The 144,179-nt window shown below is 33.7% G+C and overlaps 1 long non-coding RNA gene across 1 annotated transcript; it reads left to right on the plus strand.

Moving 5' to 3' along the window:
- The first annotated feature begins 22,792 nt into the window (after nt 1–22,792).
- On the plus strand, nt 22,793–94,750 carry LOC150088413 (uncharacterized). Its single transcript, XR_016546736.1, has 7 exons — nt 22,793–22,893; nt 43,919–44,166; nt 54,938–54,997; nt 55,228–55,313; nt 82,791–82,922; nt 94,111–94,241; nt 94,361–94,750. It is a non-coding gene; the product is annotated as an uncharacterized LOC150088413 (long non-coding RNA).
- Nucleotides 94,751–144,179: the final 49,429 nt, after the last annotated feature.

Below are 144,179 nucleotides of genomic sequence, written 5' to 3' on the forward strand. Positions count from 1 at the left end.
TTCTAATGATAAAAAAACAAGTGAGGGAGTTTATTTAAATTTTTTACTTTAATTTTTGTGGTGTAGTAACATTAGAGCAACTTGCTTTGATAGCACTGCAACCTGAAAAATCAAAATTTATTTCAAGCACTTCTGTACTTAAAAATAAAATCGAACACACTAACAAGTTTAATTTAAAATTTACCTCGTATCTTTGACTTTTATTTATCCTCCCTACACCGGGTGAAAAATGCAGAGTTCGAATCCCGTCAATGACGTGAGAAATTTTATGAGCTTTGTTCACAACGTTGCTGAGTTAGTCGGTCTCAGGCGAGGGTTACGTGTTTTTTTTTTTTTTTTTTTGTTCCGGAAACTCAGTTATTCTTTGATTACAGTTTCTACAGACTGAAGACATGAAAGGAGCATTCAATTAGTTATTTACCGTGACTATAAAATATGCCTGATATATAAAAAATTCTAGTTTTATTATACTATCATATATCTGTATCTTATTCAATAAATGTAAAATGCAGCTCAGTACATTCATGTACGGAAGATCCTCCTAGATTTAAAGTAGCCAAGACAAAGGAAAATATGAATACATCATGAAATTTAAACATTTGGCCTTCATCGAATTTTTGGAAAAAGAAGGGAATGGACCCAATGTTATTCACGATAACATTAAAGCTGCATGTGATGATGCTTCCCCTTCCAAATATCAGCTAAAAGATTTATCTAAGCTGTTTTAATGGGAATTAATGAGACTCCATTGAAGATGACGCCCACCTTCTTCGAGGGAGGGCGTCGGTAGTGACAACGCCTTAAATGTACAAAAATTAAACAGCAGATTATGCACGACAGACGTATTGAAGCATCTTTGACTATGAATGTGATATTTCTGAGGGATCAGTGCCGACTATCCTCCATGAATACGAGCCCATGACAACTTCGGGCTTTCTCAGATAATTCAAAAGTTTCAAATAATTCAAAGGCAAAAAAAGGAAAGTTTTTTTTTTTTTTTTTTTTTTTTGCCTTTGAATTATTAGAAAACATGTTCTTAGATAAGATGGAACTGTTTATATGACTGAATGGAGAAAAACGAAGTTTTATGGAGCTGTTCGCTCTAGATTTAATGCTATATTCCCTGTCATCCAAATATTTTTCAAATTCCTAAAGTTTTAAACAGACATGTGCAGTATCTGTTTGTTCTTTATGAAGAGAACAAAGAGATGTTTATTCGTTCCAATAGTAGTGAATGTTTTGTACGAACTACAGTGTATTTCGTTCCGACGAGATTTACAAAGTACAGTACTAATAATAAGGGAAATCGTCCGTGACCTGGAAATATTTTTGCTATAGTGAAATTTTCATTAAAACCGAAATTCATTGTAAATTTACTGTACTAGAAATACACGCTACAGACAACTATATTTATTTTTGGCATTTTTATAAAGTTAGCATATACACTTGATTGTAAAAGGCCACCATGTACGTGTTTTTATTCCTTGAGCATTTGTTCTCTCTGTTCCTAACTTTGTTAATAATGGGGTCAGTTAACAATATACAAAGGCATAGTTTTATGGTGGAAGAGAGAGTGCTATTTCAACTTTTATTTTATTTTTCCCAAGCGAATCTGGGATACAAAACTTTTTGGATCGCATACATTATGCATTCTGAATATCTGAGTACAGATCTAGGTTCCTACTAAAGTAATGAATAGTTCATACTTTTTACCCATACTTCTCGCTCCATACCACTTACCCTTCTTATCTGTGGTCTAAAGGTTTTGTAATCAAATGTCTGTTCGTTTCATTTATCTTTCATGGAATTACGTGCTGCCGACGACTTTTTTTTCTTTTCTTTTTGAAAAGTTAGCCTATACACTTGACTGTAAATGATTACGTGTACGTGTTTTACTTCCATAACCATTTCTGTTATGGAAGTAAAACCTGTTATGGAAGTAAAACCAAAAACAGCAGGAAGAGATATTGGTCCGTATTTTTACATTCTATGATATCTTTACTTTTAATACTAGCCTTATTTTTAAGGCCGTCCAACCTGAAAGATGACAGGGCAGCAGTAGCATCTTAGTAATAATTTCTACCATTATCAAACCAAAAATATCTATATTTTTCTTTAATTCTTGTACTGAAACGTTGTCTACCTTTTAGATTTGTTTTTCTCTTTTAAGTTCGTAATTATATTAATGTCCTCAGGTTTAAGTTGTACACAAGAATTAGCTAAATTCCTGCTAAATGGCCTGAGTGATCATATTCATGTGATGTTGTGGCGGACCCCAGGGTTTCTCCCATTAGCCAGTGATCAACATATGTGAATCTCATTGACTGTTACCTATAGGTTAGGTGACCATATTTTCTTGGAGAAAATAAAGGATAAACCTGAAAAAAATAAAGGGCAAATCTGAAATAGGTTCATAAGGATAAAAAAAAAAGAAGTTTATTTTTATTACTTTGTTTTGCAAAGGAAAGTTCATGAGAAAAACTTTACAAAAATATTTAACAAAACGCATATATTCTAATAAAAATATCTAACATCAAATAATATATGTAAATTTATTTAAAAATGGCAACTCAGTTTTCATATTTTTCGAATGAATGTACTTTTTGTAAAATATTGTGCTCATCTTTTAAAAAGTCATAAAAATGCATACAACTCATATCACAGGCAGAATTATACAAATTTTAAAATATTTTTAAAAGATATTTGTTTGTCAATTAAATATCAAAATATTTCAACCCATTTATGATGGCAAGTCATTTCCTCATTTTTCCGCCACTCTTCAAGTTTTTTCTTAGTAACATAATTTTTAACACAACAAACTTCATCGAATAACTCGCCATCGTCAATATTCTGTTTTCTTTTATTTGAAATAAAAGAAATGCTCTCCTCAACCTTCGTCCTTAATGGAATTTCTCGCAAAAGGATCCATTCAAATACTTCCATTTCTAGGAAGGCGCTGCCCCATTGATTCAAATAGTCAATGAAGGTTTGGTAAAATGATTGAATTGATCCCTTAAATAATTTAAATCAACGTTGTTTTGTTTTTCTTCTAATTTTAAAATGATTTTCTTAATATTCATTGGTAAAAATTTTTGAAGTTTTCGTTCACTCAACTTTAATTTCAATTCATTTAAATTGACAATATTATTATTATTATTATTAGCTATATGGTGCAAGGAAGCCTGAGACTTCCTTGCACCATGCTGCACCAGCCAAAAAAAAAAAAAAAAAAAAAATTCCCGAGTTACCCTGAAAGAGAGAGAGAGTAAAAAGTAGAAGGGAATCACTAAGAAAGAGATGTCCGCACATGAAGCAATTAATTTTTCAGTAGTTTCATATCTGTCCAGCGATTCGTTGATGCAAGCTGTTATTTTGTCAGAATTTTCACCTGGTTGTTGCTTTACACACAAAACCTTAACTTCAACACCTTGGTTTGGAAAAAAATACCCTACAAGAATCGAGCAAAACTTTATATCACCATAATTAGAACAGTCTGAATAAATGGTCTTGAATGGTTTGAGCATGCTTAATGCTGATGAGATTCTTCCTCTTGCTCAGAATAATCGCCTGAGAGGGCATAAATTCAAATTGAGGAAAGACAGTTGTAGGATAGATGTGCGGAAGTTTGCCTTTAGCCAGCGGGTGGTTGATTGCTGGAACAAACTTCCATCTGTCATCGTAAAAGTGAATGGGTGAAATGAGAAGGGGGTGTGTGTGTGTTTTTTTTTTTTTTTTTTTTGCCTGATGCTATATAAGCTTGCTTTATTGCATCATGTGCCCTTGCTAATGCTAATGCTAAATTGTAACATAATTTACTTTAGACAAATCAGCTTTGGGTAACAGAGTATGGACTGAAAACATTTTGAACAATAATTTCTGTTTTTTTGTCTATCACAAGAATACTTTTCCTCAAAACACTTTTTGATTAATTTTGAAGTGCAGTCTTTGAACGAAATGAATGGTTATGCTGCAATGAGTGATAACACCAAGTTGCTTCTTTAAGGGCCAAGTTTTCCACTTTGTCATCAAAAGTTTCGTTTCTGAAGAATGAGGTTATCAGTTTACTTGATGAGCCCTAACATCAGCCTCTTTGTGTTTTGTCGTTTGTAAATGCAGATAACTAGCGCGAAATTAATGATTCCGGTACACTGCCAAGCCTTTTCCGTGCGAAGCACACTCGCTACATCGTGACTTCCCCGAAAGTGTGCCATGACGTTATAAGCAGCAAGTATTAGAAAAGAATTTCGTGCAATCAGACCGTGTATTAAGTGGTTCCATTCGTACAATAAAAGTTAAATGACTAAACAAAAATAAAGGACAAAAGTGGGGTTTTTAAAAATAAATAAATCTAAAGGATAGCTTCCTGAAATAAGGGACTGTCCTTTATAATAAAGGATGTATAGTCACTGTACCTATAGGTAAAGCGACGCCACTATTATATATCTAACGTTGGGTAAAGTAACCAGACGTCCCGGTAATGAAGGACAGTCCCAGATTTAAGTCGTTTGCCCGGCATTACAAACTGTCCCGGATTGGACAGGTAGCCTCTATACTTATATCCAGGGCCGGATTTCCCATTATGCACTATACTTATATCCAGGGCCTACGAAAGAAGGCAAAAATAAAAGAAAAAAACAGCAGTTTACTCTTTCACTATGACTAACGAAAAACGAGCTGGAGAAAACATGTGCGCAATTGGCTCTAGGAGCTTCAATTCAATACGCATATGCTATCTAGTGACTGTTCTCGAAACTAGAAAAATCGAAGTGATGGTCGCTCCATCAATTGAGGTGGTTTATCATTTATTATAGTTGAAACTTGAGTGGCGTTAATTTACATGATTCGCAGTCAAAGTTTTAAAATAGAAGAAACATTTTACCCCCCCCCCCCTTTTTTAACAAATTCGAAATAGAAGTGCCTAGGACCTACGAACACCAAAATACAGCCCTGCTTATATCACGAAGTTAATTGATGTGGATGAAGAAGAAAGGGGGCTTTGTGACGAGGCATCATATTTAAAAAAATATGCTGATCATTCAAAAATAAAAGGATGGAACGACAAAAGAATGCCAACAAATATGAGGTGGGTCGAAATACCTAAACATTTTTATACAAGGGACATACTATGCAGGCATTTGAAAAGAATAATTGGATTTGCATTATGTTTGCCGGGAACCAATGGTGCAACGGACAAAGTTTTTTTCGGTAGTAAATAAGTTGTGGAGTCAGAAAAAGTACAACTGACCGCAGAAACGCTGAAAGCAATACTACAAGTTAATCAAGTGCAATTTTGCTAATTCTTGTGAAGAATTTTTCGAAGAAATAGCAAATAACGGAAAATTATTAAGAAAAATTCACTCCGCGGAAAAATATATTTAATTATATTATTTAATTTCTATTGTTTTTATTGTTAAAAGAAGTATGTTTTATTATTATTATTTCACAGAAATGCCTATATTATAAAACAAATACAGTACTGTATATGTTTAAAAAACAAAACAAATATAGGCTATATATATATATACAAATACGTACATATATTTTTAAAGAAGTGTGATGTTTTATTTTACAAGTTTAGTTCAAAGAAGTACTGTATATGTATTTAATTTATATGTTCTATATGAATATTTTTTTATAAACAAAAAGTTTTAAAAAATATATGTGTATATTGTTTTTTACAATCGATGGGGGTGTGTACAATCGATGTCCCGCATTGGAATACTAAGGATCTGGTCACTTTACCTATGGGATCATATCAAAAGCACGGTGTGCTTCACTAAAAACATTGCTGTCACATTGTATATTTATTGTGAAATCGGATTCGGAACGCTTACTAATAAAATATCCTATTTTTAATAATCAAGTATCTGCAGCCGAGTACACGCACTTTGAATGACCGTAGTTTATGTCCACATGATTACTAAATACATGTCTGATCATATGGTCGTCCAGGAGTATAAAACAAACAAATTTACCGTATGTACACCATATTCTATATAATATATCGGTGTATTAGATACACCATAGTCAACTCTATGGTGTAGACTCATAGTCAACTCACAGAAAAAAACTACAATAGTAGGATGAGCAAAAATTTGAGATACAGATGAAATGATGCCCTTTACACTATTGTAGTATTTTCTTAGTTTACTATGGTGTATCTACACCGATATTATGTAGATAATCTTAAAATATTATGCTTAGTAGCATTTAGTTTTATTATCACGTGCACCATATTATCAATGCATGAGTAACCGGAACGGCGTTCTGGTGCTCTCTGGTCCACCCTAACCCCTGATTGAATAATAATTACGTTATCACGCAATAGGAGTTTTTTCTAAGACTACTACCATCGTCCTAAATGCTTCCATGTTGATTTACATGGAAGTAGTACCATGTAAATCAACAGAAATTTTGTTTTATTAGTATTTTTTTTATTTTTCGGAATTCACATTGTGTGTGTGTGTCTCGTTATTCAACTCTGGGTGTATCTAGTCTAATAGTCCATCAGATTTGTCTGAAAAACGATTTAACATATTAGCCTTTCACAAGAAAAAATTTTAGGTAGCAATATTATATTTTAAAAAAGAAGTTATTGAAAGTAAAGGAGGTATTTAAAAACTGCAGAGTAGAAAATTCTTTTATTGTGTTGTCTTATTCTGCAGTTGTTATCGTATCTTGTGTCAAATTGAAATACAATCATATTGAAATCATAAAAAAATTATCCATTTCCATTCTTTCAGCCACTCATATGAGAACAATAAATTCTTTCTATTTCTTCTAAAAATTATTCTTTTGTCATTCCTGAGAGCTAACTGGATGCGGACTATGTTAACAGTTGTGTGGGAATAATAGAAGGAGATATTTTATGCATACCTGTCATTTAAAAAACATGTCGCCATTGAAGTACACAGTATTGAAATGGACTTTGATATCACACACTTCTTTAATTATTGCTATTATCATGTTGTTTCTCTTTTATCTCTCATTTTGTGAGACGGTAAAATCGATTTTCTTTCCAAAGTTCCGAAACGCGCGTGCGCAATGATATTTATGTTATTTCTACTGCGTCATTCCTTTTCTTATCTCATATGACGCAAGTGTCTGGCTGGCTCACTACATGAAAGGTCACTGCAGTTGAGTTGCTGTTGCTAACTGCTAAACGTCTGCGGCAGCAATGGACGCATGCACTGATATTCACATGCCAACTTTACATAGCTCATATCAAGAAAGATAAGAACTCAAAAAAACAAAATATATATATACTGTATATATGTATATATAAATATATACGTATAATACATATATAATGTATATTTAAAATATAAGGCGTTAAATTAACAGCATGTTTTAAAAATTTTATGTTTTATTAAACTTAAAAAAAATGTTACACACTTTCAGGACGTAGATAGGAATTTTGAACCTGTTATCAGCGTTTCTCAAATTGTGGGGCGCGCCTCCACCTGGGGGTAACAGACATCAGGAGGAGGGGGGGTGGGTAGCTGATGAATACGACTGAATGTGTAATGTATAAAAATTATCTTCGTTCAAAGTAAAAATGAGAGTAAAATCAGATATGTTATTATGCTCTCATAATTATGGCTAAGGGCTTGCTTACTTCTTTTGCTGCTTCCTGGATAGGAAGCAGCAAAAGAAGCAGTAATATAATTGGATAGATCCCATCCACTCCAGGTGCCTTTCTTATGCTGAACTTCCACACAATTTCTCTTCCACTTTGCTCTCAGTTATTGCAAAATCATGTAGCTCCCTGTTAGAGTTTAATAAGCTTCTGTCATCCACTTCCCTACAGAATTCTTCATGTGTGACTGTAGATGCAAAATACTCATTCAGTTTGTCAGCTATCTGAGCAGGATCATCAACAGTCGAACCACTGATATCAATGTACACTGGTGTGCAAAACTTAAGGACCAATCAGGTTTTCACCTGTAGCTTCTCATATGAGTGGCCTGGATATGGGAAAAGCATACCAAAGGAACCTCGTGAGGTACAAAAATGATGAAGGAAACAACACCGACACAACAACGGAAACGAAACGGTACAGAGGGATTTTATTCAAAAATGGCAACATAGCACTGGCTGCCATGATACAGATGTATCACTGCCAAAGATGGAACAAAGGGAAGAGGTGGTCCTCAGTAGGAGATATGGCCACCCCTAATGTCGATGCCTGTCCATACTTAGAACAATGTTGTTGATAAGTTTTTGCGGTAACATCGTCCATTCCTCTATCAGCGCCATCTTCAGCTGGTGAACATTTTCTGGTGGATGTGGACGTGCCGCTAGACATCTCCCCAGAGCGTCCCATATGTGTTCGATGGGATTTAGATCAGTAGGGAACAGGCAGGCCAATCCATACGAACAATGTCCTCACTTTCCAAAAAGCATATCAACAGCTGCAGTACGATGGGGTGTGGCGTTATCATCCATAAACACGAACTCGGGGCCAATGGCATCTAGCAACAGGTGCACACGGGGAAGGATTACCTCAGTACAGTAGCGTGCACCGGTTACAGTACCACCTCCCAGTATCTGGAGTTGTGTATGTCCATCCAAGATGACGCCTCCCCGACGAGAACACCTCGATCGCCATATCGACCCCTTTCAGTGATGTTTGCGCGGTGATACCAACCTCTCGCCAGATTAGCTGACGTCCAGAATCGCTGCTGAGACTGAATCTACTCTCATCAGTAAAGAGTACCTTACCCCATTGTGCTGCTGTCCAGTCCTTGTGTTCGATGCACCACTGTAAACGGTGTTTCCGATGGGCAGGTGTGAAAGGGACACAGCGTACTGGCCATCGGGCAAATAGTCCACCTTTGTGGAGTCGCCTGGCCACAGTAAACCGCGATATACTGCATCCTGTGCAGCTGGTTTGCAATGGATCCCGCTGTCTGGTGTCGGTCCCTCTTGGCCTGTAGGAGTATATAGCGGTCATCATCGGGTGTGCGCCAGTCTAATAGTAAATTTAGACTGGCGCACACCCGATAGCGCCGAGTCCAAAAATGTGTGAAATATAAAATAAACCAACATAAAAGAATGATAGATATAAAACTAACAAATAGAGAACAAATAACAGACGACCCCTGTGTTCTCTTTTTTCATTTAAGTTGTGAAAAATAGATGCTAGCGCTGCATCTTTGTTGTTACATCAAATATTTCTGCTCTTTCACCAAGTATTTGAAGTATAGGCAGCATGGAATTTGTCCATTCCATGATGCTTAGATATTATTTCAATCGTAAGTTACGACGTTTGGAAGATTCCTTTCATAAGCTGTCGCACGTTTTAGTAATCCAAATAAGTGTCGAGATTTAATACAACAGTTTTTTTTTTATTTTTGCTATAATTAAATGAGCAAATATATAAATGATTCAACACAGAATCAGAAGAGTCATTTTTCAAGTGTACTTGAAGTCCATTGTATTGGCTGCTTATATTTGCAGCTCCATCAAAAGATTGGTTAACGATCCATGTTAAATCGATATGAAGAAAATCCATTTCTGATAATGTCATACTGTGCTTTACTAGCGCCAAAAGCAATTGGAATAATTTTTAAAAATCTTTCTCTTACTACCCCATCAAAAACGTATTTGGCATATACGCAAAGTTGATCTAAAACAATTATGTCTTGTGTGGAGTCAACTTGAAAAGAAAATAATTTTAATGTTCTATTTTGCACTAATCAACCAATTTGCTTATTACTTTATTTGATGTATTATTGGATAAGAAGTTAACAATCATTTCTACTGCGGCTTTGTTTCGATATGAATTTTAAAAAGCATTGCTTGATGTATTCGTCTAAAATAGACATACTCTGCAAATTTAACAGTAGCTGAAAAATCAAGGTGATTTTTTGGGGTATTTTATGTCATCTCCTGCTGCATCATCATAATACACATAATCACATAACCGTCTTTAATGATGTGCAGCCTTATGTCATTAAAACTAAAAGTATAGAAATAATACGTTCTGAATATGTCAGTTACTTTATTTCATACCACTGTCTAATAAATTGTTTTATATTTTTTGTTTCGACTGAAATTCCTTTTTTGGATGCAGATTTAGAATGTTTTACAAATAACTAATTTTATTATTATCATGTGAAAATGCCACGCAGACAGAACAATAAAATTTATACATGTATTCTAAAATATGGACTCTGCTCATTTAATTATTAGCTCTTTTGGGCGCAAGAGCTCATTATTAAATAAGCACAAATGTTCTTATATTAATAAAATTGTCCTCTGTTTTTCGCACAACTATCTTAAAATGTTCTTTCTTGTATATCTACTTCGCTGACTCGAAATCATCCGTAATATCTTTATAAGCATTCTGTACTATTCTGTTCTTTCATGTCATGTTTATTGTAAACCAGTGGTTTTCAACCTTTTTTAATAACGGCGCCCCTAAGAAATTTATTTTATTTTGTGGCACCCCTACTCAATTTTCTGCCTGTTAGATTCGATTCTCTCTCTGTATATATATATAATATTTAAAAATATATATTATATAAGAGTTGTTACATAATATAACTATAAACAAAATTGCAATTCATAATACAAATTATATATATTATAATATATAGTGATCAGGGTCACATCTCTATGCACAACGCATGCAGCCTGTGCTTGCCTAGAAGGGAATTTTTGCAAATGCTGCATCTACATTATGGAACACTCACTTTACAGATAAAAAAGGCGAGTTATTAGAGGAGTTAATCCTAACTAAGAATTTACATCTTTGGAACACTGTAGGGCACCCCTATTTTTGGTTCAGCATCTGGTCAATTCTTCATAGATATCACGGTGTCCAACTCTACATTTGGACAAAACATAAGAAACTGGCAAGTTAGAACTGCATGGTCAGCAAGTGACCATAACCCTATAACGTTTGAAGTTGTTACGTTGTTAGTCCAGGCTGTACGGCAAGAAGGAACTCATACGATTTTCCAAGGTACAGGACTCAGGGTGCAAACTGGGAAACGTTTGAGAACAGGCTGTGCGTAGAAGCCATGGCTGATAACATTAAAGAATTGGGCAACTGCCGGCAATGGAGCAGGTGGAAGCCGTAATGCCTTCGGTCTGTGATGCCTCTCTCACAAAGAAAAAGAGAAAACAGAATCATATGCCCTGGTGGTCTTAGGATCTCACAAATCTGAGAAATTAATTGAAAACTGCTCAGCGTAACTATCAGTGTGCCAAGAGAAATAATAGGGCAAGGGTTGAGGTGGACCGTCTGGGTGATCTTTACAAGCTGGTCAGGCGGACCTACTTTAATCAAATTTATAGAGAAAAGAAGAATGCTTGGGAACAACTGGTGAAATCGACATTAAAGGATGAACCGTGGGGACTTGCTTACAAAATTGTAGCTGAGAAATTGCACCCTGCTGAGATCGTTTCGTGTATCTTGGCTAATGGGCAAGAGACTGTTTCTTGGACAGAGTCGATGAATGCAATATCGGATGGCATTATTTGCCAAGACATTTGTGTACCAGAGAGTACGGAACAAACAAATTTAAGGATGGAGCACTTGATGTATTCTGGATTAACTGATGAGCACCCGTTTACTAATCTCGAAATTGGCGCAGCTATTGATTCTTTGAAGGATAACAAATGTCCAGGCTAAGATTTACTTGAAGTTGCAATATTAAAAAGAATCTGGACAATCAAACCACAACTAATTGTTAATCTTCTTAATTCCTGTTTGGCTGATGGGCGTTTTACAACTCCCTGGAAGCAAGCCAAGCTTAAAATTCTGGTTAAAAATCCTAACAAACCCCCTCAATGTTCCTTCCACCTATCGTCCTATTGCATTACTACCAGTGCTAGGCAAGGTTTTAGAAAAGGTTATTGTAACTATATTTATGAAATATTATAAGGCTAAAAATTTACAAGTAAACACTCAATTTGGCTTTACAAAAGGCTGTTCAACTGTTGATGCTATAAAGTTTGTAACGGATTCGGTCTGAAATGCGGATTCCAAGTATGTCCTCGGCCTCTTTGTGGACTTCAAAGGGGCCTTTGACACCTTATGGTGGCAAAGTGTCCGGGCGAGGTTCCGGGAGGCCGAGGTGTCTGCTCCCCTTTATCGTCTAGTTTCTGATTATTTCCATGGTCGTAGCCTCGTGGTGTATTCTGGTGTCTGTTCGCTTACTCGTACTGTTACTCAGGGTTGCCCTCAGGGATCAGTCCTAGGACCGGTCTGCTGGAATGTGGTTCTTGATGGGTGGCTCGGGGTACAGCGCGACAAAGTTTTGAAAGCGGCATATGCAGACGACTTGACCGTATTGGTTTTAGGAGAGTCTCGTAGGGAACTTGAAGAACGTGCGAACGAAATCTTGGGAGACCTTGATGGTTGGTGTAGTGTGCACAAACTACAGATTTCTATTGACAAAACTAAAACAAATGCTTTTGAAAGGTTATTTGAACCTGAATATACCCCAAATGTAAAAATTAATAATCAATCCATTAAAATTCTAAGAACGTATAAATATCTTGGAATAACGATGGACGATAGATTTAGTTTTGTAGCGCACGCAAAAAATGTACTGAACAAAATAAAAGTCTTAACTGGTAAAATCGTTAAAATAACTAAAAATGTCTGGGGAATTAAACCCGCAACTTTAAAGTTATACTACGAGTGTATTTTTATACCAATAATTTGTTATGCTGCAGGTGCATGGGGTTATCGTGTTAATAACTGTTTAGTCTTGAAGTATTTGACTCAAGCACAACGTTTCTTTCTTCTTGCAATCGCAAGAAATTGCAGAACAGTGTCGACAATGGCACTCCAAGTATTGATTGGAAAACTTCCTATTCAATATGAACTTATGTACCACTACTTACAATATTATCGTCGGAAAGCTCTGCCTGCAAGGGTGAGCAACTATTCAATTAATTTAGACATACCTACTAAGGATGATAATTGTAGAATTAGAAGAGAGTTTGTTAATAGTTGGCAATTAACTTTGTGGGAGGTGGAGGTCTTATTATTTTGTTTTCGCTATCTCTATTAATATGCTTACTCAATTAATGAGATAAACAGTAATAAAGAGTAGTGCCCTCAAACCTCGGATACCCACTTGCGCTACCTGACTGCTGTAACTAAATCAGAAAATTCCCGGTCCAGAGGGCGTTGTGATTTCCCTCGGTCCTGATAAAACCTAATTATGTCAACAAGCCAGTGTCTGAGTCAATGAATAATTACCAACAAATATTATACTTTTGATACAGCTTAATACATGTCATAATATTTACAAGTACATTATAATACATATTATATACTTCATAAGTACAATATCTACAAATACTTCTCAAAATGAAGACAGCTCAAGCCGTAGCCTAGTGGTCAGGCGCGCAGGTGCATAAGTACACGTGCCTTGAGTGACCGGGGTTCAAACCCGTGAATACGGTGCTGTTTCTGGTATTCTATCTATCTTGTGAACTCCTCTGACGGTTTGGTCGTCTCGGAGTATAAACAGAATATTTATTTATATACTAGTCGATTCTAATCTGGTTACCTCATTATGTTTACTTACTCTTGGTGAGCAATATAGGCATAATTAACAATTTTACTATTTTGTTCTTGCTCTCTAACAGGTTAGACTTCCTTACTTAATATATATATATGTATAATTCTTTCTGACATTAAGGGCATCTTCTACTCTTCAAGCCCTTCCAATTCAGTTTTAATACAAAATTTCACTTATCTTATTTCTCAACATCTTTAAGAAGTTGGCTATAGGTGTATAGCAAGCTGCGATCTATTTTAATATCTACCCTCGGTACGAGAAATATCCTATACGTGTCAGGTTTCTTAATTTATGAAACTTTTCCCTTCTATGGAGCATTAACTATCTCTGCTTTCACAACGTTATCACAACTTTAACTTATCCTATTAATTAACACAATTCATTACCTAAAGCACTCGATCTATTACTTAGTGCTACCAGAGCCTTAGTGTATGTGTATATATAAACATACAAGTACTTAGTTCTTATACATTCATTTATGTTGACTTACATATTCTATTTTCGCTGCTACACTTCTTCTTTTTTCTATACTGCCCAAACTTTAGGCCTACACCCATGTATATATATAGAGTGTATCAAGAATATTGGTACAAACGTTTAGGGGAGGTAGGTAACATCTAAAGGAATGTGAATCGCATAGGAACCCATAACCCGAAACGTCACCGTAAGTCGGTAGACGGTTTCTCCAAGAAAATGTTCAAGACTTGAATTTTCCAGCCTATGCTTTGTTAACGGATGAGACTTATTTCACTCGGGAAGGCTTTTTCAATCAGCACAATGCTCATGTGTGGGCTCACGACAACCCACACGGTGTGGGCCCCCATGCGGCACAACATCGCTTGGCAATAAATGTGTGGGCAGGTATGGTCGGTGACTGCTTAGTCGGCCCATACCTGTTACCATCCCGCATGAACTCCGCTAAATATCAGATCTTTCTTGAACAAGTTCTACCAGGGTTACTTGACGATGTTCCAGCAAATGTGAGACGCAACATTTGGTTTCAACTTGACGGGACGCCTGCCCATTATGGAAGGTGTGTTCGTGACCATTTGAACAGGAGTTTTGGATGTCGATGGATTGGCCGTGGTGGACCCGTTGTCTGGCCCCCACGCTCACCTGATTTATCAAGCCTTGATTTCTTTCTGTGGGGGCCCTCAAATCTATCGTGTATGAATCGCCTGTGGAGACTCGTCTGCGCTGCTGCTATTGTCAAAGAAACTCCAGGTGTTTTCGACCATGTCCGCCAATCCATTCTGCGTCAGTGTCACGCATGCATCGCGTCTCATGGTGGAACCTTCGAGCATCTGTTGTAACATCATGAAATGCATCCATCTCGTACTCCATTGTTAATATTATGTCAAATAAATGTTTGCCACTAATTACTGTCTTGTGTCATTTCTGCTTCTTGTGCTCTGCTACTACTTTCCCGTGACGTTTCCGATTATGGGTTCCTATGCGATTCACATTCCTTTAGATATTACCTACATCCCCTGAACGTTTGTACCAATATTTTTGAGACACCCTGTGTATATGTATGTCCTGGAATTTTCTTTGTGTCTTATATATCGTGAAAGTAACAGTCCACTTACTTTATTCCATATGGCTCTTGCCTTGTCTTAAGTTGGTGTTCCCTTGGGTAATTACTGCTGCTGCTTCCATCTTTCTGAATGATCTCTGGTGCTTGTCGACTAATACATCTAAGGGATGGCCTTCACTCTAGCTTAGTAGGCTGTACTGCTAGCGGATTGTGGTGGACAATTAAGGACTAGCTTCTCACTTCTCGTATGGATTCCATTTCTCCCTAGGGACATCGCTTTACATGGAGATTCTCTCTCCCTGTCAGGCACATAATTATCTTAACTTTATAAGTACTATCATTATTTTCTCTTACTTCGCTCACAACACCCTTTTTGTTCCGCCTTACTTTCCGACTACCACTTCGACTCTCTGCTCCGACTTCTCTCTGTCTCATCCCCTATCCTTTTCCCCAACATCACATGATATATTTCTCTCTCATCTATTTGTTCGTCCTTCATCGCCTGATCTCTTCCAACAATCGCGTCGAATTCCCTTCTCTTAACTTTTATTTCCTGCCAATATTTTTACTAAGGATAGTGTATTCTTTGTTGCTATTTCTTATTGTTTTCAAAAATTCCTTCCCTACAGCCTTCCCAGAGAATCGCTTACAGCAGCCCTCTTCCACAATTAGTCACGGGCCTTCACTGATTCGGCGTGACCACTAAGCCTTTCCCGTTGCTTGGTTTATGCTAAGCTCCTTACTTGCCCTTATTGCAGGTGTACCTTTGTCAATTTTAAGCGAACCCTTTTAGTCACCATTATCTAGGCCTGAGCTCTTAATCGCCCCTTTTTCCGAAAATTTCGAGTTGTTCTAAATGGCATTATCGCTTAGAACACTTAAATTTATACTAATATTTTAGTTGATACTAAAATGAACTTTCTTTAATTACTCTTTCACTCGCCGATGCCCAAATACGCCAGATCATGTAATATCTATTCTTACAACTTGGTCCAATGCAGAAGTTGGTAGAGTTACTTTTAGTTACCTTCCTAACATATTAGAATTTACCAAGCAACGGTTGGCCTGGTTTTGCCCAGGTCTGAATGTATCTTTTCTTCTAACAGGGCATGGCAGCTTAAACTCCAAATTGTTCACTCTGGGGTTGGCTGCCTCTCCATTATGTAAGTGTGGTGCTCCTGAGACCATGGAGCAGTTAATATTTAACTGCTATCTCTATACAGACTGAAGAAATAATCTACAGCTTCTTACAGAAGTGAACAATGAAGATAACCTACCATGTTTTGTCAATGATAAAGAGAATTTCCTAGCTTTTTGTAATTTTGCAGATAAATTGTTTGCACGTAGGAAGAGACTAATTGGTGTTGATCTGTAAAGAGTGATGCCAAGTAATCCAGAGTTTGTGTTCAAGGACAAGAACTATTAGGCTTTTTTGTCCATTAAATATGTTTTCTGTAAATAAGTCCTTAGTTTTCTTTTCTTAAGTAAATATGTTGGTTCCACGATGGTAATGATGTTGTGTTTTGTAGATTTTTTGCTATAAATATAAAATTGGATTTAGTAGAATTAACAGAGAGGTTGTCTGTTGATTGTGTTAGTGGTTCTTGAGCAGAGTGTGGTTTCTGTCAAAATGTGACTTGTGAAGACTATCACGATATTAATAGCGATTTTGTGTACAGAGAAAAAGTTGGCTATGCATGTTGTAAATATGATATTGAATTGTAAAACGCTGACAGGGTGCTGCTGCTACCTATGTTTGTACATGGATAGCGCCTTGCCATTTGCCTTCTGAGTTTAATGCTGAAATCTGGTAGTGTCGGATCAGATAATCATAGCATCAGCAGAAAAAAAAAAAAAAAGTTGAAGAAAAGTTGTTGAGTCCTGTACAAGTGTGTCTGGTTGCTGTGGCCTAATAGTAATACTTTTGAAATGGTATTAATTAATGTAATGAAGTGTTATTTATAGTTTTGGTTTTCTGATAAAGTCCCCCAGGAGTGGTGATCGTATTCACTTAACTAATAGTAGACATTGTATATAAGTACTTTTTATTTATTTATTTTTTTTTGTTGTATTTTATTTTATTTTGTATTTTTTTTATTTTATTTTATTTTGTATTTTTTTTATTTTATTTTATTTTGTATTTTTTTATTATATTTTATTTATTTATATATTATTATATATATTTTTTCACTCTATACACTATTTCATGGGAAGTCTATCTTTTCTCCTTATCTTCTATCCAACCTCCTCATTCCTTCCAATCCTCATACTTCAATTCTTATCCCGACTTCCTTTCCCTTGGGGCTCCCAGGCTTGCCTGATAGCCTCAGTAAGAGTCTCAGCTAGAAAGTGGACCCTGGCGCGCCTCCTCGTGGCCAAGGTTGGGAGTCAGGGGGAAGGGGACCAGGTTTCCCCTGCCAACTGGCTGCAAAGTCGCCAGTGTCGGCACTCAACACAACAAGACACTTACTTACACACCTACATACATACACTTGCCATCTTCACCTTTTCAGATGCTACAGCGGCATATAGGGGAAACCCTGGAGACCCCAATTGAAACAAACACACCTTGACACCTTGTAGATCTGTGATATTTTGAACCTCGATTGAGTAAAGAATTAAATGATATCTACAGTGGAGGACAAAAAAACTGCATCACCTTAAAAAAAGTAACATTTGTAGTTAAACATATAAAATATTGTTTGATTACAGTCATTTTGTTTGTCGCAAAGCAAAAGTATTGCGTCAGACAGTAATTGCAAAGTATTGCATCGCCGTTTCTATAAATACGGCGTTGGAAGGATATACACGCTCATCAGTATCCTGTTTTGCGGAGGTGTAAGCATGGCTCAATATGTTCTGACACCAAGAAAAAAAGTGTAGTTGTTGATCTGTCCCAGGAAGGGCTTTCTATGCCTGTTTTCGCTGATAAAATAGGCTGCCACCAGGCAACAGTATCCTGGTGTAGAAATTAAAACGTGAAACCGGGGATGTGTAGAGAAGACCTGGATCAGGCTGTGAGAGAGAGTGACTACGCCTGCCCAAGATCGATATTTAAAACGGCTATGCCTTCGTAATCGCCATGCTAGCGCTCCTGATATAAAACTGGACTTTGAGATGGCCTCTGGTCTTGATCAAGTGCACGAACTGTCCAAAGACGGCTTTCGGAATGTGGTCTGCATGCCTATCGGCCCAAGAAGAAGCCTTTGTTGACCCAACAAATGAGGAAGAAGCGAATTGCTTGGGCTAAAACGCATGTTTCATGGACAAAAGAGCAATGGGACACGGTCATCTTTTCTGACGAATTGAAAATCAACCTGCATGGCTCGGATGGGAAGCCATATGTCAGAAGACGAAAATCGAAGGCATGCCATTCTAACTGCATAACACCGACTGTAAAGTTCCCCGCCGGTCAGATAGTCTGGGATGCATAACAAGCAAAGGGGTGAATTACGTTTATTAATGAAATAGTGAATGCAGAAACCTACACTGCCTTGGAGGAGAGCCTGAAACCCGTTATTAGGGATAACCACGCAGACGTCCAAAACTGCATTTTTCAACAGGACTCAGCACCTTGCTACACAGCAAAATTGGTAAGTTTTATGCTATTTAGATTTAATGATGAGTTTGTCTTCTTATCTGACAAGGCTTAAAACATACTCACATCAATGTTTTCCCTCGTTTTTCTCCCTTAAGGTGCAGTCATGCCTCAGAAATGCTGGCATTACAGTGTTGGACTGGCCCAGCAACAGTGCAGATTTGAACCACATCGAAAATTGCTGGTACATAATGTCGTCTAAAATTGCTCAGAAGAAGCCAACAAGTAAGATTCAGCTGCAGGAGAGCATTGTAAGAGTGTGGTACCACGAAATTGGGCATTTGTATATCCACAAGTTGATTAACTCTATGCCAGATCGTTGCAAGGCTGTAATTGCAGCTCGAGGAGGAACAACAAAATATTGAGGACTTATTTTGCTGATTTACAGTACGTAATATTATTACCTTAATTTGTCATTTCAGTTTGTACACATAAATGCAATAAAATGTATTTTTGGTTGTCATGATCGCCATTTCCATGATTTCTCATATTTCCGTTATTTACACATTTCACCCTTTGGGAAGATATTTATGGCAATTAAGATATCAGGTGGAGTCTTTTTATTGGATTCCATTCACAGAGATATATATCCCATCTGACAAATGCATTTCGAACATTTCTGCAACCCAGGATGCAGTGCAAAACACATTATTTGCAAAATTCACAAGTGATGCAGTTTTTTTGTCCGCTACTGTATACATATATATATATATTTCATTATAAAAGGAACATCCTTATTATTGTGTTCCATAAACTACAATGATAGTACACCTAATTCTGTTTTTACGCGATAGATACGTTCCTGAAAAATACGTGTAAAAAATTCATGTAAAAAAAGACTGTATTTATTGAAGAAAAGAAGATTGGTTCCGGATCTAAAAAATCAGTAAAAATAATTAAAAAAAAAAAACACATAAAAATATTCGTTTTAAGCTTATTTTATTTCAACAAAATACACATGTAATAATATGTAATGATAATGTATTAAAGTAAATTTGTATGCATATGAAATGAAAAAAATTCTTCATGAACAAAAAAAATCTGTTTTACACATAAGATTTTATTCATTTTCACTTTCTGATAATAAACGGCGCATACGTTTGCGTACGACTGGAATATCACTAGAAATGTTGTGGACATCGTCTTCTTCCTCTGTTAATGAAATTCTTTCTGTGATCTCTTGAGCAAAATCAGCACGAGTCTCCTCTGGTGCTGATGTTTCACCGGTTTTACGAACGAATTCAGTTTATTAATCGTTGTGTTCGTGTTTTGGTTAGGCCGTTATATAATTCTCTATAAGAGGCTGTGAACAACTTCAGTTAATGTTGAAACTTCCCAGCGCGTTCCTCATTAAGGTCATGTTTGACAAAATGATTACCTAATTTTCTGGCCAGTTCCAGACCTTCTTTTATTAAATCTGCATTTAGAACACGATCATTTTCTTCATTATCACTACGTTCTGTGGGATAAGGAGTCCCAAGGACAACCTCTAATATTCCATCTTCGCTTAGGGCTTTGTCGGTTAACAATTCATTAATATCTTCAAACGATAGATCATCGAATCCTTCTCCACCAATTTTGTGTGCCATTGTAATAATGTTGGGAAATTCGGTCGTATTAGGGATGATGGGATCTTTGCTTTTTACACATTGTGGCCAAACCGCTTTCCAACACGCATTTAAAGTTGCTGGTTTTAATTCAGTTAACGCTAATCCAACTTGATTGATACAATCCGTAATTGAAAATTTCTTCCATACATCAATGACTGTTAGTGTTTCATCATTCAGTTTGTCCAAAACGTGTTGGAATGTTCGTTTTACGTAGTATGTTTTAATTGTCGCAATTATACCTTGGTCTAGCGGTTGTATCAAAGATGTAGTATTAGGTGGCAGAAATAAAATTTGTACGTTTGGGTGTTCCAAGACAGGATGGCCTGGTGCATTGTCAAGAATCAGAAGAACTTTAAATTCGAGACCTTTCAAATTCATCTGACTTCTGGGACGAAACATTTGTTGAACCATTCTGTAAAAATAGCAGTGGTCACCCAGGCCTTCTTGTTTTCCATCCAGTGAACAGGCAGTTTATTGATATCTACACCTTTCATTGAACGTGAGTTTAGGGCTCGATTTACCAGCAGTGGTTTCAACATACGATCTCCTGAAGCGTTGGAGGAAAATAATAAGGTCACACAATCCTTAGCTACCTTAAAACACGCAGTTTTCTGCGATTTGGCTACATACGTTCTGTTCGGCATTCGTTTCCAGAAGAAACCAGTTTCATCTGCTTTCCATGCTTGATCAGTAGTGTATCCTCCATCTTCAATAATTTTTGCAAGTTCCTGCGGGAATACTTTAGCAGCCGATTCATCTGCAGATGCAGTTTCACCTTTAAATTTTTATATTATGAAGAGCATTCCTTTTAAGAAACCCCGTCATCCAACCTGTACTCGCAGAAAATTCATACTTTCTGTTTAACTGAGATGAAGTGCTTGGCTCCTTTTCTTTAATCTGTCTGTAAATTCTTAGTGCTGTTTGCTTGATGGCATTTCCATCTACTGGTACTCTTTTTTGTGACTGATCTTCTATCCATATTACCAGGGCCTTTTCCATTTTTTCCTTGACAATATCTCTTGTATATGATGATGAATTAACACTTACTTTTGTTCTAGAACATACCGACTTCCTAATTGCAGCTTCATTTTTCTAGTTCTTACGGTAGCTTCATGTACACCAAAATGCTTTCCTACAGACGTAGCCCCTTGTCCAGTTGCAAGACGATCTAAAATTTGAATTTTAAGTTCCAAAGAAATTGCTTTCCTTTTCATTTTGGTAATAGGCGAATTATTTGACATTATATAAGGGCTACCGAAAAATATCTCAGTCAGAATTAATAAAAAAAGGTATGAAAAATTTGTAAACTTACAATTTATTGACTATCGGCAAAATTAATAAATTTATATGTGCACAAATTTCACTAAAGATTCTTTCACTTTGAAATAGAGCTTACTACTAAATGTCTTCCGAAGATACAATGCACGAATACCGTAGATGTGCACCAAATTCAATAAAAACGTTGATGATTCATAGATACCTAGATGTACACATTGGTAAACAAAAGCACGCGTTTCAAAACGCACGCACTAGCTGTTATCCAATCTATTGGTGCGTGTAATATAGAAATGATACTAATATGCCACAAATAAAAAATTTTTTCTTAGAATTTAGGCAAAAAAAATTTCATAGAAATCGTGTTAAATCAAAATGACTCGCGTAAAAAGAGAATGAAATATTTATTTTGAATTCCTGTTAAATCAAATTCGTGTAAAAAAAGTTCGTGCAAAAACAGAATTAGGTGTATTTACAAAAAAAAAAAAAAAAAAAAATACAAAAAAAAACCTCACATTATAAAAGATAAGTTTCTTTACATACAACATTACGTTACGGTTAACTTCTGTATATACAGTACTGTATATAAAATAACATTTTTTTTAAATATTAGACAGCGTGAGAATCGGATCTAACAGGCGGAAAATTGAGTAGCGGTGCCATAAAATAAAATAAATTACTTAAAAGTGCTATTATTAAAAAAAAGTTGAAAACCACTGCAATAAGTAGCTAATATTCTGGGGGTGATCCTAGTGTGACATTTATTTTTTATTATTGTATAAAATAAAATTGTTTTGGTGGCTGTAGCTGATTCAGCTTCTGCAGTCGGCTTCTCCTTCTTAATCCCGCTGCACGCATGAAGAATATCGCGCACACCAAAGAGAAGGGACGCCCTGTTGGGAAACTGCATTGACGATGACTAGGTTGGAATCCACATTTTGGAGCTGTGACAAGGCAATCACTGTTTCATCCCAACACGACTATTATATTCAGTCGTATCAGTACTGTGGTGTTAGTAGGCACATCGAAGAGATTAGATACCTCCGCACTCTTTTTTTAAAACAATTCCTATTTAATAGGTAAAATGAAAATATAAATGCACATTATCTAATTGAATAACGCTAGTGGACAATATATCTCATTTTAAGAGAAAATAAAATAATCAAATTATATTTTCTGAAAGAGAAGTTTACGAACTATATATTATGTTTTTGCAGCAGAATACAGTGAAGAGGCTGCGCATATAAATGATATTACAAGAAAACCTTCGTCATTAGTGGTTGTGACGATGTAGGTTTATGTTGTGGTGTCTGCAATCCATAGGTAAGTTTAGTATGTTTGTTTTATTAGAGGTAATTAACAGATTTGAATAGTAATGTAAAATTTAGGCTTCAAGGAAGAATATGGGTCCAATGGCATATTAAAATTTGGGATTCAAGGATAATTGTGAGAAGAGCTGGTTGCAAAGGCGGTTAATATCAGTTCAATTGAAATGAGTTGGGGCACGTTGTACTATCAAATGGCTATCCCACAGTTGAAATTTTTGTATTTTTATCGACCCAAGCCATTCTACTACTCGAAGACCGGGTAAAAATTTACTTACGGGTGCTGCACCCTTCCAAAATGGCGGCTAGGAGATGAGGAAGAAGACCGTGACTGATATGCCTAAACCAGCTATGGTTAGTGTTAGGGTGTTTAACCTCCCTTACTGTTGTTTCAAAATGGGAGCTCCTTTCCTGATTAAAACAGCAGCAAGGGGGCGGGGAATGAGCACCCTAAGACTGAGGCAGCCTCAGTCGTAGGGTGTTTATTTTTTTATTTTCATTTTCCAATACCATTTGCCTTGACTTCTGTTCCTCCGTACATATCCAGTTTTTTTTTTAAACAAATTTTCTTACTTCATCTCTTCAACTTATTAGTCATATCACATAAAGCCTGTTCTAATTTACCAGCCTGCTTTTCCTTTAGATTAGCCTTATTCGTCTTTAATCACCCTTCAAATCTACTTCTTACTACACATCAGTGTTATTATTTTAATTTTATTATATTGCTTAATTTTGTCATGAACACTGCTTTGAGACTATCCTCTCTCTTAGAAACGCAGTTTATTGCATAAAGATTATGTACCAATGAATATGTACTACAACTGAATATGTACCAATAAACTGCGTAGACACGCAGTTTATTGGTACATATTCAGTTGTAGTCCCCAAAGAATTACCTGCTTTAGGAATCAATTATTTATAGCATGCATCAAAAAAAAAAAAAAAAAATTACTATTCTACTAATCTTTACTTTCTCATATTTTTAGATTTTCCTTGCATTAAAAATTTTGGTCGAGATTCAGTATTGGCATCTAATTGCTTTCTATTTTGCTTTCTAAAAAAAAAAAAAAAAAAAAAAATATATATATATATGTATATACACGGTATATATATATATATATATATATATATTACTGTATATATATATATATATATATATATATATATATATATATATATATATATACAGTAATAATTTCCTATAATTCAGTATAACCCCAAGGGCTCACATCTGGTGAGTATGGGCTTGGCAAACCCAGGGTCCTGAGCTGGATATCATTCTTCTTTCTTGGTGATTCATTTTTACTTTTCTCTCTCTCAGGGTAACGTGGGCATTTTTTTTTTTTGGCTGGTGCAGCCTCGGGCTTCCTTCTACCATGTGGCTAATAATAATAATATCACTGCAGTTTTATCACCTAATCTTGCACTTTAGTATCGTGAGTCACGGTCAGTCCGCAAGCCACTACGAACTCGAACCTGGCGTGAATCATATTCTGACGGGCAGTTCCGACTTGACTGAGCATGCGCGACCTGCACTATATTTGCCGATCTGTTGGGAATTTTCACGGAGCATGCGCGACACTGTGCCGGTCTATATACAGTACTGGCAATGTACTACGTACTCGCAGTAATTTTTAATTTTTTTATTTTTTCGTTTTCAGAAAGAATAAAAAATTTCCTGACTACATAAGAATTTGATAATAAAAATAAAGGTAGATAGTTATAAAAACAATAATGGATTTTTTATTAGAAATAAAATTTGTGAATATATATACGGTATATATATAGATAGTAATAATTCACAAATTATTAAAAATGATCACAAAATATATTCATATTATCATTTTCAGGAAATACAAAATATTACCTGAGAATAATAATTACCTATTTTCATTATCGTTTTTATAACTATCTACTTCTATAATCAAATTCTTATGTAGTCAGGAAATTGTATTCTATTCTTTCTGAAAATGAGAAAAAAAAAAAAAAATACTACTGCATGTACGTAGTAACACATCTTACTTCTCTGTGCGTAGTACATTGCCAGTATCACAGAGTATGGATGCTCTCACGTAGAACGCAGATAGCCGCTTACTTGGAACCAGCAGTGACATACAGCTGAAGCTTCTCACTGGGTATGAACACATAGAAAGCAGGGACTAGTGCAACTTCTTACTATGCGATGGGGTAGGTTTTGCGGGCGGCACAGTATTGCGGAAAGTTAATCCCTTTAGCTCTCGGGTAAGCTGATACCGTAAAATTGCCGATCAACCCCTCCTGCAGTTCAGCGGGTGTCCAGTAATTTTCAGGTGAAAACTTATCAAAAAAATAAATAATTATGGGGAAAAGAGAGAGAGCGGGTTGTTTACTAATGCCCATCACAGGACATTTCTATAAAATATTTGTTGGAATAAGCACTGAAATAGTTGATAGAGGAAGGGAATAATAATTTTACAGGCAAAGAATTTTAAAATTTATCAAAGGAAAAAAAAAACCCGTTAAAGTTGCGAAGTGTTCAGAAGCTATATATAAATAAGTGTTATGTATTGATATATACTTAAAGAATAGGAAAAAAAAAAAAAAAAAAACTGGAAAGATGAGAGGAGATGGCATAGCTACAAATTGAAAAAGTAAAAAGCATAATAATAAAAGACAAAAAAAAAATACATTTTAAATGTAAGGTAGAATTATATACATAAGTATATTGTCCCACGTCGAACAATTCTGGCGTCTCTTCCAGCGTCAACCACCAGAATTGCAAAAAAAAAAACCCCCAATATTATCAGGGTAGGTTTTTTTTTTTTTTTGTGCAATCTTTATTTTTAGACCAATAATCTCCGCCATATACAGGGTGATTCACTACTAGTGCGACAAACTTGCAGGAAGTGTAGGGGGCACAAGGATGAATCGGAATCACATAGCATTGCAGGGTCCGAAATGCCTTCGTCATGTGGTAGAGGACGTTGAACGGGTGGTTGCGTGAACAGCGATCCTGCTGGAAGTCAGCATTTGCAAACCGGTTCCCGAGGCAGTAGGATGGACGAATATTCAAACATTGAACTGGCCGACATGCACCTCGCGTATGGAGCTGCGAACTGTAATGGGCGCGCTGCTCTGCGCTTGTACCAGGAACGTTTCCCACACAGGCGTGCTCCTCATCATACGATTTTAATCGTATGATGAGAAGGTTACGTGAGACTGGTTGTTTCACGAGAGGTACCCTAGCCAGGTGGGTAAAGTGCCTGCCTGGCAACCCAAAGGTCGCGGGTTCGATTCCCGCCTCGGGCTTGGATCAAAGTACTGCAAAAACCTTGGGAGGTGCATTATGGCCACAGAAGCCGATGCGCCAACAACTACCAAACCAAAAAAAAAAAAAACGAGAGGTACCATGAATCGAGAGCGAACGACGATGCCAGACCATGAGGAGAATGTCCTACGTCTTGCAGAAGGCAATTCGAGTAAGAGTACTCGAGCGATAGACCAACGATTGGGTATTTCCCAATCCACTGTATGGAGGATACTGTCAACAAACCAAATGAGTTCATGCCATCTGCAATGCGTCCAGTCATTGGAGCCTGCGGATTATCCACTCCGGAGGACTTTTGCTACTTGGTTTCTTCAACAGAAGCGGTTCGCAAATGCTGACTTCCAGCGGGATTGCTGTTCACGCGATCTCCCGTTCAACGTCCTCTATCGCATGATGAAGGCATTTCGAACCCTGCAATGCTATGTGATTCTGATTCGTCTTTGTGCCCCCTACGTCTCCTGCAAGTTTGTCGTACTGGTAGTGAACCACCCTGTATAGGGTTACCAGACTTCCTCGTTTCCGAGGGCATGTCCTAGTTTTTAGCGCGTCCTCGGACGTCCCATGGATTTACACTTGCATCCTAGTTTTTTATAAAAAAAAAATATCGCGAAATTAATTTTCATTAAATATTCTGTACCTTTGGTCAATACAACAGAATAAATAAAATCAATGCGCTGGTTGCATTAAGTGGACTGTATTATCTCAAAATTACACAAATCAAATTATGACTTCGGTATGTCTCTCTCGAACTCAGTGACACTCGGATGAGATCAGAAACCTCTGCCCTCTCTCTCGAACCCAACATTTATAATTACTTTGTAATCCAAACTTACTGAAAATGATTGGCAGTAACAATAAATAATGTATCGTAATTTTTTGTAATAAATATAATTTTTAAAATGTCCTAGTTTTTTCCTGATTTTTGAATTTTAAATCTGGTAACCCTATCATATGCTAACACACATGCTAACAAATAATATATTACATTATGGTCATATTGTATTGCCACAACAAATGGCACTAGTACCATAAACACGGTACACAAATAATAATAAAAAACAGCGTAATACAAATATTAACTCCATTATATTCTATGTACCTTATATATATGAAATAAATATATATATATATATATATATATATAGACTTCGCTACTTTAACTTTTTTTTTCAATGCAGTTTTGAAAGCAGGTTGTCTCAACAGAAGTTTGTATCCTTTGCTTTTTCATTAGGAATGTGAATATCCTAATGAATTAAGCAAAATTATTGGCTGAATTGAATAGCCAATTAGAGAGAAGTGATTAAATTGATATACGGATTAATAGCCAGCATCAAATACGGGTGGACAATTTTGGTCCAAGAAAGGGGTAGAGAAATTATAAAATTAAAATCTGATGTTAGCTAACACCAGATTATCTTTAGCTAACATCGGATTTTAATTTTATAATTTCTCTATCCATTTGTCGGACCAAAATTGCCCACCCATATTTGTTGCTGGCTATTACTCCGTATATTAATTTAATCATTTTTGCTTTACAGCTCCCTTCTCTCTAATTGGCTAGAATAATTCAGCCTATAATTTGCTTAATTCATTATTTCATTATGATATTCACATTCTTTCTCATGCCTTCAACTTCAGCTATCCTATTAGTTTTGGCATTTTGTGTAATTTATATGCATCCAGCTTCACACTTTTTAACAGACTTATTAATACACATATATATATTTAATATAACACATATATATATTCAATATAAAATAGATTTATATTGAAATAATGAATTAAGCAAAATTATAGGATGAAATGAATTGCTCAGAAAACTTCATAGCTGACTGCACAATTACTCCCAGGTCTTTTTCATTTTCTACCTCCTTAAGTGTAGTACCACACAGTTGGCACGTTTCTCTAGATGAGTATCATAAGTCCGTACATCACCAGTGGATTGACTGATAGACTCTTTCTGCATAATTCATTTGATTTCTCATTAAATTGACTTGTATGCATCCACCTAAATTAGTGTTACATGGACATGTAATGGTTAATTGAATTGTAATAGCATAACAAATGCTAAATTTTGCTAAAATTCATAGAAAAAATTTTTGTTATGGACAACTGCTTGATTTTAACTGAACTTTTCCATGAAATTTGTTCTAAGTGGAGTAATGCAAGTCACTACAACACCAGTGGATTGACATTGAGTGAATCCATATTGACAATCATTGATTAAATGGAGGGTTTGAGGTAGTCTCAAAATGCCATTGCTGTAAATAGAAAAGCAATGTGCCTCCCACTGCATGTATGGATTCAATAGTATAGTAGTAGGCAAAAATGTTGGCAGTTGAATTTTTTTATTTGGTAAGAGAGGCAAGTGCAGTGGGTCAGTAATTGGGAGTGATTTGTTACCCTTCATTTTTGCCTCCCACTACTATAGCATACATGTGTGTGTGAATGAGCAAATTTCAATGCAGAAGGAAACCACCAGTGGAATAAGAAAGGTGATAAAACAGGACATTTAGAATAAATGAAGAAATGCCATCAGGGTCTGTAGCTTTCTTGAAGATTGTTCAAAAATTGAACATCTTTTTGAAGACCATGGGGGACATTTGAATGGAGTGGCTGGGAGTATAGATGAAGAGAGGCATTTGGCAAGAGACCAAAATGCACTACTATTAGTTGAACAAGAAACAAGTTTTCTTCTCTTGGCCTGTTAAAAATTGAATATGGATTGATTAATAACTCTTTTATAATCGTTGAGAGCTTTAATGTAGCAGAAAAGGAGCTGGATACAAGCAAATTGCAATATGCTACATTCATTCTTGGACAGCTTTAACACATTTATTAGAAAATAAAGATAAGATAAATGAGATTTTTGGGTGGAATGCAGAATTAGATTTCATCGCTACGATACTTTGCTGACATGATCTGTACGAAAGTTAGGATTGGGAGATAAATTTAAGCAGTAATGAAAAAAAGGAAGAGTACTAGAAACTGCAGATCATCCCATTTTGCATATGAGGTACGTGTGACTGACCAAATGACAATTGAAATTTCTGAAAGTCACTATACACCTATTTCAAAGGAAAGTAAGTTTTTAATATTATTACAAAAAAGTTTGACAGTCACTGAAGTCTGAGCATCTCCACTGGTTTATTAATTACAAAATTGAGACTAAACATGGTATTTAACATTTTAAGCCTTCATTTAAGCAGAGGTGGTATTGATGTGGGTGAGTATTGATCACTGTATTGTCTGGTGACAGAGGGCCAGCCATTTTGCTGTGATATGGATTCCATACTTCAATGAAGTATGGAATCCATATCATCACAATTTTACTATATGTTAGTGTTCCTGAACTTGTATGTGGGGGTATATTGTCTTACTAATGACTCTTGAAGTTTCAATCAGAGGTTTGGTTGCTTGGGACAATTGGCCTTTGCTGAAATTGGGTCTACTGGACCCAAGTGGGATCTGAATATTATTTCCTTGAGCATTTTAGATTCCCAGATAGGCATAGCCCTGGCTGTCATACTTTGAAGAATGTCTGAGGAGCTTGGAATTCCATATTGCACTCAAGAGTTATCTACCCATGTGACACGATGCACCACATTGGACATTCAAGTGTGAATTTTCTTGGTGTATATGGGTGTTTTGGATACTAAGGTAAGCAGATAAATGAAACCATTCTTCATCAATGAAAATAAGTCCCATTATAATTACTGAAGTAGTGATAATGGAGACTTATTTTCATTGATGAAGAATGGTTTCTGGCAGATGCAACATGAATGTCTATTTTTGTTAGCTGTTTGCATTTAGCTGGCGAAATCAAAGCATTATGGCAAGGTTAGATACCTGTTGCTTTTGTCTCATACACCACATGGGAATTGGAGTTTTCTAGAAGAAAGACGGTTACTTTGGCATTATTAAACTCCAAACAGAAATTTAATGCTTGTAATTCATGGTGTATTGAAATGAAAACAGAAAATACTGTACAACTAGTTACCAAATATTGGTGGAGAAAGGTACACTGGAGGATTTAATTTATTTGCAGATTTAAAAAATAAATTAAAGATTGGCATCTGTCTTACTTCATGCTAGCAGCAGAATGTTAAATAGGATTCTTAAAACAAAAATAGGACAGATGTGTAAGATACTAGTCGCTTGTATTTTTATCTCTTAACCACCAATGTGACATCAACGTAAGTGGGGAATAAACCCACCGTACTTGCCTTGGTGACCAAATTTCTGTGTATCCTAAATTTATCAGTTTACTATCCTGAAATTCTCCAAATTCCTAAATTAACTAAACTCTTAAAAGGCCAGTGATTATATTGATTCCAAAGAATGTAGTTAAATTAGTAATTTTAAGGTTTTATATGATAAATGTTATTAATGATATATACATATCTCATACAGTGATTTAGGCCTAAACAATTGTAATTGAGATACTAGAGTCATTTGAGTTATTCTATTAAAAAAAAAATTATAAATGCTATTATTGAGTTGCACTTACCTGTGTTGAGAATTAGTTGATTATATCTTAACGCTGGTGATATCTAATTACTTGGATGCTTTAATATATGTGTCTACACTAAAATTGATCTGAACTCATGTAAATCACACTGCACTTAAGAGAAACAAATAATAACTGCCTGTAAACTACAGAAGTTTTACAACAGAACACCTGTTTTCCTGTATATCACCACCAGAATGTATTGCTGTTGAGAATCTTCCAGATGCAAATGATTTGTACATTTGAAAGTGACAAGGAAGAATTTAGATAGTAAATACTTGGTATCAGAAATTCTTTTGTTTAATTAATATACATCATAATGTTTGGAAGTTTGGTTGTTAAAGTATTTACTTTGTATGTTTTTTTGTAAAACTGTAGAATTTGGTTTGTTTTTTGGAATTTGCCTAAGTTTGCTTATATTTTTTATTGTGCAGTTTTTTTTCCCTCTCCCAATGAAAAAATCTCTGCCTCTATTCATGTCTAATTCTTAATGTTGGGTTCTCCAAACAAGCTCATCTCTACCTTGTACCTTTGTGTTAAGAACAGTACAGTCAGTCCTCGTATAGTACGATAGTTGTGTTCATAGAAACCCTCGAGCAATGCAAAATCGTGCAATATAAACAACAGGCCCTATGGGAAAAATGGGGTTAGGTGCTGACCACCCAAGATTGAACACACATTTGTAAAGAAAACATTACCAAACACAATAAATAGTCGTAATAAAATAAAATAGTTATGTATTTTTTTACGACTATTACGTAATAAAATATTGCTAATGCTTTTGCTTCTATCATAAGCAAACTTGTTTTTTGTTTGATTTTTCTGTCCAAACAGACGACAGCTGTTCCATCTCTTCCAATTCTGTGTTTTAATCTAATGGATTTTAATTACACTTTGAGTTGTTCCTGCTATGAAAGTTTTTATTTTCTCTGCATTCTTTGTAATTCTCGGCGTTGCCTCATTTAGGCCTGTAGCACGTGCAATATCACATGGTCTTTCATTTTGCTCAAAGCGTTTCACAATTTTTCTCTATTGACAGAGGCAGACTGGCCATAAGCCTTACCGGGGAAACCCCGGTAAGGCTTATGGTCTCCGGTGGGCCGGAGACCGGTGTGATTTTGGCCATAAACCATAGTATGAGGCCACTATAAATTTTCCCGGGTAAGAATTTTTTACCAGCCCGCCTCTGTTTATCGATATTGCTTTTCTTTTTCTCTGAATCTGTAGTCTTCACCAGGACCCTTCCTTTTTACACCTTAAGTATTTTACTCATTTTTAGGGAATAAAGCACAATTACAAAACAAGGAGGCACGCTTGATACACATAAACAAAGCTGCGCGCATGTAGCAACTGAATAAACAACACCGAAGGCAGAGACACACTATGAACATCTCACTAGCTGACATTTTACTAAAGCACATTTCCTGGGGGTTACTACCATAAAACAATAAAAACAATTTCCAGTTGCGTTTCTGCTAGTGGAATCTGTTATAAACTGGTAGTAAACTCGATCTAATTGCATTTGCGATAATAACAATAGCTGGAATTGTGTGGGTTTTTAAGTTATTATGGTGAAATGTTTCCCCTTCACTGATATAGAAAACATAAATACATTTTCAGAATCTTCTCTTCATTCCTGTTGTGTTCAGTTGGGGTGATTCTGCATTCGACTGCCATTTCTTGTAAACACAAAGGCGAATCGTGCATAAGCGAATTCGGTTCGTGTTATATAAGATATTGTTCCCCTATTTACAAAGGGTACTAGGAAAGTTTTGCAATACAGCTTTGTTTATTTAATTTTTTCAAAGCAATTTCCTCTACATTCAATACACCTCTCCATCCTCCGAAACCAATCTTTAAACCAGTTCTGCCAAGTTTCACTAGGGAGTAAAGCATACTCGTTGTCCCAAGCCCGTAGAAGGTCCTCATCACTGGAAAACCGCCTCCCTTTTAGCTTCATTTTCACATGCGGGAACAGTGCAAAGTCACAGGGAGCAAGGTCTGGACTGTAGGGAGGGTGCTCAAGAAGTTTCAGTCCTGTCGTGGTCAAATATTCGGTGCAGGCTTTGGTGCGGTGAGCTTTAGCATTATCGTGATGGAGGTACCAGGTGTCCATTCTTGACTTTGGCCGCAGGTTCTTCATAGATCCAATGACTTTAGGCAGGCATTGTTCAGTATACCACTTAGCTGTGACTGTCTTCTGCGTGTCCAAAACGACACGTTCCACAATTCCACTCGATTTGAAAAATACAGCTATCATTTTCTTCTTTACAGATCGGGATTTTCTGACAATTACGGGTGTGTCGTCATCATCAAAGACCAAGACCCAAACTTTGTTTTGAGCCTTGGTCGGCAGATCGTAATAGTACAGCCAAGTCTCGTCACCTGTCACGATGTTGTTCACATACCGAGATTGTCCCTTATCAAACTTTTTTAACATCTCCCGGCACCAAGTCACATGTCGTGTCATCTGCTCTTCAGTCAGTTGATGCGGCACCCAGAGAGAACAAAGTTTCTTCACGTGCAAATGATCTTGCAGAATCGAACGAATTGCTGGTGCATTTAGGCCCAAAGTATCCTCTATCTGTTGGTAGGTCACTCGCCTGTTTTCTTCAAGCATTTTCCTCACAGCAGTAACGTTTTCCTCCGTAACTGACTTTTGTCGCCTTCCCGGCCTCTCAGAATCCTCCAGAGTGAAATTTCCCCTTTGGAATTCTCTATACCACCTGAATATCATTGTACAATGTGGACAATCATCATCTAGTGCAAGAGTCATTTCTTCTAAGCACTGGACTATGGTTAAACCATGCACGAAATTATACCGCAAAACTGTCCTTATCTTATTTCGTGACCACGATGCCATCGCAAGCACTTTACACTCTCACTACTAATGAATAACTGAGCCCATCGACTTGGCGCGGCGGCTACTATGCACGTATGAACATGTCTCAACATGCAGCAACAAGCAGCTTCCTGTGATTCATTGTTGCGTCATATTGCAAAACTTTCCTAGTACCCTTTGTATAAATCATGTATGATCTAATTCGTGTAGTGTAAACACGTGTTATACGAGGACTGACTACTCAGTAATGTCAGTTAGTGTTTCTGAAATGTGGATTATGTTGATGTTTGACTGGCTCCTTTGTAACTAGGAAGCAGCCAGAAATTTCTTAATTGTCATTTTTCTCATTCTTTCTTATTTTAACAACTAAGACAATGAAGTAACAAAAAAAGAAAGAAAAAATGCTGCTTCTGGATTCCCAACATTGCCATAAACATGTAGGCCAATGTCACTTACTGATTGTAGAACAACCAAAATTTAAAAAAAAAAAATATGTAGCAATAATGCTAAGGCTTCAAGGGATTCTGCCACCCAAAAAATGTAAACATCGAAAGAAGACAGGCAAGTCGATCACATCTTAATTAGACAAGTTCACATCTTAATTAGGATAAGAATGAGTCCAAGAACAGTATTACTAACTGCAGACATGAATTTGAAGGTTCTACATAGATTATTTAACTGGATTATATATCTCTGGTGAGAGTCCAAAAATGCAGTTTTAGTTTAGTGTCTTATGTTGTTATATTGGTATAATTAAGGGATCTGAAATTCTTGGACTGAGAGCCAGATCTTGATAAAGAGCTTCAATTACCACCAACTGAGTAGTTAAAAGATGTTTTTGTCCCCTCTGCATGCAACTAGACCTTATTTTAGTGGAAAGTTCTACACTAAGGCTATAGACCAATAATTTTAGGAAAATGAATGTCTCAGTGCAACTCATCTAGCAAAGTCAGCAAAATAATTTTCAAAGTATTGCTCTAATCCTTGAATAGTGACCTTTAAGCTTTAGACCAAATTGACAATAGGAGATATCTCATCTGTGAATATGCTACTTATTACTCATGCTTACCTCTTAAGGGTGGAGTATAGTACCCTTAATGTCATCAGTGTAACACTTATTTTATGCACAAAATATTCAAAACAAAATACATTAACTCGTAACAAGTACAGTTATGAGAGCTCGGATATTGCAAGCAAATTCTTGGTATAACCTGTTATTGCTTGCCATATTCTCTTACTATACCAACTGTGTGGTACTACACTCAGAGTAGTGGAGAATAAAAAAGACCTGGGGTAATTGTGCAGTCAGATATGAAGTTTTCTGAGCAGTGTAGAGCAGGCTGCCATAGCAGTTCATGGGGTCTTGTCATGATATACAGGAATTTTGCTAGCAGGGATAAGGTGACTATCCCTTTGTATAAGGCACCGGTCAGACTACACCTTGAGTACTGCTTACAGGTCTGGAGGCCTCATTTTAGGAAGGATGTAGAGTTACTAGAATGAGTACAGAGAAGGGCAAAGAGATTGGTGAGGGGTTGCTCTTACCAAGAAAGGCTTAAGTTCTGCAAATTGCAGTGTCTGAAGACTTAGGCACCTGTGAGGTGATCTGATTGAAGTGTACAGTATAAGGTCTCGAATGGCTTGATCAAGCCAAATGCTGATGGGATTCTTCCCCTTGCTCAGATTACATACACACTTGAGGGGTTACTGCAAAAACCTTGGGAGGTGCACTATGGCCACAGAAGCCGATGCGCCAACAACTACCAAAAAAAAAAAAAAAAACACTTGAGGGAGCATAAATTCAAATTGAGGAAAGACAGTTGTAGAATAGTGTGGAAATTTGCCTTTAGCCAGCAGGTGGTTGATTGCTGGAACAAACTTCCATCTGTTATTGTGGAAGTTGATAGCTTAAATAAGTTCAAGGAAGAATGAACAATGGGAAGGTTTTTTTTGCTGATGCTGTATAAGCTTGCTCCCTTGCATCATATGCCTATACTAATATCCCTGCCGATAGCAATTTACGTATAACCCTTTTAATGATTCTTAGAATCTTAGTGAGATGCCACCACAAAGAGCATAGGTCCCGTTCCAGTGTCATACTGGAAATTCCTGTATGTCCCATGTTACAAGGTTCCAGAGTTCTATGGGGGAAGTTCTAATGGTTACCTGTAGTGGGGGCATGATAATTCAGTTGCACACTATCTTGTTTAAATAAAGTATGTCCCATGCTGCAGGGCACATTTGCATTTATTTTTTTGATTTCTTTCCCCAGCCTCTTAATCCTCTTTTGTACTGTATCTCTCTGTTAGGAATTCCTAGAAAACCTAGGGAGAGAAATTTACTTGGCAAATTATCCAATGAAATTTTTCTGTATTGGTACGAAATGTTTGGCTTTCAGATTCAGTAAGACTGAAGAATGACAAATCTTTGTAATTGCACCGAATATGGCTTTTTAAAATGTGAAAGAAACATTTAGAATTTTTAAAAACAATTTTTGCTACTGTAGTTTAGGTTTTGTTGTGTTGTGTTAAATTAAGTTCTTTTCTTACTTGAAATTGCGGGGGGGGGTGAAACATTTTTGACAGTTGGCAAGAGAGTGAGAAAGGAACAAGCAGTGCATCCATTTACAAAAAGTTAAGACTGAACTCATCAGTGTGTCAACCATGTGGAAAAATCAGGAAAGAATTACTAGTGCTTTTTAAAAAATTGTCATTGTGAAAAAGTTACTTGTGATAATTGATCTGGATAAGGCTCTGAGTTGGATTACATTGAAAAGAAACTGTATTCCTATTAGTGGTCCTCTACTTGAAACTACAAGTTGAAAAATTGGCTCGTGAACTTGGATATGCAGATTTTATTTGCAATAACAAGTGGCATGACTGATTCAAAAAAGAAATATTGTGTATGGTATAAGATAAGTATGAAATCTGGTGGTTTGAACGAAGAAGTGAGTAATGGCTGAATTGAAAATGTGTGGCCAGATATTATAGGAAAAGGTTTCTGTGAACGTGACATTTTTAACTGATGAAGCTGGTGTTTTATAGATTGACCCACAAATTTAAAGGTGAAAAGTGCACAGGTGTAAAATTATCCAAAAGGCAACTGACTGTCCTGATGGGTTTGGAAAGTCATTATACACCTATTTCAAAGGAAAGTAAGTTTTTAATGTTATTACAAATAGTTTGTTATTGCCCAGTTTTACTTAACATAAGTGGTACAATAATGTTGAAATTGACCTCCATGGACATCCACAAAAATCCTTGAACACCTTTAATTTTATTTTCAAAAACTTTCTTTAGTCCTTGTGCAATGTCTGTTGTAAGTAGTTTGGACTTCCTGAAGTGATCGTGGGTTTTCATAAACTTTATTTTTTGCTGCTGCTAACAGATAAAAATCAGATGGATCCAAGTCTTTAAACAAGGGGACCACAGATTTTTTTGACATTATTCAATCACCAAAAATTTTGCATGTAGGCATGTCATCAATTGTGTAGCAGTATGGGCAATGGCAGAATCTTGCTGAAACCACCCATTCTTGATTTCATCCTTATTCAGTTAGCCAATAAATTGGTAGAGAATATTGGAACAGTAATGTTCAGAGGTTATTCATTGAAGAAGATTGGTTCTAGAAGAATGATTCTCCTTCTGGAGATGGCATCTCAAATACCCAACTTCTGCTGATGGAGGTGTTTTATCCAGACTGCATTTTCAGATGTCCATAATTGGGCATTTTGAGCATTCACATACCCTGACAATTGCACCTCATCAGTGAAGAATGCAAGATTCTGAATACCATTATATTTTCAGTGATGACATATTGAAACCAGTTGCAATATGTACTTGCTTTTGGTGATCTGCTACTTTTAATTCTTGGACAACTGTGATTTTTGTATGGGGGAAAGGCATAGTTCTGGCAGTACCACTAAATGCACAGTTGTAGGACTGATGTTTTGCTATCGTGGCAATGTCTGTATTGATTTTGAAGGACTTGCAGCACTGAAGCTAAAATATCTAGGAGTTTCTCTTCTCAGTTTCGGTGGTCTTCCCCTTTTCTCTGTGTTGCACACAGCACCTGTTCTCATGAATTTTGTCTATTAATGTCCACACACCATGCCAGTGTGGTTACTGCTGTATTTGGAAATTTCTTACAGAAGGTCTGGAATGCTTGCCAATCTTGTTAAAAACATACTCAACCAAAAAAAAAAAAAAAAAAATGCTCCTCCAATCAGTGGCTTATCCAGGTATCATCATAAGGGGGGGGGCATGGTGACCAGTCTTGAGTTTTTTTTTTTAAATGCCTCCTGCATTCTTTTTCTTTAATTTCAAATTTTTTGTTAAGGGGAGCATATGCCCTCTCTACCCACCCCTGAATATGCTCCTGCCTCCAATGACAGAACCAGCATTAGTGCACTCCACAATAGCTATCTTACAGCCAACTGATCTTGACTCCCCCCCCACTAGGTGTACTGATTCTCATATTGCAAATGAGAATCCATGATCTAGTCATCACTCATGAGTGTACAGTGATTCATCATTTTACACATTGCTGTTGTTGTCGTCGTCGTTGTAGGGCACCTCCGTAGCCAGGTGGGCAGGAGCAGCAGTGTGTAGCACACGCTTGATTAGACCGGGGTTTGAGCCCGTGACCACCAGATGCAGAAAGATCAGGGAATAGCCACTGCATATCTCCAGAGCAATATGGCCTTAGTTGCTAATGCTCCTAAAAAAAAAAAAAAAAAAAAAACATTGCTGTTGTACAGGTGTATAGTGACTTTCCAAACACCCTGCACGAGTGGAACTGAAAAGAAAACTTAGTAATAGGCAAATCCAAGATGTTTTCAAAATCTTTAAGTAATATACTAAGCTAACAAAAAAGCCTGGACAGAGCCTAGAAGAAAAAAAGCAATATTTTGCTGATTTTACACAATTGTCCATAATATCCCATTCTTCTCTCAAACCTTTATTTTTACCACTGAACCTGTGAGTCAAGGCATTATTAGAACCCTTAATTGCCACTTTAGAAAATTTATAATATTGGAAACTGGAATCCATCGAAAGAAAGGAAAAATTTCAGTTCTTGATGCTCCGATTCATGAGTGAGGAATTGGGTTACAGTCACATCAAAGATCATCAAAAACTCTTTTAATAAGGCAGGACTAAAGCTTATGGAAGTTGATGAAGACACTGAGAAAATGGTGACAATTTGAAGAAACATAACTTGAATTATGAGCTACATTTGAGACTGGGCAACAACCTCATGACTGCCAAAACACCAATAGGTGAGGACTTTATCAAAGCTGTTAGAGAAAGTCTTTCTAAGACTGGCAAGTGTCCAGTAATGTTGAGTGCAGAGGCACAAGGGCTTTAAGAAGCTTCCTTTTATGAAACCAATAATATTTATCCCAAATTGATTTTTATTTCAGTAAAATTCAAGACATTGTTCATAAATTTTGCCTTAAAAGGCAAAATTTCAAACAAATGACATTGGAAGACATTCTTTAAAAAATAAATGTATTATATCAAGATTTTTTAATAATGAAATTATTTTTCTTGTGAATTATTTATATATTTCATAAATATATCAAATAAATTAATTGTGTAATCTTGAGCTATGGTTATTATTTTTTTTCTCTTTGGTTTTTTTTATCACTTTTTCATAAGTAATCTATATATCTGCATGTGTGATAAATATAGTGACTAACAACTACAAAAATGGATATAACGTAATGGTAATAATGAGCAATATTCTTTGGTCCTTTTTTTTTTTTTTTTTTTTTGTTAGTTATTGGTGCATCTGCTTCTGTGGCCATAATGCACCTCCCAAAGTTTTTACATTTACTCTGATCCAAGCCCGAGGTGGGATTCGAACCCGCGACCTTTGGGTTGCCAGGCAGGCATTTTACCCACCTGGCTAGCCCGGTCGGTATAGCACCATATTTAGCAGTCACGGGCTTGAACCGCAGTCACTCAAGGCACGTGTACTTATGCAACTGTGTGCTTGACCACTCGGCTACGGGGCCCTTTGGTCCCTTGTATCTCGTTATAATAGTTGTACTGTATATAACACCAGAATCTCTTATGCCTCTAATGAAGTCCCACTTGTGCTTTCCTTACTTTTGGATAATGAAATGTCTTAAATATTTTCACTTTTCTAAGAATAATTACTGTATGTTATCTCCTTTAGTGAGGAAAATGAGATTGTGTCCAATAAATTTGCAATTATTTATATGTAAACTAATAACAATACTTGCCATATGTATGGCACACTATGGCCTTAGATGTTGATGTACCAAAAAAAAAGTCTGCAAAAAAATATTGTTGGTGGGAAGCTGCATTTAACTTGCTTATTGACTATGGACACAGAATACAGGTTTGAAGGGCATATGTTATCAGTTACATCCCTACAAGGAATGACTGCTTGAAGCAGTCATGCGTGTAAGTCTGTATGAATTAGTGGTTTGAAAATATACAGGTGGGGTTGCCAATTTTGAAATACTTGGTTATATTTTTAAAAATCTGATCAATTAACAAAATGCTGACTAACTGACATAAGCAGCAAAAAAAACTATCAGATAAAAAGACATGTGAACCGAGAATATTTTTATTTCTGTGCATTCACTATACACCTAATTCTGTTTTTACACGATAGATATGTTCCTGAAAAATACGTGTAAAAAAAATTTATGTAAAAAAAGATTGTATTTATGGAAGAAAAGATTGGTTCCGGATCTAAAAAATCGGTAAAAATAATTTAAAAAAAAAAAAAAAAACCACATAAAAATATTCGCTTTAAGCTTATTTTATTTCGACAAAATACACATGTAATGAAAATGTACTAAAGTAAATTTGAATGCATATGAAATGAAAAAAATTCTTCATGAACAAAAAAAAAATCTGTTTTACACATAAGATTTTATTCATTTTCACTTTCTGATAATAAACGACGCATACGTTTGCGTGTGACTGGAATATCACTGCTATCACTAGAAATGTTGTGGACATTGTCTGCTTCCTCTATTAATGAAATTCTTTCTGCGATCTCTTGAGCAAAATCAGCACGAGTCTCCTCTGGTGCTGATGTTTCACCGGTTTTACGAACAAATTCAGTTATTAATCGTTGTGTTCGTGTTTTGGTTAGGCCGTTATATAATTCTCTGTAAGAGGCTGTCAATAACTTCAGTTAATGTTGAAACTTCCCAGCGCATTCCTCATTAGGGTCACGTTTGACAAAATGATTACCTAATTTTCTGACCAGTTCCAGACCTTCTTTTATTAAATCTGCATTTAGAACAGGATCATTTTCTTCATTATCACTACGTTCTGTGGGATAAGGAGTCCCAAGGACAACCTCTAATATTTCATCTTCGCTTAGGGCTTTGTCGGTTAACAATTCATCAATATCTTCAAACGATAGATCATCGAATCCTTCTCCACCAATTTTGTGTGCCATTGTAATAATGTTGGGAAATTCGGTCGTATTAGGGATGATGGGATCTTTGCTTTTTACACATTGTGGCCAAACTGCTTTATAACACTCATTTAAAGTTGCTGGTTTTAATTCAGTTAACGCTAATCCAACTTGATTGATACAATCCATAATTGAGAATTTCTTCCACACATCAATGACTGTTAGTGTTTCATCATTCAGTTTATCTAAAACTGTTGGAATGTTTGTTTTACGTAGTATGTTTTAATTGTCGCAATTATACCTTGGTCTAGCGGTTGTATCAAAGGTGTAGTATTAGGTGGCAGAAATAAAATTTGTACGTTTGGGTGTTCCAAGACAGGATGGCCGGGTGCATTGTCAAGAATCAGAAGAACTTTAAATTCGAGACCTTTCAAATTCATCTGACTTCTGGGACGAAACATTTGTTGAACCATTCTGTAAAGATAGCAGTGGTCACCCAGGCCTTCTTGTTTGCCCTCCAGTGAACAGGCAGTTTATTGATATCTACACCTTTCATTGAACGTGGGTTTAGGGCTCGATTTACCAGCAGTGGTTTCAACAAACGTACGATCTCCTGAAGCATTGCAGGAAATAATGTCACACGATCCTTACCAGCAGTTTTCCGTGATACATTTGTTTCCAGAAGAAACCAGTTTTATCTGCATTCCACACTTGATCGGGAGTGTATCCTCCATCTTCAATAATTTTTGCAAGTTCCTGCGGGAATACTTTAGCAGGCGATTCATCTGCAGATGCAGTTTCACCTTTAATTTTTATATTATTAAGAGCATTCCTTTTAAGAAACCCTGTCATCCAACCTGTACTTGCAGAAAATTCATATTTTCTGTTTAACTGAGATTGAAGTGCTTGGCTCATTTTCTTTAATCTGTCTGTAAATTCTTAGTGCTGTTTGCTTGATGGCATTTCCATCTACTGGTACTCTTTTTTTAATGACTGATCTTCTATCCATATTACCAGAGCCTTTTCCATTTTTTCCTTGACAATATCTTGTATATGATGATGAATTAACACTTACTTTTGTTCCAGAACATAGACTTCCTAATTGCAGCTTCATTTTTCTTAATAGTTTTTACGGTAGCTTCATGTTCACCAAAATGCTTTCCTACAGACGTAGCCCCTTGTCCAGTTGCAAGACGATCTAAAATTTGAATTTTAAGTTCCAAAGAAATTGCTTTCCTTTTCATTTTGGTAATAGGCAAATTATTTGACATTATATAAGGGCTACCGAAAAATATCTCAGTTAGAATTAATAAAAAAAGGTATGAAAAATTTGTGAACTTACAATTTATTGACTATCGGCAAAATTAATAAATTTATATGTGCACAAATTTCACTAAAGATTCTTTCACTTTGAAATAGAGCTTACTACTGCGCAGTGATCTGATTGAGGTGTATAAGACCTTGAATGGGTTGAGCACGCTGAATTCTGATTGGATCTTTCCACTTGTTCAGATTACGAACCTAAGGGGCCATAAAGACATGTAGAATAGATGTGTGGAAATTTGCCTTTAGTCAGCGGGTGGTTAATTGCTGGAACAAACTTCCATCTGTCGTTGTGGAAGTAGATAGGTTAAATAATTTTAAGGAGGAACTGGACAGGCATTTGGAGGGAATGGTTTTTTTTTTTTTTTTTTTTTTTTTTTTTGGCTGATGCTGCATAAGCTCATACACTTGCTTTCTTGCATCACATGCTACTACATTGTAAACTAATTTTGAGAGTTGTTGGGGATGATTGTAGCTCCTTTAAAATTTTTCAGTTAAGCAGGACTGCCTTGGTTGTGGTAATTCTAATTCAAGAAAAAGAGGCAGATTTCTTTTCCAACTATTAAGTTTTAATAATAGTCATTCACAAATGATTTGATAGAATATTCTGTAGCCGAGTGGTCAGGAGTGGGAGTGCAGTAGCACACGCTCTTTGAGTAGACCGGGGTTCAAGCCCTTGCCTGCTGAATACGGTTGATCTGCCAACTTGCACTGGACCAGCGTGGCAGATTATGGTCCATTTCCTGCAGCATGAATTGTTGAGGAGGCTTCCATCCTGCAGTGGGTTGATAATGGCTGCACTTGACCTTTTTTTTTTACTAAATTTCTTCCGAAGATACAATGCACGAATACCGTAGATGTGCACCAAATTCAATAAAAACGTTGATGATTCATAGATACTCAGACGTACACATTGGTAAACAAAAGCACGCGTTTCAAAACGCACACACTATCTGTTATCCAATCTATTGGTGCGTATAAATAGAAATGATACTAATATGCCACAAATAAAAAAAATTTTTCTTAGAATTTAGGCAAAAAAAAAATTTATAGAAATCGTGTTAAATCAAAATGACTTGCATAAAAAGAGAATGAAATATTTATTTTAAATTCGTGTTAAATCAAACTTGTTTAAAAAAATTTTGTGCAAAAAACAGAATTAGGTGTATTTCACTGATCAGTTACAGCGACAACAGCTTTAACTACTGACAACAATCAAGCTTAAACTAAAATTCGTTCTAGTAAGCAGGCAGATTATCACAAGCAATGACCAGTTCAGACTTACTATTCTGTCTGCTCCCATATGTGATTCTTTTAAGCTGCCTGAAAGTGCTGGTTGCCAGAAAGCCACTTGGGTTCTCTGCAAGCACCCTTAGGCCATACTGCACTGTATGTTTGTATATGTTCAGAGACCAGCTTTCATGTATTTAATCTGTGTGTGTGTGTGTGTGTGTGTACGTGCGCAACTGTTATTGCCTTAATTGAAGAATCATTCTTTAGTACTTTACCATCATTGTGCAGTAAAGTTGCTCATGATTATATTATAAATACCCTTGAAACATTAGTCTTGACATTCTTTATATAACCTGTTAATCTTTATTTTAATTATAAATTAAAGTGAATTTTATATTTAGGTCAAAGAAGATTTTGATAGAGTGAAGGACTTGGTCAGAAACGTCCAAATGGTTTGAATTCTAACAGCTGTTGCAGAGACCTACAAGCTGACTGGTTAAAACCTGTGGCAAGTGGTATCGTAGAATATGGATCAGCCAATGGGTAAAAGAAAGAAGTTTTGTTCAGGTCAACAGTTGATGACTAGGATTTGTTACCTATCCAGTAACACTTGGCTGGCTTATGAACTGATATTGGGAAACACCTTGAGGTAGATAAAAGGTTTGCAGGTCTGAATCATGCTTCCTTTTGTTCTATGCAGATGGTAGTAGAAAATGTGGTAGAAAATTTTTTGGTATAAAGAATCCTTTTAATTTTAAATATGGCTATTTAGAAAGGGATTTTTTTTTTAATCACTTAGTATCAACATTGTAAAGTTGGTTATAAGCAATTTTCAGTAAGGTTTTTATTGTCTAATTGGTTGTGTTCCCCAATTTTCACAGTGGGTGTTGAAGGCTGATCTAGACCTTCATTTTTAAGCATATGCACAAGAATGGTGAAAGTGTGGCAAATGGTTGGAATGCCACTCAGTTCCTGGTGGGATTTCCACACTTGCACACCAAGCTGAATATAGAAGTGCTTTGACATTTTTAAGAGCAAAATGGCAGGCAGAAATTCTCCTTGGGTTAAATGCACAACTTGGCAAATAAGACCTTGTCGCATGTAAGTGTGTGATTGGTACAAGTTTTACAGAGGTTCTGAAGTTGCTAACTATGCATGATTATTTGCATTTGGCAGATGAGCACGCACTATGGCAGCAGTTCCCAACCTTTTTTTTTACTCGCAAATTCCTTTCAAAATAATATTTTTATTGCAAACCACTAAGCCTATATTCTCAGAAATCTTATAATAATTCTGAATTTTTATTATAAAATATTTCCAGTACTAAGTTTTTATAAACGATATTGCATAATAATATAAAGTTAAGTACCTATTATGTAACAATGGTCTTTGAGAATGAAAAAATTTAGTACGGAAAACATTTATCATGCTATATATACTATTAGATAGTAAACTAATTATAAGGAATTGTGGAGATGTGGTTTCTTTCGTTGGCAATTCTTTACTTTATATTTAATTTTATTTTACTTTATTCTACCTTTGTTTATTATATTAGATATATAAATATTATTAGCCAGATACATATCGGCACATTCGTACCTAATCCCCCACTAAGATCCTGTTGCGCATGCTTTGCTATGTAAGGGCGTGTAGCCCAAATCACAACCAAATATAAATTTTTAACTGAACCGCATAAATTAATAAACTATTTTGTAGTTTATAAAAAATTTACCTATGTACATTTAAGCAGATGCCATTACAGAATTTTTAGCACAAACCCCTGGAACGCTTGAGAATCTCTGGGGGTTTGCGAACCACCTGTTGGGAACCACTGCGCTAAGGTATGCTCATCTGCCAACTGCAAATGAGCATACCTTAGAACATCTGCTCAAATAAGGAGCTGATTTTGGAAAACAAATAATTGTGATTTTGCTTTTAAGTTATTCATTGTCATTTATTGTTCAAGAACGTGTGCATAGTTGGTCCTAAAGATTCTGACGCTTGAACAGAAGGCACATTTTGCTGTTTCTGACAGTCATCTGAAGTGACTTGTAATGAGACTGGTGCACTTCCCAACTCCAGAATCAGAGATCCAATATGGGATGACACCACAAAGAATCTTTGCCATTCAAAAATTTTAAGATGCAGTATTTAGTTTGCAAGATCATGGTAAATCATGAAAAGAGTAATCAGTCAGTGATTCTGATGTTTATTATTATTTTTGTAATAAAGAAGTCTAGGTCAACTTTGAACCACCCTTGTATACTTTGAGTTTTGCAGTATTTTTTATAAGATTATGTATTGGTATAAATCACATGTCTTTGTTGCTGTTTCATCAAATCAGGTAAGGTAAATGGTTAGATTTATTAACCATGTTTGCATGTAGCAGCTGCGCCTTGAAGCAGCTTTGCATTTATGTCAAAAGACACTTCATTCTAACATGATAATAATAATAAGTATTAAAAAATTGTGATATGGCATGCCTGTACAGAAATGTTGGTAAACAAAGTATTGTGAACTATTGTCCATCAGTGTGTTTGAGTGAAAGAAAAGGAATGGCTCCTTTGTCCTTCATCAAAAATAGTTCATACAAGTTAACTTATCAAATTCTATATGACCAATGATGGTCAATGTAATGATAACATGTTTTGACTTTACTCTGAAATAAATATGAAAAATACTGAGGCAAAGTATGCCTTGAACAGTTAAATTCACTTATAGTTCAAGGCTGTCAGCTGTACTGCTTCTCTAAACTTCCAGAAATTTGGATAAGAATTTATATTAAGTATGGCTTTATTACATTCTTACCAAACTGGGTACTTAATGATTAAAATGGTTTCTTGATTATCAAACTTTTAGCTTTTTTACAAACTTCCATTTGGTCTGTCTTTTCCAGATAGGTTTTTTGCATCTAAAGAAAAAATAATAATACACACACACACACACACACACACACACACACACACACACACACACACACATACACACACATATTTATAATTATATTAGTGATAAAAAAAGAAAGAAAGTTAAAAAGACAATAACTAATATTTATGGGTCTTCCTTAACTTTTATCATCATTCGATTTATATTTGACCTATACTGGTTTATATTTGGTTTAGATTTAAATTACTTAGCATATATTGATCATCACAGAAACAGAGAACCTCTTGTCGTTTTTTGCCTTCATTATGGGTGGTTGGCCCCAGTTGAAGTCATCTAGATTGTCGGTAAAAAGCGATAATATTATTATTATTTATTTTTTTTTTGCGTTTTCTTAGGTCTCTGATGGTATTATTATTGGATTGATTTACTTTTTCTAATAATTTTCTATTATCCTTAATATATATAGAAAAGGGGCCACCTTATTCATTCCTTTTCTCAATACAGTGAATAATGATAAAATCCTGACAGTTCAAACTAGCTAAAAATACCATATTACATGGAAATACAGTGGTCACAATTTGTTTTTGCTAATATATAAACTATTTCAAATACAGCAGTTTTTGTAAGATTAACTTTCACTCAAAATATTAATAATTATGCTAGAGACATTAGAATATTCAGAAGGTGAATTTTTGTACTGCTACTTCAGATTGTTTAATGTAAATTTGATAAGTTGGTGATGCAAGTTCTTTAAATTATGTAATTTAACCTGTGGGAGCCAGTGAAACTGACAGGAAAAAGAAAAGTTTTACCCCCTTTCCTGATTGATGATGCCCTTCTGTTTAATGTAATAGCTTGGTTTGAACCTCTTTTATTATAGATTTTTCCACTTTACTAAGCAGTCACCTTTCGTTCCACATTTGCCAGGCACCTCCGTAGCCAGGTGGGAAGGAGCAGCAGTGCGTAACACACGCTTCTTGATTAGACCGGGGTTCGAGCCTGTCACCACCAAATACGGAGGATGCGGAAAGGTCAGGGAATGACCACTGCACCGGAGGAATATGGCCTTAGTTGCTAATGCTCCTAAAAACCCAACAACAACAACATCCACATTTGCCTTGCATTAAGATATGGCTTCTATTATAAATATAATTTTAAAATCTAAGATTTCCTCTGCCAAGCTATCAAGCCTATTTCACTGTAAAAATTGATAATTGAATTGCTAATCACTTAATTCTTTAAAGTTAAAGTTGTTTGAACTATTTTTATACCATATGAAAGATTAAAAAACACTTCTGCTTCTCTTCTTACAGCTTTGTTACTTTCTACAATACCAGCAACATGGGGTGGCAGTCATAACTCAAAATTCCAAATTACACAATAAAGTTATTATGTAATTTGGAATTATGTAATGAAGTTATTATGAAAGTTACCACCACTGCTTTTAACTATGGTTTAAAGCAGTGGTGGTAACTTCCTTCTAGGTCAACATATGACAACAACATACTATGAGAGCCGACCAGGCTAGCTGGGTGGGTAAAGTGCCTGCCTGGCAACCCAAAGGTTGCGGGTTCGAATTCCGCCTCGGGTTTGGATCAGAATACCCCAAAAACCTTGGGAGGTGCATTATGGCCACAGAAGCCGATGTGCCAACAACTAACAAAAAAAACAAAAAAAAACCTGAGGAGATGTAAGAAAAGAAATACAGTAGTCCATTAAGTCTTGCTAATATGATATTTGACTTACTGCAATGATTAAGCTCTTGCTAAATAATTTAATGTTACTGTCAGTAATAAATATTATAAACAAGTGAAGTGCTTTTATTTAGAGTATTTAGTCTTGATGAATATGAGTTCTGGTGTGTTATGTGATAAAAGCACAGTTGAAGATAAGTTTATTTGTTAAATTTAATTTTACATGACTTACCAATGAAAACTTGGAAAAGTCCAAGTTATAAACTATTATTTATTAATAATGAAACAACTATGTGCAGTCATGCATCTGTTCAGTTTTATTTTCACCAGTCCACTAGCTACTGTTGGAATCAATTTTACTAATCACATTAAGATTTTTCCCCTCATAGTAGATTTGAGTATTTCAAACTGATCCAACTGCATCACTTGCATGTTTTTAATGGATTTTTGACTACCATAAATGTGTAATAGTTGCTGGAAAAAAATATGAAGCAGCATTGATCTTATTGTTTGGCATTTGAATTCAGTGTCATGTTCACCTTGCATACAAAGTGACTATTTTTCAGAATGTTTCTCATAGTTGTATTATGACTTGTGATTAGGTTCCAGAGGAAGATCTTTATGCTGCTGTCCACATATACTGTGTATACCAAGCAGCAAAGGCTTGCATTTAAGACCACTCCCAAAACAGTGGACTGTTGGGATCTTGGCATGTCATCCTATACAGTTTTTTTTTAAACTAAAATGAATCACTAGGAGTTGTAGCTTTACTTTTATTTGTTATCCTCAGTGTTATTTTGTTTGAATTATTGAGCCATGCCAGGTAATTCTTGACCAAAGTAGTTCAGTTTTTCCTACTTTCACAACTTGGGCCTGAACCTCTATGGTTTGTTCCTCTTGGTTACTATCCACCTTGTGGTTTGTCATGTTTCACTATCTTTTCACAAGTAGTTAACGCTTTACTATATCAAATGTCTTAACCTCAGTCCAGCATGTTTCTGCGACTCCCATGGCTTTCCAAAGCCTTGGAGGTGTTACCATAACTTGCAGTATGTATGCATCTTATTAGTATTAGAGGAATAATCATTTCATATGAGTTATTTGGTGACTTAGAGGATGTGATGTTTTTAGGTGGTTATAAACTTAGAAGGTTGTATTAACTCTGATCCATAGTTTGTAAGGGATGTTAGCCTATCATTGAGATCATTACCCTCTTTTGTAAGTGTAATTTGCAGCTGAATTTGAATTAGAATTTGAATTTGCCAATCAAGTTTTTGGGATAAATAGTAAGAAAATTGAAAACAGGCACTTCTTAATTCTGATAATTGAATAATGTCATTTTTTTTTTACCTTTGTGAAACAAAAATCCTTAAAAACTGTCTTGCCTTAAAGTAGTTTAATTTTTTTTCTCAAACACTTCTTGATTGACAGCTCTATAGAAGTTTTCATACAGTCTTAAATCTAAATTTTTATTACAAAACACATTAAGTCACAATTTAAGTCACTCTTCACATTTATGTCACCATAAATGTGAAGAGTGACTTAAATTGAGTGTTTAATTTTAATTGTTGGCTAAAAATTTATTTTCTGTATCTTCCTGTATGTAGATGTGGCTTTTTGTTCCTTGGTATGGTTTTGAATTTGTTTTTGCAGAGTTATTGCACCATATACACCATATTTATTGTACTATTCACTCATAGTAATGCTAGTATGGGAAACTGATGCTGCAAAGCTTAAAATTGTTTTCTGGTTCAAGTTTATTTATAAAGGTGTCCTCTCACATGATCTAATGATTATTAATTGTTTCTAATTATTCTAAACTTATCTTTTTGAAAGATCCATTTGAAGTATTTGTTATTTTTCAATGATAAACACAACTGACAAAACATTTAGGTTAGAGAAATAATGACATGCAAATATTCAGATTTTGTGCACTTCATGGCATGTCAAATTTAAAATAAATTTGAAAATGAAGTGAACAATGGCATCTGACGTTCATATTTTTTCAATTTTTAAAAGCTGAAGTAAAAAGAAATGTGCATATTTCAAACTTTGTATGATTAATGGTTTTTAATTTAACAAAATGTTTTTTGAAAATAAAAGGTGTAAAAATAGCATTTCTTTTTTTTTTATTAAATTTTTTTTATTAAAAACTAAAATGTGTACAGTAAGTATTGCAGTCCATTAATTAAAGATTAAATATTGGCATCTTCAAGCAGAATTAAAAGAAATCCATAGAACTTTTCTAGAAATTAAGGTTTGACCTGTCAGATGTAGTGCCACAATGTTTGTAACAATTAGTGGTGTCATGACTACAGGGTTAAAGAATCTTTTATAGCTATACTTCGTGAGAAAGTGATGTTCATGGGAGCTCTTACTGTAGAAATACTAAGTTTTATTCAGAAATGCTAGGTAGTAGTTTTTGTTTGCTGTATACCTAATATGCCCACAAGGTTAAGACTGTTAAGGTGACTAAGGGCATTTTCCCAGATAAGCAAAATTGTTTTCAACAAAAGTAGGTTTATTCAAACTGCTTTGGTTTACCTGTTTTCTGGGGTATTTTGAAATGAAGCACTAGTGACAATTTCAGTTTCAAATTGCCTGTGGCATTCCCACAAATCACTTGTGATTCTTTTATGGCCATAAAAACTTGACTTATAATAGTATGGAAGATATATTCAAAAACATTCCTGTGTCATTCAGTTGTGTCTTGGCTACTTGTTTTAATGCCACTCCATAATAACTTTTTTTCTTCAATATGATTCCTGTCAAGTGAATTTTTTTTTGTTAGGATTGGTGCAAAAAAAAAAAGGTATCTGAGGTTGTTTTGGCCTGAATTAGGAATAAAAGGGAATTTTCAAAATGGCAGTCAGGAGGGGGGGGGGGAGAGAGAGAGAGAGAGAGAGAGAGAGAGAGAGAGAGAGAGAGAGAGAGATTATTGATGCAAAAGTTTCATTTGGTTTAGATGAGCAGTCTCCTGAGAAAGGTGGGCTTAAACTTTTCATTGAAAACAGGAGAAATTATTACTGGTTTTAGTAGTGGCAAAGAATACAAAAAAGCAAGTTTATAAAGCATCCAGCAAAAAAAAAAAAAACCCACCCTTCCCACATTACCTGTGCATGCCTTTCAAAAATTTGCTTAGTTTTTCCTTGAATTATTTCAAACTGCCCACTCCTACAACAACAGGTTGATTCTAAAAATGTCTTGGCTAAATGCCTAATAGTATGAAAAGGTTTTGTTTATGCATGGGTAATGCACACACATTTCTACTACCAAGGTAGTTTCAATGCATTGTTTTAATTGTATCTCATATTGTGAATACTTTCACGTGTGGCTGAGGTATTGCACTGCATTGAATAAGTAACACTTCACCAGTGGAGAAGACTAATGTTACTTATTCTCGGTGGATACCATTACTGAGACGGCACCTTTTCGTAAGCAACTACTCTAGCACAAATAAAGGCATACTTTTACAGCCAAGTGTAAGTAAACAGTGTTGGTTTTACTATTAAAAACATTTTTATATTAAGGATATTTATAGTTCTGGCAGGTAGATCAGGATAACAGAAAGGTAAGGCTGACTAATATTCAATTTTAAATAGTTAACAATTTATATTGCTTAAGTGCAAGTATTATTTATGAGGGGGCCAGTGTTTAAAGTTAACAGCATTAATAATGCATAGTAAAAAGTTTGATTAACAATATCAGAGTAAGAGCTGTATTGTTTACTTACAGTAAGATCGAGTTTACTATCCGTTTATGATAGATTGCACTAACAGAAAAGCCCAATAAACAGGTGACTGCTAATTGTTTTATGGTTGTGACCTCCAGAAATCAGACTGAACTACATGGTACAGTCGGAGACAATCGTAGGGTAATCTCCAGTGCTTCGGTCTCCTGCCCCGATTAAACAGCATTTTGTCCCAAATAAACGGCTGCCCCGATTTACCGGTGGCCCAAATAACCAGAATCCACTGTACCTGATTTAAAATAGTCTAACTTTGTTATGAGCATCAGGGGATCAACAATTTCCTTGTTATAACCATTACTCATATCAGTGAGTTAAACCTATCTTCTATTTTTTAAAATTCTCAATAACTTAATAAATTCAAAAAACAAAAATATTAGAGGAAAAAAATAGTATATACCTACATATTATTTGTATTAATATGCTTGTATAGATATGCAATACACTTAATAGTAAACAATTTATTTCTCTGTAATTAAAAACACACTAATTAATAAAAAAATTCAATTAGACTTTTCATTTATTTATGAATCTTTAAATTGATGTTTGTTTTAAAGATTTTGCTTCGATATTTCTCAAGTTTCCCCTTAAAACACTCAATGCATTAAGTCTCATTATTTGACCCAGTTCCTTCAAAAAAATTGACTGTCCGTTGCACCTTGAGCTTGGGAGATTGTCTGCACTGATTTTGATTCACTTACACTTCTCATCATATCATCACAATCCTTTTATCATCTTTGTTGAGCATAGCATCTACAATGTGACTCTGTTGGAAGACCACTACTTAACAAGTTGTCATCGACTCGTACAAATTCAGCGATGTTATTATTAAAACCTACAATGTTACGTAGCAACCATTTGGATAATGGCAAGTTATTTTTTTCGTTTCTATCATCTTCATTTACGATTGAAATTTCATTAGAATTTAATTTCAATTCCTCAAAGAAATTCAGTATTTTTCAGTATGGTTTGTCGAAGTATAATGTTGTTCCACACATTCAATAAATTTATGGCATTCAATATTGATATGTACTCATTAAGTTTCTGTTCTTTTTGACCGATCAGATGTAAGACTAAATCTTTTATAAAATCCTTTCAAACTCTTGTCTCTTCAAACCTATGTCTATTGGTTGTAAAATTAATGTTGCATTGGGATGCAGAAACACTAGCTTAATGTTGGACAAATTTTGAAACTGGGGATGTGTAGGACAGTGATCAACTAACAAAATATTTTCTTTTTGAATAGCTCTTTATTCCAATATTTACGTATTGCTAAAAATATCCGAAGTCATCCAAACTTGTTTGCAGTGTAATCCACAGGAAGTTTCTTTACTTTTTGAAACACTGAGGTTTTAATGATTTTCTGATATATTTTTTTTATCAGTTCCTGTCATATTTGCATATATCATCATGAGTTTTTTTTTTTTTTTTTCTCCCACAAACATATTTTCCCCATTTGAATTTAAATGTATTGGCAGGTGTAAAATTATAAAGTCCTGTTTCATCAGTGTTGTAGATGTCTTCATCATTGAAATCTTTACTGATTTCTGCCCAAAGTAAATCCATTCATTGGCAATTATTGGACATGCAGATAGAGATTCTCCACTAATTTTTGCATAAACGATGTTATATCACTTTTTAAATTGATCCAGCCAATTGTTACATACAAAATTGTCACATCCAAATTGTTTAGCAAATTTGTCCGCTTGAGCCTCCAAGATCGGACAGTCTCTTGAAAATCCAGCACTTTGTGTCGTGAACCATTAAAGCAATGCTTCACTGAAGTTTGTAAACTTGCACTTTGTAAATCCCCCCCCCCCTCCAATTATGTTCTTTTCCAGTGCCGATATGTAAACATTTATTCTTCCACAATGTCAATACTGTTGAAGAGGACAACTTTTTTTTTTTTTACACACTTCAACATTTTTTTTTTTGCACCGCGTTCTAACTTGCGAATAATAGACTTTTTTTTGCAAATCATGAGACACTTTCTTTTGTTAGTAGACATCTTTCCAAAGAAAGGGTTAGTTTATAACTGATTTTACTTTAAAATGACAGTGAAGTGATTTGCATACAAACTTAAAGTCCCAAAATTTATGGTTCAGTGAATACCTAGACAATCTGTAAATGGGGTAATGTGACAAGCAGAATGCCAATGCGCTATTGTATAGCCCCCCCATCCCCAAAAGGACAAGGTCATAAACTGGCTAATCCGATGCAGGTGTCACAAAAGCTAAGTTGCCATTTTCATTTTTGTCTATTCCAAGAATCAGGTTTTTTCAACTACCTGATTAAGAATGTTTACATGTTTGCATAGTTACGAAAATTTGTACTGTATATCCAAGTAGTATGCTCATAACAGTGAGCATACTACATGTATGGGAATATGCATAAATGAAAATCATTAGGGCTTTTTGCTTATTAAAGCTGTGATCTCGTTATTTCTGTGCTCGTTATAACCAAGTTTGACTGTATTTTGCTTTACCCAGTTAATGTGCGGGGGACATCCTTGTAAAAAACTGAGTATGAAAATGTCACACGTGGAAATTTAGCAACATTCTGTCTAGGTGTGTCATATTTCAGGTTGATATTCATGCCCAAAATGAATTTGTTTTACATAAGTTGATAGTAATTAGCTGGATTTATAGGGTGAGTGAATTGTAATATGAAGGCCAATGTTCTTAGCTAATGTTATTAATTGCCATCTTGTCTACATGTTGCTTATTAAAAATTGATAACGCATAAGGTCAGTAAGGTTCTTCTGGATATTGAGTTTGTAACATAACCAACCTAAAAATATATATACCATTTTTATATTCTCATTGAGTAATTGTACTTTTTTCATAGCAAAATGAACAGTTCAGCTGACATACATTTACTATTTAAATGTGAAATTTAAGTGTTAATATGTAAATTTTTTTTTTTCTTCTTCCAAATAAGATTTGTAAAATACTCAATTTCAAATGCATTGTTTGTTAAGATGAGTACTTTTTACTACATTGTTTTAACTTAATATTACGTTGAAATAATATCTAAAAATAAAATGTTTTCTGTGTTGTTTTTTATTGAAATGGTGAATTTCTTTTATCTAGTTAGTGAGAATGGCTGAATAATTTGAAAATTAAAGCATCTCAAACTTGTAGCTGATACAGGTACAAAAACTTAATATTCATTATTCTTTTATGATTTCTTAATGATTATTTTGTTTTAATTTTTGAGTTAAATCACTTGTATATGTACTTTGGTTGATGAAATAAAGTAATCTTATTTTTGTGCAATTGGTGTCATCTTTCTCAAAATACCATACTATGTCTTAATTGTTTAAGAACATTTTTGGATGCAGACTTAACACTAAGATTTGTAATTGCTTTTTATACATTAGAATGAAACCAGCATGAACTGGAACCTACTGTTAGCACTTCGATCAATCCCTACCCAAGCTTTGGTGTACTTTATCATAACAAAGTGGTAAGCATTCTGTCATCAGAAGAGTATTTGTAAAAGCAGCATTCCATTTCTTTAAATAAACATTTAACTGAATTTTATTGTTTAAACTTGAGGGATGAAGAATTATTTTCAATGACATAAGGGGACTTATTTCCCTTTACTTCCCTCTTTTTTTTTTTTTTTATACTATTGGGTTGGGCCGGAGATTAATTCTACATAAGGAAAGAATTTGGTAAGTTGTATGTTCTGTGGGTATAAATTTATGTATTAAAGGAATATAGACTTCTAGTTTGAATATTCTCATCAGCTGGAAAGTTTACAAAATCTTTTAGTACATCTTATTTTCCCACCTGCATATGGCTTTTTGTTTTAACTGGCTTACACAGTAGACATTGGTAAATATCTTATTTCGTCCTCTTAACAGGTATGACAGGTTTTACATATTACCAGGAGGGCAAATGGAAGAGAGAGAGCGAGAGCATTTATAACTTTAAAAACTTTCGATTGTAGGAACAGCTGTAAAAAAAATGAATTTTATATTAAACATTAATTATTATTATTTTTTATTTTTGAAAATAAGATACCTCTGCAGCACAAGGATATTTTCATCTTTTTATTTAGGGAGTCTTGAATATTATCTCACTTGCATTTGATTGACTGTAATCAAATTTCACTTGAGAAACCCATGCATTTCAATAATTGGAGCCAGATTCTGCTGTGCTGCTAATTTTAAATTCATGATTTTAAGCACAATATTTTTATGTGTGCATATAATTTTCCAGAATTAGTTAATTTAGAAAAGGTATTGAGGGTTGGGCACAACTTCATTTGGAAGCTCATGTGGGGGCTGAGATCTCACGTGAATTTTGTTGATCAACAAATTATGTAGACTTGTAACAGCTTCTAAAAAGTTAATGTTTATTGTAAGTAAAAAAGCCAAGATAAATATAGTAAACTTACTTTAAAAACCATTAAGAAATTCTAGAACACTATAAAAATAGCCAACCCTGGATTTTATGTACTAATAGGGAAATGCAGTGTCCATTATTTGTCAAATTTCCACCAAATCAAAAATTTTCGATCATTTTTACCCCTACATAATTGGTAACTTAAGTCTTTGTACATTTTTTTTTGTACATTTTCTATAATTTTGTTTTTATGTAATATTGCAATATTAAAATTTTATGAAAAAATGTATCCATTATATTTCCCTAGTTGTAAAAAAATGAATAAAAAAAGTGGCACGGTAGATGGATTTATGTGAAATATCCTGTGCATTTCTTTTAGGTATTTTGATTCGTACTGCAGTAGTAATAACTACAGGAACTATGATTGTGACACTTTTCAAAAATTCTAAAAATTAACTCTCGTACTGGTCACGAAAAATGTGTTACTTGCTCTAATCACATTACTAATGAGTGCCCAGCATAGACTAGTGGTGTGAGCGTGGGAAGTGTCTGGCAGACACTGCAGATGATGTCACTTCTTAAGAACATCACCTCAATGTCGGCAAAACTGCGAGCCCATTGTTAAAATATTCACAACTCACTAATGGTTAAAAGGTGATTTTCAAACATTGAGCATTGTTAGATGCAATTCCTTCTTCAGTTATGCAATTTGATATCCACAAATAGGTTATATTTAGATTCTGCAAAGATCTTTGAATAGGTGATTTAACTCTAAGAAATCTTTCAGTCATATTTTCCTTTGTATTCCAACAGGTTTTGCAATCCAGTAGCAGTTGCAATTTTTTTATACAGAATTTATAACTTTGTGGTATGGTCTTTCGTACTGGTGATTTTCTGAATAGTATCACAATTTTATGAATTTCCTGTGCCATTCTGAACATATTTGCATCCATAAATTGATATATCCACTTTAGTTTTTCTGAAACTAATTCATGTTCTTGTTACAAGGCATCACATCTGAATTGTTGCTTGCTTCATGGTTTTTTTTTTTTTTTTTTTTTGAATAAAAAAAAAAACCCTCCATAACTACCAAGTGAATAGCATGCCTGGTGAGTTGGGGCCAGTTTTCCAAATTTTACCATGACAGTGGCTCCTTCAAAACTAATCCCGAATGTTTTTCGATTTTAATCGATGTTTGTTTGTCTTTTTGGTAGAACAAGAACCCTGTATTCACATTAAACTCAAATTTTGTCTCCATAATATATATATAATATATAAAAGATTGTATTAAAGAGTAAAAACATATTCATGTATTGGCAGTTTTTAAAACTAGTTCACTCATCTATGAGTTGACTAATTTTTTTCTTTTCTGCTTTCATTTTACTGATTTCTGATACTATTTCTTGTTTTTTAATTTCATGAAATTTGTATATCAATTTCATTACTTTGGATGGTTGTTTTGGCAGTGTACACCCTTGATCTTAAGCTGTTCTGAATAAATTCACTTCTGCAAATGGTAGATGGAATTCAGTCAGTAGCTAGCTCTGAAACAATTTTTCAAGTGTAGGGCTATTATTGTTAATCATAAAAAAAAAAAAAAAATATATCAATGGTTTTAACAATTTTGGAAGTGTAAGGAACAGTCTTCTTTCTGGCTTTGTTTCATATGAGGAACACCAAGTGCCTAATGTAATCACATGTAATGTTGTGATGCTTTACATCCTAGTATTTATTTTATTTTTTTTTATATACAGAGGTGCATTACTTTATCATAATTTCTCTTGAAATATTTCCATACATCATTTATCTGTTCATCTTCTATGATAAATTGCCAGAAAACAATTTAAGAAAATTAAGAATTATGTTTCAATATATTTCTATTAAAATTACTTTACAAAAAACTTGTACTAACAAGCTGTTTCATTTAGGTGGAATTGTTCTAATGAGCATTTGATTTATATTATTTACAATGAATTTAGCAATCAGGATTGAAAACAAATAATTAAAATGTTCACTTGAAATGAGTTGTTGAATTTCAGAAAGTATACCCAAAGCCTGAACAGGGTTGCTGCAAATAATTATGTATGAGAGTTAGATACATTTATTCCTATTCTTTAATTTAGAAGCTTGAGTACAGCTTGCTGTGTTAGCTTTCACAAGGATCTAAAAGCTGTAGATCTCATGGACAAAATTTGTGATCATAGATGCTATCGCCCAACTGACTGGTGGATGCACTCATTAAGTTTTCTGAAACTTAATATAAGTAAGCTTTAAAATCATTCAGAAAAATGAAGTCTCCTTTGAATTTTCTAAATCCACTCCTATACTGTTTAGTTAACTAAGTGTACTTAAAAAAAATTGATCACTACAAAATCATTTGAATACAATTAAAATGTTACCAGACAGAATGAGGTAGGTACAGTTAATCAGCTTTCTTGATTGTGGAATTAAACTAAACTCAGCTTAAAAAAAAGCTGAGCTTGAGTAAAGGTAAGAATAAATTTATTACTCCCAAGGAAAGCTAACCTATTAAAACTGGTGAAAATGCTCTTTAGGCACTGAAGGACAAATCATTCTGCTGATAATTTCACAACACTAGACAAAATTGGAACCTAAGCTACAGTTGTATTTTGTGTGGGTGATGCAAAATAAAAGGGAAAGAGGTGATAGGAGAATGGGCATTGTTTAATAATTTGTGGTAACATTGTTGCAGGGCTCTGTAGAATTTACATGATATTTTGTGTATGTGAGACAACTATTAATTTTGTTTTCATATTTGTATGATAACCATTAATTGTTTTCATACTTGTATGAAGTAATGTCACATGATACTGTTTTAGCAATATTCACTAAGTTGGAGCAAATTTTTTTTATCAAAAATCAAAGTTGCAAATGCACAGAATAGCTGTAGGTTGGGTGATTACCAATATACAGAAGGGGATGCTGCCAGTGGTATCAGGCATCTTCAAGAGGTGGCAACATGTCTGTAATGAGGAAGAATATTTTATGGAAGGACTGCGACTTGGCAATAGAGGATAAATTTTGTTTATTTAAAAAGTGTTGCCACTAATCTTCAAAGCCCTTGTAGTAGTGCTCATGTCCTCCACTCTCAAAGTGACCTAAAGAGTGCCAATTAATACTCAAGAAGTACTGAAAGAAAACTCAAACAAGTGCTGGCACCAATAAACTAAAAACCTTGGCGTACATGTAAGCTAAAAGAAACTGCAGGTCTAATTGTCCTTTACCTCAGTAGTAAAAGGAGAGGAAGGATGTGAATGTCTGGGATAAACAGAGGGCAAATATGGAACAACTAGAGAAGAACAAAACAGCTGCAGATTTCTCTAACGAGAATCTTCTATGACCAAGGATTGTTATATTGGGAGCAATTACTAACAGGAAAGCCATACCATTATGATTCTAGTTTTATTTTTTGATGTTCTTTGGCCATTGCAATTCACTTTTCCCACTGATGGTCTTGATCCCATTGGAAAAAAAAAAAAGAATTACCTTGGTCCTCCAACCACACACATACAGCTGCAACCACTGAATTGATGCATATTTCTTCCCACAGATGTTGTCCTTCAGCTTGAGGAACAAATAAGTCACTAGGGACAATATCTGGGGGAAAAATGGGGGGGGGGGGGTCTGAAACAATTGAAATCCTGAAGTCTGTATGGCAGTCATTATAATCTGGGAGGTGTGACTGAGTGTATTGCTGTGAAAAAGGAAGACACCTTTTGGCAGTTTTCCATGTTCTTGATGTCTTCATAAAGTTACCTTATGAGGTTGCCATAGTATGCACCAGTGACAGTGGTGCCTCTTTCCAGGTACCATATTGGTTGGCATGTGAGTAGGGACTGAAAGTTTGATATATGATCCTTAAAATTGTGGATTAACTTATATGCAGGGCCTAAAATCTGAACTTAAAAATCAATAGCAAATGAGAGAGATACTAAACATTTAAAATCTTGTTTTTAAAATATTTTAAAGATAAAACATGTACATATGGTTATAAATATTAAACAAAATTCAGTATACAATACACTTTATCTTGCTAATACAATTTACAAAAAGCAAGTTACATATCCAGATCTTCACTATTGGATAACAAATTTTTTTTTTTTTTTTTTGTAAGTGATTTTGTGATGTTGGTACAAAAAGCACCTGCAAAAAAAAAAAAAAAAAAAAAAAGGGTTCTATTAAACAGGTTTGGTAAAGTGATATATACTACTTGTTAAAAAAAATACTGGGTAATCATTTGCTAGTAGGTTAGAATATTAACTTTTTGTGAATGCCCCTTGTTCATCTTTGAGGCTAATATATTGGTTTCTACTTTCATGTTTCTATTGCCAACTGTTAAAATGCCCATCAATGAAAACTCCTTAATCTTGTGGTGGTGCTGCACCTGTGTTGGTTCCACTTGAATATAATGAATCCATGTTAACTGTGGATTCATGTTAATTCTATTATTTGAAAGTAGTGCAGTGCAAATTCAACTTTTTGAAAGTAAAGTCCCTCCTGTGCTGTGAGTATAAAGGCCATTACATTAATGCTTTGAATTTGCAATTCAAGTATTACTTGCTTTTAGACTGCCCATAGTGTTTAATGAATGGAAGATACCACCTTTTGAATATGTTATGTAAGTTTATTCTGCTGAGAGCATAAAGAATACTAGAATAGACTGTAGAGTTATTTAAGCTTGACTTCCTTTTTAAATACTTTTTTATGCTTTATTTTTCACATGCAAGAGGCACACCAAAGTGTAACTTCTCTACAGCTTTAATTTCAGCACTGATCAGATCTACTTTTTGTCACCAGTTATCTTAGAGCCATGGTGACATGCAGAAGTTATAATAAAGAAATAGCACAGATAGCAAGCTTATCCATAATCGGACTTATAGGCTTGCCCATGACTTAGAGTTCTTAGTTTGCATTATTTAATTTAGCAAGCTTGGAATGCACTTTGGTGTTTTTTTTTTTTTTTTTTATTTATTATTAATCAGCTAAATCGAGGTCCATAAAATCTAGGATTTACTGTACTAACTCTAGGGCTTCATAAGTCTAATTATTTAGCCTAATAAAAAAAAAATATATGGAACTAGTTTTTTGAATAAGTATATCAATACAGTATGCATCCTTCCCTGATTTCCCAGTAAGTTGAGTAACAGCAAGAGACTAAGATGGTTAAGTTAAGGAAAAAAAATTTAATTGGCATTAAGGCAGTAAGCATTTGTGCTTTTTTTTTTTTTTTTTTGTTAATAATTTCATGTTATTTTTGCTGTTAGTGAAATGAAAGGTTGTTGATAACTATATTTCCCCAGGATATCACTGCAGTCCAACCAGTGCTTACTGTCAGTGTTGCATGGTGGTTAATGTTGCTGCCACCGAGAAAGTACAGAGAAAGAAGAGGGATTCAGGTGCTTCAGATCAACAGGAAGTGGGTTGTGATAGAACTTTTTCTTTGGTAAGCAAAGATCGACTAATTGAAAAGAAGCTGGAAGACAAAATATATCATTGTACAACTTTATAGTTTATCTGCATTACATTAATAGGTTGACTTCTCAGTTATTTTCCATTGAATGAAATTAATTGGTATGATATTAATTTAAATACATTGGTATTGAAATTAATTTCAATAAGTAAGGCATTGGTATGAAATTAATTTCAATACATTGGGGAAATTCCTAGATGCAAAATTGAATAATGCTGATTCAGAACTCTGAAATCAAGTAAATATCCTGAAGGATGGTTTAATTTGTACAGATAATCTTTCTGTGGATGAAAAGAGGCTGCCCTTTTAGGGGTAAAACTACTTTAGAACACTTACATGGAAAATATTTATGCCTGCATTTGGAATAGAATAAACTAAAGGTGATTTGTGGCCAGAATACAGCGGACCTCCGCTTTATGATTGGTTCCCTATCTGATCAGATCACTTTATGATGAGGACTCTCCATAATAAAATACCGTTCACTGTACGATATGTAGTAAGTGCCAGTCATCGTGATCACGTTTGTGAATTGAATTTTAATTCTACTAAACGGCTGTTCTAATAAGTGGAAATAGGAATATTATCTACAGGCTATAAAAGTAAAGATATAAAGCACAAATTTACACTTTTATTACCTTATCAATTAACAAAATTAAATAAGTGAAAATTGGAAGAATATTTTATATTCTTAGCAAAATAAAAGTAAATATATGCTTAAGTACATAGCTTAATTAATACTGTAATTAATTAATCACTGACTCTTTTTTTTGGGGGAGGGTTGTAAAATTTAAGTTCTTTTTTAAAAAAATAAGCAATCAATAACAAAGCACAGCCTGCACAAATTGCAACTAACATGATATACTCAAGTGAGATAGAGTAACAAGCTTAAAAAGTAGGAGTGAAGAGAAGATTCTGAAAATTTATTTTTGTTTTTTTATGATTGAAGATTTCATGGAAGGGGAAACATTTCACCCTAATAATGTAAAACCCCACAGAATTCCAGCTATTGGTATTATCACAAATGCAATAAGATAGTTTACTAACCATTTATAATAGATTGGTTAGTAAACTAATTACACTTAGTTTACTAACCAATTTAGCACTTACGTTAGTAAACTAAAGGAAATTGCACTAAGTTCAGTAAATTGGAAATTTGCTTTTGTTTTATGGTAGTACCTTCAGAAATGTGCTTTAGAAAAATACCACAAAGTCTTTCAAAACTGATTCTTATAACTGAACATATGATAATGATGAAAGTGTAGTGCATTTTAATGATTTGAGTTGGTTTTTTGAGATTTTCTATAAAGTAGCCAGTTCTACTAAACAAGTGATCGTGTTAATTGGTGCCTACTTATTTCACTTTACGATGGGCTTGCAATTCTCTCCGACTGGATCAAGTGGTCCTTCCTCTCAGCCAATAGCAGCATTTGTAAATGTGTTGGCCACATGTTTTGTCTTTCCATTCTTTAATTGAAGTGGTTTTTTTTTTTTTTTTTGTATTGTGCTTTAATCAATATGTATGTACAATTTGTCATTATAAAAATCACCTTTTAGAGTGATGAATAATTTAGTTATATAGTGAAAATTTCAACTTCCAAAGTCTTGGAACGAATTACCAAAGAAGTTTTATTGGGTTCACATTGTAATATTTTCATCATACGATGATGTCTCTGGAATGGATTAATATTATTAAGTGGGTCCACTGTATTTGCTTACAAGACTTATCCAAACATCATTGTTTTAACTCATAAGTAGGTGTGCCAAAGTTCTAATAAACTGATCTGACCATAAAGATTAATGGTTAAGAAGTGGACCAGTAAGTGGAAGAAGTGGAGAAGCAATAGTTTTTTATGGTAAAATAAATGTTGCCCACTGTTTTGAATATCCTTCTGATACTTTTTTCCTCCTGAAGGATAGCCTTGGGATCTTAGGCTATTGTGCATGTCATAAGGGTTAAGAGGGAATATTTTGAAAAGTTTAAAAAAAAAAAAAAAACCCTGCATTAAAGGGAATAATGAAGTTGTATATGGGGGCAAATTTGTAGTTTGACAGAGATCAGGAATATATGCCTGAACAATCTTAGTCACTCTCTGATCTGATCTGTATGGTGCCATTGGCTACGTGGTTCTGTAGAAAGATGTTCAGTTTAGTAATTATTAATTCAGTCTTAAAAGGAAATCTAAAACTACAGTATAATTGTATGACAGAACTTGCACTTGCACACACTGGGTTGGATTTCCATTAGTGTAATGCCTACCTTATATGTTGTTGGGGGGGGGGGCACATTTTGCCTCTAATATAGCCAGTACTTATTTGATGGATTCCACAAGGTGTTACAGGATGGTCTGTGGTGATGCTACCATGCATTGTACAGTGTCTAGTAATGCCTGGCCATAGCATCAAATGTCCTTTTCTAGTAGGCCCCAAAAATACTGAATTGAGTTGAGATTGGAGTTAGGTGGCCATATGGGGATAGAGAATTCATTGTCATGTTTCTGAAACTAGTTGGCAACCTGCCACATCTTTTGGCATGGTGCATTGTCTTGATACACTGGAGTTGTTTGGATACACTGTCATCTTGGAGGAATGTGCTTGGTTGGTGATGATATAAAAGTAGGTGTTCACATTGAGGTATTAATTATTATTGGAGGACCCAGGAGGACCCATATTCCATGACAACAGTCCTCAAACCATAACACCACTGCCTCCAGCTGCTGAGGATCCATGACCTTGTGTTACATCCTCAATGTACATATGTCCATCAGCATGACAGAGTTGGAAATAAGATTCATTACTCTGGGCAACAGATTTCCACATGTCAGTGGTCCACTGTTGATGCTGACTTGCCCATGCAATACAGTTTGTCTTGCAGTGGTCATGGATACCCATGATGGCCATTGCCATAGCCTCTACAAGCTAATGTCTGGCACATAGTTCATGCACATGTTCCTACGTTGTACTGGGTGGTTAGCTGGGTCACTGCTGTGCCTCTGTGTTATGAGAGGAGACAATGCTCATCGTGATGTCAACAACATATGGCTTGTCCCATGTGTGATCTTTGGTTGGTTGTTTGACTGCTAAGATACTGGCATTTGTATGTCTTGGCTGTTTCACATTTCAAGTCTAAAAGATCTTGATGCTGCATGCTTCATCGCAACATTCAAATTGATTGTCACATGCTAAATAAAATGTTATATTAGCCAGTCCCAACTTTCAGCCTTCACCAGTGTCAGATTAGGCCATTCCTATACAAGGGGGTGTTGCTAATGCAGCACCAACTTGGTGCTGCATTAGCAACACTAATGATAAGTCATACTCTGAGTATGACTTATTTAGTTTTCTCAACAACAATTAGATCATGAGTGCTTTGTACCAAGAATAACGTGGAGTGCTGTGTTTGAGAGGCAAGAAAAGAATTTACAAAAGTGAAGTTAATGGTTCTGTATATCTGCAGAGATTTAGAAGGCTAAAATTTAGTGTGTGTATATGTAATGAATTAAGTTTGTAGAGAATATTAATGGTCAATTTTTTTTTTTTTTTTTTTGGTAGTTGTTGGCGCATCGGCTTCTGTGGCCATAATGCACTTCCTAAGGTTTTTGCAGTACTTTGATCCAAGTCAGAGGCAGGATTCGAACCCGCAACCTTTGGGTTGCCAGGCAGGCACTTTGCCCACCTGGCTAGCCCAGTCGGCAATATAATAATGGTCAATTTTGGGATGTTTAGAATATTTGGACATACCCAACAAGGTATGTCCATTTTATAGCAGTATTGTTATAAAATGGTTGCCGATGTTCATGATATGTTTGAATCTGCATTAATGAATTTACTTTTCTATGGTACTAAGAATAAAGATCTGCAAAAAAAAAAAAAATCTAAGCTCTTTCCAAAGCATATTAGGGAATCAGCTATATCGCAAATAATTAAGCACAAATTGCAAGAACTTTTTTAAGGAAGCCTTTAGTGTGAAATACTTAATGAAAAGAGGAATCCAAAATTGTGTATCTTGGCAAATATATTTGTGCCTTTTCTAAAGGTGTATCCTGTTATTGAGTACAGCGAACTTGGAATTGTATCTCTAACATACATACAATTTTATCATAACAGTGAAAGTTAATTCTTAGGATAGCTGAATCTGTGGCAGAATAATAGCTCAATAATAGAGCCTCAATTGTGGATAAATATAGTATCTTTTCTTATTGTTTAGATACTGTTTCTGAATAGAAACAAATAGTTTCATAATGGTACTCAAGTTCTATTTTGAGAAAACAAATGCTTGAATTAATGTTGCAGTAAACTTGTTTGAGATTTGCCTTCATAAACAAAGATTACATTTGTAATCTTGCTGTCATTCTTTTTAATTATTTTAAACAGGATGATTGTTTGAAAGAAATCATTGGGAGATATGAATTATTATTTTAAGTATACACCAAAAATAGGAAAGGAAAACCCACGAGACTGTCTCCTAGTTTCTTTGAGTAAAGTCAAAGCCTGAAATTTGCACAGTCAATTTATGCAAATTATAAGTTTGACATAATTTTCTGTTAAAAAAAAACAAACTCCCTTGAACATGGTAATTTCCACAGAAAGTGAATAAATCTTCCTTAATAAAAACTAAGAAAAATTGATTATTCTTCGATTGTAAGTGTTGCTTAATATTTAAATAATTGCTGTATTCCAATTCCTTTTAAAGGTTATACTAATAACTTAAAATAGCATTTTACAAATGTTTCATACCATTAATTTTTAGGTTTTATTCAAGAATCTAGTAATGGTTATATTAAAATCTTTTTAGATTTCCTTAAGGGGGAAACAAGCAGTATTATCAAAAATGCTTTGTTATAAGATAAAAGTAAGTATTCCTTTAAACAATTTTAAAGATTTTTTTTTTTTGGTTTGTCAGCCCACTCAGTTATTTTGGTTATACAGTCGATTCCGGTTATTTGGGACACGTTGGAACTAATGCATTTTGGCCCAATTAAGCTGCTGCCTCAATTATGCGAAGTTTCACGTAAATAGTAGTTAAAAATACAATGGACCCCCGCTTCATGATTGATTTTCTGTACGATCAAATCACGTTATGATGGACTTGCTATAGTAAAGTACTGTTCACTATATGATGTGTAGTAAGTGCCAGTCGTGATCACGTTTGTGAATTGAATTTTAGTTCTATTAAACAGCAATTCTAATTAGCAAGAATAGGAGGAATATTATCCACATGCTATAAAAGTAAAGATATATAGAGCACAAATTTACACTTTATTACCTTACCAATTAAAAAAATAGATACGTGAAAATCAGAAGAATATCTTCCACAGGTTAGCAAAATAAAAATAAATTTACACTTGCGTGCATAGCTTAATTAATACGTACTGTATTAATTAAGGTGGAGGTTAAAATTTAAAACAGTAAAAAAGATAAGCAATCAATAACAAAGAACATGGCACACACAAATCGCAAGTGAGAACGGAGTAACAAGTTACGAAGATTAAAAAATAGGAATGAAGAGAAGATTCTGAAAAATTGTTTTGTCTTGATACACTGGAGTTGTTTGGATACACTGTCATCTTGGAGGAATGTGCTTGGTTGGTGATGTTATAAAAGTAGGTGTTCACATTGAGGTATTAATTATTATTGGAGGACCCATATTATTATTATTATTATTGAAGTTTTTTTATGTAATCGAAGATTTCATGGAAGGGGAAACCACATTTCACCATAACATGAAAACCCACAGAATTCCAGCTATCGGTATTATCGCAAATTCAATAAGGTAGTTTACCATCTGTTTATAATAGATTGCTCTTAACAGAAAAGCCCAATAAATAGGGGACTGCTAATTGTTTTATGGTTGTGACCTCCAGAAATCCGCATGTAGGGTAATCAAGTGCTGCAGTCTCATGCCCCGATTAAACATGTTGTCCCAATTAAGCAAAGTAAACCCTGGCTATTTTCTCGATTGGGTTTTGTTCTTTAAGATTTGTCCCAAATAAACAGCTGTCCCGATTAACCAGAATCCACTGTACGTACATATCTAGTTTTAATTAAATATTAATGATTGTCACTGTGGCCAAGTAACATTATCAATCATTGTGGTAATTTTAGTTAAAACATTAAAAAAGATAAGCAATCAATAACAAAGAACATGGCACACACAAATCGCAAGTGAGAACGGAGTAATAAGTTACAAAGATTAAAAAATAGGAATGAAGAGAAGATTCTGAAAAATTGTTTTTTATGTAATACTCAAATTTAACAAAGTTCTTTTGAGACAAATTTTAGGGTTTTCTGTAAATTTGAGCAATGTTAGTTTATTTAATTGTAGAGGTAACTATAATATAGATTACTATAAAGAAGAAAACTGAGTAATGAGTCAATAGTATAATGATGTTATACTATTTGACTAAATAGTGTGTGTAAATTGTAATCTTTAACCAGGAGAAAGGTTGAGCCAGTTTCTCAACAGAATAACTACTGGCAGCAGTGGAAGCTTGCTTGGGAAAGTGCACATCTTTCAGAGTAGATTTGTGCTTTATTGAAATGAGAAAAATAACTATTTTGTTATCAGTATTTTACGCAAGGACCAAGTCAGGGGCATAAAGTGTTATTATGCTCTGTGTTGCATGTAATCCTCGAGGCTGTCACTGACGTTCTCTCAGGTATGCCAAGCTGTTTGCTACTTGGAAGTCCAAAACACCAATAGAACTAATATTTGGGTGACACTCAAGTCAAATGGAACTAATTTCAGCACAGTCCAGTTGGTCTGTGATAGCCAGATCCTCTGTTAGCATCTTCACAATGGTGGGACTGTTAGTGCAAGTCCAGGTACAAGCCAATGTAAGCAGGGTCGAGATGTGGCACCCACACCACATGGAGGAATGCTGCCGCTCTGTGTAACCAGGCAACGTTAAGTGGTAGATAACTCTTGTCAACTGGTACAGTACCACCACTTTGCCTTTTCCAGGGCAAAGCTCTGACAACCCTCCCATCTCTTCCATCATGCAGTATGATTGATGTCTTAGGAGGTTATGATGGACCATGTCTAAATCCAATCTTCCTTACATTTTGACGGTACAGCTCTAAATTGGTGTTTACAGGCTGGCTGCTAGATAGTCCACCAGACCGAATCTATTGGTAACTGTGTAGGAGGTTTCTGGAACAGCTAGTGTGTATAATTTTGCTGCTCCTTCTTTACCAGATAGTGACTGGTGGGAGTCAGAGTAGTGTGTATGTGGGTGGGGCATTGTTGAGGCTATGTCAAAGAGGTGGGTATATTACCTTGGGTACACAGTATCCAAAAATTTCATTACTTCATACAGCCTGTCCTTGCCACATTTTCTTACTTCTGAATACACCATGAATTGTCAAAATAATAAAAATACTTATGCAAAAAAAAATCTAAACCTCCCAAATGCTTCTAAGTTAATTTCACAAATATACATGGTCTCAGTGAGGTCCACTTAGTCTGCCAAACCCCGTGTACTTTTTCTGACAGAATTCCAGATGTCGAGTGATTCAACCACTGCTCATCTCAGTTGTCTGAATTAATCGGTGTATGATTCCTTTTGCTTCAAAGGTTGGTACTTGTGCATATGTCTGTTCTGATATTCCCTCTCAGAGAATTAGTAATTTGGAATTTCCTCTTATTGATCTTCTCTGGCTTAAAACCTCTCTACCACATTCTATCAAATTCATCTGTAGCCTCTATCATTATCCCAGCTCCACTAATCATTTTGGAACTCTTGACTTCCTCTCTTTGAAACTTTATTTTCTCCAGCCAACTTTCCTAACAGTGAGGTAATTTTCCTTGGTGATTTTGATGTTTGCAACTCCAGCGAACATTGATTGTTCATTTCCCTACCAAAATACCAGACAATCCTAACCATGCAGCCAACGTGCTTGATCTTTTTCTCACAAACAGCCCTTTTTAAGTACATTTTCAAGGTGAATGGCACCTCAGATCTTCTCTAAACACCTCAGATCACAACTTGTCATGCAGCCTTTCCCTTGTGGCCATTCTAAACAGTTTGGCCTTACAAGAATGCAAAATGGGATGATCTGCGAGATTTCTTTTCTTTGGTCGGATTACTGTTTCAAATCTACTGTCAATGTTTGCTCAGGTCGTGTCAGTGAAATTATTCTTGTAGGGATGAAATCCTTTTTTCCACATGCCACCTTAAAATCTCTTCCTTTATCTAAACCTTGGTTTTCCAATAAATGTACCAAGGCCGTTTAAGAGAAGAATGTTGCATATCATAATTGGCTTGTATCCAAATCTCTAGCTTCATTTTCTGTCTACACCAAAGTTTGCAACAATTGTAAAGCAGTTATTAATCATTCCAAACTAGATTTCAGGTTAAGTGTAGAAAATGTGCTTCTTGTACAAATCGTAGTCGAGCATTCTTGGTCTCTTACCAAAGCTACTGGCTGCAACTTTTGCCCATCTCTGTTCCTACCTTTGTCAAAACCAAATGGTTCTGTTGCCACTTCAGCCAGAGTTAGAGCTGACATGCTAGCATCCTATTTTTCTTCCAACTCGTGTACTGATGATCTTGGTAAAGCACATCATACATTTCCCAGTACACCATTCAATTATTACTGTGGTCTTCCATCAAAAAGATGTTAGAAGCATTTTGAACGATCTTGATGCCAAGAAAGCTTAATGTGTCATGGCTTCGCCGCTGTCCAATTACTTAACTTTTGGCAAACAACTGTTAGATAGTAGGAGAGTGTATGCCCATTGTTTTCAGCCGAAGAGTAATTGATTATTGGAGTAAACTTAATCTGGTGTTGAAGTGGATAGTTTAAATTTATACAAAGGATTTGACAAATTATAAGGGATGAGCAAATGAAGTTGTTGCTTTTTTCCTCCCTTTTGATGTAATCCTGCTTCCTTATGTTATTTTGCCATTACTAATAGTAATTTGCTGAGAGAAATAAGAGACTGAAATAAAGGATTTACATATAAAATAGCCAGTGTTATTTCACCCATGTTGTGAAATGATAAAGTTAAAACTACCTTGATCATGTGTTTTTGTTGCTGGCAGTATTTTAACTATCTAGTTATTGCAGATATCTGAATGTTCACAGCAGAAACTGACTTCAAATTACTTTGGTATTATATAAACTTTCAATTTTCATCTTCAGGGAACAAAAAGAGCAAATGCTGCACTTATTTGTTAATCATGTGTATTTAAGTTCAAAAGGGAGGTTATCCTGTCATTTAAATGGTATATTAACCTTTTGGGATGCCATTTTAAAGTAGTGCAATCCTTTTAAATAAATGATTGCACTTTTGACAATTAAGTGCCTTGCAGAAAGCACCTCATTATGAAGGCAAAATCTGAGAATTGATTGTTGCATAAATTTGGGCATTTTAAACCTGCTGACTGCAAAAAAAAAGTTTTCTACAAATATCATGCATATTCAAGATCCCCCCCCCCCACTGAAGGAAAAGTCCAGTTTATAGACAGAAATTAAAGATATGTTTAAAAGAGCGGCAAAGAATTAATTACTTCAGATCTACACCCTTACTTCTATATACTTTTAATTTTTGATTAAAATGAAAAGTGCAGTAAGCGCCGGTTATAGTGATCATGTTTGCAAATTGAATTTTGATTCTAATAAGCAAAAATTGACAAATATTATCTGGAGGCTATAAAAATAAAGATACAAAGCACAAATTTACACTTCATTCCCAAAAAATTATTAGCAGTTAAATGATATGTGAAAATTGGAAGAATATTATCCACAGGTTAGCAAAATAAAAATATTTTAGATTGCTTTAAATTATCTTAGATTTTAGATAATTTCAATAAACTTATAAAAATCTAAAATAAACTTATTTTAGATTGCTTTAAATTATCACTACAAAGTCTATTTATACAAAGTCACTACAATATTGTATAACAGTATATTTGCGATCACTTGCACCAGTTTCTTCCAACACTCTCCTCAGGATGGCTATAGCTTGACGAGTTTCCTGTTTTGTAACTGGAATTTGTTTAGGTTCATCTTCATGTTCCTCCTCCTCCTCAGAGAAATTATCAGTAACAGACTGGGCAAGTTCTTTATCTCTTAAAGCTGTAGTAACTTGTAGATCATCTAGGTCCACCCAGTCATTAAACTCCTGTTCATCTGTCTTCAGGGTTTCAACACGTTAGTATCGTGACTTAGTTGGCTATCATGAATAATTAATCCACATGTTTTGAAACAGTTGCTAATGCAGGTTTTGGAAACTTCATTCCAGGCATTCATTGTCATGAAGTGCATCTAGAACAGTTATCTGCTTTGTGATGTTGGGTGATGTTCTCAAACCATCTATAGACTGGATGATTCTTCACCTTGTATCTATAAAAGGTCTTATAAAGGTTTTTATTATTCTCTGGTTGAGAGGTTGACTCAGTGATGTGGTATTTGAAGTTAGACAAACTATTTCAATGTTTTTGAAAGTCAACTTTTGGATGAGCTGGGCAGTTGTCCAAAACCAATGCAATTTTTTTGTTTTTCTTATCCAATTGCAAATCCCATTTACGAAGATTATCTTCAAATAAAGCTGTCACCCAAGTGTTGTCATATTCAACAGGCAGCTGTTTTACTCCTTTAAAACATCTAGGCAATTTACTTTTGCTGATAACTAATGGCTTCATCCTTATTGTTCCTGGCATGGTGCATGTTAAAAAAACTAATCTTGTCCTCTGTCTTTCCTGCAGATGCAGAGGAATTTTTAAAAATCATGCAGTGGTCTCGGGTAGCCCTGTAGTACAACCCTTTTTTTCATCTTTATTAAAAATGTATTCAGGACTATAAGTGCTTAACAGTTTGCCAAGAGGTTTTCAACTGGGTGTCAGCTGCAGAACCATCAGAATCTTTGTTTTCTCAGTGAAGTTTTTTGTAAACAATATGATGCCTCTTCATCTTGTCAGCCCTCCGTTCGTTGCCTTAACTCTTCATGTAATTTTTCAGCAAAATCATTAGATTTTTGAATAAAAATGCTACGACTGATTGTTGTGTTAAATGAGTTGGCCTGTTTGAACCAAACTAACAAAGCTTCATCTACTGTTTGGCATTTCCCTTCACGCTTCCTTTTTCTGGTTTCACATTAGTATTTAATGTATGACATGATTTTGATAATGATGACTGAGGCACTTCTAATTTTACTGCTGCTTCTCTTTGAGACATATTGCCTTAATTTATTGTATGTTTCTGTAATTTGTAACTCATCTTTTACATTCCAATTCACTTTCTGTTCACTGACTTTTTTTTTTTTTTTTTTTGGGTAGTGAAATTTAAAACACAGTAAAAAAGATAAGTGTCAATCAATAACAATGCACACGGAACACAACACATGCAAGTGAGACGAAGTTTAGATATAGAAATGAAGAGTAGATTTCGGTGAAGGGGTTTAGTTTGGTTTTTTTTTTTAGGAGCATTAGCAACTAAGGCCATATTGCTCAGGGGATAAGAGGTGGTCATTCCCTGATCCTCTCCACATCCTCTGTATTTGGTGTTCACGGGCTCAAGCCCCGGTCCAATCAAGAAGCGTGTGCTATGCACTGCTGCTCCTGCCCACCTGGCTACAGAGGCGCCCAGTGAAGGGGAAACACATTTTACCATAACGTGAAAACACAATTTCAGCTATCGGTATTATTGCAAATGCAATAAGATAAGTTTACTACCCCTTTATTGCACTAACAGGATTGCATTAACAGAAAAGCCCAATGAACTGGAAATTGCAAATTGTTTTATGGTTGTAACCTCTATAAATGTGACCTAGAAATTTGCTTTAGAAAAATATCACAGGCATTCAAAATTGATTCTTATAACTGAAAATGTGATTCTAATAAACAATGAAAGTATAGTGCATTTTTTTATTGATTTGAATCGGTTCTTCAAAATTTGATTCTGTAAAGCGACTGATTCTAATAACTAGTGATCATTATAACTGGTGCTTACTGTGTATAGAGCTAAGGTTTAATTTTGATGGAATACAGTAAGCCTTTTGCAGTTTAATATTAAATGTTCTAAGTTGGGAATCTAAATTTGAACTCATTAAGAATTGTGTAGTTAATTTAACCCCAAGCCAGTCATACTGGAGTAGAAAAAATGAGGTGTGTTCAAAACAGTGGTAAAGTTTATATTACTTTTAAAAAAAAAAACCCTTCAATAATTGATAACTTCTTTAACCCTTGATTAGAAATTTGGTATACCAGGTTAAAAGGGCAGCAAAGAAGTAAAAAAATGTTAATTTCAAATACCTTACAGCTTTATGTATTATCATATTGCTTAAAACTAACTAGATAAAATAACATAAGTAACGCATGGCAAAAATTTTGGATTAGTTGAATTCATAAGTATTTTAAGGTAAACATTAATCTGGAATATCTGATTATCTGGCACTACTGCAGTTCTGTGGATATGAGATTCTGATTACTTTATTTGAAACAAAAATGACCAACAGTAAACGTGGATTGATGGTATAAAACAAGCATTAGACGAAAGGTTTACTCTTAGATGCCAGATATACAAGAAATCTGGCAACATAGGAGGAATAGTGTATGATTTGTACTACATTACTAGTGTGCACCCACTAAGTATAAGATTTGGATAATATTAAAATCCATTTATTAATATTAAAATTCATTGCTAATTGTCAATCCTTCTAGAAATAATTTCTATAAGGGTGTTAAGGATTAGCAGTGGGTCTGGAATAACCCACTGTGCGATAGATTCTGACTTCGTCGAATCTACTGTATCATGATCACTGAGAACGTAAGTAGGAGTCTAAAGATGTCAGGAAGTGTGAGAAATATTGATATATGCTGACAGTGCAATTTGATGTGCACAATAAGTAAGGAAAATTGGTCATTTTCCAATATACTTCCCAGGAAACACTGCATGCAGGTGTGCACAAACTTCTTTGTGGTAATGTGGTAAAGCTTCACCTTGGTGGAAACTAAAGTTACCATCTTGCAGTTGGGGCATAAGAAAATTCTGTAATAAGTGCAGATACACAATACTTATGGTGGTAGTCTTGCTGATAACTCAATGTGCTAAAGGAAAAATTCTATCATGATTACATCGTATTATTTTGCAATCTACTGTACTGTACACAATTTCTGGTTAGTGAATAACAGCTTGAAGATTTTCTCTATCTGAAGTGGTTTTAGGTTTGTATCGTGTACTATATTCACAAAATAACATCTTAATTTTGTTTTTATTTTCTGTATTTATCAATGATAGTGATAAAGGTATATCAGGCTTAATGTCCAAGTTTGCAGATGATATGAAGGTTGGTAGGGTTGTTAAAGGCAGTATGCTACTGCAGCAGGATCTGGAGAAGTTGAGCAGATGGGCTGAGAGGTGGAAACTGAAGTTTAACATTGACAAATGCAAAGTGCTGCATATGGGTAGCAGTAACTCCAGAGTAACATACCAACTGTGTGGTACTACACTCAGGTTGTGGAGAATGAAAAAGACCTGGGGGTAAATGTGCACTCAGATATGAAGTTTTCTGAGCAGTGCAAAAAGGCTGCCAGAGTAGCTCATGGTGTTTTGTCAGTGATATATAGGAATTTTGCTAGCAGGGATAAGGAGGTGATTATCCCCTGATATAAGGCAGTGGTCAGGACACACCTTGATACTGCATACTGGTTGGGGAGGCCTCATTTCAATGAGATTAGTGAATCTCATTGATCTGGAGACGGCAAATGCGAGGGGATCTGATTTGAGGTGTATAAGGCCTTGAATGGTTTGAGCAAGCTCAATGCTGATGAGATTCTTCTTCTTGCTCAGATTCTGCACCTGAGGGAGCATAAATTAAAATTGAGGACAGTTGCAGAATAGATGTGCAGAAATTTGCCTTAAATAAATTCAAGGCTGAACTAGACAGACATTTGGAGTGAAGGGATGGGTGAAACGGGGATGGTTTTTTTTTTTTTTTTGGCTGATGCTATATAAGCTTGCTTTCTTGCATCATATGCCTCTACTAATGGTAAAGATTTGTGGGCCCCTGCACTTTTACATTGAACATTACAGTGCCACTTATTTTTGTAATCAGCCTCATGGATTTGATTCATTTGGATCCCAAGTATCACAGTTAAGTTGATCATAATGCATTTTAATGTACACATTTAATAAAATAAAGTAATAACTTTATGCTGCAGTGTTGGTGGGTTATAGATTTATTTGTATAAAACCAGCTATAAAATTTAAAACTGATGTCACAATTTTAGGTATTTTTATTTTTTTCGAAATCTGGAGAAGCAGCCAAGCTAATTTTTAGAAGCTGTAAATTTGTCCTGTGAAAAAGTCATTGCCCTAATGGCATTGTTTGTTAGTATTTATCAGTTCAATCTCTTGGCCTGTACTGTTGAATAATTGTTTTCAATAAAATATATATTTAAAGTAGTTTTAATCTAATGTCCAAAATCTCTCGCTTATGGATTAGTTATGCATCCTTTTAAATTAATCTTTATTAATATTTAATTTTAGCTTTGGCCAGCTAGCTAACCTTTTAGGATTGTGTTATCTACCTGCATAAAGAAATAATAGCAGTGCCACTTGGAAAGTAGATTGCAGTTCTGGGGTGATCTGTCTTGTTTTCCAAAGGTTGGAGGTAAATTGGATTCTTTTTAAGGTTAAAACCAACAATCGTGAATTATTTCTATGTGGAACTGCCAAATGGTGCATCAGCATATTGTGTGTGTGTGTGTGTGTGTGTACTTGTATATTATATATGAGTGGAGGTTGATACCTCTTATAAATAATTTGCTGTCAACAAGACCCTCTTGAGTTCTAGATGACTGCCATCTCTTTCAGCTGAAGGAATGGACTTGACTTTCGGATAGGAAATGAAGCTTACTCCCATTGCTAATTTTTTTGCCACCAGTTTGTGATTGATAAATATTTGTCTCATTTGCAACAAATTTAACCATAATTTTTTAGATCTGCTTGGAACTTTTAGGGCATCATTTAGGGCTACTGCTTCATATTGGAATTTGGATATACACCTCTTTGCAATTGCATGTAATGTGGGACTAATATGGTGACAATGTGTTCACCTCACTTTAATGTTTTTGGATATTAGCCTTTTGTCATAAAGCTATTCAGTGATTATAAAACAATTCAGGATTTTGTTTTCATCTCTTCCATAGGAATTGCTTGAGGCACTCATTAAATTATAACATTTTGCAGCTACATTTTGAACGGCTTTGTGATATTTTTCTAAATCACATTTCTGGAGGTCACAACCATAAAACAAAGCTCTGTATTGCTTGTCATTTTTATAAATAACAGAAAATTTTATAATATTGCGAAGTATTACACTTCCCCACCCAGCTGGCAAAATTTTCTGTGGAGAACACTGACATATGAGGAGATCTGTAGAGAAGTGGAGACCAGAAGCTTATTAATCTCTGGCAAGGAACCAAATTATTTTGTAATAACTGAAGGTAAAGTGCAGTAGAAATTGTTAAAATTGAACACGAGATCTATCCAGTTATATTAAATGAAGTAGGCAAACCCTTAGCCATAATTATGAAAGCTTCCTTGGACTCAGGGGAGGTCCCCATGTACTGGAGATGTAGAAATGTGTCCCCAATTCACACTTTAAATTTTTATATATCACCTGGTTTTGGCACATGCCTTAGTTGCTAATGCACCAATAAAACCCAACAACCAACCAACCCCAATTCACAAAGTGGGATCAAAGGGTGACATGAGTAATGACAGACATGTTAGTCTAACTTCTGTTCCAGGGAAAATAATGGAGTCACTGGTTAAAGAAGCAATGCAGGATCATCTGGACAAGACTACAGTTATAGTTCAGACACAGCATGGGTTTAAGTGGAAGTCTTGTCTGATAAATTTGATTGGATACTATGATGTGGTCACAAGGGAACTGGATGCAAGAAATAATTTTGATATCATATACAGGAACTCTCCCCGACTTACATAAGGGTTGTGTTCCACAGAATGCTACATAAGTTGTATTTTACGTAAGTCGGGGAATTTACCCATGCTTGAGCAGCACTCGCAACTGTGCTCGCTGAATTAATCGAATCGAAAAAGAAATGTTCTACGAACACGTAAATAGAATTATTGTATTTATTCAATTTGTTTATCTCGTGTGAGGAAAAATTACAAAAGCATGCAATTTAAAAAAAATTTCAAAATTATAAAATTACAAAAAAAGAGAGGAAACAGGCATAATGTCTCTTGAGCATTGTTGCCAGAATTGGATGTCTTCAGCTGATAAGTACGCCACTGCTGAGATTGAGGGAGGGCTGTGGAGATTTAGAAGCCGCTCAACCTTACGAAAGAACATATTAATGGATGACTGGATGGGGGGGGGACTTGCTTCTGAATCTGATTTTCCATCCACATTATTAACAGCTGTTCCCTCTTTGATATAGCACCTGAATGCTGTTTTGTGATCACTGTTGATCTTAAGTGCGTTGATCCTTTGACAAGTTCCTTTATACATGCACTGCCCTTTATAACAGTATTCACTGTTGAAGCAGTGAGACCTAATTCCCTTGCAAAAGATGACAAACTTTGTCCTGTTTCGTACTTCTTAATAATTTTAATCTTAATTTCTAAATCAATTTTGTTTCGTTTCCTGGCACTTGCACTTTTCGCTGGTCGCTTTCCCTTCATCATTGTAATAACGTAAATATGAATGAAGAGAAGTTTCTGAAAATTTATTTTATACGATTGAAGATTTCAGTGAAGGGGAACACACTTCACCATAATAGCATAAAAACCCACACAATTGCAGTTATCGGTATTATTGCAAATGCAGTAAGATCGAGTTTACTACCCATTTTTAATTAGATGCACTAACAGAAAACTGGAAAGTGCAAATTGTTTTATGGTTGTGACCTCCAGAAACTTGCTTTAGAAAAATATCACAAAGGTGTTCAAAACAGATTTTTAACGGGAACATATGATAACGATGAAAGGGTAGTGCAATTTCCATTATAAACATGACCTTTTAGAGAGATAAATAGCTTAGTAATATAGCGAAATTTTTAACTTCCAAGGACTTGGAACGAATTAGAAAAAAAAAAAAAAAAAAGTGTTATTGGGTTCGCATTAAAACATTTCAGATATGAAGATCTGATATGAATGCAGTTTTCACTTTCCTGAAAAAGTTTCATGCTATGACCAGATATAATGTATAATCACTTGTTATTTTCTATCATTGTTTGGTGCATAATGGCCTTTAGCTGCTGGTGTGCTGTAAAAACTTCCAATAACAATGAAGCTCAGTGTAAATTAAAATCATATTTAGTTCATTTGACAAAAGAAAACACATTTCGTAGCATGTCCAGTAATATCAGTTTAATAAATGCTGTTCTGTGAGCAGTGAAACATTTGTCGAACCTGAAATTAACGATGTTGGTGTTTTGTGTTTTACTGATGAAAGCCTGTTTCACAGTTGTACTTTTGATGTGCATTTGAAGATAAATTACTGGTACTTCATGTAATTAGTATCAGTAAGGTCAAATAATGCAAGGAAACAGTTTTTTTGCTTCAGCTAAAAAATAATTAAAATAAAACTGAATATTTATATATTCCCATTTGTACAAGATAACCATCCAATTCCCTTTGAACTTAGCCAAACGTTTCCTTTGTAATGTTGGAGGCAACTTGTTCCATAGTTTGACAACTTTCTACCCATAGTGAACTTCACAAGAATCCAGTCTTTGTTATTTCCTGATATTTTATTTGTGCCCTTGTTGGTCTTACCTGTGAAGGGAAAAAAAAAAAAAAACAGATTTTAATTTAGAAAAAAAAATTGGGACAGTTACTTGGTTGTAACTGCCAATTTGTGTTTTTTTTTTTTGCTAATTTAAACTTGCCTGTCATCAGTTTTCATGTTTTAAGTTTGCAGAACTCAACCATCGTTATGAATTTGTTTGTGGCTTCAAATGAATTTCCCATAGTGTTTGTATTTTATAGCTTTAGTAGTCCTCAATTAATTGAGCCCAAGAATTATCCCATTTCATTAGTCCCATCTTGAAATTAAGCTTTGCCTCTACTTTTGGTCACATAGGTTTCTTTTGGTATAACCCATTTTATGCTGTTATTGGTTCTCCACTGTCAAGTTTGTGATGTACTTAGGTTCCTTAGTAAGAATCAGATCTAGGATCCACTTGTACTCTCTCAGCCATGCTAGGATAAGTAGCAATCAGTTGAAAAACCATTACCACATAAGTTTTTTTTTTTTTTTCCCCCCTAGTTCATGTATTCCCATCTATGAAGAGGCAAGTTGAAGTTGCTTATAATGAGACACTTATTAGCCCATGTAGTCTGCTTGAAAATATACAGGGTGTTTCTAACGTGATGGTCAATAATTTAAAGGTGAACTGTACAGACTACAATATGCAAAAAAAAAAAAAAACTAGTAAACATGGGTTAAGTGAATCGTTTTCGAGATATTGAACATTTTTAGTTGGGATCCACCACTGACTTGTTTGTTTAGGTTAGGTTATGCTCATTCTCTCCGTTTCTCCCCCCCTCTCAATGCTCTGAGACGTAGCAGGCATACTAGTACTTGTCAAAGGATAGTCAACATGGAAAGAGACTACAGCAATGAAGAGTATGCAGACATGCACTTCATGTATGATAAAGCCAACTACAGTGCACTTGAGGCTGCACGTTTGTACCAAGAAGCAGTTCCCCGCCGAAGGCAGCCCAACAGGCACACATTCATCAGGGCACATCAATGCCTTAGAGAACATGGCAATTTGCACATGGAGTACGAGCAGGTAGGCCCAGAATCATAACACCTGATGTTGAGGAAATAACATCTGAGGAAAATAACATGTTGAGGAAATAAAATCCTGTGGTGTTGAAACCAAAAATTAAAAATGTATTATCTTATGTTTAATAAAACCACCCTTAGCAAAGGATTCACAGCTTTTTGCTAAACTAGTGCTCTCATAGTCAGTGGCAGATCTTAATAGAAAATGTGCATTATCTCAAACGGTTCATTTGCGGCCCGATGTTCACTGGGACTTTTTTGCTTAATTTAAATTGTACTTTTCATCTTTAAATTATTGACCATAATTTTTGAAACACCCTGTGTGTGTAATTTTTTTTCATATTCTTTGGTTTGTAATGTACTCTTTTATATATTCCCTTTGCTTCAAGTCATTTCACATCATACTAATTCAACATTCATGTTACTTTTGTATGTTTATCAGAATAGCACTTATGATCTAAGTGGGACCAAATTTGTGTACTTTATTTAGTACTAATGTGCATTGATATGATTACACTACGTAAGTTCCTTAAAACACAAATATGAAAAAAAAAATTAAGGAATTTCAAACTTAAAACTTGTTCACAGATCCTCTTGATAAGTCTAGTATTTTCTGTTATTTCTTCAACTTTTACTGCTAATTTCACTTCAGCCCATCATGGTTGCTGCAATGTCATATTCAGCCAATCTTTGCTTTAGTGCATTTCTGAAGATTAAGCCGCACTCAGAATACTGAATTGGGGGGAAATGAAACTGATACAAAAAAAAAGAAGACTAGGAAGAAAGAAAACAAGGATGCATTTTCAAGAAATCAGATTCTTCTATATCATTCACATTTAGGAAACTTTATATACACATGCCACTACTTGTGAAATGCCTCAATTTACAATGATTATCTTTGGAGAAACACTATAGACTAAACCTGTATTATGATATTTCAGAATCAATTGTTTCACTATAGAGTAGATATTTTTATGCAAAACATAGATTGAAGTTAAATACATAATAAAATGTTAATGGTTTGACAGAAAATCAATGAAACATTCTTTGCATATCATGCTCAAGATCAACAAATTACAGAAGGAAGAAACATTTAATAAAGGGACGTAACCTTCAGTTTTCCTTAAAAAATCACACACACATGCACATGAAACTTTTGATACTGCAAGCGATTATTTTTTCTTGCCAAGTACATAATAATTAACCTTAAGATTTCTGGTTAACAGATACTGGGAACCTCCATTCTATAGGTCTTATGGGAAACCTTTTATCAGTACTCCCATATTTACTCTAATTCAAACATGAATTAGAGAATTTAACATTTGATTTAGGATAATTCTTGCTAAATGTAACTTTTTTTTTTTTTTTTTCTTCCCCATTATCATTATGAGCCATATTGGTGCAAGGAAGCCTTGAGGCTTTTGCTGTATCAGGTAAAAAAAAAAATAATTCTGAGTTACCCAAAGAGGGAGAGAAAGAGAGAAGGAAATTGCCAAGAAAGAGAAGAATGATGATATTCAGCTCAGGACCCTTGGTGTGCCAAGCCCATATTCACCAGATGTGAGGTTTCATCACATTATTATCAGAATGTTGTAAGCCTATATTTTCCAGCACCCATTAGATTATATATAGATTGTGCTATTTCTTTCTAAGAAAGAGCTGAGTCATTTCATAAAAAGTGATACTGTCTCTTGAAACTAATAAACTTTCAAATATTGAAATGTCTGTCAAGGAACAAACAATAATAATAATGGATACGGATACAACTACTACAGTAACATCAGGTTAAGGTGAAAAATTTTAAACAATACATAGAAGCAGCTTCATCTCAATTTCTTGAAATTCCAGCAAAGAGAAACAGTAATTAAATCCATTACCCTCCCCACCCAAAAACTGAAAAACCAAGGAAATTTTTGTCCCAGTGCAGAAAATCTATAGATCTATAATTCTTGGAAGAGTTCAGTAATTCCCATCCCTCCCAGTGATGCCCTTATATTAATTAACATTTACAAAGTGATGAAAAATATCAACAGTTATAGGCAAATGAAAATCATATTACTATAACTTCTGATTCCCAACCATCCCAGTCTGACAGCATATTTACAATTCAACTTTTTGAAATATACAATTTGCTGACAACTTGTTGCTGTAAATTAGACATGCAAGATAAATGTGGGATACCTGAATTTGGTGCCTTATTATATGCTGCAAAAGAAAAAAAAAACTTCATTAATTTTAGAAAATTATTTCTAATAAAAACATATCACAGAATGGTAGAATCCTTATAGATATTAATTACATCACTTCAAATGCATCTTCTACCTTTGCAGTAACTCTTACTTCATGAACGTTTCCATCAGGATCATCTGTCTCAAGAGGACACCATATTCGATTGATCAAATCAAATTGTTGGATGCTCCATTTATGTTTATGTGAAGCAGCCCTTTGGAAGACAGCTTCAGGTATGAACTGCCCCCTACATTCCATTCCAAATTACTTGAACATTCAGCTTAAATGTATGATCTTTTACAGAGAAATCTGCATCAGTTATTTTTAGTTCAAAATAAATGGGATTGGCAACACCCATGCAAAGAAAGGTGACCCTAAATTATTGTACGATTGTGAGAAAACACATTAGTTCTAGAATATATTTGTGCATTTCAGTTATAATTCTTCAGTAACAAAGTAATGAGAAATGGTACAAGTTTGGAATTTTGTGTAACGGGTGCTCAATTTCCTTCACATCTTTTTTTCAGAACCAATGAACAAAATTCATACTCTGCACAGTTCATCAAGCATATTTACCACTGTCCACAGGGAGAAATCATTCCGGCTATAAAACAAAGGGTGAGTAAATCCTGCCACATTCCATGTGAACTTCATAGTTATATACAGCAGGCCCTCGCTATAACGCTGTTCTTATAACCCATATCTTTCTAATGCTGTCACAACTCACTATGACACTTTTACCAATGTACAGATTAAATTTTTGGCACGTTTTCGTTAAAAGTTTCATCTGATGTAGTTGATAGCTTGAACATTAATAGCAAAACAGCATTAAAATTTTCCTACGCTAAGTGAATTTTTCTTCCACGCTAATTTAATTGCAGTATGGTGGCTTGTTACGTAGTTCCAAAATCAACATTTAAAAAAAATGATCAAGTATATTGCTTGTAATATTTGCGTTATATGCATTTATGCAAAGTCTAGTCATCACTCAGCACAGTGTTAGGTAATGGACAGTTTACTCGAACATTGTATAATAATTAATGCATTGCAGTTACATTTTCGAAAGATGAATAATGGCGGATAAGAATAAGCAACGTCTGGATGTGGTATAAAGCCTTCTAAGATTGACTGAATTCAGTCTAAAAGACTGAATTTGAAAATTAAATTATGTTTTTAAGCGAATTGATTCCGTTCAACAAGTAGATATATGCAATCATGTGGATTGGCATATTCAACTGTAAGAACAATTATAAAGAATTAATTTTAGCAGCGGAAAAGACACCTGTTCCACTGCAAACAACTAAATTGGTTATGGCTAGGCCGGCTATTATAATTGAAATGGAGAGCCTTCTAAATAATTTTATTGAAGATAATATCCAATGCACAATTCCATTAAGTTAAATATTATTAAATAAAAAGCGATTAGCCTATATGATGATCTGAGGAAAGCTCACCTTAAAAAAAAAAAAATTGTGGAACCATTTAAAGCTAGTAGGGGCTGGTTCGATAGATTTAAAATTCAAGGAGAAGCTGTAAGTGCAGATCAAGGAGCAGAAACTTTCAAAAAAGAACTTCAAATTATTGAAGAGAGGTGTTATACTTCTCAACAAGTTTTTAAAATAGATGAAATCAGACTTTTTTTGGAAATGAATCCCTAAAATAAGTTTCATATCGAAAGAAGAAAAAAACATGCCAGGTTTCAAAGCAGTGAAGGATCGGTTGACTTTGTTGTTGAGTGGTAACGCTGCGGGGGATTTTAAAGTAAAACCCCTTTTTAGTTTACCTGGAAGAGGGCCAAAGTACAGCCTAAAATCGACCAAAGATTCAAAAACTCGACAGCCCAGGGCCACCAGATTAATAAATTCATGATTTTAATTGGCATTTTAAGTTTAATTTTGATATGTAATGTAGTTACTTACCACATAATTATATACGTATGTAATGGGGAATATTTTATATATGCAAAGCTTTTTAATATTAAATATTTTGACTAACATTTGTTGTCTTTTCACTACCATTTATTATTTGTGAGTCGCGGTGTATAGATCACAAATACATATGTTACTTTACGAGAATACGGCATGTGCTCTGTTTTTCCGGAACGAATTATCAGCATTAAGCGGGGGGTCACCTGTAATTCTCAGAATTATATGAAATCATATTTCCATGTATATAGGCACTTTGAGGAACAAGGTGTAAATCAGTTTTGAAATCAACTCCAACAAGTAACTTGTGTAGAAATTAGAACACCTACTGCACCAACCATATACCTGCAATGTTCACCTTGCTCACCTAGCAAACTGACTGAGTGTCTTCCAAGAAATGCCATCTAAGAAGAAATAACAGAAGTGAATCCCCTCCCATCTGATAACCAAAAAATTATGCTGCAAAAAAGTTTTTCAACCAGTTTAAACTTGAGTATATTAAATAGGTTATATAGAAATTATTCATTTATGTATCTACTCCCTATATCAATATTCGCACATGTTCATTTGTTTAACTTTAAGAACATCACTTGATTCCTGATTTCAGCCTTTGAAGAAATACCATCTAAAAAAAAAATTCTCCCCAAATACAACACAAGTTAACTACAAAAAATTTTCTGAAGCCAATTTAATTAATCATCCACATGACATATATAGCAATAATCCCAAATTTTAAATATTCATTCGTTCACATAATTGTAGCATATTTTTATTTAAGAAAAAGAACTTTGTACAACATTAAAAAACATCAAATTTTATTTTCTATACCCCCCCCCCCTCTGCAAATTCCAGAATAAATTCCAGCCTCAGAAACAAAAATTCTTGCAGAGACATTTCCCTATCTATGAATCCTAATCGAAATATCTAAATTACGACATACATTCTTGTCAGAAACCGTTCATTATCCTGGCAATTCCCATATATTTATTTATCTAAAAATTCCCAAGAAAGGATGCTTTAGCACACAAACTCCTCTTCTTTCCATACTTGTGAACAATCGATTTAAGTATGAAGAGATATATTTGTATAAATATTAAATATACAGGAGAGTCTGAACAGACTCTGCTTCCCTTCCCAGGACAGATGACTACACAGAATTCTGCCATGACATTGTGAGGGTCACTTAAAATTCCAGATAATTTTAAATTCATCCAAATAAGATTGCTTTGAGTAGGATGTCCAGATTTAAAGAACTACAAAACAACAGGAATGTAATTTTAAATCTCCCCTTTAAAGATAGTGGATGTCATACTCAAAAGTTGGTGGATAATCATTTAATTTACACTACTTAATGCAACAGGAAAAATGAAACTTGTGACTGCACTCTCACACAGCTCATTTTTGCATTGCATTGTTCAACAAAAGCTTTGCTCTCTTAATAAAATTGTCATAGAATATTTTGTTACCTGTAATTTTTTTTTAATCAATTGGATATAAATTGACTTGAAAGAAGTTTAATTTTTTCCAGTTATCAAAAACCAAAGAAGGCAGTGACAAGCATCACAATATAAATATTCCAGAATTGCTTCCATCAGTGATATAAATAGTCAACATGCTGTTTTGAGAAAAGCTCAAAAACCATGGCCAGCCAGTGCAATTTGTATTGTTATTATTTTTTCCCTTAAATTTCCACAAACACTCAAGTTTTTGAAGATCTTCCACTCTCTCCTATTTCTGAATCAAAATAGAAGTAAAATTAAATATTTCCATGCTTTTCTACACAAATAATTTTCCTGTTTTTTTTATTTTTTTAAATTTCAAATTCTAGACTGGCAAAATTAAATTAAATATTTAAAATTTAAGGCCTCACTTTTGAAGAAATACCCATATTTTCATTTCTTTAGACTTGTCAAAGACAATCTTCAGGAAGAGATATCCAAAAAACACTAGTAATAACCTATTCTCATTTCCATCACTGCTATATAAACATCAATCAACAGTTAGTGAAATTATACAAAACAGCTGAATAAGAAAATAAAATAATTACTGAATAACTCTTCTGCAGGAAATCTTCCTTCTTGAACTTAATAGAAAACCATTAATTTTCTCTACTCCATCCTGAGAGACTGCAGTATATATTTTCCTGAAATATAATCATGGAAAGAAAACTACTTAACCCAAAAGCATCCTACTCAAAGCATCAGAAAATATAATTTTCATATACTGTATTTCATAAAAATCTTATTTCGTATAATTGATGTTTAAAGCATTAATGCTGATATGTTTACACCAAAAAAAAAGCAAAATACAGTATTTCAAAACTCACTTCATTAATCTTGTTCACAGATTGTCTTAATAAATTGCAAATTTTGTTCCTTTATTTCTTCCACTTTTACCATGAGGTTCATTTCGACACATTATGCTGGCGCAATCTTGTACCCACCTGCCTTGTGACCAATACTGCACTTCTAAAGATGCAAAGTCCCACCTATACCTGTACATGAATTTCTATCATAGAATGCTGAAGTGGGAAACTAGAACAAAAGTCTTGACAAGAAAACACATTTTCAAGAAATGAAAGTTTCTTCTCGTGTCATTCCCAGTTAAAAATCTTTGTCAGACCCCATAGTTGGACTGACATAAAGATGGACTCCTCAATTTACGATGATTTTCTCTATAGGCTAAATTTCTTTTTTGTTTCAGAAACTTTGTTCTTTTAACAGAGTAATTTTTTTTACAAAACTTGTGCATAGAGCAACAGAGTTATATGCATATTAAGAAAGTGAAGTGCTCCAGCAGAAATAAATCAATCTTTGCATTACTGAAGATCTGCAAATTACAGAAGTTGGAACTTAATAAAGAGAAATTAACAAAAGATGATTATTTATTGCATAATATTGCCTAATGGGGGAGGGGAGAGAAATCTTTTACAGTACAATATAGTTTTCAATTCTGCATATGATGATTTTAACTTGAAGTATACAAGAGTTAGGTCTCCATACTACAGGTCTTACTGCAAACCATTTCTGTATTAGTCAAAACCATCAAATATTAAATGAGAACATAGTCTTACATTAATTTATCACATTCATATAAGATAGTTGTAAGCTATGTTCAGCACCATGATAATTTATATTTAGACTGTGCTCTTTCTTTCTACAAAAATAGTCCATGACAAGTGACACACTGTGTTACTTCTTTTGAAACTAAAATAACTTTAAATAGAACAAACAATAATACAAATATAATGTCAATACTTAACTACCAACAGTGACAGAATTCATGATGAAAAATTCCACCCTACACAAAAACTGGTACATCTCCATTTCATCAAACTGTATGGAAGAGAAATTAAATTTGTAACCCTCAAACTAAACTGTGGAGTAAATTACACCTATTCCCAGTGCCCAAAAATCAACAGGTCTATAATTCTTTCAAGAGTTCAGTAATTTCCACCAATCCCACTGATGCTTCTACTTACATTAATGTTATGATGTGCTAAGGTGTTCCTTGAGCAGCATGATGCATAGATAAACTGTTTTGTTTGAAAATAAAGCACTCAAAACCTATGTAGATAATACTGGAAATTTGTACATAATGGGGTCAAACATTTCGTGGTATTTTCTTACCACTTCTTCAGTGATTGCAAAGACGGTAACTAAGGGTTATTATGGAATTCTTAAAATATTTTTTAGTAGAATTAAGTAAATTAAAAGTTATACTAATCAAACTAAGATCTAATTCATAGAATTTTGTTTTAAGGTTAATTTTTATGTAGCAAAGAATACATAAACACCAGCTGTCATTGCAATATCACTGTCACAAAAGGTCACTTTGGTCACAAGAGCTTGATTTGTTGTGGTTTACTTAATCTTGTTACCAGGTGGTATGGTGGAAAAGGGTCTGGGATTATCTTGTGTTCAGTTCTATGGTTCACTTGTGCCCTGACGATTAATAGTTAATGGGAGATGTTGATATGCATTTAAGGATATGCAATAAAAATTAAATAAAAATAGTTTAATTAAAATAGATTAGAATATGACAAAATTATATAACTTTAATAATATTGTTCGAAAGCCTTACCAGTTGTGATCTGTTTTTAGAGTGGTTGGCAGGATTTGACCTAAGACATAGTCTACTTCTTAGATGGGGGAGATTATTTGGTTGGGGGGGGGGGGGATGGTTGTGGTGGTTAAGAGGTTTAAACTTATTTTTAATTTGGGTTAGGACTATTCTTAAACATGTGTGTTTTCGATCTGAATTCCTTTGTTACAATTAATGTTATCCATGTTATCTATCTGTCGTCAATACTGATGTTTCAGAAAATACCCATTTGTGGTGCTCTATCATATGGAAAGCTGGGGCTGAATTTGTTACTTGCCTCTTTCAATGTCCTTGTGTTCTTTTACTCTGGGTTTTCTCCTGCTTTGTCCTTGTAGGTTTTAGGGCAATCTCTACATTGTAGCCCGTGTATAGGTTTTTGGAAAGGAGCAGGTCAAGATGGGTGTTTTTAATGTCTTGTTATTGTGGTTCTAGTATATGTAATAAAAATTATGATTTTTTTAGCTATTTCTTTACTGATAGGTGGTACTTAGGGAGATGCTGATGGTTTATCATCATCAGAAATATTGGGTGTATTGTTGGAGAATTTTTCTGTTGTTTTAAATAGGACTTTATGCAGATAATTACAGTTATTAAAGATGTGTGTAATATGGAGGATTTCATCCTTGAGTGCTTGGCATTTGCAGAGAATGTTAGTGGGATAGGGTGAGAGTTACTCACCTGTTTTAAGCATTTACAACTTGAATGATTTCTCCACGTGGGTGATGATACTTGATGAAATTTAGAATTCGAATTTGATTCTCAAGAAAAGGAAGTCTGTGAAGAAAATTGTGAGTTGTCAATATATGAATGAAGTAATGAGCTGTTTATTTGTCATTACTTAAAAATGCATTTCAGTATTAAATATCTGTTTTGATGTGATTCAGAGAAGCACAGTAGTATTGTCCATTGATAGGGAAATACCTCTACAGGAATTTTGAACAGCTGTATTTTATTGTGGAGGTGTAGAAATTAAAATTGATTTTTTTACCTTTTTAATCTCTTAAATAAATTTATGTTATAGTTGTCATATATGAATAAATGAATATTTCTATTTGTAATAACATATATATTATAGCTGGAACAGTGCTATATAATATAAGAGATGATCACGGAGTTCTATGGTGGATGATGAACAGAGAGAGAGAGAGAGGTAGCAGTAGTTAAAGGCGAAGGAATGGAGGAAAGGAAATTATGATCGCTTAAGATGCTCATGCTCTATTAACTGGGTAGATTAATTAATAAAATTAATAAAAATTTTGAATGTTTTCAATTTTAAGTGTATCATTATATTTATTTATTCGTAATATTAATTCAAAGCATGATCCTTTTCGGGTTGTGAATTTTCTAAAGTGAGCATTTAACGTAAATGTAAGATATTTTTTTAAAAACACAAGTCGTATTTTTATAATTTTAATAAAATCTAAAAAATTAATTGTTGACATAGATTTTGTTGCACATAAAAGTGTTGGGAATTTGCATTTTTAATATATAACCTGAAAATTAAAAATGGTAATTGAAAAAAGAAATTTACTTTTACATGTAACAAGATATGGAAAATGTAACATACTAATTTTTCTCAAATCACTCAGTGTGACCTGTCAAAGAAATCTAACTTTGAATGTGGCCCCTGTATGGGGAAATGTTGAACACCACTGGTGTAGAAGATTAAAGAGATTGGTTTAAGGAAACATTTTGTAATGTAAATTATGGATTTTATTTTATGGGAGTGGTGCTATTTCCTTATAGTTTTTTTTTTTAGATGGCATTTCTTTGATGGCATTTCATTTGCGTGAATTTTGACATTTGTAACAGTTATATGAATGGGTCATTTTTATGTCACCTATTTGATATAATTGGTAAGTTAAATTTGTTTAAAAATTAAACAACAAAATTTAAAAATATTTTGTTGTTTAATTTTTCTGTTGTGCAGTGGTGGGGTGTTTCACTGTTCCTTTTTTTCTTGAAAAATTATTTCTTGGAAGATTTATCCAACAGCTGGTTTGCTTAATGGGAGAGTAACATGGTCAACATTGTTGTTACACGGCTGGTGAAACAGGTGAGCTAATTTCTACAAGCTTACTTGTGGGAAGCAATTTCAAAACTGGATTATGTTATAGTCCTTCAAACATAAGTGCAGTTCTGATGAAAATTGCTGTTAGTGGAATGGGCATGGGTTTTCTTAAGTATTTAAAGCTGGAGTGATTTTGCCATGTGTAGGATGCTGGATATGTACACTTGATGAAATGGAGAATATCAATTTGATTAATTGGTCCTCAAGAAAAGGATGTCTGTAAAGGGAATTGTGATTACAAAATTCTGACCTCTTGCATTTCTGATTACTTAAAAACACATTTCAATATTAAGTATCTGTTTTGATGTGATTCAGGAGTACAATAGAATTGTCCATTAAAATATCTATAGGAATTTTGACAGCTATATTTTTATTGTGGGGGTGGAGGAATTAAAATAGATTTTTTTTAAGAAGGTATAAAGTCCTATTTTTCGTAATATGTGAATGAATGAATAAATTCAAGTCTAACAAGTTGTAATATGTGAATGAATGAATATTTCCATTTATAACAACAATAGTGTAAATTCTGGGTTGATTTTAATGGGAGCATTGTTATTTCCTCATCGTTTTGTTTAATTTTTAAAATTTTTAAATTTTTTTATTTATATGGCGTTTCTTCGAAGAATGAAGTTCAAGTCAAGCCCTGACAAGAATTAGCCTTGCCATTAAAATATTAAAAGAATGAGCATGTATGAATATTGACATAGGTATCAGTTATGTGAATCGGTCTTTTATATGTAATCTATTTGATGTAATTGGTAAGTTAAATTCATTTAAAATTTTTTTGTTTCATTTTTCTGTTGTGCTGTTGGGGGGGTTGTTCAACTGTTCCTTTTCTTTTTTGAAACAGTACACCTTAGAAGACTGATCCAACAGCTGGTCGTCTTAATGTATGAGTAACACGGTCAGCATTGCTGTTGAACTACTTTTTAATTTAATTACTCAACAGTTGAACTAATTTAATTAAGCTCACTTGTCGGAAGCAGTTTAAAAACTGGATTATGTTATGGTCCCAGACTTGCCACATTTAATAATGTGAAATGCACATAAGTTCAGACCGTTTTAGAAATAAAGTAAGTACTTTTCTGATGAAAATAGCTGTTAGTGGGATGGGGCCAGGTTTTCTCACATGACAAGTATTTACAGCAGGAATGATATCGCAATGTGGAGGATGGTAGATATGTACGTTTGATGAAATGTAGAATATAAATTTGATTAATTGGTCCTCAAGAAAACGAACTGTGTGAAGGAAATTGTGAGTTGCATATACAAAATTCTACATTCAAAATTCTGATCTGTTCTATTTCTCATTACAGAATTAAAAATGCATTTCGTTATTAAGTTTCTCTGAATCACATCTGTTTTGATGTGAATCAGAGAAGTACAGTACAATTGTCCATTAATAGCTAAAGATCTTTTGGCAGCTATATTTTATTGAGGGGGTGCAGAAATTAAAATTGATTTTTTTTTTTTTTTTAAACAAAGCATCAAATTAAAATTGATTTTTTTTTTTTTAACAAAGCATCAAGTTACAGTTGTAATATGTGAACGAATGAATATTTCCTTTTTCAATAAAAATATATAGCTGTATCACTGCTATAGAATTTACGAAAGGGTATCAAAAAGTTTGTACTTTTAACTAAAAATAATAGCCCCAGAAAGGTGAAACTTCACAGGAACTTTAAATGTTTTCTATGTACTCTCCCTATATAGTAACACATTTCTCCCATCTATGGATCAGTTGTTTAATGCCTTGATCATAGAAGTCCGAACATTTTGCCTGAAACCACGATTCCACTACATTGATGACTTTGTAAGGCGAATCAAAGGAGCATCCACACAATGGTTTCTTCATTTCTTGGAACAAGAAGTCTGATGGAGCTGCGTCAGCAGAATAGGGTGGGTACTACAGTAGTTCGAAGCCGTACTGGGCAACAAATTTGGTGGTGTCAACGACCATGTGATCCGGTGTATTGTCTGACAGAAGGTGGACACCTTTGGTTAACATTCCTTGTATTTTCACCTTCAAAGTAACTGTTTTGAAATATTTCTCTGCTAAGTGTGCAACCACGAGAAAGGAAATCTGTAAGGATAACCCCTATTCTGTCCCAAAACACAGACATCACCACCTTCTTCGCATATGGAGTGGTCTTTCCCTTTTTGGGAGGAGTTGTGCTTCTACTGCTTTGATATGTCTTTTGTTTCTGGGACATACTAGCACTCCCAGCATTTGTCGCTAACCGAATCAAAAAAGTTTTCAACATCTGCATTACACAAATCCGACAGTTGGGGAGAACATTGCATTCGACATTGCTAATTCAAAGGTGTCAGCAATCTTGGAACCATCATGCGGAGACTTTAGACATGTGCAGGTGATCATGTAAAATGCTGTGGGCAGGACAATAGCTAATTCCCACTGCATTTGCAATGAAAAGAATTGACATGTCTGTCACTTAGCACCAGCTGCTCAAACTTTGCAACCATCTCACTGTCTGTAGATGTTGATAGTCTTACATCTCTTGGCTCGTCAAACACACTAGTTCGATTGCAACTCCTGTTTCCACTTTTTCCACAGTGACATAGGATGGTCAATTCTGCCCATACACAGCTTTCATTTTTTCGTCAATTTCCTGAGCTTTCTTTCCCTGAAAATCACTTTGTCAACCATTGGGTCCTTTATCAGATTCCTGGCTCAACCTCTGGTGTACGATCCCACACAGGAATGAAATTTCACATGTTAGTTATGGAATATGTAGACAACTTATATTGAAAACAGCATCTTTCTGCTGTGATTTATCTAGATCAGGGTACAAATTTTTTGTACCTGCTCGTATTTTGTGTAGAAGATTAAAGATTAGTTTCAGGAAAGGTTTTGTAATATTATTTTGGGTCGATTTTAATGGGAGGGATTTATTTCCTTGTAGTTTTTTTTTTATTTAGATGGCATTTCTTTGAAGATTAAAGTTCAGGTCAAGTGCTTAAGAAATTGGCCCTACAATTCTAATATTAAAAGAATGGACATGTGTGAATATTTACTTGTATCAGTTATGTGAATGGGACATTTTCATGTATCCAGTTTCATGTATACTCAAAATTCACATATTTCAAGTGTAATATGTGAATGAATGAATGAATGAATGAATGAATGAATAAATATTGCCATTTATAATAATAATGTATATAATGCTATATACAATGCTGTATAATTTACTTTGTGAAGAAGATTAAAGACGTTAGTTTCAGGAAAGATTTTGTAATGTAAATTTTGGGTTTGATTTTAATGGGAGAGGTGTTTATTTCCTTATCGCTTCTTTTGTTTAGACGGAGTTTCTTTGAAGAATGAAGTTCAAGTCCATTGCTTAAAAGAATTGGCCTTGCAATTAAAATATTAAAAGAACGAAGATGTGTGAATACTGACATACATATTGGCTATGAGAATGGGTCATTTTTAGGTAACCTATTTGATGTTATTGGTAAAGTTAAATTTGCTTAAAAATTTTTTTGTTGTTTAATTTTTCTGTTGTGCAGTGGAGGAGGGGGTGTTACACTGTTCCTTTTCTTCTTAAAACAGTTTTTCTTGGAAGACTGATCCAACAGCTGGTTCGCTTAGTGGGTGAATAACGTCAACATTGTTGTTACCCGGCTGGTGAAACAGGTGAAATAATTTCTACAAGCTTGGGGGAAAGCAATTTCAAAATTGGATTATGTTATGGTCCTTCTTCGAACACAAGTAAGTGCAGTTCTGATGAAACTTGCTCTTAATGGGATGGGGCTTGGTTTTCTCACATCTTAAATATTTACAGCCGTAATGATTTTTCCCTGTGGACAATGCCGGATATGTATGCTTGAAGAAATGGAGAATAACAATTTGTTTAATTGGTTCTTGAGAAAAGGATGTCTGTGAAGGAAATTGAGTTGTGAGTATGATATTCTGCCCACTTGAATTTCTGATTACTTAAAAACACATTTCAATATTAAATATCTGTGTTGATGTGATTCAGGAGTACAATAGAATTATCCATTAAAATCTCTATAGGAATTTTGACAACTATATTATCCATCTTCCCCACTGCTGGTATCATTCCCTCGCTCCTTGTATAATTCTCTATAGTAGTCTTCTGCTATTTGAATTATGCCTTCTCTGCTGTTTATAAGTACACCATTGCTATTCTTCAGTTTCAGTATCGTTTGTCTTTCTGTATTACTGCTCATGGCTGCTGATTTAAATCCTTTGTTTTCCCTTAATGCTTGTTCTACTTTTCTTGTGTTAAATCTTCTTATGTCCTCTCTGAGTCTCTTTCTAATGGCTTTGCATAACTCAGTATACTCAATTTTCTCCCTGTCAGTGTTTTTCTTGCTCTTCATTTGTCGTCTTTGGTTCATCACGACAAGTGTTTCTTGACTAATTTTTTCTTCTTTGGATTTCTGTTTCCCTATAGGTTTCTTGGGCTTTATCACTTTCAGAAAGTTGTAATATTCCTCGTCGATATCTTGGTCCTGAGCAGTCTGCAGAAGCTCAAACTTGTTCTTAAGTTCCAGTACATACTGCTTTTTTCCTCTGTTATCTCAAAGACCTTTGTATTATTTACTCAAGTCAGTTTTTTCCTTTCCTTTCCTACATCTATATCAAGTGTACATCTTACCATTCTGTGATCACTTCCAACATTTACCTTATTCAGGACGGTAACATCATTCATAATATATCTTCTGTTAGTGAGGATGAAGTCGATTTCATTAGTTGTTAATCCATTTGGACTCTTCCATGTCCACTTTCTGTTCACCCTTTTCTTGAAAAAGTGTTCATTACTGACCGTCCTTGAGATTCTGCAAATTCCACAAGTCTTTCACCGCTTTTATTTCTTTCACCAATTCCAAAATTTCCTATAGTTCCTCTTCCTGTGCTGTTTTGCCTTTTTCCAACCTTAGCATTGAAGCCCCCCATAATAATAGTGTAGTGGGTTTTCTGCTCATCTAGAAAACTCTCAATTTCGGTGTACATTTCTTCAACCTCTTCATCATCATGGCTCCGATGTTGGTGCATAAATCATTATAACCTTTAGCTTGTACCTCTTAGAAATCTTGAGTATTAGTCTTGACACCCTTGGTGATGTACTTTTGAATTCCAAAATGTTGTTTTTAAAATCTTTATGGACCAGAAACCCAACTCCACCTTCACTCCTTTCACTGTTTCCATTGGTGTACAGCAGATTTCCACTTGATAAACTTATAAGTGAGTCATTTCTTCTTCTTGTTTCACCCAAACCGATGATGGGAGGGGCGTTATTTCCTTATCGTTTTAAATTCTTTAGATGGCGTTTCTTTGAAGAATTTAGTCAAACTCAAGCGCTTAAAAGAATGAACGTGTGTGAATATTGACATAGCTAGTTATGTGAATCTGTCTTTTTTTATGTAACTTTTTGATGTAATTGGCAAGTTTAATTTGTTTAAAAATTTTTTTGTTGTTTCATTTTTCTGTTGTGCTGTTAGTGGGGAGGGGATGTTTCACTGTTCCTTTTATTCTTAAAACAGTATCTTGGAAGACTGACCAGACAGCTGGTTTAGTTAATGGGCGAGTTACATGGTAAACTTCGTCGATACTAGGCTGTGCGACTGGTGAACTAATTTCCTGAAGTCCACTTGTCACAGGCAATATCATAACTGGATTAAGGTATGGTCCCAGACTTGCCACATTTAATCGTGAAATGTATAATTTTGAAATTCACATAAATTTGGACCATTTTAGAAAAAACCGAAGTGTTCTGCTGAAAATAGCTGTTAGCAGGATGGGGCTGGATTTTTTCACGTCTTACATATTTACAGCAGGAATGAATTAGCCATGTGGTCTATGGTAGATATGTACGCTCGAGGAAATGGAGAATATGAATTTGATTAATCGGTCCTCAAGAAAACGAAATCTGTGAAGGAAATTGTGAGTTGCATATACAAAATTCTGACATAAAAATGCATTTCTTTATTAATTATCTGTTTTTATGTGATTCAGAGAAGAACAGTACAATTGTCCATTAATAGCTAAATATCTCTGTAAGACTTTTGACAGCTATATTTTATGTAAATCTGCAGAAATTAAAATTGATTTTTTTTAACAAGATATCAAGCTACATGTGTAATATGTGAATAAATGGATATTTTCTTTTGCAATAAAAATATATAGTTGTGTGATTGCTGTATAATCAATTCTTTGTAGAAGATTAAAGGGATTAGTTTCAGAAAACATATTGTAATGTTATTTTGGGTTGCTTTCAATGGGTTGGGGTGGTATTTCCTTTTTTTTTTTCTTCTTTAGACTGCATTTCTTTGAAAAATGAAGTTCAAGTCAAGTGATTAAAAGAATTTTGCCTTTCAATTAAAATATTAAAAGAATGAACACATGTGAATATTGACATACATATAGTTATGTGGATGGGTCCTTTTTATGTAGCATATTTGATGTGATTGGTAAGTTAAATTCGTTTAAAAAGATTTTGGTTTTTTAATTTTTCTTTTGTTCAGTGGGGGGGGGGTATTTCACTGCTCCTTTTCGTCGTAAAACAGTATTACTTGTAAGACCGATCCGACAGCTGGTTTGCTTAAGGGGCGAGTTACAAGGTCAACATTGTTGAGACCAGGCTGGTGCAACAGGTGAACTAATTTCTTCAAGACCACTTGTCGGGGGCAATATCGTAATTGAATTAAGCTATGATCCCAAACTTGCCACATTTAATCTTGTGAAATGCATAATTTTGAAATGCACATAAATTTGGACCAATTTAGAAAACGTTAGTGGGATGGGGTTGGGTTTTCTAACATGTCTTAAGTATTTACAGCCAGAATGATTTTGCCGTGTGCATGATCGTAGATATGTACGCTTGATGAAATGGAGAATATGAATTTGTTTAATCGTCCCCAAGGAAACGAAATCTTTAATGAAGATTGTGAGTTGCATATACAAAATTCTGATCTGTTCTATTTCTCATTAATTAAAAATGAATTTCGTTATTAAGTATCAGTATTGATGTAAATTAGGGAAGGACAGTACAAATGTCCATTAATAGCTAAATATCTCTGTAACACTTTGGACAGCTATATTTTGTTGTGGGGATGCAGAAGTTAAAACTGTTTTTTTTTTTTTTTTACACGTCATGAAGCTACAGTGTAATATGTGAATGAATGAATATTTCCTTTTCAAGAAAAATATAGCTGTATTATTTCTATGTAATGTATTTTGTGTCTAAGATTAAAGAGAATAGATTCAGGAAACCTATTGTAATGTTATTTTGGGTTGATTTTAATGGAAGGGGTGTTATTTCCTTGGCTTGTTTTTCTTTAGATTGCATTTATTTGAAGATCAAGTAAAGTCCTTAAGAAATTGGATCTTTAATTATAATATTGAAAGAATTAAATGGTGAAAATTTACGCGTATTAGTTATATGAATGGGACATTTTCAGGTATCCTTGAAATTCAGGTACTTCAAATTTAATATGTGATTGAATGAATATTTCCATTTACAATAACAATTATATAGATCTATCATTGCTGTATAGTCCAATTTGTATAGAAGATTAAAGACGTTAATTTCAGGGAAGTTTTTGTAATGTAAATTTTGGGTGTGATTTTAATGGGAGCGGTGATATTTTTTTATCGTTTTTTTATTATTTTTTTTTTATTTAGATGGCATTACTTCGATGATCGTAGTTAGTCAATTTCTAAAAAAAAGTTGGGCTTGCAGTTATAATGTTAAAAGAATGAATATGTTTGAATATTGACATACGTATTGTTTATGTGAATGGGTCCTATTTGATGTGATTGGTAAGTTCAATTTGTTTAAAAATATTTTGGTTGTTTAATTTTTCTTTTGGTGAGTGGCGGGAGGGGGTATTTCACTATTCCTTTTCTTCTTAAAACAGTATTTCTTGTAAGACTGATCCGACAGCTGCTTTGCTTAAGTGGCAAGTAACAAGGTCAACGTTGTTGAGACTAGGCTGGTGCAACAGGTGAACTTCAGGCCTACTTGTCGGAGCCAATATTATAACTGGATTAAGGTATGGTCGCAAACTTGCCATATGTAGTCATGTGAAATGCACATAAATTTTGACCATTTTAGAAAAAGTTAGTGTTCTTCTGCTGAAAATATCTGTTAGTGGGATGGGGCTGGTTTTTCTAACATGTCTTAAGTATTTACAGCCAGAATGATTTCGCCATGTGGATGATGGTAGATATGTATGCTTGCTGAAATGGAGAATATGAATTTGTTTAATCGGTCCTCAAGAAAACGAAATCTTTAATGAAGATTGTGAGTTACATATACAAAATTCTGATCTGTTCTATTTCTCATTAATTAAAAATGCATTTTTTTTTATTAAGTATCAGTGTTGTGAAGCAGAAGTATAGGACAATTGTCCATTAATAGCTAAATATCTCTGTAATGCTTTCGACAGATAATTTTTTTACTGGGAGTGGAGAAATTTAAATTGCTTTTTTTTTGACTAGGCATCAAGTTACAGGTGTAATTAGTAAATGAATGAATATTTCCTTTTGCAATATCATTGTTATATAAAATATCTAGTGTAGAAGATTAAAGAGAGGTGGTTCAGAAAACCCTTTTGTAATGTTATTTTGGGTTGATTTTAATGGAAGGGGTGTTATTTCCTTGTCGTTTTTTTCTTTAGATGGTATTTATTCCAAGATTGAAGATCAAGTGAAGTGCTTAAGAAATTGGATCTACGATTATAATATTAAAAGAATGAATGGTTGAATATTTATGTGAATGGGACATTTTCATGTTTCCTTGAAATTCAGATACTCCAAGTGTAAAATGTGAATGGACGAATAACAATTATGTAGTAGTATCATTGCTATATAATCTATTTTGTGCAGAAGATTAAAGGCAGTTTCAGAAAAATCTTTTTTAATGTTATTTTGGGTTGATTTCAATGTGAAGTTTGTTCTTTCCTTATTGTTTTGTTATTTAGATGGCATTTCTTTGAAGGTGGAAGTTAGCCAATGACTTAAAAAAATTGGGCTTGCAGTTAAAATATTAAAAGAATGAACATGTCTGAATATTGACATTCATATTAGTTACGTGAAGCGGTCGTTTTTATGTAACCTATTTGATGTAATTGGTAAGTTAAATTCGTTTAAAAATTTTTTTGTTGTTAAATTTTTCTGTTGTAAAGTGGGGGGGGGGTGTCTCACCATTCCTTTTCTGCTTGAAACAGTATTTCTTGGAAGATTTATCCAATTGGTGAAACGTGAAGTAATTTCTACAACCTTGGGGGAAGCAATTTCAAAATTGAATTATGTTACGGTCCTTCGAACATAAGTAAGTGCAGTTGTTGATGAAAATTGCTGTTAGTGGGACGGCGCTGGGTTTTCTCACACCTTAAGTATTTACGGCCAGAATGATTTTGCCATGTGGACGATGCCGGAAATGTATGCTTGAATAAATGGAGAATAACAATTTGATTAATTGGTCCTCAAGAAAAGGATGTCTGTAAAGGTAGTTGTGATTATGATATTCTGACCACCTTAATTTCTGATTAATTAAAAACATTTCAATATTAAATATCTGTGTTGATGTGGTTAAGCAGTATAATAGAATGGTCCATTAAAATCTCTATAGGAATTTTGACAGCTATATTTTGTTGTGGAGGTGCAGAATTAAAATTGATTTTTTTAAGAAGGTATAAAGTCCCATTTCTTGTAATATGTGAATGAAAGAATTCATTCAAGATTTACAAGTTGTAATATGTGGAGGAATGAATATTTCTGATTATACTAACAATATATAGCAGAAATATTGCTATATAATCTGTTTAGTGTAAAAGATCATAGGTGGTAGATGACTCACATCGACCGGTGCAATACCACCACTTTGCTTATTGGAGGCTTGAAATGGTGAAACCCATGTTTAGTCCCTAGAGCGAAGTTTCCGGCATCCCCCCCATACTTCTCTTTCAACCCATGCATGGTAATAAGTACTATAGGTTTTGATACCTTTAGTGTTTGGGGTTTCCATAAAAAAAAAAAAAAAAAAAAAAAAAAAAAGATAGAAGAGATTAGTTTCAGGGAGGATTTTGTAATGTAAATTTTGGATTTGATTTTAATGGGAGGGGTGTTATTTCGTTATTGGTTTTTTCTTTTTTTGAGATGCGTTTCTTTGAAGAATGCAGTTGAAGTCAAGTGCTTAAAAGAATTGGCCTTTTAATTAAAATATCAAAAGAATGAACTTGTGTGAATTTTGAGATACTTATTGGTTATGTGAATAGGTCATTTTTATGTAACCTATTTGTTGTGATTGGTAAGTTAAATTCGTTTAAAAATTTTTTTTTGTTTAACTTTTCTCTTGTGCAGTATGGGGGGGGGGTATTTCACTGTTCCTTTTCTTCTTAAAACAGTATGTCTTGGAAGACTGATCCGACAGCTGGTTTGCTTAAGGGCAAGTAACGTGGTCACCTTTGTTGAAACCAGGCTGGTGCAACATGTGAACTAATTTCTCCAAGCCCTCTTGTCTGGAGTAATATCATAACTGGATTAAGGTATGGTCCTAGACTTGCCACATTTAATCTTGTGAAATGCATAATTTTGAAATGCACATAAATTTGGACCATTTTAGAAAACGTTAGTGGGATGGGGTTGGGTTTTCTAACATGTCTTAAGTATTTACAGCCAGAATGATTTCGCCGTGTGAATGAAATGGAGAATATGAATTTGTTTAATCGTATCCAAGGAAACGAAATCTTTAATGAAGATTGTGAGTTGCATATACAAAATTCTGATCTGTTCTATTTCTCATTAATTAAAAATGCATTTTTTTTTATTAAGTATCAGTGTTGTTGAAGCAGAAGTATAGTACAATTGTCCATTAATAGCTAAATATCTCTGTAATGCTTTCGACAGATAATTTATACTGGGAGTGGAGAAATTTAAATTGCTTTTTTTTTGACAAGGCATCAAGTTACAGGTGTAATTAGTAAATGAATGAATATTTCCTTTTGCAATATCATTGTTATATAAAATATCTAGTGTAGAAGATTAAAGAGATGTGGTTCAGAAAACCCTTTTGTAATGTTATTTTGGGTTGATTTTAATGGAAGGGGTGTTATTTCCTTGTCGTTTTTTTCTTTAGATGGTATTTATTCGAAGATTGAAGATCAAGTGAAGTGCTTAAGAAATTGGATCTACGATTATAATATTAAAAGAATGAATGGTTGAATATTTATGTGAATGGGACATTTTCATGTTTCCTTGAAATTCAGATACTTCAAGTGTAAAATGTGAATGGACGAATAACAATTATGTAGTAGTATCATTGCTATATAATCTATTTTGTGCAGAAGATTAAAGGCAGTTTCAGAAAAATCTTTTTTAATGTTATTTTGGGTTGATTTTAATGTGAACTTTGTTCTTTCCTTATTGTTTTGTTATTTAGATGGCATTTCTTTGAAGGTGGAAGGTAGTCAATGACTTAAAAAAATTGGGCTTGCAGTTAAAATATTAAAAGAATGAACATGTCTGAATATTGACATTCATATTAGTTACGTGAAGCGGTCGTTTTTATGTAACCTATTTGATGTAATTGGTAAGTGAAATTCGTTTAAAAATTTTTTTGTTTTTAAATTTTTCTGTTGTAAAGTGGGGGGGAGGGTTTCTCACCGTTCCTTTTCTGCTTGAAACAGTATTTCTTGGAAGATTTATCCAATTGGTGAAACGTGAAGTAATTTCTACAACCTTGGGGGAAGCAATTTCAAAATTGAAATATGTTACGGTCCTTCGAACATAAGTAAGTGCAGTTGTTGATGAAAATTGCTGTTAGTGGGACGGCGCTGGGTTTTCTCACATATTAAGTATTTACGACCAGAATGATTTTGCCATGTGGACGATGCCGGATATGTATGCTTGAATAAATGGAGAATAACAATTTGATTAATTGGTCCTCAAGAAAAGGATGTCTGTAAAGGTAGTTGTGATTATGATATTCTGACCACCTTAATTTCTGATTAATTAAAAACATTTCAATATTAAATATCTGTGTTGATGTGATTAAGCAGTATAATAGAATTGTCCATTAAAATCTGTATAGGAATTTTGACAGCTATATTTTGTTGTGGAGGTGCAGAAATTAAAATTGATTTTTTTAAGAAGGTATAAAGTCCCATTTCTTGTAATATGTGAATGAAAGAATTCATTCAAGATTTACAAGTTGTAATATGTGGAGGAATGTATATTTCTGATTATACTAACAATATATAGCAGAAATATTGCTATATAATCTGTTTAGTGTAAAAGATAGAAGAGATTAGTTTCAGGGAAGATTTTGTAATGTAAATTTTGGATTTGATTTTAATGGGAGGGGTGTTATTTCGTTATTGGTTTTTTCTTTTTTTGAGATGCGTTTCTTTGAAGAATGCAGTTGAAGTCAAGTGCTTAAAAGAATTGGCCTTTTAATTAAAATATCAAAAGAATGAACTTGTGTGAATTTTGAGATACTTATTGGTTATGTGAATAGGTCATTTTTATGTAACCTATTTGTTGTGATTGGTAAGTTAAATTTGTTTAAAAATTTTTTTTGTTTAACTTTTCTCTTGTGCAGTATGGGGGGGGGGTATTTCACTGTTCCTTTTCTTCTTAAAACAGTATGTCTTGGAAGACTGATCCGACAGCTGGTTTGCTTAAGGGCAAGTAACGTGGTCACCTTTGTTGAAACCAGGCTGGTGCAACATGTGAACTGATTTCCCCAAGCCCTCTTGTCTGGAGTAATATCATAACTGGATTAAGGTATGGTCCTAGACTTGCCACATTTAATCTTGTGAAATGCATAATTTTGAAATGCACATAAATTTGGACCATTTTAGAAAACGTTAGTGGGATGGGGTTGGGTTTTCTAACATGTCTTAAGTATTTACAGCCAGAATGATTTCGCCGTGTGCATGATCGTAGATATGTACGCTTGATGAAATGGAGAATATGAATTTGTTTAATCGTCCCCAGGAAACGAAATCTTTAATGAAGATTGTGAGTTGCATATACAAAATTCTGATCTGTTCTATTTCTCATTAATTAAAAATGAATTTCGTTATTAAGTATCAGTATTGATGTAAATTAGGGAAGGACAGTACAAATGTCCATTAATAGCTAAATATCTCTGTAACATTTTGGACAGCCATATTTTGTTGTGGGGATGCAGAAGTTAAAATTGGTTTTTTTTTTTACGCGTCATGAAGCTACAGTGTAATATGTGAATGAATGAATATTTCCTTTTCAAGAAAAATATAGCTGTATTATTTCTATGTAATGTATTTTGTGTCTAAGATTAAAGAGAATAGATTCAGGAAACCTATTGTAATGTTATTTTGGCTTGATTTTAATGGAAGGGGTGTTATTTTCTTGGCTTGTTTTTCTTTAGATTGCATTTATTTGAAGATCAAGTAAAGTCCTTAAGAAATTGGATCTTTAATTATAATATTGAAAGAATTAAATGGTGAAAATTTACGTGTATTAGTTATACGAATGGGACATTTTCAGGTATCCTTGAAATTCAGGTACTTCAAATTTAATATGTGATTGAATGAATATTTCCCTTTTACAATAACAATTATATAGATCTATCATTGCTGTATAGTCCAATTTGTGTAGAAGAATAAAGACGTTAATTTCAGGGAAGTTTTTGTAATGTAAATTTCTACAACCTTGGGGGAAGCAATTTCAAAATTGAATTATGTTACGGTCCTTCGAACATAAGTAAGTGCAGTTGTTGATGAAAATTGCTGTTAGTGGGACGGCGCTGGGTTTTCTCACATCTTAAGTATTTACGGCCAGAATGATTTTGCCATGTGGACGATGCCGGATATGTATGCTTGAATAAATGGAGAATAACAATTTGATTAATTGGTCCTCAAGAAAAGGATGTCTGTAAAGGTAGTTGTGATTATGATATTCTGACCACCTTAATTTCTGATTAATTAAAAACATTTCAATATTAAATATCTGTGTTGATGTGGTTAAGCAGTATAATAGAATGGTCCATTAAAATCTCTATAGGAATTTTGACAGCTATATTTTGTTGTGGAGGTGCAGAATTAAAATTGATTTTTTTAAGAAGGTATAAAGTCCCATTTCTTGTAATATGTGAATGAAAGAATTCATTCAAGATTTACAAGTTGTAATATGTGGAGGAATGAATATTTCTGATTATACTAACAATATATAGCAGAAATATTGCTATATAATCTGTTTAGTGTAAAAGATCATAGGTGGTAGATGACTCACATTGACCGGTGCAATACCACCACTTTGCTTATTGGAGGCTTGAAATGGTGAAACCCATGTTTAGTCTCTAGAGCAAAGTTTCCGGCATCCCCCCCATACTTCTCTTTCAACCCATGCATGGTAATAAGTACTATAGGTTTTGATACCTTTCGTGTTTGGGGTTTCCATAAAAAAAAAAAAAAAAAAAAAAAGATAGAAGAGATTAGTTTCAGGGAAGATTTTGTAATGTAAATTTTGGATTTGATTTTAATGGGAGGGGTGTTATTTCGTTATTTATTTTTTTTTTTTTTAGATGCGTTTCTTTGAAGAATGCAGTTGAAGTCAAGTGCTTAAAAGAATTGGCCTTTTAATTAAAATATCAAAAGAATGAACTTGTGTGAATTTTGAGATACTTATTGGTTATGTGAATAGGTCATTTTTATGTAACCTATTTGTTGTGATTGGTAAGTTAAATTCGTTTAAAAATTTTTTTTTGTTTAACTTTTCTCTTGTGCAGTATGGGGGGGGGGGGTATTTCACTGTTCCTTTTCTTCTTAAAACAGTATATCTTGGAAGACTGATCCGACAGCTGGTTTGCTTAAGGGCAAGTAACGTGGTCACCTTTGTTGAAACCAGGCTGGTGCAACATGTGAACTGATTTCCCCAAGCCCTCTTGTCTGGAGTAATATCATAACTGGATTAAGGTATGGTCCTAGACTTGCCACATTTAATCTTGTGAAATGCATAATTTTGAAATGCACATAAATTTGGACCATTTTAGAAAACGTTAGTGGGATGGGGTTGGGTTTTCTAACATGTCTTAAGTATTTACAGCCAGAATGATTTCGCCGTGTGCCTGATCGTAGATATGTACGCTTGATGAAATGGAGAATATGAATTTGTTTAATCGTCCCCAGGAAACGAAATCTTTAATGAAGATTGTGAGTTGCATATACAAAATTCTGATCTGTTCTATTTCTCATTAATTAAAAATGAATTTCGTTATTAAGTGTCAGTATTGATGTAAATTAGGGAAGGACAGTACAAATGTCCATTAATAGCTAAATATCTCTGTAACACTTTGGACAGCCATATTTTGTTGTGGGGATGCAGAAGTTAAAATTGGTTTTTTTTTTTTACGCGTCATGAAGCTACAGTGTAATATGTGAATGAATGAATATTTCCTTTTCAAGAAAAATATAGCTGTATTATTTCTATGTAATGTATTTTGTGTCTAAGATTAAACAGAATAGATTCAGGAAACCTATTGTAATGTTATTTTGGCTTGATTTTAATGGAAGGGGTGTTATTTTCTTGGCTTGTTTTTCGTTAGATTGCATTTATTTGAAGATCAAGTAAAGTCCTTAAGAAATTGGATCTTTAATTATAATACTGAAAGAATTAAATGGTGAAAATTTACGTGTATTAGTTATACAAATGGGACATTTTCAGGTATCCTTGAAATTCAGGTACTTCAAATTTAATATGTGATTGAATGAATATTTCCCTTTTACAATAACAATTATATAGATTTATCATTGCTGTATAGTCCAATTTGTGTAGAAGAATAAAGACGTTAATTTCAGGGAAGTTTTTGTAATGTAAATTTTGGGTGTGATTTTAATGGGAGCGGTGATATGTTTTTTATCGTTTTTTTATTTTTATTTAGATGGCATTACTTCGATGATCGTAGTTAGTCAATTTCTACAAAAAAGTTGGGCTTGCAGTTATAATATTAAAAGAATGAATACGTTTGAATATTGACATACGTATTGTTTATGTGAATGGGTCCTATTTGATGTGATTGGTAAGTTCAATTTGTTTAAAAATATTTTGGTTGTTTAATTTTTCTTTTGGTTAGTGGGGGGAGGCGGTATTTCACTATTCCTTTTGTTCTTAAAACAGTATTTCTTGTAAGACTGATCCGACAGCTGCTTTGCTTAAGGGGCAAGTAACAAGGTCAACGTTGTTGAGACTAGGCTGGTGCAACAGGTGAACTTCAGGCCTAACTTGTCGGGGCCAATATTATAACTGGATTAAGGTATGGTCGCAAACTTGCCATATTTAGTCATGTGAAATGCACATAAATTTTGACCATTTTAGAAAAGGTTAGTGTTCTTCTGCTGAAAATATCTGTTAGTGGGATGGGGCTGGTTTTTCTAACATGTCTTAAGTATTTACAGCCAGAATGATTTCGCCATGTGGATGATGGTAGATATGTATGCTTGCTGAAATGGAGAATATGAATTTGTTTAATCGGTCCTCAAGAAAACGAAATCTTTAATGAAGATTGTGAGTTGCATATACAAAATTCTGATCTGTTCTATTTCTCATTAATTAAAAATGCATTTTTTTTTATTAAGTATCAGTGTTGTGAAGCAGAAGTATAGGACAATTGTCCATTAATAGCTAAATATCTCTGTAATGCTTTCGACAGATAATTTTTTTATTGGGAGTGGAGAAATTTAAATTGCTTTTTTTTTGACTAGGCATCAAGTTACAGGTGTAATTAGTAAATGAATGAATATTTCCTTTTGCAATATCATTGTTATATAAAATATCTAGTGTAGAAGATTAAAGAGAGGTGGTTCAGAAAACCCTTTTGTAATGTTATTTTGGGTTGATTTTAATGGAAGGGGTGTTATTTCCTTGTCGTTTTTTTCTTTAGATGGTATTTATTCCAAGATTGAAGATCAAGTGAAGTGCTTAAGAAATTGGATCTACGATTATAATATTAAAATAATGAATGGTTGAATATTTATGTGAATGGGACATTTTCATGTTTCCTTGAAATTCAGATACTTCAAGTGTAAAATGTGAATGGACGAATAACAATTATATAGTAGTATCATTGCTATATAATCTATTTTGTGCAGAAGATTAAAGGCAGTTTCAGAAAAATCTTTTTTAATGTTATTTTGGGTTGATTTTAATGTGAACTTTGTTCTTTCCTTATTGTTTTGTTATTTAGATGGCATTTCTTTGAAGGAGGAAGTTAGTCAATGACTTAAAAAAATTGGACTTGCAGTTAAAATATTAAAAGAATGAACATGTCTGAATATTGACATTCATATTAGTTGCGTGAAGCGGTCGTTTTTATGTAACCTATTTGATGTAATTGGTAAGTTAAATTCGTTTAAAAATTTTTTTGTTGTTAAATTTTTCTGTTGTAAAGTGGGCGGGGGGTGTCTCACCGTTCCTTTTCTGCTTGAAACAGTATTTCTTGGAAGATTTATCCAATTGGTGAAACATGAAGGAATTTCTACAACCTTGGGGGAAGCAATTTCAAAATTGAATTATGTTACGGTCCTTCGAACATAAGTAAGTGCAGTTGTTGATGAAAATTGCTGTTAGTGGGACGGCGCTGGGTTTTCTCACATCTTAAGTATTTACGGCCAGAATGATTTTGCCATGTGGACGATGCCGGATATGTATGCTTGAATAAATGGAGAATAACAATTTGATTAATTGGTCCTCAAGAAAAGGATGTCTGTAAAGGTAGTTGTGATTATGATATTCTGACCACCTTAATTTCTGATTAATTAAAAACATTTCAATATTAAATATCTGTGTTGATGTGGTTAAGCAGTATAATAGAATGGTCCATTAAAATCTGTATAGGAATTTTGACAGCTATATTTTGTTGTGGAGGTGCAGAAATTAAAATTGATTTTTTTAAGAAGGTATAAAGTCCCATTTCTTGTAATATGTGAATGAAAGAATTCATTCAAGATTTACAAGTTGTAATATGTGGAGGAATGAATATTTCTGATTATACTAACAATATATAGCAGAAATATTGCTATATAATCTGTTTAGTGTAAAAGATAGAAGAGATTAGTTTCAGGGAAGATTTTGTAATGTAAATTTTGGATTTGATTTTAATGGGAGGGGTGTTATTTTGCTATTGGTTTTTTCTTTTTTTTAGATGCGTTTCTTTGAAGAATGCAGTTGAAGTCAAGTGCTTAAAAGAATTGGCCTTTTAATTAAAATATCAAAAGAATGAACTTGTGTGAATTTTGAGATACTTATTGGTTATGTGAATAGGTCATTTTTATGTAACCTATTTGTTGTGATTGGTAAGTTAAATTCGTTTAAAAATTTTTTTTTTGTTTATCTTTTCTCTTGTGCAGTATGGGGGGTGGGTATTTCACTGTTCCTTTTCTTCTTAAAACAGTATGTCTTGGAAGACTGATCCGACAGCTGGTTTGCTTAAGGGCAAGTAACGTGGTCACCTTTGTTGAAACCAGGCTGGTGCAAGATGTGAACTGATTTCCCCAAGCCCTCTTGTCTGGAGTACTATCATAACTGGATTAAGGTATGGTCCTAGACTTGCCACATTTAATCTTGTGGCATAATTTTGAAATGCACATAAATTTGGACCATTTTAGAAAACGTTAGTGGGATGGGGTTGGGTTTTCTAACATGTCTTAAGTATTTACAGCCAGAATGATTTTGCCGTGTGCAAGATCGTAGATATGTACGCTTGATGAAATGGAGAATATGAATTTGTTTAATCGTCCCCAAGGAAACGAAATCTTTAATGAAGATTGTGAGTTGCATATACAAAATTCTGATCTGTTCTATTTCTCATTAATTAAAAATGCATTTTTTTTTATTAAGTATCAGTGTTGTTGAAGCAGAAGTATAGTACAATTGTCCATTAATAGCTAAATATCTCTGTAATGCTTTCGACAGATAATTTATACTGGGAGTGGAGAAATTTAAATTGCTTTTTTTTTTGACAAGGCATCAAGTTACAGGTGTAATTAGTAAATGAATGAATATTTCCTTTTGCAATATCATTGTTATATAAAATATCTAGTGTAGAAGATTAAAGAGATGTGGTTCAGAAAACCCTTTTGTAATGTTATTTTGGGTTGATTTTAATGGAAGGGGTGTTATTTCCTTGTCGTTTTTTTCTTTAGATGGTATTTATTCCAAGATTGAAGATCAAGTGAAGTGCTTAAGAAATTGGATCTACTATTATAATATTAAAATAATGAATGGTTGAATATTTATGTGAATGGGACATTTTCATGTTTCCTTGAAATTGAGATACTTCAAGTGTAAAATGTGAATGGACGAATAACAATTATATAGTAGTATCATTGCTATATAATCTATTTTGTGCAGAAGATTAAAGGCAGTTTCAGAAAAATCTTTTTTAATGTTATTTTGGGTTGATTTTAATGTGAAGTTTGTTCTTTCCTTATTGTTTTGTTATTTAGATGGCATTTCTTTGAAGGTGGAAGTTAGTCAATGACTTAAAAAAATTGGACTTGCAGTTAAAATATTAAAAGAATGAACATGTCTGAATATTGACATTCATATTAGTTGCGTGAAGCGGTCGTTTTTATGTAACCTATTTGATGTAATTGGTAAGTTAAATTCGTTTAAAAATTTTTTTGTTGTTAAATTTTTCTGTTGTAAAGTGGGCGGGGGGTGTCTCACCGTTCCTTTTCTGCTTGAAACAGTATTTCTTGGAAGATTTATCCAATCGGTGAAACATGAAGGAATTTCTACAACCTTGGGGGAAGCAATTTCAAAATTGAATTATGTTACGGTCCTTCGAACATAAGTAAGTGCAGTTGTTGATGAAAATTGCTGTTAGTGGGACGGCGCTGGGTTTTCTCACATCTTAAGTATTTACGGCCAGAATGATTTTGCCATGTGGACGATGCCGGATATGTATGCTTGAATAAATGGAGAATAACAATTTGATTAATTGGTCCTCAAGAAAAGGATGTCTGTAAAGGTAGTTGTGATTATGATATTCTGACCACCTTAATTTCTGATTAATTAAAAACATTTCAATATTAAATATCTGTGTTGATGTGGTTAAGCAGTATAATAGAATGGTCCATTAAAATCTGTATAGGAATTTTGACAGCTATATTTTGTTGTGGAGGTGCAGAAATTAAAATTGATTTTTTTAAGAAGGTATAAAGTCCCATTTCTTGTAATATGTGAATGAAAGAATTCATTCAAGATTTACAAGTTGTAATATGTGGAGGAATGAATATTTCTGATTATACTAACAATATATAGCAGAAATATTGCTATATAATCTGTTTAGTGTAAAAGATCATAGGTGGTAGATGACTCACATCGACCGGTGCAATACCACCACTTTGCTTATTGGAGGCTTGAAATGGTGAAACCCATGTTTAGTCTCTAGAGCGAAGTTTCCGGCATCCCCCCCCATACTTCTCTTTCAACCCATGCATGGTAATAAGTACTATAGGTTTTGATACCTTTCGTGTTTGGGGTTTCCATAAAAAAAAAAAAAAAAAAAGATAGAAGAGATTAGTTTCAGGGAAGATTTTGTAATGTAAATTTTGGATTTGATTTTAATGGGAGGGGTGTTATTTCGTTATTATTTTTTTTTTTTTTTAGATGCGTTTCTTTGAAGAATGCAGTTGAAGTCAAGTGCTTAAAAGAATTGGCCTTTTAATTAAAATATCAAAAGAATGAACTTGTGTGAATTTTGAGATACTTATTGGTTATGTGAATAGGTCATTTTTATGTAACCTATTTGTTGTGATTGGTAAGTTAAATTCGTTTAAAAATTTTTTTTTGTTTAACTTTTCTCTTGTGCAGTATGGGGGGGGGGGGGTATTTCACTGTTCCTTTTCTTCTTAAAACAGTATGTCTTGGAAGACTGATCCGACAGCTGGTTTGCTTAAGGGCAAGTAACGTGGTCACCTTTGTTGAAACCAGGCTGGTGCAACATGTGAACTAATTTCTCCAAGCCCTCTTGTCTGGAGTAATATCATAACTGGATTAAGGTATGGTCCTAGACTTGCCACATTTAATCTTGTGAAATGCATAATTTTGAAATGCACATAAATTTGGACCATTTTAGAAAACGTTAGTGGGATGGGGTTGGGTTTTCTAACATGTCTTAAGTATTTACAGCCAGAATGATTTCGCCGTGTGAATGAAATGGAGAATATGAATTGGTTTAATCGTATCCAAGGAAACGAAATCTTTAATGAAGATTGTGAGTTGCATATACAAAATTCTGATCTGTCCTATTTCTCATTAATTAAAAATGCATTTTTTTTTATTAAGTATCAGTGTTGTTGAAGCAGAAGTATAGTACAATTGTCCATTAATAGCTAAATATCTCTGTAATGCTTTCGACAGATAATTTATACTGGGAGTGGAGAAATTTAAATTGCTTTTTTTTTGACAAGGCATCAAGTTACAGGTGTAATTAGTAAATGAATGAATATTTCCTTTTGCAATATCATTGTTATATAAAATATCTAGTGTAGAAGATTAAAGAGATGTGGTTCAGAAAACCCTTTTGTAATGTTATTTTGGGTTGATTTTAATGGAAGGGGTGTTATTTCCTTGTCGTTTTTTTCTTTAGATGGTATTTATTCGAAGATTGAAGATCAAGTGAAGTGCTTAAGAAATTGGATCTACGATTATAATATTAAAAGAATGAATGGTTGAATATTTATGTGAATGGGACATTTTCATGTTTCCTTGAAATTGAGATACTTCAAGTGTAAAATGTGAATGGACGAATAACAATTATATAGTAGTATCATTGCTATATAATCTATTTTGTGCAGAAGATTAAAGGCAGTTTCAGAAAAATCTTTTTTAATGTTATTTTGGGTTGATTTTAATGTGAACTTTGTTCTTTCCTTATTGTTTTGTTATTTAGATGGCATTTCTTTGAAGGTGGAAGGTAGTCAATGACTTAAAAAAATTGGGCTTGCAGTTAAAATATTAAAAGAATGAACATGTCTGAATATTGACATTCATATTAGTTACGTGAAGCGGTCGTTTTTATGTAACCTATTTGATGTAATTGGTAAGTGAAATTCGTTTAAAAATTTTTTTGTTTTTAAATTTTTCTGTTGTAAAGTGGGGGGGAGGGTTTCTCACCGTTCCTTTTCTGCTTGAAACAGTATTTCTTGGAAGATTTATCCAATTGGTGAAACGTGAAGTAATTTCTACAACCTTGGGGGAAGCAATTTCAAAATTGAAATATGTTACGGTCCTTCGAACATAAGTAAGTGCAGTTGTTGATGAAAATTGCTGTTAGTGGGACGGCGCTGGGTTTTCTCACATATTAGGTATTTACGACCAGAATGATTTTGCCATGTGGACGATGCCGGATATGTATGCTTGAATAAATGGAGAATAACAATTTGATTAATTGGTCCTCAAGAAAAGGATGTCTGTAAAGGTAGTTGTGATTATGATATTCTGACCACCTTAATTTCTGATTAATTAAAAACATTTCAATATTAAATATCTGTGTTGATGTGGTTAAGCAGTATAATAGAATTGTCCATTAAAATCTGTATAGGAATTTTGACAGCTATATTTTGTTGTGGAGGTGCAGAAATTAAAATTGATTTTTTTAAGAAGGTATAAAGTCCCATTTCTTGTAATATGTGAATGAAAGAATTCATTCAAGATTTACAAGTTGTAATATGTGGAGGAATGTATATTTCTGATTATACTAACAATATATAGCAGAAATATTGCTATATAATCTGTTTAGTGTAAAAGATAGAAGAGATTAGTTTCAGGGAAGATTTTGTAATGTAAATTTTGGATTTGATTTTAATGGGAGGGGTGTTATTTCGTTATTGGTTTTTTCTTTTTTTGAGATGCGTTTCTTTGAAGAATGCAGTTGAAGTCAAGTGCTTAAAAGAATTGGCCTTTTAATTAAAATATCAAAAGAATGAACTTGTGTGAATTTTGAGATACTTATTGGTTATGTGAATAGGTCATTTTTATGTAACCTATTTGTTGTGATTGGTAAGTTAAATTCGTTTAAAAATTTTTTTTTGTTTAACTTTTCTCTTGTGCAGTATGGGGGGGGGGGGTATTTCACTGTTCCTTTTCTTCTTAAAACAGTATATCTTGGAAGACTGATCCGACAGCTGGTTTGCTTAAGGGCAAGTAACGTGGTCACCTTTGTTGAAACCAGGCTGGTGCAACATGTGAACTGATTTCCCCAAGCCCTCTTGTCTGGAGTAATATCATAACTGGATTAAGGTATGGTCCTAGACTTGCCACATTTAATCTTGTGAAATGCATAATTTTGAAATGCACATAAATTTGGACCATTTTAGAAAACGTTAGTGGGATGGGGTTGGGTTTTCTAACATGTCTTTACAGCCAGAATGTACTTACAGTATTTACAGCCAGAATGATTTCGCCGTGTGCCTGATCGTAGATATGTACGCTTGATGAAATGGAGAATATGAATTTGTTTAATCGTCCCCAGGAAACGAAATCTTTAATGAAGATTGTGAGTTGCATATACAAAATTCTGATCTGTTCTATTTCTCATTAATTAAAAATGAATTTTGTTATTAAGTGTCAGTATTGATGTAAATTAGGGAAGGACAGTACAAATGTCCATTAATAGCTAAATATCTCTGTAACACTTTGGACAGCCATATTTTGTTGTGGGGATGCAGAAGTTAAAATTGGTTTTTTTTTTTTACGCGTCATGAAGCTACAGTGTAATATGTGAATGAATGAATATTTCCTTTTCAAGAAAAATATAGCTGTATTATTTCTATGTAATGTATTTTGTGTCTAAGATTAAACAGAATAGATTCAGGAAACCTATTGTAATGTTATTTTGGCTTGATTTTAATGGAAGGGGTGTTATTTTCTTGGCTTGTTTTTCGTTAGATTGCATTTATTTGAAGATCAAGTAAAGTCCTTAAGAAATTGGATCTTTAATTATAATATTGAAAGAATTAAATGGTGAAAATTTACGTGTATTAGTTATACAAATGGGACATTTTCAGGTATCCTTGAAATTCAGGTACTTCAAATTTAATATGTGATTGAATGAATATTTCCCTTTTACAATAACAATTATATAGATTTATCATTGCTGTATAGTCCAATTTGTGTAGAAGAATAAAGACGTTAATTTCAGGGAAGTTTTTGTAATGTAAATTTTGGGTGTGATTTTAATGGGAGCGGTGATATGTTTTTTATCGTTTTTTTATTTTTTTATTTTTATTTAGATGGCATTACTTCGATGATCGTAGTTAGTCAATTTCTACAAAAAAGTTGGGCTTGCAGTTATAATATTAAAAGAATGAATACGTTTGAATATTGACATACGTATTGTTTATGTGAATGGGTCCTATTTGATGTGATTGGTAAGTTCAATTTGTTTAAAAATATTTTGGTTGTTTAATTTTTCTTTTGGTTAGTGGGGGGAGGCGGTATTTCACTATTCCTTTTGTTCTTAAAACAGTATTTCTTGTAAGACTGATCCGACAGCTGCTTTGCTTAAGGGGCAAGTAACAAGGTCAACGTTGTTGAGACTAGGCTGGTGCAACAGGTGAACTTCAGGCCTAACTTGTCGGGGCCAATATTATAACTGGATTAAGGTATGGTCGCAAACTTGCCATATTTAGTCATGTGAAATGCACATAAATTTTGACCATTTTAGAAAAGGTTAGTGTTCTTCTGCTGAAAATATCTGTTAGTGGGATGGGGCTGGTTTTTCTAACATGTCTTAAGTATTTACAGCCAGAATGATTTCGCCATGTGGATGATGGTAGATATGTATGCTTGCTGAAATGGAGAATATGAATTTGTTTAATCGGTCCTCAAGAAAACGAAATCTTTAATGAAGATTGTGAGTTGCATATACAAAATTCTGATCTGTTCTATTTCTCATTAATTAAAAATGCATTTTTTTTTATTAAGTATCAGTGTTGTGAAGCAGAAGTATAGGACAATTGTCCATTAATAGCTAAATATCTCTGTAATGCTTTCGACAGATAATTTTTTTATTGGGAGTGGAGAAATTTAAATTGCTTTTTTTTTGACTAGGCATCAAGTTACAGGTGTAATTAGTAAATGAATGAATATTTCCTTTTGCAATATCATTGTTATATAAAATATCTAGTGTAGAAGATTAAAGAGAGGTGGTTCAGAAAACCCTTTTGTAATGTTATTTTGGGTTGATTTTAATGGAAGGGGTGTTATTTCCTTGTCGTTTTTTTCTTTAGATGGTATTTATTCCAAGATTGAAGATCAAGTGAAGTGCTTAAGAAATTGGATCTACGATTATAATATTAAAATAATGAATGGTTGAATATTTATGTGAATGGGACATTTTCATGTTTCCTTGAAATTCAGATACTTCAAGTGTAAAATGTGAATGGACGAATAACAATTATATAGTAGTATCATTGCTATATAATCTATTTTGTGCAGAAGATTAAAGGCAGTTTCAGAAAAATCTTTTTTAATGTTATTTTGGGTTGATTTTAATGTGAACTTTGTTCTTTCCTTATTGTTTTGTTATTTAGATGGCATTTCTTTGAAGGAGGAAGTTAGTCAATGACTTAAAAAAATTGGACTTGCAGTTAAAATATTAAAAGAATGAACATGTCTGAATATTGACATTCATATTAGTTGCGTGAAGCGGTCGTTTTTATGTAACCTATTTGATGTAATTGGTAAGTTAAATTCGTTTAAAAATTTTTTTGTTGTTAAATTTTTCTGTTGTAAAGTGGGCGGGGGGTGTCTCACCGTTCCTTTTCTGCTTGAAACAGTATTTCTTGGAAGATTTATCCAATTGGTGAAACATGAAGGAATTTCTACAACCTTGGGGGAAGCAATTTCAAAATTGAATTATGTTACGGTCCTTCGAACATAAGTAAGTGCAGTTGTTGATGAAAATTGCTGTTAGTGGGACGGCGCTGGGTTTTCTCACATCTTAAGTATTTACGGCCAGAATGATTTTGCCATGTGGACGATGCCGGATATGTATGCTTGAATAAATGGAGAATAACAATTTGATTAATTGGTCCTCAAGAAAAGGATGTCTGTAAAGGTAGTTGTGATTATGATATTCTGACCACCTTAATTTCTGATTAATTAAAAACATTTCAATATTAAATATCTGTGTTGATGTGGTTAAGCAGTATAATAGAATGGTCCATTAAAATCTGTATAGGAATTTTGACAGCTATATTTTGTTGTGGAGGTGCAGAAATTAAAATTGATTTTTTTAAGAAGGTATAAAGTCCCATTTCTTGTAATATGTGAATGAAAGAATTCATTCAAGATTTACAAGTTGTAATATGTGGAGGAATGAATATTTCTGATTATACTAACAATATATAGCAGAAATATTGCTATATAATCTGTTTAGTGTAAAAGATAGAAGAGATTAGTTTCAGGGAAGATTTTGTAATGTAAATTTTGGATTTGATTTTAATGGGAGGGGTGTTATTTTGCTATTGGTTTTTTCTTTTTTTTAGATGCGTTTCTTTGAAGAATGCAGTTGAAGTCAAGTGCTTAAAAGAATTGGCCTTTTAATTAAAATATCAAAAGAATGAACTTGTGTGAATTTTGAGATACTTATTGGTTATGTGAATAGGTCATTTTTATGTAACCTATTTGTTGTGATTGGTAAGTTAAATTCGTTTAAAAATTTTTTTTTTGTTTATCTTTTCTCTTGTGCAGTATGGGGGGTGGGTATTTCACTGTTCCTTTTCTTCTTAAAACAGTATGTCTTGGAAGACTGATCCGACAGCTGGTTTGCTTAAGGGCAAGTAACGTGGTCACCTTTGTTGAAACCAGGCTGGTGCAAGATGTGAACTGATTTCCCCAAGCCCTCTTGTCTGGAGTACTATCATAACTGGATTAAGGTATGGTCCTAGACTTGCCACATTTAATCTTGTGGCATAATTTTGAAATGCACATAAATTTGGACCATTTTAGAAAACGTTAGTGGGATGGGGTTGGGTTTTCTAACATGTCTTAAGTATTTACAGCCAGAATGATTTTGCCGTGTGCAAGATCGTAGATATGTACGCTTGATGAAATGGAGAATATGAATTTGTTTAATCGTCCCCAAGGAAACGAAATCTTTAATGAAGATTGTGAGTTGCATATACAAAATTCTGATCTGTTCTATTTCTCATTAATTAAAAATGCATTTTTTTTTATTAAGTATCAGTGTTGTTGAAGCAGAAGTATAGTACAATTGTCCATTAATAGCTAAATATCTCTGTAATGCTTTCGACAGATAATTTATACTGGGAGTGGAGAAATTTAAATTGCTTTTTTTTTTGACAAGGCATCAAGTTACAGGTGTAATTAGTAAATGAATGAATATTTCCTTTTGCAATATCATTGTTATATAAAATATCTAGTGTAGAAGATTAAAGAGATGTGGTTCAGAAAACCCTTTTGTAATGTTATTTTGGGTTGATTTTAATGGAAGGGGTGTTATTTCCTTGTCGTTTTTTTCTTTAGATGGTATTTATTCCAAGATTGAAGATCAAGTGAAGTGCTTAAGAAATTGGATCTACTATTATAATATTAAAATAATGAATGGTTGAATATTTATGTGAATGGGACATTTTCATGTTTCCTTGAAATTGAGATACTTCAAGTGTAAAATGTGAATGGACGAATAACAATTATATAGTAGTATCATTGCTATATAATCTATTTTGTGCAGAAGATTAAAGGCAGTTTCAGAAAAATCTTTTTTAATGTTATTTTGGGTTGATTTTAATGTGAAGTTTGTTCTTTCCTTATTGTTTTGTTATTTAGATGGCATTTCTTTGAAGGTGGAAGTTAGTCAATGACTTAAAAAAATTGGACTTGCAGTTAAAATATTAAAAGAATGAACATGTCTGAATATTGACATTCATATTAGTTGCGTGAAGCGGTCGTTTTTATGTAACCTATTTGATGTAATTGGTAAGTTAAATTCGTTTAAAAATTTTTTTGTTGTTAAATTTTTCTGTTGTAAAGTGGGCGGGGGGTGTCTCACCGTTCCTTTTCTGCTTGAAACAGTATTTCTTGGAAGATTTATCCAATCGGTGAAACATGAAGGAATTTCTACAACCTTGGGGGAAGCAATTTCAAAATTGAATTATGTTACGGTCCTTCGAACATAAGTAAGTGCAGTTGTTGATGAAAATTGCTGTTAGTGGGACGGCGCTGGGTTTTCTCACATCTTAAGTATTTACGGCCAGAATGATTTTGCCATGTGGACGATGCCGGATATGTATGCTTGAATAAATGGAGAATAACAATTTGATTAATTGGTCCTCAAGAAAAGGATGTCTGTAAAGGTAGTTGTGATTATGATATTCTGACCACCTTAATTTCTGATTAATTAAAAACATTTCAATATTAAATATCTGTGTTGATGTGGTTAAGCAGTATAATAGAATGGTCCATTAAAATCTCTATAGGAATTTTGACAGCTATATTTTGTTGTGGAGGTGCAGAATTAAAATTGATTTTTTTAAGAAGGTATAAAGTCCCATTTCTTGTAATATGTGAATGAAAGAATTCATTCAAGATTTACAAGTTGTAATATGTGGAGGAATGAATATTTCTGATTATACTAACAATATATAGCAGAAATATTGCTATATAATCTGTTTAGTGTAAAAGATCATAGGTGGTAGATGACTCACATCGACCGGTGCAATACCACCACTTTGCTTATTGGAGGCTTGAAATGGTGAAACCCATGTTTAGTCTCTAGAGCGAAGTTTCCGGCATCCCCCCCCATACTTCTCTTTCAACCCATGCATGGTAATAAGTACTATAGGTTTTGATACCTTTCGTGTTTGGGGTTTCCATAAAAAAAAAAAAAAAAAAAAAAAAGATAGAAGAGATTAGTTTCAGGGAAGATTTTGTAATGTAAATTTTGGATTTGATTTTAATGGGAGGGGTGTTATTTCGTTATTTATTTATTTTTTTTTTTAGATGCGTTTCTTTGAAGAATGCAGTTGAAGTCAAGTGCTTAAAAGAATTGGCCTTTTAATTAAAATATCAAAAGAATGAACTTGTGTGAATTTTGAGATACTTATTAGTTATGTGAATAGGTCATTTTTATGTAACCTATTTGTTGTGATTGGTAAGTTAAATTCGTTTAAAAATTTTTTTTGTTTAACTTTTCTCTTGTGCAGTATGGGGGGGGGGTATTTCACTGTTCCTTTTCTTCTTAAAACAGTATGTCTTGGAAGACTGATCCGACAGCTGGTTTGCTTAAGGGCAAGTAACGTGGTCACCTTTGTTGAAACCAGGCTGGTGCAACATGTGAACTGATTTCCCCCAGCCCTCTTGTCTGGAGTAATACCATAACTGGTTAAGGTATGGTTCTAGACTTGCCACATTTAATCTTGTGAAATGCATAATTTTGAAATGCACATAAATTTGGACCATTTTAGAAAACGTTAGTGGGATGGGGTTGGGTTTTCTAACATGTCTTAAGTATTTACAGCCAGAATGATTTCGCCGTGTGAATGAAATGGAGAATATGAATTTGTTTAATCGTATCCAAGGAAACGAAATCTTTAATGAAGATTGTGAGTTGCATATACAAAATTCTGATCTGTTCTATTTCTCATTAATTAAAAATGAATTTCGTTATTAAGTATCAGTATTGATGTAAATTAGGGAAGGACAGTACAAATGTCCATTAATAGCTAAATATCTCTGTAACACTTTGGACAGCCATATTTTGTTGTGGGGATGCAGAAGTTAAAATTGGTTTTTTTTTTTACGCGTCATGAAGCTACAGTGTAATATGTGAATGAATGAATATTTCCTTTTCAAGAAAAATATAGCTGTATTATTTCTATGTAATGTATTTTGTGTCTAAGATTAAAGAGAATAGATTCAGGAAACCTATTGTAATGTTATTTTGGCTTGATTTTAATGGAAGGGGTGTTATTTTCTTGGCTTGTTTTTCTTTAGATTGCATTTATTTGAAGATCAAGTAAAGTCCTTAAGAAATTGGATCTTTAATTATAATATTGAAAGAATTAAATGGTGAAAATTTACGTGTATTAGTTATACGAATGGGACATTTTCAGGTATCCTTGAAATTCAGGTACTTCAAATTTAATATGTGATTGAATGAATATTTCCCTTTTACAATAACAATTATATAGATCTATCATTGCTGTATAGTCCAATTTGTGTAGAAGAATAAAGACGTTAATTTCAGGGAAGTTTTTGTAATGTAAATTTCTACAACCTTGGGAGAAGCAATTTCAAAATTGAATTATGTTACGGTCCTTCGAACATAAGTAAGTGCAGTTGTTGATGAAAATTGCTGTTAGTGGGACGGCGCTGGGTTTTCTCACATCTTAAGTATTTACGGCCAGAATGATTTTGCCATGTGGACGATGCCGGATATGTATGCTTGAATAAATGGAGAATAACAATTTGATTAATTGGTCCTCAAGAAAAGGATGTCTGTAAAGGTAGTTGTGATTATGATATTCTGACCACCTTAATTTCTGATTAATTAAAAACATTTCAATATTAAATATCTGTGTTGATGTGGTTAAGCAGTATAATAGAATGGTCCATTAAAATCTCTATAGGAATTTTGACAGCTATATTTTGTTGTGGAGGTGCAGAATTAAAATTGATTTTTTTAAGAAGGTATAAAGTCCCATTTCTTGTAATATGTGAATGAAAGAATTCATTCAAGATTTACAAGTTGTAATATGTGGAGGAATGAATATTTCTGATTATACTAACAATATATAGCAGAAATATTGCTATATAATCTGTTTAGTGTAAAAGATCATAGGTGGTAGATGACTCACATCGACCGGTGCAATACCACCACTTTGCTTATTGGAGGCTTGAAATGGTGAAACCCATGTTTAGTCTCTAGAGCGAAGTTTCCGGCATCCCCCCCATACTTCTCTTTCAACCCATGCATGGTAATAAGTACTATAGGTTTTGATACCTTTCGTGTTTGGGGTTTCCATAAAAAAAAAAAAAAAAAAAAAAAAGATAGAAGAGATTAGTTTCAGGGAAGATTTTGTAATGTAAATTTTGGATTTGATTTTAATGGGAGGGGTGTTATTTCGTTATTTATTTTTTTTTTTTTTTAGATGCGTTTCTTTGAAGAATGCAGTTGAAGTCAAGTGCTTAAAAGAATTGGCCTTTTAATTAAAATATCAAAAGAATGAACTTGTGTGAATTTTGAGATACTTATTGGTTATGTGAATAGGTCATTTTTATGTAACCTATTTGTTGTGATTGGTAAGTTAAATTCGTTTAAAAATTTTTTTTGTTTAACTTTTCTCTTGTGCAGTATGGGGGGGGGGTATTTCACTGTTCCTTTTCTTCTTAAAACAGTATGTCTTGGAAGACTGATCCGACAGCTGGTTTGCTTAAGGGCAAGTAACGTGGTCACCTTTGTTGAAACCAGGCTGGTGCAACATGTGAACTGATTTCCCCAAGCCCTCTTGTCTGGAGTAATACCATAACTGGATTAAGGTATGGTCCTAGACTTGCCACATTTAATCTTGTGAAATGCATAATTTTGAAATGCACATAAATTTGGACCATTTTAGAAAACGTTAGTGGGATGGGGTTGGGTTTTCTAACATGTCTTAAGTATTTACAGCCAGAATGATTTCGCCGTGTGAATGAAATGGAGAATATGAATTTGTTTAATCGTATCCAAGGAAACGAAATCTTTAATGAAGATTGTGAGTTGCATATATAAAATTCTGATCTGTTCTATTTCTCATTAATTAAAAATGTTGTTGTTGTTATTAAGTATCAGTATTGATGTAAATTAGGGAAGGACAGTACAAATGTCCATTAATAGCTAAATATCTGTGTAACACTTTGGACAGCTATATTTTGTTGTGGGGATGCAGAAGTTAAAGTTTGTTTTTTTTTTTACACATCATGAAGCTACAGTGTAATATGTGAATGAATGAATATTTCCTTTTCAAGAAAAATATAGCTGTATTATTTCTATGTAATGTATTTTGTGTCTAAGATTAAAGAGAATAGATTCAGTAAACCTATTGTAATGTTATTTTGGCTTGATTTTAATGGAAGGGGTGTTATTTCCTTGGCTTGTTTTTCTTTAGATTGCATTTATTTGAAGATCAAGTAAAGTCCTTAAGAAATTGGATCTTTAATTATAATATTGAAAGAATTAAATGGTGAAAATTTACGTGTATTAGTTATACGAATGGGACATTTTCAGGTATCCTTGAAATTCAGGTACTTCAAATTTAATATGTGATTGAATGAATATTTCCCTTTTACAATAACAATTATATAGATCTATCATTGCTGTATAGTCCAATTTGTGTAGAAGAATAAAGACGTTAATTTCAGGGAAGTTTTTGTAATGTAAATTTCTACAACCTTGGGGGAAGCAATTTCAAAATTGAATTATGTTACGGTCCTTCGAACATAAGTAAGTGCAGTTGTTGATGAAAATTGCTGTTAGTGGGACGGCGCTGGGTTTTCTCACATCTTAAGTATTTACGGCCAGAATGATTTTGCCATGTGGACGATGCCGGATATGTATGCTTGAATAAATGGAGAATAACAATTTGATTAATTGGTCCTCAAGAAAAGGATGTCTGTAAAGGTAGTTGTGATTATGATATTCTGACCACCTTAATTTCTGATTAATTAAAAACATTTCAATATTAAATATCTGTGTTGATGTGGTTAAGCAGTATAATAGAATGGTCCATTAAAATCTCTATAGGAATTTTGACAGCTATATTTTGTTGTGGAGGTGCAGAATTAAAATTGATTTTTTTAAGAAGGTATAAAGTCCCATTTCTTGTAATATGTGAATGAAAGAATTCATTCAAGATTTACAAGTTGTAATATGTGGAGGAATGAATATTTCTGATTATACTAACAATATATAGCAGAAATATTGCTATATAATCTGTTTAGTGTAAAAGATCATAGGTGGTAGATGACTCACATCGACCGGTGCAATACCACCACTTTGCTTATTGGAGGCTTGAAATGGTGAAACCCATGTTTAGTCTCTAGAGCGAAGTTTCCGGCATCCCCCCCATACTTCTCTTTCAACCCATGCATGGTAATAAGTACTATAGGTTTTGATACCTTTCGTGTTTGGGGTTTCCATAAAAAAAAAAAAAAAAAAAAGATAGAAGAGATTAGTTTCAGGGAAGATTTTGTAATGTAAATTTTGGATTTGATTTTAATGGGAGGGGTGTTATTTCGTTATTATTTTTTTTTTTTTTTAGATGCGTTTCTTTGAAGAATGCAGTTGAAGTCAAGTGCTTAAAAGAATTGGCCTTTTAATTAAAATATCAAAAGAATGAACTTGTGTGAATTTTGAGATACTTATTGGTTATGTGAATAGGTCATTTTTATGTAACCTATTTGTTGTGATTGGTAAGTTAAATTCGTTTAAAAATTTTTTTTTGTTTAACTTTTCTCTTGTGCAGTATGGGGGGGGGGGGGTATTTCACTGTTCCTTTTCTTCTTAAAACAGTATGTCTTGGAAGACTGATCCGACAGCTGGTTTGCTTAAGGGCAAGTAACGTGGTCACCTTTGTTGAAACCAGGCTGGTGCAACATGTGAACTGATTTCCCCAAGCCCTCTTGTCTGGAGTACTATCATAACTGGATTAAGGTATGGTCCTAGACTTGCCACATTTAATCTTGTGAAATGCATAATTTTGAAATGCACATAAATTTGGACCATTTTAGAAAACGTTAGTGGGATGGGGTTGGGTTTTCTAACATGTCTTAAGTATTTATAGCCAGAATGATTTCGCCGTGTGAATGAAATGGAGAATATGAATTTGTTTAATCGTATCCAAGGAAACGAAATCTTTAATGAAGATTGTGAGTTGCATATACAAAATTCGGATCTGTTCTATTTCTCATTAATTAAAAATGCATTTTTTTTTATTAAGTATCAGTGTTGTTGAAGCAGAAGTATAGTACAATTGTCCATTAATAGCTAAATATCTCTGTAATGCTTTCGACAGATAATTTATACTGGGAGTGGAGAAATTTAAATTGCTTTTTTTTTGACAAGGCATCAAGTTACAGGTGTAATTAGTAAATGAATGAATATTTCCTTTTGCAATATCATTGTTATATAAAATATCTAGTGTAGAAGATTAAAGAGATGTGGTTCAGAAAACCCTTTTGTAATGTTATTTTGGGTTGATTTTAATGGAAGGGGTGTTATTTCCTTGTCGTTTTTTTCTTTAGATGGTATTTATTCGAAGATTGAAGATCAAGTGAAGTGCTTAAGAAATTGGATCTACGATTATAATATTAAAAGAATGAATGGTTGAATATTTATGTGAATGGGACATTTTCATGTTTCCTTGAAATTCAGATACTTCAAGTGTAAAATGTGAATGGACGAATAACAATTATATAGTAGTATCATTGCTATATAATCTATTTTGTGCAGAAGATTAAAGGCAGTTTCAGAAAAATCTTTTTTAATGTTATTTTGGGTTGATTTTAATGTGAAGTTTGTTCTTTCCTTATTGTTTTGTTATTTAGATGGCTTGTTTGTTTGTTTGTTGGTTGTTTGGAGCATTAGCAACTAAGGCCATATTGCTCCGGGATATGCGGTGGTCATTCCCTGACCTTTCCGCATCCTCCATATTTGGTGGTGACGGGCTCGAACCCCGGTTTAATCAAGAAGCGTGTGCTATGCACTGCTGCTCCTTCCCACCTGGCTACGGAACTGCCTATTTAGATGGCATTTCTTTGAAGGTGGAAGGTAGTCAATGACTTAAAAAAATTGGGCTTGCAGTTAAAATATTAAAAGAATGAACATGTCTGAATATTGACATTCATATTAGTTACGTGAAGCGGTCGTTTTTATGTAACCTATTTGATGTAATTGGTAAGTGAAATTCGTTTAAAAATTTTTTTGTTTTTAAATTTTTCTGTTGTAAAGTGGGGGGGAGGGTTTCTCACGTTCCTTTTCTGCTTGAAACAGTATTTCTTGGAAGATTTATCCAATTGGTGAAACGTGAAGTAATTTCTACAACCTTGGGGGAAGCAATTTCAAAATTGAAATATGTTACGGTCCTTCGAACATAAGTAAGTGCAGTTGTTGATGAAAATTGCTGTTAGTGGGACGGCGCTGGGTTTTCTCACATATTAAGTATTTACGACCAGAATGATTTTGCCATGTGGATGATGCCGGATATGTATGCTTGAATAAATGGAGAATAACAATTTGATTAATTGGTCCTCAAGAAAAGGATGTCTGTAAAGGTAGTTGTGATTATGATATTCTGACCACCTTAATTTCTGATTAATTAAAAACATTTCAATATTAAATATCTGAGTTGATGTGGTTAAGCAGTATAATAGAATTGTCCATTAAAATCTGTATAGGAATTTTGACAGCTATATTTTGTTATGGAGGTGCAGAAATTAAAATTGATTTTTTTAAGAAGGTATAAAGTCCCATTTCTTGTAATATGTGAATGAAAGAATTCATTCAAGATTTACAAGTTGTAATATGTGGAGGAATGTATATTTCTGATTATACTAACAATATATAGCAGAAATATTGCTATATAATCTGTTTAGTGTAAAAGATAGAAGAGATTAGTTTCAGGGAAGATTTTGTAATGTAAATTTTGGATTTGATTTTAATGGGAGGGGTGTTATTTCGTTTTTGGTTTTTTCTTTTTTTTAGATGCGTTTCTTTGAAGAATGCAGTTGAAGTCAAGTGCTTAAAAGAATTGGCCTTTTAATTAAAATATCAAAAGAATGAACTTGTGTGAATTTTGAGATACTTATTGGTTATGTGAATAGGTCATTTTTATGTAACCTATTTGTTGTGATTGGTAAGTTAAATTCGTTTAAAAATTTTTTTTGTTTAACTTTTCTCTTGTGCAGTATGGGGGGGGGTATTTCACTGTTCCTTTTCTTCTTAAAACAGTATGTCTTGGAAGACTGATCCGACAGCTGGTTTGCTTAAGGGCAAGTAACGTGGTCACCTTTGTTGAAACCAGGGTGGTGCAACATGTGAACTGATTTCCCCAAGCCCTCTTGTCTGGAGTAATACCATAACTGGATTAAGGTATGGTCCTAGACTTGCCACATTTAATCTTGTGAAATGCATAATTTTGAAATGCACATAAATTTGGACCATTTTAGAAAACGTTAGTGGGATGGGGTTGGGTTTTCTAACATGTCTTAAGTATTTACAGCCAGAATGATTTCGCCGTGTGAATGAAATGGAGAATATGAATTTGTTTAATCGTATCCAAGGAAACGAAATCTTTAATGAAGATTGTGAGTTGCATATATAAAATTCTGATCTGTTCTATTTCTCATTAATTAAAAATGAATTTTGTTATTAAGTATCAGTATTGATGTAAATTAGGGAAGGACAGTACAAATGTCCATTAATAGCTAAATATCTGTGTAACACTTTGGACAGCTATATTTTGTTGTGGGGATGCAGAAGTTAAAGTTTGTTTTTTTTTTTACACATCATGAAGCTACAGTGTAATATGTGAATGAATGAATATTTCCTTTTCAAGAAAAATATAGCTGTATTATTTCTATGTAATGTATTTTGTGTCTAAGATTAAAGAGAATAGATTCAGTAAACCTATTGTAATGTTATTTTGGCTTGATTTTAATGGAAGGGGTGTTATTTCCTTGGCTTGTTTTTCTTTAGATTGCATTTATTTGAAGATCAAGTAAAGTCCTTAAGAAATTGGATCTTTAATTATAATATTGAAAGAATTAAATGGTGAAAATTTACGTGTATTAGTTATACGAATGGGACATTTTCAGGTATCCTTGAAATTCAGGTACTTCAAATTTAATATGTGATTGAATGAATATTTCCCTTTTACAATAACAATTATATAGATCTATCATTGCTGTATAGTCCAATTTGTGTAGAAGAATAAAGACGTTAATTTCAGGGAAGTTTTTGTAATGTAAATTTCTACAACCTTGGGGGAAGCAATTTCAAAATTGAATTATGTTACGGTCCTTCGAACATAAGTAAGTGCAGTTGTTGATGAAAATTGCTGTTAGTGGGACGGCGCTGGGTTTTCTCACATCTTAAGTATTTACGGCCAGAATGATTTTGCCATGTGGACGATGCCGGATATGTATGCTTGAATAAATGGAGAATAACAATTTGATTAATTGGTCCTCAAGAAAAGGATGTCTGTAAAGGTAGTTGTGATTATGATATTCTGACCACCTTAATTTCTGATTAATTAAAAACATTTCAATATTAAATATCTGTGTTGATGTGGTTAAGCAGTATAATAGAATGGTCCATTAAAATCTGTATAGGAATTTTGACAGCTATATTTTGTTGTGGAGGTGCAGAAATTAAAATTGATTTTTTTAAGAAGGTATAAAGTCCCATTTCTTGTAATATGTGAATGAAAGAATTCATTCAAGATTTACAAGTTGTAATATGTGGAGGAATGAATATTTCTGATTATACTAACAATATATAGCAGAAATATTGCTATATAATCTGTTTAGTGTAAAAGATCATAGGTGGTAGATGACTCACATCGACCGGTGCAATACCACCACTTTGCTTATTGGAGGCTTGAAATGGTGAAACCCATGTTTAGTCTCTAGAGCGAAGTTTCCGGCATCCCCCCCATACTTCTCTTTCAACCCATGCATGGTAATAAGTACTATAGGTTTTGATACCTTTCGTGTTTGGGGTTTCCATAAAAAAAAAAAAAAAAAAAAGATAGAAGAGATTAGTTTCAGGGAAGATTTTGTAATGTAAATTTTGGATTTGATTTTAATGGGAGGGGTGTTATTTCGTTATTATTTTTTTTTTTTTTAGATGCGTTTCTTTGAAGAATGCAGTTGAAGTCAAGTGCTTAAAAGAATTGGCCTTTTAATTAAAATATCAAAAGAATGAACTTGTGTGAATTTTGAGATACTTATTGGTTATGTGAATAGGTCATTTTTATGTAACCTATTTGTTGTGATTGGTAAGTTAAATTCGTTTAAAAATTTTTTTTTGTTTAACTTTTCTCTTGTGCAGTATGGGGGGGGGGGTATTTCACTGTTCCTTTTCTTCTTAAAACAGTATGTCTTGGAAGACTGATCCGACAGCTGGTTTGCTTAAGGGCAAGTAACGTGGTCACCTTTGTTGAAACCAGGCTGGTGCAACATGTGAACTGATTTCCCCAAGCCCTCTTGTCTGGAGTACTATCATAACTGGATTAAGGTATGGTCCTAGACTTGCCACATTTAATCTTGTGAAATGCATAATTTTGAAATGCACATAAATTTGGACCATTTTAGAAAACGTTAGTGGGATGGGGTTGGGTTTTCTAACATGTCTTAAGTATTTATAGCCAGAATGATTTCGCCGTGTGAATGAAATGGAGAATATGAATTTGTTTAATCGTATCCAAGGAAACGAAATCTTTAATGAAGATTGTGAGTTGCATATACAAAATTCGGATCTGTTCTATTTCTCATTAATTAAAAATGCATTTTTTTTTATTAAGTATCAGTGTTGTTGAAGCAGAAGTATAGTACAATTGTCCATTAATAGCTAAATATCTCTGTAATGCTTTCGACAGATAATTTATACTGGGAGTGGAGAAATTTAAATTGCTTTTTTTTTGACAAGGCATCAAGTTACAGGTGTAATTAGTAAATGAATGAATATTTCCTTTTGCAATATCATTGTTATATAAAATATCTAGTGTAGAAGATTAAAGAGATGTGGTTCAGAAAACCCTTTTGTAATGTTATTTTGGGTTGATTTTAATGGAAGGGGTGTTATTTCCTTGTCGTTTTTTTCTTTAGATGGTATTTATTCGAAGATTGAAGATCAAGTGAAGTGCTTAAGAAATTGGATCTACGATTATAATATTAAAAGAATGAATGGTTGAATATTTATGTGAATGGGACATTTTCATGTTTCCTTGAAATTCAGATACTTCAAGTGTAAAATGTGAATGGACGAATAACAATTATATAGTAGTATCATTGCTATATAATCTATTTTGTGCAGAAGATTAAAGGCAGTTTCAGAAAAATCTTTTTTAATGTTATTTTGGGTTGATTTTAATGTGAAGTTTGTTCTTTCCTTATTGTTTTGTTATTTAGATGGCATTTCTTTGAAGGTGGAAGGTAGTCAATGACTTAAAAAAATTGGGCTTGCAGTTAAAATATTAAAAGAATGAACATGTCTGAATATTGACATTCATATTAGTTACGTGAAGCGGTCGTTTTTATGTAACCTATTTGATGTAATTGGTAAGTGAAATTCGTTTAAAAATTTTTTTGTTTTTAAATTTTTCTGTTGTAAAGTGGGGGGGAGGGTTTCTCACGTTCCTTTTCTGCTTGAAACAGTATTTCTTGGAAGATTTATCCAATTGGTGAAACGTGAAGTAATTTCTACAACCTTGGGGGAAGCAATTTCAAAATTGAAATATGTTACGGTCCTTCGAACATAAGTAAGTGCAGTTGTTGATGAAAATTGCTGTTAGTGGGACGGCGCTGGGTTTTCTCACATATTAAGTATTTACGACCAGAATGATTTTGCCATGTGGATGATGCCGGATATGTATGCTTGAATAAATGGAGAATAACAATTTGATTAATTGGTCCTCAAGAAAAGGATGTCTGTAAAGGTAGTTGTGATTATGATATTCTGACCACCTTAATTTCTGATTAATTAAAAACATTTCAATATTAAATATCTGTGTTGATGTGGTTAAGCAGTATAATAGAATTGTCCATTAAAATCTGTATAGGAATTTTGACAGCTATATTTTGTTATGGAGGTGCAGAAATTAAAATTGATTTTTTTAAGAAGGTATAAAGTCCCATTTCTTGTAATATGTGAATGAAAGAATTCATTCAAGATTTACAAGTTGTAATATGTGGAGGAATGTATATTTCTGATTATACTAACAATATATAGCAGAAATATTGCTATATAATCTGTTTAGTGTAAAAGATAGAAGAGATTAGTTTCAGGGAAGATTTTGTAATGTAAATTTTGGATTTGATTTTAATGGGAGGGGTGTTATTTCGTTTTTGGTTTTTTCTTTTTTTTAGATGCGTTTCTTTGAAGAATGCAGTTGAAGTCAAGTGCTTAAAAGAATTGGCCTTTTAATTAAAATATCAAAAGAATGAACTTGTGTGAATTTTGAGATACTTATTGGTTATGTGAATAGGTCATTTTTATGTAACCTATTTGTTGTGATTGGTAAGTTAAATTAGTTTAAAAATTTTTTTTGTTTAACTTTTCTCTTGTGCAGTATGGGGGGGGGTATTTCACTGTTCCTTTTCTTCTTAAAACAGTATGTCTTGGAAGACTGATCCGAAAGCTGGTTTGCTTAAGGGCAAGTAACGTGGTCACCTTTGTTGAAACCAGGCTGGTGCAACACATGAACTGATTTCCCCAAGCCCTCTTGTCTGGAGTAATACCATAACTGGATTAAGGTATGGTCCTAGACTTGCCACATTTAATCTTGTGAAATGCATAATTTTGAAATGCACATAAATTTGGACCATTTTAGAAAACGTTAGTGGGATGGGGTTGGGTTTTCTAACATGTCTTAAGTATTTACAGCCAGAATGATTTCGCCGTGTGAATGAAATGGAGAATATGAATTTGTTTAATCGTATCCAAGGAAACGAAATCTTTAATGAAGATTGTGAGTTGCATATACAAAATTCTGATCTGTTCTATTTCTCATTAATTAAAAATGAATTTCGTTATTAAGTATCAGTATTGATGTAAATTAGGGAAGGACAGTACAAATGTCCATTAATAGCTAAATATCTCTGTAACACTTTGGACAGCCATATTTTGTTGTGGGGATGCAGAAGTTAAAATTGGTTTTTTTTTTTACGCGTCATGAAGCTACAGTGTAATATGTGAATGAATGAATATTTCCTTTTCAAGAAAAATATAGCTGTATTATTTCTATGTAATGTATTTTGTGTCTAAGATTAAAGAGAATAGATTCAGGAAACCTATTGTAATGTTATTTTGGCTTGATTTTAATGGAAGGGGTGTTATTTTCTTGGCTTGTTTTTCTTTAGATTGCATTTATTTGAAGATCAAGTAAAGTCCTTAAGAAATTGGATCTTTAATTATAATATTGAAAGAATTAAATGGTGAAAATTTACGTGTATTAGTTATACGAATGGGACATTTTCAGGTATCCTTGAAATTCAGGTACTTCAAATTTAATATGTGATTGAATGAATATTTCCCTTTTACAATAACAATTATATAGATCTATCATTGCTGTATAGTCCAATTTGTGTAGAAGAATAAAGACGTTAATTTCAGGGAAGTTTTTGTAATGTAAATTTCTACAACCTTGGGAGAAGCAATTTCAAAATTGAATTATGTTACGGTCCTTCGAACATAAGTAAGTGCAGTTGTTGATGAAAATTGCTGTTAGTGGGACGGCGCTGGGTTTTCTCACATCTTAAGTATTTACGGCCAGAATGATTTTGCCATGTGGACGATGCCGGATATGTATGCTTGAATAAATGGAGAATAACAATTTGATTAATTGGTCCTCAAGAAAAGGATGTCTGTAAAGGTAGTTGTGATTATGATATTCTGACCACCTTAATTTCTGATTAATTAAAAACATTTCAATATTAAATATCTGTGTTGATGTGGTTAAGCAGTATAATAGAATGGTCCATTAAAATCTCTATAGGAATTTTGACAGCTATATTTTGTTGTGGAGGTGCAGAATTAAAATTGATTTTTTTAAGAAGGTATAAAGTCCCATTTCTTGTAATATGTGAATGAAAGAATTCATTCAAGATTTACAAGTTGTAATATGTGGAGGAATGAATATTTCTGATTATACTAACAATATATAGCAGAAATATTGCTATATAATCTGTTTAGTGTAAAAGATCATAGGTGGTAGATGACTCACATCGACCGGTGCAATACCACCACTTTGCTTATTGGAGGCTTGAAATGGTGAAACCCATGTTTAGTCTCTAGAGCGAAGTTTCCGGCATCCCCCCCCATACTTCTCTTTCAACCCATGCATGGTAATAAGTACTATAGGTTTTGATACCTTTCGTGTTTGGGGTTTCCATAAAAAAAAAAAAAAAAAAAAAAAAGATAGAAGAGATTAGTTTCAGGGAAGATTTTGTAATGTAAATTTTGGATTTGATTTTAATGGGAGGGGTGTTATTTCGTTATTTATTTTTTTTTTTTTTTAGATGCGTTTCTTTGAAGAATGCAGTTGAAGTCAAGTGCTTAAAAGAATTGGCCTTTTAATTAAAATATCAAAAGAATGAACTTGTGTGAATTTTGAGATACTTATTGGTTATGTGAATAGGTCATTTTTATGTAACCTATTTGTTGTGATTGGTAAGTTAAATTCGTTTAAAAATTTTTTTTGTTTAACTTTTCTCTTGTGCAGTATGGGGGGGGGGGGTATTTCACTGTTCCTTTTCTTCTTAAAACAGTATGTCTTGGAAGACTGATCCGACAGCTGGTTTGCTTAAGGGCAAGTAACGTGGTCACCTTTGTTGAAACCAGGCTGGTGCAACATGTGAACTGATTTCCCCCAGCCCTCTTGTCTGGAGTAATACCATAACTGGATTAAGGTATGGTTCTAGACTTGCCACATTTAATCTTGTGAAATGCATAATTTTGAAATGCACATAAATTTGGACCATTTTAGAAAACGTTAGTGGGATGGGGTTGGGTTTTCTAACATGTCTTAAGTATTTACAGCCAGAATGATTTCGCCGTGTGAATGAAATGGAGAATATGAATTTGTTTAATCGTATCCAAGGAAACGAAATCTTTAATGAAGATTGTGAGTTGCATATACAAAATTCTGATCTGTTCTATTTCTCATTAATTAAAAATGAATTTCGTTATTAAGTATCAGTATTGATGTAAATTAGGGAAGGACAGTACAAATGTCCATTAATAGCTAAATATCTCTGTAACACTTTGGACAGCCATATTTTGTTGTGGGGATGCAGAAGTTAAAATTGGTTTTTTTTTTTACGCGTCATGAAGCTACAGTGTAATATGTGAATGAATGAATATTTCCTTTTCAAGAAAAATATAGCTGTATTATTTCTATGTAATGTATTTTGTGTCTAAGATTAAAGAGAATAGATTCAGGAAACCTATTGTAATGTTATTTTGGCTTGATTTTAATGGAAGGGGTGTTATTTTCTTGGCTTGTTTTTCTTTAGATTGCATTTATTTGAAGATCAAGTAAAGTCCTTAAGAAATTGGATCTTTAATTATAATATTGAAAGAATTAAATGGTGAAAATTTACGTGTATTAGTTATACGAATGGGACATTTTCAGGTATCCTTGAAATTCAGGTACTTCAAATTTAATATGTGATTGAATGAATATTTCCCTTTTACAATAACAATTATATAGATCTATCATTGCTGTATAGTCCAATTTGTGTAGAAGAATAAAGACGTTAATTTCAGGGAAGTTTTTGTAATGTAAATTTTGGGTGTGATTTTAATGGGAGCGGTGATATGTTTTTTATCGTTTTTTTATTTTTTTATTTTTATTTAGATGGCATTACTTCGATGATCGTAGTTAGTCAATTTCTAAAAAAAAGTTGGGCTTGCAGTCATAATATTAAAAGAATGAATACGTTTGAATATTGACATACGTATTGTTTATGTGAATGGGTCCTATTTGATGTGATTGGTAAGTTCAATTTGTTTAAAAATATTTTGGTTGTTTAATTTTTCTTTTGGTTAGTGGGGGGAGGCGGTATTTCACTATTCCTTTTGTTCTTAAAACAGTATTTCTTGTAAGACTGATCCGACAGCTGCTTTGCTTAAGGGGCAAGTAACAAGGTCAACGTTGTTGAGACTAGGCTGGTGCAACAGGTGAACTTCAGGCCTACTTGTCGGGGCCAATATTATAACTGGATTAAGGTATGGTCGCAAACTTGCCATATTTAGTCATGTGAAATGCACAAAAATTTTGACCATTTTAGAAAAGGTTAGTGTTCTTCTGCTGAAAATATCTGTTAGTGGGATGGGGCTGGTTTTTCTAACATGTCTTAAGTATTTACAGCCAGAATGATTTCGCCATGTGGATGATGGTAGATATGTATGCTTGCTGAAATGGAGAATATGAATTTGTTTAATCGGTCCTCAAGAAAACGAAATCTTTAATGAAGATTGTGAGTTGCATATACAAAATTCTGATCTGTTCTATTTCTCATTAATTAAAAATGCATTTTTTTTTATTAAGTATCAGTGTTGTGAAGCAAAAGTATAGGACAATTGTCCATTAATAGCTAAATATCTCTGTAATGCTTTCGACAGATAATTTTTTTATTGGGAGTGGAGAAATTTAAATTGCTTTTTTTTTGACTAGGCATCAAGTTACAGGTGTAATTAGTAAATGAATGAATATTTCCTTTTGCAATATCATTGTTATATAAAATATCTAGTGTAGAAGATTAAAGAGATGTGGTTCAGAAAACCCTTTTGTAATGTTATTTTGGGTTGATTTTAATGGAAGGGGTGTTATTTCCTTGTCGTTGTTTTCTTTAGATGGTATTTATTCCAAGATTGAAGATCAAGTGAAGTGCTTAAGAAATTGGATCTACGATTATAATATTAAAATAATGAATGGTTGAATATTTATGTGAATGGGACATTTTCATGTTTCCTTGAAATTGAGATACTTCAAGTGTAAAATGTGAATGGACGAATAACAATTATATAGTAGTATCATTGCTATATAATCTATTTTGTGCAGAAGATTAAAGGCAGTTTCAGAAAAATCTTTTTTAATGTTATTTTGGGTTGATTTTAATGTGAAGTTTGTTCTTTCCTTATTGTTTTGTTATTTAGATGGCATTTCTTTGAAGGTGGAAGTTAGTCAATGACTTAAAAAAATTGGGCTTGCAGTTAAAATATTAAAAGAATGAACATGTCTGAATATTGACATTCATATTAGTTACGTGAAGCGGTCGTTTTTATGTAACCTATTTGATGTAATTGGTAAGTTAAATTCGTTTAAAAATTTTTTTGTTGTTAAATTTTTCTGTTGTAAAGTGGGCGCGGGGTGTCTCACCGTTCCTTTTCTGCTTGAAACAGTATTTCTTGGAAGATTTATCCAATTGGTGAAACGTGAAGGAATTTCTACAACCTTGGGGGAAGCAATTTCAAAATTGAATTATGTTACGGTCCTTCGAACATAAGTAAGTGCAGTTGTTGATGAAAATTGCTGTTAGTGGAATGGCGCTGGGTTTTCTCATATCTTAAGTATTTACGACCAGAATGATTTTGCCATGTGGACGATGCCGGATATGTATGCTTGAAGAAATGGAGAATAACAATTTGATTAATTGGTCCTCAAGAAAAGGATGTCTGTAAAGGTAGTTGTGATTATGATATTCTGACCACCTTAATTTCTGATTAATTAAAAACATTTCAATATTAAATATCTGTGTTGATGTGGTTAAGCAGTATAATAGAATGGTCCATTAAAATCTGTATAGGAATTTTGACAGCTATATTTTGTTGTGGAGGTGCAGAAATTAAAATTGATTTTTTTAAGAAGGTATAAAGTCCCATTTCTTGTAATATGTGAATGAAAGAATTCATTCAAGGTTTACAAGTTGTAATATGTGGAGGAATGAATATTTCTGATTATACTAACAATATATAGCAGAAATATTGCTATATAATCTGTTTAGTGTAAAAGATCATAGGTGGTAGATGACTCACATCGACCGGTGCAATACCACCACTTTGCTTATTGGAGGCTTGAAATGGTGAAACCCATGTTTAGTCTCTAGAGTGAAGTTTCCGGCATCCCCCCCCCCATACTTCTCTTTCAACCCATGCATGGTAATAAGTACTATAGGTTTTGATACCTTTCGTGTTTGGGGTTTCCATAAAAAAAAAAAAAAAAAAAAGATAGAAGAGATTAGTTTCAGGGAAGATTTTGTAATGTAAATTTTGGATTTGATTTTAATGGGAGGGGTGTTATTTCGTTATTTATTTTTTTTTTTTTTAGATGCGTTTCTTTGAAGAATGCAGTTGAAGTCAAGTGCTTAAAAGAATTGGCCTTTTAATTAAAATATCAAAAGAATGAACTTGTGTGAATTTTGAGATACTTATTGGTTATGTGAATAGGTCATTTTTATGTAACCTATTTGTTGTGATTGGTAAGTTAAATTCGTTTAAAAATTTTTTTTTGTTTAACTTTTCTCTTGTGCAGTATGGGGGGGGGGGTATTTCACTGTTCCTTTTCTTCTTAAAACAGTATGTCTTGGAAGACTGATCCGACAGCTGGTTTGCTTAAGGGCAAGTAACGTGGTCACCTTTGTTGAAACCAGGCTGGTGCAACATGTGAACTGATTTCCCCAAGCCCTCTTGTCTGGAGTAATATCATAACTGGATTAAGGTATGGTCCTAGACTTGCCACATTTAATCTTGTGAAATGCATAATTTTGAAATGCACATAAATTTGGACCATTTTAGAAAACGTTAGTGGGATGGGGTTGGGTTTTCTAACATGTCTTAAGTATTTACAGCCAGAATGATTTCGCCGTGTGCATGATCGTAGATATGTACGCTTGATGAAATGGAGAATATGAATTTGTTTAATCGTCCCCAGGAAACGAAATCTTTAATGAAGATTGTGAGTTGCATATACAAAATTCTGATCTGTTCTATTTCTCATTAATTAAAAATGAATTTCGTTATTAAGTATCAGTATTGATGTAAATTAGGGAAGGACAGTACAAATGTCCATTAATAGCTAAATATCTCTGTAACACTTTGGACAGCCATATTTTGTTGTGGGGATGCAGAAGTTAAAATTGGTTTTTTTTTTTACGCGTCATGAAGCTACAGTGTAATATGTGAATGAATGAATATTTCCTTTTCAAGAAAAATATAGCTGTATTATTTCTATGTAATGTATTTTGTGTCTAAGATTAAAGAGAATAGATTCAGGAAACCTATTGTAATGTTATTTTGGCTTGATTTTAATGGAAGGGGTGTTATTTTCTTGGCTTGTTTTTCTTTAGATTGCATTTATTTGAAGATCAAGTAAAGTCCTTAAGAAATTGGATCTTTAATTATAATATTGAAAGAATTAAATGGTGAAAATTTACGTGTATTAGTTATACGAATGGGACATTTTCAGGTATCCTTGAAATTCAGGTACTTCAAATTTAATATGTGATTGAATGAATATTTCCCTTTTACAATAACAATTATATAGATCTATCATTGCTGTATAGTCCAATTTGTGTAGAAGAATAAAGACGTTAATTTCAGGGAAGTTTTTGTAATGTAAATTTCTACAACCTTGGGAGAAGCAATTTCAAAATTGAATTATGTTACGGTCCTTCGAACATAAGTAAGTGCAGTTGTTGATGAAAATTGCTGTTAGTGGGACGGCGCTGGGTTTTCTCACATCTTAAGTATTTACGGCCAGAATGATTTTGCCATGTGGACGATGCCGGATATGTATGCTTGAATAAATGGAGAATAACAATTTGATTAATTGGTCCTCAAGAAAAGGATGTCTGTAAAGGTAGTTGTGATTATGATATTCTGACCACCTTAATTTCTGATTAATTAAAAACATTTCAATATTAAATATCTGTGTTGATGTGGTTAAGCAGTATAATAGAATGGTCCATTAAAATCTGTATAGGAATTTTGACAGCTATATTTTGTTGTGGAGGTGCAGAATTAAAATTGATTTTTTTAAGAAGGTATAAAGTCCCATTTCTTGTAATATGTGAATGAAAGAATTCATTCAAGATTTACAAGTTGTAATATGTGGAGGAATGAATATTTCTGATTATACTAACAATATATAGCAGAAATATTGCTATATAATCTGTTTAGTGTAAAAGATCATAGGTGGTAGATGACTCACATCGACCGGTGCAATACCACCACTTTGCTTATTGGAGGCTTGAAATGGTGAAACCCATGTTCAGTCTCTAGAGCGAAGTTTCCGGCATCCCCCCCATACTTCTCTTTCAACCCATGCATGGTAATAAGTACTATAGGTTTTGATACCTTTCGTGTTTGGGGTTTCCATAAAAAAAAAAAAAAAAAAAAGATAGAAGAGATTAGTTTCAGGGAAGATTTTGTAATGTAAATTTTGGATTTGATTTTAATGGGAGGGGTGTTATTTCGTTATTTATTTTTTTTTTTTTTAGATGCGTTTCTTTGAAGAATGCAGTTGAAGTCAAGTGCTTAAAAGAATTGGCCTTTTAATTAAAATATCAAAAGAATGAACTTGTGTGAATTTTGAGATACTTATTGGTTATGTGAATAGGTCATTTTTATGTAACCTATTTGTTGTGATTGGTAAGTTAAATTCGTTTAAAAATTTTTTTTTGTTTAACTTTTCTCTTGTGCAGTATGGGGGGGGGGGTATTTCACTGTTCCTTTTCTTCTTAAAACAGTATGTCTTGGAAGACTGATCCGACAGCTGGTTTGCTTAAGGGCAAGTAACGTGGTCACCTTTGTTGAAACCAGGCTGGTGCAACATGTGAACTGATTTCCCCAAGCCCTCGTGTCTGGAGTAATATCATAACTGGATTAAGGTATGGTCCTAGACTTGCCACATTTAATCTTGTGAAATGCATAATTTTGAAATGCACATAAATTTGGACCATTTTAGAAAACGTTAGTGGGATGGGGTTGGGTTTTCTAACATGTCTTAAATATTTACAGCCAGAATGATTTCGCCATGTGCATGATCGTAGATATGTACGCTTGATGAAATGGAGAATATGAATTTGTTTAATCGTCCCCAGGAAACGAAATCTTTAATGAAGATTGTGAGTTGCATATATAAAATTCTGATCTGTTCTATTTCTCATTAATTAAAAATGAATTTTGTTATTAAGTATCAGTATTGATGTAAATTAGGGAAGGACAGTACAAATGTCCATTAATAGCTAAATATCTGTGTAACACTTTGGACAGCTATATTTTGTTGTGGGGATGCAGAAGTTAAAGTTTGTTTTTTTTTTTACACGCCATGAAGCTACAGTGTAATATGTGAATGAATGAATATTTCCTTTTCAAGAAAAATATAGCTGTATTATTTCTATGTAATGTATTTTGTGTCTAAGATTAAAGAGAATAGATTCAGTAAACCTATTGTAATGTTATTTTGGCTTGATTTTAATGGAAGGGGTGTTATTTCCTTGGCTTGTTTTTCTTTAGATTGCATTTATTTGAAGATCAAGTAAAGTCCTTAAGAAATTGGATCTTTAATTATAATATTGAAAGAATTAAATGGTGAAAATTTACGTGTATTAGTTATACGAATGGGACATTTTCAGGTATCCTTGAAATTCAGGTACTTCAAATTTAATATGTTATTGAATGAATATTTCCATTTACAATAACAATTATATAGATCTATCATTGCTGTATAGTCCAATTTGTGTAGAAGAATAAAGATGTTAATTTCAGGGAAGTTTTTGTAATGTAAATTTCTACAACCTTGGGGGAAGCAATTTCAAAATTGAATTATGTTACGGTCCTTCGAACATAAGTAAGTGCAGTTGTTGATGAAAATTGCTGTTAGTGGGACGGCGCTGGGTTTTCTCACATCTTAAGTATTTACGGCCAGAATGATTTTGCCATGTGGACGATGTCGGATATGTATGCTTGAATAAATGGAGAATAACAATTTGATTAATTGGTCCTCAAGAAAAGGATGTCTGTAAAGGTAGTTGTGATTATGATATTCTGACCACCTTAATTTCTGATTAATTAAAAACATTTCAATATTAAATATCTGTGTTGATGTGGTTAAGCAGTATAATAGAATGGTCCATTAAAATCTCTATAGGAATTTTGACAGCTATATTTTGTTGTGGAAGTGCAGAATTAAAATTGATTTTTTTAAGAAGGTATAAAGTCCCATTTCTTGTAATATGTGAATGAAAGAATTCATTCAAGATTTACAAGTTGTAATATGTGGAGGAATGAATATTTCTGATTATACTAACAATATATAGCAGAAATATTGCTATATAATCTGTTTAGTGTAAAAGATCATAGGTGGTAGATGACTCACATCGACCGGTGCAATACCACCACTTTGCTTATTGGAGGCTTGAAATGGTGAAACCCATGTTTAGTCCCTAGAGCGAAGTTTCCGGCATCCCCCCCCCATACTTATCTTTCAACCCATGCATGCTAATAAGTACTATAGGTTTTGATACCTTTCGTGTTTGGGGTTTCCATAAAAAAAATAAAAAAAAAAGATAGAAGAGATTAGTTTCAGGGAAGATTTTGTAATGTAAATTTTGGATTTGATTTTAATGGGAGGGGTGTTATTTTGCTAATGGTTTTTTCTTTTTTTTAGATGCGTTTCTTTGAAGAATGCAGTTGAAGTCAAGTGCTTAAAAGAATTGGCCTTTTAATTAAAATATCAAAAGAATGAACTTGTGTGAATTTTGAGATACTTATTGGTTATGTGAATAGGTCATTTTTATGTAACCTATTTGTTGTGATTGGTAAGTTAAATTCGTTTAAAAATTTTTTTTTGTTTATCTTTTCTCTTGTGCAGTATGGGGGGGGGGTATTTCACTGTTCCTTTTCTTCTTAAAACAGTATGTCTTGGAAGACTGATCCGACAGCTGGTTTGCTTAAGGGCAAGTAACGTGGTCACCTTTGTTGAAACGAGGCTGGTGCAACATGTGAACTAATTTCTCCAAGCCCTCTTGTCTGGAGTAATATCATAACTGGATTAAGGTATGGTCCTAGACTTGCCACATTTAATCTTGTGAAATGCATAATTTTGAAATGCACATAAATTTGGACCATTTTAGAAAACGTTAGTGGGATGGGGTTGGGTTTTCTAACATGTCTTAAGTATTTACAGCCAGAATGATTTCGCCGTGTGCATGATCGTAAATATGTACGCTTGATGAAATGGAGAATATGAATTTGTTTAATCGTCCCCAAGGAAACGAAATCTTTAATGAAGATTGTGAGTTGCATATACAAAATTCTGATCTGTTCTATTTCTCATTAATTAAAAATGCATTTTTTTTTTATTAAGTATCAGTGTTGTTGAAGCAGAAGTATAGTACAATTGTCCATTAATAGCTATATATCTCTGTAATGCTTTCGACAGATAATTTATACTGGGAGTGGAAAAATTTAAATTGCTTTTTTTTTGACTAGGCATCAAGTTACAGGTGTAATTAGTAAATGAATGAATATTTCCTTTTGCAATATCATTGTTATATAAAATGTCTAGTGTAGAAGATTAAAGAGATGTGGTTCAGAAATCCCTTTTGTAATGTTATTTTGGGTTGATTTTAATGGAAGGAGTGTTATTTCCTTGTCGTTTTTTTCTTTAGATGGTATTTATTCCAAGATTGAAGATCAAGTGAAGTGCTTAAGAAATTGGATCTACGATTATAATATTAAAAGAATGAATGGTTGAATATTTATGTGAATGGGACATTTTCATGTTTCCTTGAAATTGAGATACTTCAAGTGTAAAATGTGAATGGACGAATAACAATTATGTAGTAGTATCATTGCTATATAATCTATTTTGTGCAGAAGATTAAAGGCAGTTTCAGAAAAATCTTTTTTAATGTTATTTTGGGTTGATTTCAATGTGAAGTTTGTTCTTTCCTTATTGTTTTGTTATTTAGATGGCATTTCTTTGAAGGTGGAAGTTAGTCAATGACTTAAAAAAATTGGGCTTGCAGTTAAAATATTAAAAGAATGAACATGTCTGAATATTGACATTCATATTAGTTACGTGAAGCGGTCGTTTTTATGTAACCTATTTGATGTAATTGGTAAGTTAAATTCGTTTAAAAATTTTTTTGTTTTTAAATTTTTCTGTTGTCAAGTGGGGGGGAGGGTTTCTCACCGTTCCTTTTCTGCTTGAAACAGTATTTCTTGAAAGATTTATGCAACAGCTGGTTTGCTTAATTATGCGATTGGTGAAAAGTGAAGTAATTTCTACAACCTTGGGGGAAGCAATTTCAAAAGTGAATTATGTTATGGTCCTTCGAACATAAATAAGTGCAGTAGTTGATGAAAATTGCTGTTAGTTGGATGGGGCTCGGTTTTCTCACCTCTTAAGTATTTAAGACCAGAATGATTTTGCCATGTGGACGATGCCGGATATGTATGCTTGAAGAAATGGAGAATAACAATTTGATTAATTGGTCCTCAAGAAAAGGATGTCTTTGAAGGTAATTGTGAGTTGTGATTATGATATTCTGACCACCTGCATTTCTGATCAATTAAAAATTTTTCAATATTAAATATCTGTTTTGATGTAATTAAGCAGTATAATGGAATTGTCCATTAAAATCTCTATAGGAATTTTGACAGCTATATTTTGTTGTGGAGGTGTAGAAATTAAAATTGATTTTTTAAGAAGGTATAAAGTCCTATTTCTTGTAATATGTGAATGAAAGAATTCATTCAAGTCTTATAAGTTGTAATATGTGGAAGAATGAATATTTCTGATTATACTAACAATATATAGCAGAAATATTGCTATATAATCTGTTTTGTGTAAAACATCTAAGAGATTAGTTTCAGGGAAGTTTTTGTAATGTTAATTTTGGATTTGATTTTAATGGGAGGGGTGTTATTTCGTTATCGTTTTTTTCTTTTCTTTAGATGCGTTTCTTTGAAGAATGCAGTTGAAGTCAAGTGCTTAAAAGAATTGGCCGTTGAATTAAAATATTAAAAGAATGAACTTGTGTGAATTTTGAGATACTTATTGGTTATGTGAATAGGTCATTTTTATGTAACCTATTTGTTGTGATTGGTAAGTTAAATTCGTTTAAAAATTATTTTTTTGTTTAACTTTTCTCTTGTGCAGTATGGGGGGGGGGGTATTTCACTGTTCCTTTTCTTCTTAAAACAGGATGTCTTGGAAGACTGATCCGACAGTTGGTTTGCTTATGGGCAAGTAACATGGTCACCTTTGTTGAAACCAGGCTGGTGCAACAGGTGAACTAATTTCCCCAAGCCCTCTTGTCTGGAGTAATATCATAACTGGATTAAGGTATGGTCCTAGACTTGCCACATTTAATCTTGTGAAATGCACATAAATTTGGACCATTTTAGAAACAGTTACATGTTAGTTAACATGTCTTAAGTATTTACAGCCAGAATGAAGTTGCCATGTGGACAATGGTAGATATGTACGCTTCTAAAAGGGAGAATATGAATTTGGTTAATCGGTCCTCAAGAAAACGAAATCTGCGAATTGCATATACAAAATTCTGATCTCTTCTATTTCTCATTACGTAAAAATGTATTTTGTTAGTAAATATC

This window comes from Mastigoproctus giganteus, chromosome 3, assembly GCF_048544385.1.
Source record: "Mastigoproctus giganteus isolate SK-2022 chromosome 3, ASM4854438v1, whole genome shotgun sequence".
NCBI lineage: Eukaryota > Metazoa > Arthropoda > Arachnida > Uropygi > Thelyphonidae > Mastigoproctus > Mastigoproctus giganteus.